General features: G+C 34.3%; 10 protein-coding genes, 1 non-coding gene and 1 pseudogene across 18 annotated transcripts in view; 7 read left to right on the top strand and 5 right to left on the bottom strand.

Annotated features, from left to right (window-relative positions):
- Positions 1-15,587: 15,587 nt before the first annotated feature.
- Positions 15,588-17,486, top strand: LOC132701776 (probable cytochrome P450 6a23; annotated as a pseudogene).
- Positions 17,487-31,500: 14,014 nt separating this feature from the next.
- LOC132697669 (cytochrome P450 6A1-like) lies at positions 31,501-34,190 on the top strand. Its single transcript, XM_060663210.1, has 4 exons — positions 31,501-31,933; positions 31,994-32,692; positions 32,750-33,001; positions 33,062-34,190. Exons 1-4 carry the CDS (start codon positions 31,516-31,518, stop codon positions 33,187-33,189), a joined length of 1,497 nt encoding a protein of 498 aa, XP_060519193.1. The 5' UTR covers positions 31,501-31,515; the 3' UTR covers positions 33,190-34,190.
- Positions 34,191-58,881: 24,691 nt separating this feature from the next.
- Positions 58,882-63,754, top strand: LOC132700394 (cytochrome P450 6a2-like). 3 transcript variants are annotated; one of them, XM_060667690.1, is made up of 4 exons: positions 58,882-58,959; positions 60,317-61,448; positions 63,201-63,452; positions 63,506-63,754. In XM_060667690.1, exons 2-4 carry the CDS (start codon positions 60,332-60,334, stop codon positions 63,667-63,669), a joined length of 1,533 nt encoding a protein of 510 aa, XP_060523673.1. In that variant the 5' UTR covers positions 58,882-58,959; positions 60,317-60,331; the 3' UTR covers positions 63,670-63,754. The 3 variants fall into 3 exon arrangements, with proteins under 3 accessions (XP_060523673.1, XP_060523664.1, XP_060523681.1); XM_060667681.1 differs by lacking the exon at positions 58,882-58,959 and adding an exon at positions 58,966-59,105; XM_060667698.1 differs by lacking the exon at positions 58,882-58,959 and adding an exon at positions 59,129-59,175.
- Positions 63,755-66,763: 3,009 nt separating this feature from the next.
- LOC132705525 (anillin-like) lies at positions 66,764-77,915 on the bottom strand. Its single transcript, XM_060676147.1, has 8 exons — positions 77,863-77,915; positions 77,657-77,811; positions 76,654-76,991; positions 74,672-74,844; positions 72,004-72,344; positions 67,365-67,629; positions 66,984-67,313; positions 66,764-66,928 (listed from the first exon to the last, which is right to left on the bottom strand). Exons 1-8 carry the CDS (start codon positions 77,894-77,896, stop codon positions 66,903-66,905), a joined length of 1,662 nt encoding a protein of 553 aa, XP_060532130.1. The 5' UTR covers positions 77,897-77,915; the 3' UTR covers positions 66,764-66,902.
- A 5,020-nt stretch (positions 77,916-82,935) lies between these two features.
- LOC132708392 (NAD-dependent protein deacetylase sirtuin-2) lies at positions 82,936-90,917 on the bottom strand. 2 transcript variants are annotated; one of them, XM_060680701.1, is made up of 8 exons: positions 90,811-90,917; positions 88,042-88,173; positions 87,840-87,988; positions 87,658-87,754; positions 87,250-87,606; positions 87,001-87,193; positions 86,764-86,950; positions 82,936-83,197 (listed from the first exon to the last, which is right to left on the bottom strand). In XM_060680701.1, exons 2-8 carry the CDS (start codon positions 88,064-88,066, stop codon positions 83,105-83,107), a joined length of 1,101 nt encoding a protein of 366 aa, XP_060536684.1. In that variant the 5' UTR covers positions 88,067-88,173; positions 90,811-90,917; the 3' UTR covers positions 82,936-83,104. The 2 variants fall into 2 exon arrangements, with proteins under 2 accessions (XP_060536684.1, XP_060536693.1); XM_060680710.1 differs by lacking the exon at positions 90,811-90,917 and having other exon boundaries at positions 88,042-88,176.
- On the bottom strand, positions 88,170-90,772 carry LOC132708380 (uncharacterized). 2 transcript variants are annotated; one of them, XM_060680695.1, is made up of 2 exons: positions 89,590-90,772; positions 88,170-89,529 (listed from the first exon to the last, which is right to left on the bottom strand). In XM_060680695.1, the coding sequence occupies exons 1-2, from the start codon at positions 90,605-90,607 to the stop codon at positions 88,979-88,981; spliced, it is 1,569 nt and encodes a 522-aa protein (XP_060536678.1). In that variant the 5' UTR covers positions 90,608-90,772; the 3' UTR covers positions 88,170-88,978. The 2 variants fall into 2 exon arrangements, with proteins under 2 accessions (XP_060536678.1, XP_060536679.1); XM_060680696.1 differs by having other exon boundaries at positions 88,170-89,729; positions 90,181-90,772.
- Positions 90,918-91,019: 102 nt separating the features above from the next.
- On the top strand, positions 91,020-93,507 carry LOC132708410 (uncharacterized). 3 transcript variants are annotated; one of them, XM_060680754.1, is made up of 5 exons: positions 91,020-91,387; positions 92,540-92,629; positions 92,954-93,100; positions 93,150-93,259; positions 93,336-93,507. In XM_060680754.1, the coding sequence occupies exons 2-5, from the start codon at positions 92,591-92,593 to the stop codon at positions 93,484-93,486; spliced, it is 447 nt and encodes a 148-aa protein (XP_060536737.1). In that variant the 5' UTR covers positions 91,020-91,387; positions 92,540-92,590; the 3' UTR covers positions 93,487-93,507. The 3 variants fall into 3 exon arrangements, with proteins under 3 accessions (XP_060536737.1, XP_060536719.1, XP_060536729.1); XM_060680736.1 differs by having other exon boundaries at positions 91,020-91,762; XM_060680746.1 differs by lacking the exon at positions 92,540-92,629 and having other exon boundaries at positions 91,020-91,762.
- A 903-nt stretch (positions 93,508-94,410) lies between these two features.
- On the bottom strand, positions 94,411-98,527 carry LOC132708403 (calcium and integrin-binding protein 1-like). Its single transcript, XM_060680723.1, has 5 exons — positions 98,384-98,527; positions 98,224-98,326; positions 96,471-96,618; positions 94,750-94,862; positions 94,411-94,550 (listed from the first exon to the last, which is right to left on the bottom strand). Exons 1-5 carry the CDS (start codon positions 98,473-98,475, stop codon positions 94,440-94,442), a joined length of 567 nt encoding a protein of 188 aa, XP_060536706.1. The 5' UTR covers positions 98,476-98,527; the 3' UTR covers positions 94,411-94,439.
- Positions 98,528-107,473: 8,946 nt separating this feature from the next.
- LOC132703991 (gastrula zinc finger protein XlCGF52.1-like) lies at positions 107,474-113,473 on the top strand. 2 transcript variants are annotated; one of them, XM_060673590.1, is made up of 5 exons: positions 107,474-107,569; positions 107,626-107,792; positions 110,372-111,438; positions 111,605-113,196; positions 113,335-113,473. In XM_060673590.1, the coding sequence occupies exons 3-4, from the start codon at positions 111,271-111,273 to the stop codon at positions 112,622-112,624; spliced, it is 1,188 nt and encodes a 395-aa protein (XP_060529573.1). In that variant the 5' UTR covers positions 107,474-107,569; positions 107,626-107,792; positions 110,372-111,270; the 3' UTR covers positions 112,625-113,196; positions 113,335-113,473. The 2 variants fall into 2 exon arrangements, with proteins under 2 accessions (XP_060529573.1, XP_060529562.1); XM_060673579.1 differs by having other exon boundaries at positions 111,488-113,196.
- LOC132704002 (putative OPA3-like protein CG13603) lies at positions 109,165-110,385 on the bottom strand. Its single transcript, XM_060673600.1, has 4 exons — positions 110,150-110,385; positions 109,928-110,096; positions 109,602-109,765; positions 109,165-109,548 (listed from the first exon to the last, which is right to left on the bottom strand). The coding sequence occupies exons 1-4, from the start codon at positions 110,289-110,291 to the stop codon at positions 109,268-109,270; spliced, it is 756 nt and encodes a 251-aa protein (XP_060529583.1). The 5' UTR covers positions 110,292-110,385; the 3' UTR covers positions 109,165-109,267.
- A 2,206-nt stretch (positions 113,474-115,679) lies between the features above and the next one.
- Positions 115,680-115,798, top strand: LOC132708446 (U5 spliceosomal RNA). Its single transcript, XR_009619956.1, has one exon. It is a non-coding gene; the product is annotated as a U5 spliceosomal RNA (small nuclear RNA).
- Positions 115,799-126,652: 10,854 nt separating this feature from the next.
- Positions 126,653-144,179, top strand: part of LOC132701262 (bifunctional glutamate/proline--tRNA ligase) — a 24,143-nt gene continuing 6,616 nt past the window's right edge. The window contains exons 1-19 of the mRNA XM_060669060.1: positions 126,653-126,774; positions 126,837-126,915; positions 127,027-127,362; positions 127,414-127,687; positions 128,630-128,949; positions 129,009-129,180; positions 129,234-129,511; positions 129,988-130,328; positions 130,377-130,676; positions 130,727-130,861; positions 130,925-131,200; positions 133,573-133,815; positions 136,061-136,496; positions 136,553-136,782; positions 137,327-137,518; positions 139,603-139,896; positions 141,156-141,308; positions 141,392-141,509; positions 141,563-141,829. Of these exons, the coding sequence (XP_060525043.1) occupies positions 126,879-126,915; positions 127,027-127,362; positions 127,414-127,687; positions 128,630-128,949; positions 129,009-129,180; positions 129,234-129,511; positions 129,988-130,328; positions 130,377-130,676; positions 130,727-130,861; positions 130,925-131,200; positions 133,573-133,815; positions 136,061-136,496; positions 136,553-136,782; positions 137,327-137,518; positions 139,603-139,896; positions 141,156-141,308; positions 141,392-141,509; positions 141,563-141,829 (4,402 nt within the window). The 5' untranslated portion in view covers positions 126,653-126,774; positions 126,837-126,878. The remainder of the gene's footprint in view (positions 126,775-126,836; positions 126,916-127,026; positions 127,363-127,413; positions 127,688-128,629; positions 128,950-129,008; positions 129,181-129,233; positions 129,512-129,987; positions 130,329-130,376; positions 130,677-130,726; positions 130,862-130,924; positions 131,201-133,572; positions 133,816-136,060; positions 136,497-136,552; positions 136,783-137,326; positions 137,519-139,602; positions 139,897-141,155; positions 141,309-141,391; positions 141,510-141,562; positions 141,830-144,179) is intronic.

The following is a 144,179-nucleotide window of genomic DNA, read 5'->3' as shown; positions in this document are numbered from 1 at the left end:
TGGCTGTGATTACAAAACTGAATTCCTTCAGCTTCGCTCTGAGCTTATATAATAGCTGCAACTTCACGACCAGACCGCAAATGAATTGCAAAATATTATCATAAAGGATGCGACAAGCAAATTTCTTGGCTTGTCATGGAACTTAAATATCCCTGGTCCTTTAAAATTATTACCAATAACAAAAAACAATTATTATCTCAGTTGGCTCAAATTTTTGATCTTCTCGGCTTTATTAGCCCAGCAGTTATCACCGAAAAAATACTTATGAAGAAAATTTGGTTGAAAAGGCTAAATTGGGACGATGAGCTATACCCTGATTTAAAAATTGCTTGGGAATCATTCATCAAATTCCTAGATGGTTTCATAATTTAACAGAATATACAAAGGTAGAAATTCATGGATTTTCAGACACCTCTCTTGCTGTTTACGGTGTAGTATTGTATTTACGTACGATCTACCACAACCAAACTGTCTTTTCGAACATTATTTGTTCCAAGTCCAACTCTTTGCCCCGGTTAGAACTCTGTCCTGCCTTATTATTAGCCAAACTTGGCAACATAGTCAAGTCAATACTACAAAGGTTTTAATGTGATTCTTTGAACAGACTCACAGATCGTACTCTTCTGGCTGAACGATTTGCCATCTTGATGGACAATATTTGTTGAAAACAGACTCTCCGAAATCCCGGATTTATTTCCCGCCTCACATTGGCAGTACGTAGATTCCAAAAATAATCCAGCAGACTATAGATTCAGATATAAAATAAGAACTGTCTCTTGAATCTTAAGGATAGATGCTTTGCCGGAAAAAAGATATGTGTCACATGTGACACATTTCCACTATTTACAGACATCTTCTCTAGTTTTTCAAATTCCTCAGAATTTCTTTTTGGAAACAATGTTCCAAGATTAGACATTTATTATGGAAAAGATTTTGTCGCTTTACTGGTTATTAGCAAGAATACTAAAAGTAATGCCTGGTACTGATAATAAGGTCAGAGTAGCGCACCTTTGGCTCTAGACTAGGTTGAGGACTACGCTTCACCGGGGGGAATTAAGACGAATAATTTGTTGGCGTTTGAACAAGTGTGCAAATAAAACGCTTCAATTGAAAGGCGGTTGATTCTACCAATTGTGATTCCGCAACAAATATAGCTTCTTCAAATGATGCTGGAAAATGTCCATGATTGGTTCCTTAAGTGAGTCAGAGGTTCTTTGAACTATTCTGAAATTTATTTTAAAATTTCTCATGTTAGACCATTTAGTCCTGGCGTTTTTCTTGGTTTGAGTGAGTTTATTGCTTTTAGTACTTCAGTTGTAAAAATGTAAGATTACTTTAAAAATGTAGGATGTAAACAACAGTTCTTCAAATTCAAAATGCAAAAATTCAAAAAATTCAAAAAATAGGTTCGTTTTTTATGTTTTAATGTTTGTACCAAAGTTTTTACAGATACAGGAACAAATATTACAAAAGTGGTCTTTAAAATAGTTTGACATTTCTTGATTGTCTTAAATTTTATTATTATGGTTTTTTTAATTTATTTTATAGTACTCGTATTTAATTTATGATTTTTGTTTGTACCGGTTTTAAAGCAACTCCATACCTTGTGCAATTGATGCTTCTATTTAGTTTTTGTTTCTAATAGTCTATTTTAGTCTGTTTTAATGACTCGGGTAATTTATTTCGGTATAGTTTAAATTCCCGGCCCTCTTAACCTGTTTACGGGAAATGAGGGTAACGTTGATTGCCTACCGGGCGCGTCCCCGGGTGGAGAATAGGGGTAGACCGAGGGCGAGAGAGAGGGGGTGTGGGCCTTTTACCAGAGGGATACAGGCCCTTTCAGGTAATCCGGCCGGTGTAGAAACTGTACCAAGAGAACTAAGGCCCTGCCGCGGACCAACTCCCGAAGCTAAGGTGGGAGCTATCGTGATATTCTGGGCGGGCGGACCAACCTTTTACCTGCATACTCGTGGGACTCTTATAGATACAAAAAACAACCTCACGGAAGATGGGGCTCCAACAGGGGTCCCTGGATCCAAAATCGAGACATTTAGTGAAGAATGCTGCAGACAAGCTCAACCTCACAGTCAGGTCTCTCTGCAGGTAGGGCCCCTATGGACATTGCCGAAGGGCAAGAAGGCTTAGATGCCAATGGGCCTCCAAACTCCAAGACCAACCGCTAGAGCAGGAACAGTTGCTGCTCGGCTAAAAAGAAGGCTCATAAGGCGAAAGCCGAAGGGGAACTTCTTTCGCCGCCCAGCAACATTGGCACCCCAACGCAAACATCCCACATCATGGGTCTAATAACGGTGGTGGCGGCAAAGAGGGCAATGGCCTAATCCTAACAACCAGGAAAGGTCCAGAGACGAGACTGCCACCCCCCCAGAAGACCGCAAAGTCCTTAAAAATGACAAAAGATTCATCCACCCCGCAAACTTCAGCGAGGCTGTTACGGCTGATAGGAGGTTGGTTAGTTTTGGTTTGGACTTCTAAAAGCTCAGTAGGTGGAGCCCCGGGCTTCAAACTACGTTGTGGAAGGTCTAGGATGTTAAACCTCTGGGAAAGAACCTGCAGTTCGTCTTGGGAGTGGGCGAGAGGTCGGTAGCGGAGCTGAGTAAACTATACTTCGCACCCTATTTTGGTGTGGGGAGAACCCGTTTTCACGAGGTTCTACCCAGGGCCAGCAGTAGGAAACGGGCCTCCGACACACCTGGGGCGGACAAAGGGGCGCCCAATGCAGCAGGAGGCCGGAAACGGAGGTGAGCGCTACGGCTTCCGTCCCCCAGGCAGCGAGCATAGCAAACCTGAACGGCTCACCCTAGAACGGAGGGTGTCGGACAGCAATCTCCACCGAGGAAAAGCTGACCGACAATCCTTAGGGACCCTTGCCATCAAGGAGGCTCTTACAAGAACGAAGAAGGGGACTCAAACCACCCGGACCACGTTCGCAATGGGCTCTCCAACACTGCAAAACGGTTTCAGCTTTACTTATCAGAGATCTGGCAGTGATGCAAACAGGAACTCTGGAACACATCAGCATTGAGAACTAGGTCCAAGGGCTTGCATTTTCGTCAACAAAGGACTGCAGGCCACAAAAGTTAACTACTTAGGCACCAGGGATCTAGCAGTGGTATCAATCCCGACCTCAATCGGGGGACTAGAACCAGACTCATTGTGGGATCTGCTTACCTACCATACGACTCAGAGGAAGCTCCTACTCATTGGGTGTGATGCGAGTACACACCACGTAGTGTGGGGAAGCTCCGACACTAATTTTAGGGCTCGACTCTTCTCGAGTACCTAACCAGTACAAGTCTGGACATCCTAAATAAGGGCACTAGACCTATATTCGTCACACTCTGGATAGCAAACAACTGGAACACACACATCAATAGACAGGTTCAGAAGGCTACTGCCACATTCTGGGCTTCTAGAAGAATGTTTGGACAAACGTGAGGCCTTATTATATGGCCTTATATTATGGTCAGGAATATATACGGCCATTCTGGTCCCACAAACCACTTACGCTTCGATCGTTTGGTGGATAGTCCCATCAACGCATTAAACAGAGTCTATAGACTTGCGATTCTAAGTATAACAGGGGCTACGAAAACTACGAACACCTGGCTATGGGAGCTATACTAAATGTTAAGTCCCATCGCTATATGCTAAAGCCTTTTGAGGAAGACTTATGGACATGCAGACATACTTAGGGACCCGAATCTGGAGCAACCCTGAATCTGACCCTGACTGGTGCAAAGGCCCCTTCAAAACCAACTTCAGAGTAATCTTATCAAATAGGCAGGATTGGGCAGACAACTCCCCAAGCTTCCTGAGACCGAAGGGGCTCATCTGGTACACAGACGAGTCCAAGACACAGAAAGGGACAGGAGCCGCATACTGGTGCGATAGACCAAGAACACAGAAAACTCTAAAACTGGGACACATGACCACCCTCTTCCAAGCAGAGATTTATGCGATTTGGGCCTGTGTCAGACATATTGTCTACCTAAATTACAGAAACAAACACATATATATCTATTGCGATAGCCGTGCAGGTGCAGGTCGCTCATGTCAGTGAAGTCAACTCAAGAATAACCCGAGATTGAATTGAGATGCTTGACATTCTTGCTAAGGCAAATCAGGTCACACTCGTCTGGGTCCCAGGATACTGTGGAATCCCAGGGAACGAGGGGACAGGCTAGGAAAAAGTGGAGCTTGTCATACAAGTACACTACCTATCTGTCCTACCCCAGTACCCCATAGCTTCATTAAAAGTCTCTTTGACCACAGATCTAGCAATAGATTTCTCGATATGTAGCTTGGAGCTGAAGATATGAGACACATGACGGGCCGTCAAGGACTCTTGCTTCCAGCCTTATCGGTCTCAACAGGAATCAGCTGAGGTTGACTATTGGGCTAATAACTAGACACTGGTCAACAAGAAAGCATCTTAGGAACATTGGCATCATAGAAGATGTATTATGTCCAAGATGCAACGCAGCGGATGAAACTCCACTGCATGTACTTGGTGACTGTGACTGTGAACTCCGAAAGGAAATTCTGGAAGTGGACACAGGAAATAGTATCAATTCTGGAAGTGGCTGTTGGAAGGTTGATCCGCTATGCCTCAGCTCTACACTCCCTCCTAACTCACGAATTGTCCTTCACAGGGTCCGTGCACAAGCACAAGCTTAGCGCCCGGCTCAAATGGATTCAAATTCCAATAGTTTAAATTCAGCCATTAATAATGTGTTTTGACAATTAGTTTTCATCTTTTAGTAAAATAAGTTTTTCTTTAATGTTGACCTTATTTATACATTTATTAGCCAATCTTGTCTCTGTACTTCTAGTCTTTTCACCTTGTTTTGTTTGCTATTATGTTTCACAATGCTTTTCAAAATCTGTGTAAATATTTCTGTGCTTTTATCTACTTTATCTTGTGCAATTAACAGTATTAATTTTCAGTTTTAATAAATTTTTGTCATGGTATTTTTAAACAAGCATTGTGTTCAAATAATTCGCATTGTAAAAGATGTCTCTAACTGTAATATATGAACATTTTAAGGAAATATGGTCGATGCTATTAGCAGATTTCTGAGAATATATAAATAAGCCTATATTTACTTAGTCAAGTTTGTCAAGTTGGACTTCATTAAGATATCTATATAAATTTTGATTAAATTCGTGTTAGTTTGTGGAAGGCGACCTATAAAATGCAGATAATCTTAGTTTTTTGTTTTCTTTATAAATTACTAATTGTATAAGCTTGGTATTTGAAAAATTAACTATTTTATAAGTATAGTTTAGCCTGTTTAAAACTACTGCATCAATTTCATTAAAATTAAAATTCTCATAATTGCAAATTATATTGTAACCATTTATTTGCAGCAGAGAATGATTTAGCAATTGGTGAGTTTCGGATAATATAATGCATTCAAATGTGGATAGTGTAATTTTTAACTTTTCATAATGTTTCGACAAACTAGAGATGTTATTGGAAATATTTGAAATGTACTTTTGTCTCTGTTATTTTTGCAAATGCTTGTTACTATTTCTTCGTTATTTGTCCACTTGCGTCCTAAAATATACAACAAACAGAACGTACCTTCGTCCTCATGTAGAAGAACAGAAAAAAATTGGTTGCCAAAAACTGACGATTTTTAAGAAATATAAGTATCATCCATACAAGTTTAATCTAGTGCAACATTCGAATCCTGAATAACTTATTTGGCAGACTTGTTATACGGTCAGACAAATTATTTTTCGCATTTTTAATAGTCGCAATAGCAGGAACTAGTGTAGCGAGAATCAGCAATTAATGTTTGCAAGGGTTCAACAAGGACGCTTTGGAGTAGGGTTTTCCTGTTTTATTTTAGGTAGACATATTATTAAAGTAAAAGTAGAGTATGATTTCAGGATCAGAAGCTACCACCAGCGCATCTATCAAAAACATCCGAACACTTGCAAACTCGTGACTTAATACCAGACATCCCTCAAGTGGGTAGCGGTAATGAAACTGACGTCTTACGGTGAGATTTTCCGAACGCTTGATCTGTGCACAATTGGATATTTTATACCAGGGACTAAGAAATAGTATATTATGCAACAAATGCGGTAAACGGCATTCGAGTCACGAGTTTATTTGGCACGAGTCAGGTAGCGGCGTGAATGTATAATAAACGAGTGACTTTAAAAGTTTACCGAACGTGTTACATACTATCCTTTTTCTACTACCGTTAGATTTTGGATAAGTTTTCTCAAAACAACACGAATAAATTTACTGGCATGACCGACAGAAAGGTCAAAATTTAAGCCGTGCATTAATATCTCTGAAAACATTCGATTGCTACCAAACCCGTGCAGTAATATACCGGAAATGTCCAATGGGGCTCGAAGCCATGGGACAAGAAACTCACGTGGTAAAGTGACGCTTTGCGCAAGACAGATCGGTGTATAATTAGGTATTTTACAGAAGGGGGTAGAAGAAAGGTATTTAACAAACATTATCTGAATCGAAGGATGAACAAATCAATTTAAAGTTCAATTTTCAAGCAGTGGAATTAAAAGTTACTTATCGTTTGATAAAATCTAAAAGAGAATGGTGTTGACTGTTGTTCACCATTTGTTGAACAATTACACCTAATTGCTGTACATTACCGCAACCCACAAGATTAAAATTTTAATGGTGATTGGCAGTGGAGAATACTTACACCACTAAACAAATTATATTTTTGCAATGTTTTAAATAACCAGGAGTAAAAATTTTACATCTAGAAAGAACCTGATATATAACTGATATATCATTTCAAAACTGCTATGAAACGTTTTCTTACATTAAACAAGATGCAATTTAAAATACTAATCGAGCCTGGATTTATTCCAAGTTAGAGACTCGCTTTGTGCCTATCCACTGTTGAATACAAGGAAATGGTCTCTATTATTCTTTTGTTGCTTTCATAGTTTTGAAGATAATATGGTTCAAAATTTTCAATAACTTATTTTGCCATAGTCCAGCTCTTACTCGAAGTACACTGGAAAATGGAATTTATAGTAATTTTTCCCAAAATATTGAGAGTCAGTTGGAATTGCGTTAGTATCTAGAGCATTTACAACGTTATGTTTTATTTTATAAGAGCACATGAAATTGACATATTATTTATTTATGGCAAAGCCACAAAAATGGTAGGTTAGCATTTAAACGTAGCGATTGATAGATAGTCTTCAGCTATGCGACCATTGGTCATTACTTTCCTTGGTTGGAGCATCATTTGATAAATGAAAGCCATCAAGAACTTGACAATATTGAAAACAGTTTTATTTCCTGAAATAAAGACTTCGGCTTGTGTAGCATTAGACAAAACAGTGCCATAACGCGAAAGTGCAAGAAAAATGTTGAAAAAATATGAATGAATTTTTGTTGTAATCTGTACAGGACAAACTTGGCACTTTTAGCAGAAATAATTCAAGGTACTACTTAAGAAATTATAGTTAGAAATTTCTATGTGGTTTTGTGATCCTATTAGCTACTAGCTAGTTCGTCTACAATATTTTCCTTATATCCATTAATCTTAGCCCCAGTTATGATTTGATATTGTTTTAAGTAGGTAATTTAATAAGTTATATGTCTCAGTATGTTTCTTATAATATTGAATTATAAGTTAATTTCATTTTATTTTGCATTTGGCTGTATGAACTTTTGAATACCGGAAAATCTTCCTCTCACAATTCCTCGAATTTTTAAGATGCTTGCTCAGAACACCGTGTTTGATGGTAATTGGTCGATAATTTGCTTGATTTGTTTTCTATCTATTTATTTCAGCTCAGAACGCCAAGTTTAGTCCGGATCTGCAGGGGTTCGCTTTCAGTCCCAGTGTTTTTCCATCCAGGTCCATTGGCGACATCACTTTGGTGGTAGTTTTCTCTAAATGTGGTATACACCTCAATTTTTTGCCCAGCGCGAGCCCCAAATATATGATTTCGCCACATAGCTTCAGTTTCCGAAAGCTTAATATTTCAATTGACGTTTTTACTGCGGTCCTAGTACCGGACTGATTCATTTCTTATATAGTCCCTTTAAACTTCTCGATTATCATAATGGTTTCATATCTCTTTTATGCCCTCTCCATTGATTCTGACGGACACTCTCCTGCTACCTCTCCTGCTCTTCTGATTCGTTTTTCACTTTATTATTCACATTTCGAGGGTTAGAGTTCTTTTTGATTTGCCACGTTCAGGGACATAAGACAAACTTTAACAGATGTATTAAAACAATTGCCGGCCGTCCTAATCTTCTTAAGTGTATTGCTCATTAGTCACTTATCTATCGATATCGCTGATACAAAGTGTTTAAATCGTACGGTCTCAAATAATTGAGATGCTACGTCATTGCAGGTCCTTACCGTTACACGATGAAATTGAATTCAATATTTTGCTAAATAAATATAATAAATTAATAATAAAAATAATTTTACTAATTTAGGTATTGGTTATTCCGATTAGAAAATGTGAAGTGTTATTTACCACACTTCACATATTTTAAAATGTTATTTGGCTTCATCCGGGTATAATTCAGTGCCATCTTAGGTGCCATCGCACCTAACATGTTACTTAACTACTACAGTCTCAAATAATTTCCATTTATCATTGAATATAAGATCATTGTGGATAATCGATGAATCATCAACTTCACTGCAGGTCCCTAGTGTTACACAAAAACGTTCAATTCTACATTCTAGATTTATAGACAAGCTAAAACGAGTATTCATACCACTTGCTGATAAAACATAAAATGTCAGAGCGGTTTTCAAAATCTTTGCTAAATAAATTTTGCAGGTATTTTTCTAACTTTGATCTTTGTGTCATTTAATTTAAAACTGCTGGGATATTTTTATATTTCACTAATTTAAGGTATTCTGCACAAAATAGCCACAAGCGATGTAAAGAAGATTTAGGCATATACAGCAAGAAATTTATTACGTGGTTTATAGCACTAAAAAACACTTAAAAATTGTAAGTAGGTATTACCCTCTTCGCCCTGTCCGCCTGCTGCCTGGTGGTAGACGTATTGTACAGGATGTTGTTTACAATTTGGCGTTTACATGGTTATTTCGGTAAAAAATGTAAAGTGTTATTTCCAATACACTTCACATATTTTAAAATGTTTTTTGACTTCATTCGGCTATGGTTCAGTAGTTAGATTATCAGCGTTATTAGTTTAACAAAGAATTTAGTAGAACTTTTACCAATAATTTCAAATGTAAAATTTCCCTTTGCTTCTTTATCTGTGAATCCTGTTTATATTTGTTGGCTAAATGAGTAATACTATTTCAAGTGTTTATTTTCGAATTCCGATTTGACGAAACAACCGTTCAGATTACCAATATTATTATGTCAGCGTAGTAATTTAGAATAGAGAACTTGTTGAGTTAAACTATTTTAATTCGACGGATCATCAAGCGTGCTTAAAATGTTACTTTAAGACATTAGCTTGGATCAGCGTCATTGTCATTAGTTTAATATTGTTTTATTTTATTGAGCAACCAACTTATTCTTATGCTTATGCTTATGCCCTATGACAGATTACAATCTCTACAATTTTAACAAATACAGAGTAGATAACCTAAAAAACGAACTACAGTAATAATAATCTTACACTACACAATTTTAATTAACATTAAAGCCAAGTTATGTTACTACACTATAATTTACTTAACAACGAGAGTGATAATTATTAAATCTATTATGGAATATGTCTATATCTCGCATTAATTACCAAGTTACCATTTCTATTTAACGAACTATTTTAACCCAGACTAGTATTTCATCTGGAAAGCTGTTTCTGGTGAGATAAGTAGTTACTCAAAATTTTAGCTGATTAATCAACCAAGAACCATCTATTCTATTCCATATTAATTTATGCAAAAATATAACTTCGGCCATTTTTTCTCCTTTTTTCGAGTGTAATAATGTTTAGATTATCAATGATAATATATTATAATGTCTAGTAAATTTGACCCACCCACACGCCGTGATTGGGAAACATATAAAAACGCGAAGATTTACCAACAATGGACGACTTAAATTATTTCTTGAAAGCTAAATGCTAGATTTTAGAGAAATTTGAAGTTCCAAACAATATTTTAATTTAGAGACGGGAAAGCATAAACATCCTTTTAAAAAAATGTGTAAGCATAGACATAGTAGTAGTTTCCAATCTACAGACAATAACAAAGCAGATGGTAACTTTAAGTGTTATATAAATTCAATTACTTTCTGAATTTTTATCATTATGTGATCGAATAAGTGCAATAAAATCTTGAATTATTTCTAAATTGTATGAGAGATTCACATATATCTTGGAAATAATATAAATTTTGATGGATTCATTTTTCGTAATACAGTCCAACCTGAGCTATCGAAGGAACATTTTATTGACATGGAGCCGGATGAATAAAAAATACTTTTAATCGGTTTATATTTATCATCGAGGAGTGTAGTCCTAGAATTTCAAAGTACGTACATATAAAAAGTTTAATAATAAGGACCAGTTGTAGGGAAAAAGGCTAAAAAAGGATTTGTAGTGACCAGTTTCATTTGTGGATACCCTTTGTGGATAGAATATCTAAGTCTGTTCCATCTTTTGCAGTATTTCCTTTCCATTCATTCTCTTATTGAATCAGTATGGTAGAAACCGTTGAAAGAATAAAAATGTTATAACGTAAACGAGTAGTTCTCAAAGGTAGATTAACTAGTTTAGAAAACGCCTTAATACAGGCCAAGTCAGGGAATCCTCTTACCCAATTAATTTTTAGTTCGCTGCGGGTAAAATTAGAAAAAACAGAGTCCACATGGGATGAGTTTCAAGAGATTCAATCGGAGATTGAGAAATTAGAGCAAGGTGACAAAGTAACAAGTGATCAAAATATGAAAGGGAGGAAAAGATTTGAAAATGATTTTTCCAAACTTATTGGACAGTCAAGGTTATTTTTGCAGCAAAAAGAAATCATTTTTCTCTCAAAATGATGATAATACTGCCGTAAATTCATCTAGTCTTTCCCATCCTAGTTCTCTTGCACCGGCAGCCACGTTGCTGCATTCAGTAAAGTTACAGCCAATTGGCGTGCCTAAATTTGACGGAAAATACAGTGGTTGGATCGATTTTAAAGCGGCTTTCAAAACAATTATAGATCAAAATCCAATGTACGGGGATGTTCAATTTTTTTTTTGCCTAAAGGACGCGCTAGAGAGTTAAAACACCTAATAATAATTTCCACATTAAAGATATTAAGAGTTCCATCAAATAATACACTTCACCTCAACCTTCCAATAGCAAGGTGGCCGAAAGCAATCCTACACTTGCCACTGTGGTCCTTCCTTACATTCAAAACATCACTGACCACATATCAAAAATTCTAAAGAAGTATAACGTCAAAACCAAATTTATCACTTGTCCAAAAATCTCTCAACATCTTCGATCCGTCAAAAGCAAAATTCCATTTGAGATGCCAGGAATTTACAGCATTCCATGCATATGCGGCAAGGAATACATTGGAGAGACCGGACAAAAAAAATGAACTAGGCTCAAAGACACGAAAGAGGCTTACGACTAGGACAAATAAACTCATCAGCTGTTGGCGAACACACTCATGAAACCGGACATAAAATTTTATTCGATAAAACTAAAATTCTTGCATGTAATCAGTTCTTTTACCAACGAAAAATCCGAGAGTCTATCGAAATCTAACCTAACAGTCTTAACCACCTGTCACCAATATGGGAATCAGTCATCCGGGATGGACCCTCAAGCAATACACAAACAGTATATAAGCAGGTACAGAGTAAAATACGAGAAAGTTTAAGTCAAGCTCTGAAGAAGCCAACAGGATGGCGAAACGTCAGCAAGTTCGATTCAGCAAAAACCGACGCAGAAGGAATGCAGAAGTTTTGTAAAAAGTATTACAGTTGACTTCGAGTAATTACAAACTGAAAGGTTTGAAAATCAAAATTTAATTTTACATAATTACATTATTGCTATTTAAATCCCTATAAATAAAATGTCAAATAAATTTGATAGAGCAAAGCGCAGGTACTGGGAATCGAATAGGTATGAAAGAGATTTGCCTACGTTAGACGATGTAAACAAATTTATAAAAAATAGCTGTGAAAAATTGAGGTCGCAAAATCTGATAGCAATAGGGACAAATATAAAAATAATTTTAGAAAGAAAAGTGCTAGTTTTGCTGGTACTGTGAATGACAGTGAGAAAAAATGTATTTGGTGTAACAGTGTGAGGCATGCAATTGACTTGTGTGAAAAATTTAAGGTGATTAGTTTTTGTGAGAAAATAGAGAATGTATAAAAACCAAGGTTGTGTTTCAATTGTTTAACACATCATAACAATAATGTTGCCACTGCAGAAAATAAACCTTCAGAAATTGTAGCGCACAGCAGTGATTTGTCAAAAGAGTGTCCAAAGAAGTGTATAGTTGCGCCGTATTCTGATATTTCTCAGTTGTCATGGTTAAACTTGAGCTTTCGAAGGGACAGCCTCCTACATAACGAATATTACAAGAAAAGATCAAAATCGCAAAACAGGCGAAAGTGAAAGTAACGTTCCAATGCAAAAACAAGAAAACCAACAAACATTTTCTACACAGGGTAAAAATGGTCAGAATCAAGACTGGTTCCTGCAGCAGCAGCTTGCGCTGTTGCTGTCTAGTTCAATTATACTCTTTGGGGGAATTTCGGCAATTTGAAGTTATTCACAAGTTATCACCGGCGTTTATTCAAGTGACAAGTGGGACAAAAATACTTACTATACGAGCTCTATTTGACAGGTTTACCAATACCAATTATGCCCTTTAATAACAATATTCTTAAAATCCCTTTGTGTCTGCAGAAATTGGAAAATTGCTAGGGTCAGCTATATTTTGGTGCATTATAGGTTAAAATAAAATGCGATTTGACTGGGACTATAATCTGGTAATCTAAATCTAAATTCTACTTTATTTAAGAGCTCATTTATTGATCTCAATATCTCGAATTTTGGTGATACAATGGACAATAAAATATTTAAATTTTGGGAAGATTATAATCAAAATTGCTTTTAAGCATAATTTGAATTTACTGGGTAGTTCTATTAAACATGGCATTAAATCGATTTCATTTGCTTCGACAAAAACTTCAGAGAAAGCCGACTTTAAGGTCGTAATATGTTATATTTATATCAGAACATGAAGATCTTGGTCATATGAACGAAACTGAAGATAGCAATAACGACGGTTAGCATTTACCTCATGATGCGGTATTAAAAAATAGTAACCTCACAACAAAGTGTCTGGTAGTATTTGATGCATGTGGGTTATCACAAAGCGAATTATCACAAGATCTGTTGGCGTCCACAGCCAGAGGAAAACATTATGCTCTTTAAATTAAAGACAGTGTGCTTATTTCAAATTGCAACTGAAAATGAAATAAATTTACCAGTATTAGTAAAATAATTTAAAGAGATTTTTTATAGGGATGACAGGGTTCAATTCAATAACAGAGTTGTTTGAAATGCAAGGGAACATAGTTAAATTATTGGCTAGTTGTGGGTTTAACTTGGGAAATTTTTATGCGATTAAAAAGAATTAGAAAATAAATTCGCAATCAATAACGATCTAGACGTCAGAATCTTAAAACGAAGAAAATAAGGCCTTAGGAATATACTGGGACCTTAGTAGTGATTTTATTAGATAGATAATCAATATTAACGAAAATTTTTGTGCAATTAAAAAGAATTAGAAAATAAATTCGCAATCAAAGATGTTGGCGGATATTGAAATAAGTAATAATAATAATAATAACAATAATAATTATTATTTATTTTGAGTACTTCAAATCGATAACGTAATTAGGAACTTGTATATTAATTTTAATTACCTAGTACGGTTTTGGAAATATTAATTATTTTCCTTTTTTTCCCCAAAATATGGATACTAAAACTTCACCATAGCGGCTATTTGAGACCGCAAAAAAGAAACGAAATTTGTGATGCAGTTTGCGAAAGCTTCGAAAATTTAATTTAACTGACTAAATTTATTCCACAGTAAACAGGCAACTAGGGGGATTGTCATGATATCAGGTTAGGAGGTTGGTTGTTCTTTTGGTGACTTTTTTGTTTTTGTTATGTTCCATGAGGGTTTTGGAAGGAATCTTCAATCAAAAATTGTTGAACTAAAGGTCCCCAGAAGTAATTTTTGTATCATTATCAGTTTGCGACATTGCTATATCAGGAGAACTCCTCAATCATATCGTATGAAAAAATTATGCATATTCGCATTGTAAAGACACAGGCTAAACGATTTTTTCTCAGTCAGCAAAAAGGGGAATACAACTTTTTCATTTCAGATATGAATCTAGGATTTATGAAATTTTAGTAAGATAATAAGATATAGTAAAGATGTAAGATATATGAAGAAAAATGTTTCCCGAGTAATAAACGCATGTTCAACATCATTTCTTCTCTTTTTAATTTCTATCAAATGGCTATAAACTCTTGGATGAATTAAATAAATTTTTCCATATTGCTATGGACCGCATCGACATATCCCGTAAGCATAACAATAGTATAAACGGCCAAATTCAAAACAGTGTGTTATACCTGTCCGCAGAACAGGTCCCGTTAAAACGCATTGTATAGTACCGGGCTTGAGCGTCTCACACCGCAGCTGATGCCAATATGGCGGAGAATTTGGCGGCGCCTTGTCTCTGATCCCTTTTATGCTCCGGGTGAATTTTGAGTTTCATAACGCTACAACAATGATTTTGGGTACAAGAAACCCATTAATGAATATTAATTTTTTGTTATATATGATTGTATACTATTTGTGAATAATATATTACTCAAAAACTTTATAAACACCACTTTAGTCACGACTTTGATAGACACGAGCTTAGCGAACGTTTAATAAATGATCACAAACTCACCACAAAATTCAGACATACGCAAATCTTACCTATGAGTAGCTGACATTTTCGTTTTCTTGGTTTGGTCTGCTTAACTATGAAACCAATCGATTACATTGCGCTCATTGCAATTGAGGTTTCGGTTGAAGACAATATCCACTCACTTCGGTAGATCAGACTTGGCATACAAGTGACTTCCTACATTAATAATTGTGATGTTTATGGAAGTGCATTGTTTGATCTACCTTAATGGGTATTCAACCATATACCCGATGTCGAGTCACAATACCGACGTTATCTGCAAATTTTTGATCTTTCGGAACCAAGCAAACATCAAATTTTTTATTTGAAAATTATCAGGTACTGAATAAATTTTCAGGATATTTTCAGTTATGGTTTTTAAAACTTTCAATCTGATATGATTTGCAAATTTGATCTATCAAATTTTATTTTTATTTTTTAACAGCTACTACGAAAGGAAAATGTTCTGTTAAATATTCGCATTAGAAGCCATTTTTGCTATTATATTAAACTGATGCACTCAATTTGTTATCTAATAAAAATAAAGACGTCGTTTTTCTGATCTCCTCTTTGTTATAATGAATCATAGATAAAGGAAGTATTTGGTTTATTATATAAAAGGTGGCAATTAATTACCCCACTTTATCATCGAACTTCTAATCAATGTGTTGAGCGGGTAGGTAATGTCCATTTCCAATTTTGTGGTTAGCTTGAAAGATTGTTGATAATTTCGAGGTTTCAGTGTCCTACTTCATTTTAAAATCATTTTAAAAATATTTAAACTAAATATTTTCTTACTAGATCTTTTGCATTATTACTATTTTTAGATAATTTACTCATAATGTTGGCAGTCCTAGTCATTCTAACGCTGACCATATTAGTGTTCTACATTAAATGGAGGAGAAATTACTGGAAAAGAAGAAATGTGCTACAGTTTGAATCCACGCATTGGTTTTTCGGCGATGTAAAAGATTTATTGCTAAATAAAAGGAACGTGTGGGATATTTTTAGAGAACATTACAATTATTTTAAAAGCAATCAAGTGAAATACGGAGGACTGTATTCCCCCGTGGAAAATATATTACTTGTTATGGACCCGAAGTTGAGTAAAACCATATTGATCAAAGATTTCGACTCCTTCATGAATCACGGGATGTATTTCAATGAAAAAACTGACCCGTTGAGTGCAAATCTGTTCATGTTGGAAGGGCCGAAATGGAGATCGTTGAGGCAAAAGTTAACTCGAACTTTTACATCCGGTGCGTTTTAGTTTTAGCCGATTAATGATGTATAATTGTAACTATTTTTTTAATATATAGGTAAAATCAAAATGATGTATCACACAATGATGACGTGCGCATCGGTTTTGGGTTATGTTATGAAAAATCTTTCTATATCTGACGAGCCTGTTGAAATGCGAGACGTGCTTGCTAGATTTACCACGGACATAATAGGCAGTTGCGCGTTTGGAATCGATTGCAACAGCTTAAAAGATCCTAATTCCGACTTCAGGGTGTACGGACGGAGGTCAACGGAAATAACGTTCACTCAGAGGATAAAAGGGTTGTGTATGATGTTTCTTCCAAATGCAGTCATTACTGCGGTTGGTCTGAAAAGTATGGACCAAGATGTTGAAGATTTTTTCGTCAACGTCGTCAGGAGTAATGTAGAATACAGAGAGAAAAACAATGTAGTTCGCAAAGACTTCTTGCAACTACTACTTCAATTGAAAAACCAAGGACAAGTAAAAAACGATGACGATTTATCAGTAAAAAAAACGAACAGTCCACTATGAGCTTTATGGAGTTAGCAGCACAATGCTTTGTGTTATTCGTAGGTGGGTTTGGAACTTCTTCGGACGTCATGACACACGCTTTGTATGAACTATCTTTAAATCAAGATGTGCAAGCCAAAATCAGAAAGAGTATTATTGATGGCTTGGCAAAATACAATAACGAAATGACATATGAAGCTATTCAAGAAATGACAGACCTGGAAAACGTTGTCAATGGTGAGTGATAGTAGACTGTGGACTCAATAGATTTTTAGCTTGTTAATTTACAGAAACCATGAGAAAATATCCGATTGCTCCAGTTCTGCCTACGTCCTGTACCAAATCGTATAAAGTTCCAGAATCCGATTTGATAATAGAAAAGGGTACAACAGTGTGGGTACCAGTAACTGGTTATCATTACGATCCGGAATTCTATTCAAATCCGGAGAAATTTAATCCTGATCGATTTAACGAAGATAATTGCGATTACAGACCAGATGTCTTATTTTTACCTTTTGGAGATGGTCCCAGACAATGCATTGGTAAGGAATGAGCGACGGTTTCGATTCCCAGGGTTTCATTTGCATTTTTTGTTTAATTATTTTTTATAGGTCTGAGATTTGGTTTACTGCAGAGCAAAGTGGGATTGGCTACCATATTAAAGGATTACAAATTTAGCTTGAATGACAAAACTGATATTGAAAAGAAGGTCCTATATCTCAATATTTCGAAAGTTTGACCTACACAAAAAATATTATATGTTTATGAAAACATATTTCCGTAATTCATGACTTTTAGTTTAGGTTTAATTAATGTTTAAAGCAGGTGCTGAACAATTGGTATTTTTAATAAACTAGGAAACTTTTAGAATTTGTTTTGCACTTATTAATTGGTGGGAGATGATTGACCGTGTGTTAGAATATTGTATATTAGTTAAGCTATGACAATATAAGGTGTACGTTATTTAAGAAAAACCATATACCACTCGTCATGTCATCGTGATTCAGCTTTTTTCCCCAATCCCGATTCCATCCAGATCGATTTTATAAAATTAACTAGGAAAACTTAATATCCGGTGCATGCATCGGTGAGAATTAATTTGGTCCCGTGAATAATAAATACAATATTAATTATTGTAGTTTACAGGACGGAGGTTAGATATAATGCAAAGTCAAATGCTTTATCTCTATGTAACCAAAACTTGATTATTTCCCTTGTTAAGTAAATATTACACAACTCATCTTATTTGAAATGGGTTTTACCAATAATAAATGTTTCATTTGAAACTATTTATCCCAAAATAAAGTTACATTTTTTAGTTTCTCTCCAGCATTCGACTTAATTTAAAGGGAAATAGACTATCAAAAGATTATCTGCTAAAGTGATATAAGTGAGAGTAAACACAACAAACACTAATTTGTTAAAGATGGAAAAAAGTTTATTTAATTATTAACTTTTTTTGGGAAAATTCTATTGATTAATAAAAATAACAATAATAACTTGCTTCAACAAATCGATGTTTCTGTCCTAAATCCATGCCATCTTCAAAGTTTGTGTATTTATTGCTCATAAATTGATGTAATTGTTTAATACATCTGTAGAAACAAGTCGTTGTTTCTTTGTGCATTTTTGACGTTCATATTATTACGTCATTTAGGTAATAAAAACATTAACATCCTTTATATTAGAATTTCTCACGGTTTAGTTGCGTCGTTTTTAGTCGATCAAGGTAGAGTTAATTTGAAACTCTGGTTGGTTTATTATGGATCGCGAATCAAAGGCGTCTAATTTGTTTTTAATTTTTATCACATTAGCCATGAATAAACATGACATTCATTGTATACTTGTGTTACACGGGCTACAGAGATCAACAACAACTTCTTCAAAATATGTTAACAACTCGTCAAAGTGTTAATTTGTTGGTCTATTGGTATTGTTTTTTGACACATTTATCCTTTTTTATAATTGTCTGTCGACAAGTTAAAGTGACAAATTTTTCTTTCATCTTATTGTGGATGTATCAAAATTGAATTTACTATTTATCAAATCTAATAGTTGCTTACATGATGCTTTTATTGTGCTATGAAGTTTATACTGATAATTGCACCATTTGTAAGTGGGATTGCTGTTTTCTACAAAAATACGTCTTAGTACTTTACTCACTTAAGTTTTTTATTCTTTTTTATCAAGTGTAACCCTGAACAAAAACATTTTATTTTTTTAAGTAAAATTTAAACATCTTAAGTGTATTACTCATCAGCCATTTATCTGTCGACATCGCGAAACAGGTTGCTTAACTCGTACGGTCTCAAATAATTTCGATTTATCATTGAATACAAGATTATTGTTGATAATCGATGAATAATCAACTTCATTGTAGGTTCCTACTGTTACATGATGACATTGAATTCTACATTCTGGATTCATAGACAAGCTAAAAAGAGTCTTAATACCATTTGCTGATAAAATATAAAATGTCAGAGCGGTTTTCAAAATTTTTGCTAAATAAATTTTGCAGGTATTTTTCTAACTTTGATCTTTGTGTCATCATTTAACCTAAAACTGCTAGGATATACTGATTTAATGCTTTTATAAATTTAAGTTAGTGGTTATTTCGGTAAAAAAATGTGAAGTGTTATTTACAATACACTTCACATATTTTAAAATGTTTTTTGACCTCGTTTGGGTATGGTTCTGTAGTTAAATTATTTATCGACGTTATTAGTTTAACAAAGAATTTAGAAGAACTTTTAGCAACAATTCTATGGTCAATTGTCAAATTTACCTTTTCTCCCTAATCAGTGAATTCTGTACAGTACGACAAAATTATGGTTAATTAAATTCAGGAACAACACCTTAGCTCTGAGCTCAGTCAAACAGTAAACACAGATTTAGTTAATATTTCAGTGCCTCGTCATCAATGTACTCAGAATTTCGAATTTCGTCCAAGCGCAAAGAACAAAAATATAATAAAAAAAACTTAATAAAATATGTTCATTTGAACTTTCTATCTTATTAAAGATCCACCTTTTAAAGTTTAGACAAGTACTTCATTAACAGCTTGTATACCTTATATTTATTCACTATTTGCTTGAGTCAACGCAATAGTGGATTGTGCATCAGGAATGAGGAATGTCTTGTGCGAAATATTAGATATCCGGTCAACCGGTGGAAATAAGAGAGATAGGAGGTGTGTACGAGGGGGAGTAAACGGAACAAACTGGCATTCAGCGAATACAAGGAATCATTATTATCACAAAGAGCGTAGTGCATACTTTGGTTAGTTTGGTAACTTAATATATAAAAACATTGGATCCTGACGGCGAGGAATTCTTTTTTAAAGTCGCCAATGAAACTGTCGGGTACAGGGACAAAAATATTGTGATACGCAGTTGCAGTTGCTATTACAACTGAAATATCAAGGAAAGCTAGATGATCGTTTAACCAAAAAAAAAACTAGACCGTCTACCATATCGATAATTGAACTAGTTGAACTAGCACAATGCTTTGTTTTTCTTTGGTGGATTTGAGAACTCATCTGATTAAGGAACCGCATACCACTTGGCAATGGCACGCCAATAAACAAGTTTAGTGACATATTTTGTAAACTTTCCCATCTCGTAGATAATTGATAGTAGATAATTATTATAGTTTTAAGGAAAAAATTGTAAATATAATTTACAATTGTAATGTTTAAGTTCAAATTTCAAAAGACGGCACTAGATCGCCTTTGAAAAGAAACATAATTAGCGAAATTAATCGAGAAAATATAATGACTACTAGAAGAAGCACCATGTCGTATTCTGATATTCAAATTCGTTTCAATTTTGCAAAATGCATGGTACCGGAGTATTTTGGAGGTTCCCAAAACTTAAATTACTTTTTAATCAACGCTAAAAATTTTCTAGATACTTTTACAGATGAAATTTTAACGACGAAATAAATAACAAAATTATATAAATTAAAAGAAAATGCACATATTGAGTATGCGCATCAGCCTGTTTTCCTTCAATTAAAATACTTTGACTATGAAAAATAACCGTTATATGCTTTTATCTCAGATTTAAAAGAACCATATTGTTCGTTCGTAAGGCGACAAAACCCAAAAGATTTATCGAATTGTATTAATATTTGTAGGGAATACGATAACGTTCAGTCCCAAATTAATTACAAAAATTTTCCACAACAAAACATGCCACTGAAAAATATACTTATTCCACCTACTAATGATCGTTTCACCTCCCGCTTTAATCCGAACTATCAAAATAACCAGCATAATTTTAATTCATTTCCCCGAGGCCGTATCATTTTTTTACCAAGTCAACCTTAACAAAGACATCTTCCCACCAATATACAAATATTTCAAAAGCCAAAAGCTAATGTATTTAGACCCCAAAATAATTCACATACTTTCCCCAAACCTACACCCATGTCAACTAGCTCAAGAAATACGTATCGGCCAAATTATCAACACGGTCATAAAAATAATAATAACGGCAATCAGAATCAGCATTTCCAAAACCCTGGGTATAATCACATTGCAAGGCAAGGTCCTGCTCGTTCCGGAATTCCACAAGCTTCTAAACTCTTTCCCACGTTTATATATTCTCATGCTTTCGAAATAACCGCTTGTCAAAAAACAATCCGTGGTCAATACGCTGTCAAAATCCCCCTTTTATCTGAATTCAAAAATAACACAACTATAGAATTTTTGTTGATAACCTGCCATAAAAAATTCGATTATCTACTTAGTTTTAAGGATTTAGTTAAATTACAATGTAATAGTGATTTCAAAAATAAGTGCATAAATATGCCAAATACTCAAATATATGATCAAGAATATGTTTACGTTCATAATAAATTAATAAGTAAATAAAAAATGGGGAAGTTATAATCCCTATTATTAAGTTTAAGAAAAGCTGAAAAAATTAAGATAAACGATCCAGTTTATTTAGAAGCATTTAACATTTGCATGGAAACTATTTGAAACGTCCCTGTATTAGCATATCCCAATTTAACCAAAAAAAATTGCTTAGCAACAGACGCCTCAAAATGGTAAGCCAATTCCTTTCTATTCACAAACTCTAAATACCGCGGAAAAAAATTATGCAACGATATAAAAGATGTTATTCGCGTTCGTAGATTCGTGCAAACATTTTCGCCCCTATTTATTTGGTCGCAAGTTTACCATTGAAATAGATCACAAACGGCTAATTTGTTATTCACAATGAATTAACCCAATCAGAGATTATTACGGTGGAGATACAAACTGGATGAATATCAAATTAATATCGATGAAATAAAACATGTAAAGGGTAAAGAAAACAAAGTTGCAGACGCACTAAATACACTTGAAACTTAAAAGATATGAAAGCTGATGAAATCTTAAATGGTATCTTTGAAAACTCCTACGAAAACTCCCTAGATGATATACCACTATCAGAGCGAATACAACGATCAAAACAACGATGATGATACTCAGAAAGAAGCTTTTCGTAATTATATTATAATTAAATTATAAATTATAAATAATTGTAAATAAAAAATAAAAAATTATAAATAAAATTATATTATAGTTAAAATTGAGAATTTCATTTAACCCTAAGACTCGGACATGAAAAAGATAACGTTGTAAGATTTATAAAAGAATACATTGATCCAAATCTAACCTACAATATTTAGTATGAAGAAGGAGAATAATTAGAAATTGTAATAATCAATGATTTGAAAGAACATTTCGATAAATTCGACAAAAAACCAGCATGTCTAGACAAAGATCAGTTTATTCAAGAATTATCTCTTCATCATAGCAAACACACAACGGCATCAACGAAACTTATAATCATTTCCAAAAATTAGTTAACATCCCGAAAATAAAACAATACATAACAAATTACATTAATCAATGTCAGATTTGCCACCTATCCAAGTATGAGAGACACCCACATAAAATGCCACTTAGAGGCCCTCTAATAGTAAATAAACCCTTCGAACAACATATTTTTATAGACACTTTCAGTGTCGAAAATGAACATTTTCTTACCATAATCGATCTCCTTAGCAAGTATGCTTAAACTTATCGTCCAAAACGGCTATAAGTATACTAAGCAAACTCAAATATAATTTTTTTCATCAGAACTAGCCAGGCAAAATCACCTCTGATTCCGCAGGTGAATTTAATAATTCAAGCTTAAAGAATATCTTAGGCAACATAACATTGATCTATCTCATCACATCTATGAACCCAACATCTCTATCGCCCTTACAAAGACTTCATGGCACCCTCTTCTAATATATAACAAATTTCACTCCATTTTCTTTGTTATATGGTCCTTATGATAATTTAAATAAACATCTAATGGAAATCGATAAAAAACACTTATGAAATTTATAACGAGAAACGTCGTAAAGAAATTCTACCTCTTTATAAGAAGTTATCCCAAACTCTGACAGAAAAAGCACCTAATATTTTAAAAAAACAAAACCAAATCATACCGAAAAACCCCATCCAACTCTCTGCTCAACTAGTCTACATAAAAATTTCCAAAACCAGAAGTCACAAAACTCGCCCTTTATATCAGAAAGTGAAAAATGTTCAACAGAACAACTAAAAAATAACTATATTTCAATTAACAAACTTAAAACCTCAAAGACAACAATTTACTTTGCAGCATTATAACAATCCCCCTGACCCCAAAGACGGTCAACAGCCAGGAAATTCAAAAAATTAATAATGTTCCCTACGTGCAAGAAAATTTAGGTTTAACATCTCTTGTAAATTTTTATCATAATTCCCAAAATACCAATACACCAAAATACAAATTATTAGCGCATTTGAAGTTAAACGTAGTATTATTTTCAATTATTCAATTACAGTTATTACTGAGCACCAGATAATCTTTGTATTAAAAATACCCATCGTTTACGGTACGATTTACAAAAGTTGTATCCAGTTTCCAGTATCCATCCACCATACATATTGGAAGTAATATACAATATGTGTCCCAATTACTTGTTAACACTAAACATAGAATGTCATTATTTGAGCATTGTAACAAAACTCAAATTGTCATTAGCACGCTTACAATTATTAAAAGATACTGTGAAATATCAGATTCCAAAAATACCTATGTATTTAAAAATATATAATATATATAATATAAAATTGCCGGAGGGAAATATTTATGATTTTCCTTCGCTTGTCCTTGATACGAGTTTTTTTCTTGCTTTTGTCTCCGCCGAACGCCGGCCGGCCGGGCCAGCGAATCATTCCGTTTTGAATCAAAATCGTCTAGGGGGTATCACTGGGTAAAGGGTGGGTTTGTAATTGTATCTACGGACAAGCTCGGAAAATTAATATTAATCTTCCAGGTAAGTCGATTAATCTTTTAATTTCAGCGTTCAGAAATTAGATTTTTACCTGTCTGGTAAATACTATAGTACTAACGAGAAAAGTATTAAATTGCCTAATAATGTAACCTTAAAAAAGTTAACATCAGAATGTCGGTCAAGCTGTTTTCCTCTACGTTATAATAATCGCTGTGTGCCCCTTGGTCATGGTTTAGAAGTCCACACTTAAAAAGACGGCGACAATAGACAATAAAGAAGACAATAATGGTGAAGAAGCTGTTAGCTATTTCAAGTAATCTCTTGCTTGACTGAGATCCAAGCGTAAGGAGGGAGAAATTAAGGAATCCTTCGCATTCCATCTTAATGGTACTATTAGAGAGGGCAATAAACAAGTTGCCATATGACATATTTTGTAAGCTTTCCCATCTCGTAGATATAAAGAGGTCAAAACATGTAACATTGGTCAGTACTAAAATAAACGGCATTTTGTTAACATCTTTGAGTTCTTTTTACAAACGGGTTTTTCACTATAGCACTATAGCACTATACGAAAATATTCAATGCAAACTACGGCCGGGAATAATTGAGGGATTTCAAAAATATAATAACCAAAGGTTTTATGACGCAATCAACTTATTTGGAATATGTTATAAATGGTGGGTATTTACGGGGATGTTCGGCTAAAGGGGAGATTTCTCTTTCAAACATGATTAAAATGATATAAATATAAATGAAATAAGTTTTGAGGAGGTTCACTTTATCGCTTTGTCAATAAGTCTAAGAAGTTTCTCACAAATTCTCAGTTTTTTCCTCGTCACCATTGCGATTGTGCTTTTTTTCCCAATCCACATCCATCGATTTAATGCAGAAAACCAGGATTACAGATATAATCTTTCACTTCTGCCATTCGGTGATGGCCCGATGCTACGCATTGGTGAGAGTTAATGTGATCCCGTTTCTAGTAAATGCGATAATAATTACTACATGTTACAAGATTGATGCAGACCAAGGTTGGATGGACTAGCAAAAAACTAGTCCATCTCTATGTAACCAAAGCTTGATTATTATCTTGTTGTAAACAAAGCTTCGTATTTCAAATTGGGGGTACATACATCGTGAATAGTCAGCATTCCACTTAATCGAAACAGAAATATGACCTATAGAAATATTAAACGCCACAGGCTACTTTAATACTTTTTACAAAACTTCGGTTTTTGCTGAGTCGAACTTGCTGACGTTTCGACAATCATCCTGTAGGCTTCTTCAGAGCTTGACTGAAGCTGGCTCGTATTTTACTCTGTAGCTGCTTATATACTGTTTGAGGGGGGCGTAGGTTGTTTATAGATTTCTATAGACTCTCGGATTCTTCTTTGGTAGAAGAACTGATTGCCTGCAAGAATTTCAGTTTTATCGAATAAATGTTAATGTCCGGTTTCATGAGTATGTTCGGCAACAGCTGACGAGTTTATTTATCTTAGTCTCTTTCGTATTCTTTCTCCAATGTATTCTTTGCCGCATATGCATGGAATGCTGTAAACTCCTAGCATTTCAAATGGAGTTTTGTCTTTGACGGATCGAAGATGTTGAGAGATTTTTGGACAAGTTATAAATCTGGTTTTGAGGTTATACTTCTTTAGAACTTTTGATATGTGGTCAGTGATGTTTTAAATGTAAGGAAGGACCATAGTGGCAAGTGTAGGATTGCTTTCGGCCTCATTGCTATGGGAAGATTGTGGTGAAGTGTATTTTTTGAAGGAACGCTTAATATCTTTAATGTGGAAATTATTAGAGAGAAGAGCAGAGGTAAGGTGTTTTAAGTCTGGGTTCAGTGACTCGAGCTGAGATAGTTTTACTGCAATAGAGATGATAACCGGTGATTTTTGGGCCGGATGGTGATGTAACCACGCGTTAAGGTATCGGTCTGTGTGCGTAGGTTTCCTGTAAACACAATGACACAAAGATAGGTCTGATTTTCTATTGATAAGAATATCTAAGAATGGAAGGTTATTATTAGTTTCCAACTCAATGGTAAAACGTATATTAGGGTGTATAGAGTTTAAATGTCTAAGCAATTCTACTAGGGTTTCTTGACCATGAGGCCAAAAACAAAAGTGTCACCGACGTAGCGTTTCCATAATTTTGGTTTTAGTTGAAAGGTGTCGAGAGCTTTTTTCTCAAAGACTTCCATAAATATACTCCCGATGACTGGTGATAATGGAGAACCCATAGCTGTTCCCGACGTTTGTTCAAAAATAAGAAAAATATGTTCCCGACAAGCATTTTTCAATTAAGGTGAGAAGGTTTGGTTCCAGATTCTCGGACTTTCAGGAATAGGAACTTTGGTAAAGAGGGATTCTACTTCGCAACTAACTAGAATGTCTTGTGTATTTAATGTAATACTTTTAACTTTCCAATGAAGTGAAAGGAATTAAGTACGAAACTGCTAATTTCAACTGTAAGGGGTTTTAATAAGTAATCTAGATATTTTGGTAGAGAATATGTTGCAGAACCAATGGTGCTGACAATAGGTCGGGTAATCCTGGTTTGTGAATCTTTGGGAGTCGGTAGAGACGAGGAATTTTGAGTCATGAGGGGTAACAGATTTTTTCACAGAGCTTGATAGAGATAGATGACGTAGGATCTTTTTTAAGTTGATGATATGATCCATCTGTAAGAATATCTGGAATTTTTTCCTGGTATTCATTTGTGTCCATAACTATCGTAGCATCTTCTTTATCTGCTTTTGGGATTACAAAGTTTCGATTGGATTTTAGAGATTTTAGGGCGATGCGTTCAGGCATTTCAATATTGGATTTAAGAGGTTTTGATTTTTTAATGATTTTTGCGGTTTCAAATCGAATTTCATTAGCTGTTTGAGATGGCAGTTTATTTAGTATAAACTCGACATTTGAAACGACTTCCTCTTTTGGGATAATACGTGGGACAAGGACGAAGTTGCAATCTTTTGAAAGAACTAATTTTTCCGTTTCCGAAAGTTGCTGTGACTCAGCAAAAACCGACGCAGGAGGAATCCAGAAGTTTTGTAAAAAGTATTACAGTAGCCTGTGGAAGTTTCTTTGAAAAATTTACTGTAATACTATTTACAAAACTTTTGGATTCCCCATGAGTCGGTTGTTGTTGAGTTGAACTTAACATCAACCGATGCAGGAGGAATCCAGATATTTTGTGAATAGTACGCTAAAACGATAATATACTCTCACATTACACCATTCATGAACACGATTTTTAAAGTTAAAAAAGACCATTTAGTTATGACAGATGTTGGCGGTAATTGTATTGTTAAATTAAACTTCATACAACATTTATTACTACGTTTGATACAATAATAGTATATAGTTTCAAGAGTGAAAAATAAACGTTCAGATATTCACCGAAGCGCTGTTGTTAGGTAAAAACGCTAGTCATAAATATATTAGCAAATTTGCTGCAAAGTGCTATAAGACTAGGGGAGTAGTAAACACCATACATATGAATATGTTACTCTAATGAGTTTTGACATATTGATTTTAAGTACTTCAAATTGATAATGTCATTAGGAATTTCTTAATCAATTTTTATTATCTAGTGCGGCTTTTGAAATATTAATTATTTTTATTTTTTCTCCAAAATATGGATACTAAAACTTTACCTGCGACCACAAAAAAAAACCAAGTTTGTGTTGCAGTTTGCGAAAGCTTCGTATATTTGATTTATCTGAATAAATTTATTCCATAATAAACAGAGAGGTTTAAAGTTATTGTTTCTATCATACAACATACAAGATTTATCAAAACTATAGGACATATCATTTAACTTGCAATTTAATGAAATATCATTTAATTTATGTTTTTCAAAATTGACGTAACTTACAGAAGAAATTATGAAGAGATAAACTATTTTTTAAAATTTTATTTAAATGTGTTAAATGTTGTAGGTATCTGTAACTTCAAAACAAAACAGTTTTTTATTGGTATTTAATTTGTCATAATCTAATGAACAAACGTTATAGAAATAATTATTATAGCATCAAACTGATAAATAATGAACCAAATTAGATCGTCGCAAATGAAATTAAATAACTAAAAATCATTTCCAAATGCGTTCAGCGTATTTACCGATCTACATATTCTGCGATAATTCAATTACCTTTAAAATGTTGTACACCTAAGTCCTGAAAATCGCCATAATTCGTAAAAATTACATTATATTGACATATTTCTATTACTTAACAATGGCATCATGGTGCCATGTTGTTTAGCAGTTATTGTTTTAAGATGAAAGCTAAAGTTTTATGATGTTCTAGTTCATATTAAGATATTAAAATGGAGCAAGATAATTACTTAAACACAATTTTGATAAATCTTATTATCCATTGAAAATTTTTTTATTTTTCCATAGGGTGGATGATATAACGGAATAATTTTTAATCACGTCGCAGCAGTTATTGCTCATTGATTGTTTTAAAACGGAAGCTAAAGTTTTATAATGTTCTAGTTCATATTTACAAAAAAAAAATTAAAATGGAGCAAGGTAATTACTTAAACGTAATTCTGATAAATCCTATTATCAAAAAAGCAGTAAATAGTGAAATAGTAAACATCCAAGAACATCACGGTTCATCATCATCCGTCACAACACAGACTACCCTCCAAAAATAACAGATTTGTATTGCATACTTTTGGTTTGCTATATATTATTTTAATAAACAATTTGGTGCACAGTTTTCATATTTTTAGTATGGTTCTTAAAAAGTTCAAAGATGGAAAAAATATAACCCTATTGATTATATCACCTTTTTCTGAAATGAGGAAGAGAGTTAGGGTAGTGATAAGTGTGCAAGATAAAAATTACTTCAAATAAACAAAAAATAATCTTTATAACAACGCAGTTTTGTGAGCAAATGAGAGGAAAGCTGTGAACGTAACAAAGTGTGTGAGGGGTCAGCTTTTTTTGTTAGTGTTTATCAGCCTCCCACAATTCACATATCAATTATTTCTATTTTTTTGAAAATGCTTAAGGCAGTTATAACAGAGGAGCTATTTTTTAAACTTCTTTATGAAACCCAACATGCCTTTTTCAGGGGTATGGTCGTCGCTACTAATCTCTCACCGTATGTTCAGGATGTGGCTGAGAAGTTAGGTAATACAACACAAATAGATACAATAAACACGAAGTTCTGGTTCGACCAGATAAAGTACATCATCCTACAATGTTAGTAAAACTTTTTGGTGTGTACACCTGTTCTAGGACTCAGTATGTAGGGTTAAATCATAATCTACTTATATCGCGTTCGGCATGCCTTACGGATTGCATTCCGAATTTCTGCTGTTCTGTTTGTTCTTAGCGGACATTTTGGTTTAGTAATAGTACATCATACAACAAGTGCGGTAAACGGCATTTGAGTCACGAGTTTATTTGACAAGAGCGGGGCCCAGTGTACCGAGTATGAAATAAACAAGTTACTTAAAATTTTACCGAACATGTTGTATACTACACTTTTTCTACCACCTTTAGTTTTTGGGTACATTTTTGCAAAACAACACGAATGCATTCACTGACATGACCGGATTGCTCCCAAACCCATTTGATATGGAGTACCCAATATCATAAGTTTGTAAATAGAATTGAAAACATTTAAAAAGTGATATTTTTTGCATAATATTGTTAAATATTGTAATGGCTAGAACTGACAAATATCGTTTTGCAAATAAATTATAACTTTTTGCACATAGATATTTAATTTATTTCTACTTTTTTTCTTTTGTTTAGAAATATTTTCACTTAACACTCTAAGTCGCGTATTCTCAAAGTTTAGATTAATTATATTGTGCTTGTAGACTTCAGAGTTACGATATCTTCTAATCAAATCTAATCAACAATTTATGTAATACCAAAGAATCAGAGCGTATCATTAAATTAGCTAATGATTTTTTTATTTATTGTTAATTATAGCATATGTACATTTATGTACAAAGCAAAAAGAAACTTGAAAAGTGCCCTGGGGCACGCCATACTGTGTTACTCTCGGGTCCTTCACAAATAACAACAATTAAAAGTAAAATAAAGATTTGTCCCTAAAAAACATTATCGAGATCTTTTGATATTACAAAATTTGGTATTCAAAACTGGATAGTATTGTGTGTTTATTGATCCTTTTAAAATCCGTACAGAAAGTCTGAGAGTATTTAATATTTGTTCAGAAATGTAAGATGCTCTAATATATTAGCAAGAACTAAGAGCATTGATATTGGCATATAGTTAATGATTTTGTCATTATTGCCGCTTTTGAAGAGAGTTTCTTGAGGTATAAGTTGACCTAGTAATAGTTCAAGGATATCGAGTTTACAATTGACATAAACTATTGAAATTGCTAATTTTGCGATCTTTTATTATTTTAAATTAGTTTGCAACGTATATACATAATGTTGGATAAGTTGTAGCATGTGGTTGTAAACAACAATGACATTTTATAGATCTTCCACCACAGGTATGAGTTCTCAGATAGAGAAGAATTTGATTATTTACTATTTTAAAAGAGTAAATTACTCAAAAATTTCGCATCGGAATGAGTGTTTAATAGCTGACAGTTTCAATTTAATGATTTTTAAATGCAAGGGATAAAGAAACCAGGATTGTCAACATTGGGGGTTTTTAAAAGCAGTTTGATCTCTAGTTAATCGATTTCATTTCAAAGAATATTTATTTAGCCATGGAATCAATCCATCGCATTGGGCTCATCCCAATTTAGGTTTCGGTTGAAAACAACATCCAGCCACTTCGGAGGGTCAGACATTGTATGCATGTGATTTTCTACAATAATAATTGTAATCATAGCGAAAGTGCATTTTTATTGTTTAATCTAAATTAATTAAATTAAATTTTAACTTTAATCTTACCCGATGTCGACGTAAAGTCATAGTACCTACATTTTCTGCATATTTTTGATCATTCGGAACCGAACAAGCGTTAATTTTTTTATTTGATAATTCTCAGCTACTAAATGAATCTTCAGGACATTTTCTTTTTATTTTTTGGCGGCGTCTAACAAAGGAAAATATTCCGTGAAACCTCCGTATAAGAAATCGTGTAATACTAAATTGATGCACATAATTTGTTATCTAATAAAAATAAAGACAATTTATTTATCTCCTCTTGGTTACAATGAATCATAGATAAAGGAAATACTTGATTTGTGATATAAAAGGTGGCAATTAATTACCCTTTATTTCAATCAATTTGTTGACCGGGTAAGTAAAATGCAATTTTCTTAATTTGCGAATAGTAGCTTCAAAGATTGTTGATAATTGTTTTCGAGGTTTTAATATTTTAACTTCATTTTAAAATCATATTGAAAATATTTAAACTTCATGATTTCTTACTAGATCTTGTGCTAATTAGTTTTAGATAATTTATTCATAATGTTGGCAATAGTGGCCGTTCTAACGCTGGCCATATTAGTGTTCTACAATAAATGGAGGAGAAACTATTGGAAAAGAAGAAATGTGCTACAGCTTGAATCCACGCATTGGTTTTTCGGCAATTCAAAAGATTTATTACTAAATAAAAGGCACATGTGGGATGTTGTTCGAGAAAACTATGATTATTTTAAAAGCAATCAAGTGAAATACGGAGGATTGTATTCCCCCGTAGAAAATATATTATTCGTTATAGACCCGCAGTTGAGTAAAACCATATTGATCAAAGATTTCGACTCTTTCATGAATCACGGGATGTATTTCAATGAAAAAACTGACCCGTTGAGTGCGAATCTTTTCATGTTGGAAGGTCCGAAATGGAGAGCGTTGAGACAAAAGTTAACTCCAACTTTTACATCCGGTGAGTTTTAGTTTTAGCCGATTAATGAGGTAGATTTGTAACAATTTTTTAAATATATAGGTAAAATCAAAATGATGTATCACACAATGATGACGTGCGCATCGGTTTTGAGTGATGTTATGAAAAATATTTCTATATCTGACGAGCCGGTTGAAATGCGAGACGTGCTTGCGAGATTTACCACGGACATAATAGGCAGTTGCGCATTTGGAATCGATTGCAACAGCTTAAAAGACCCAAATTCCGACTTCAGGGTGTACGGACGGAGGTCAGCGGAACCAACTCTCTCCTTCACTCAGCTGACAAAAATGTTATTAATGATGCTCCTTCCAAATGCAGTCATTACTGCAATTGGTCTGAAAGGTATGGACCAAGACGTTGAAGATTTTTTCGTGAACGTTGTCAAGAGTAATATAGACTACAGAGAAAAAAACAATGTGATTCGCAAAGATTTCTTGCAACTACTGCTCCAATTGAAAAACCAAGGGCAAGTTAAGGAAGATGGTGATTTGTCTGTGAAAATAACACAACAATCTGCCATGACCTTTATGGAGTTAGCGGCGCAATGCTTTGTGTTTTTCATTGGTGGGTTTGGAACTTCTTCGGATGTCATGACGCATGCTTTGTATGAACTATCATTAAATCAAGACGTACAAGTCAAAATTAGGAAGAGCATTAATGAAGGCTTGGCCAAGTATAATAACGAAATGTCATATGAAGCGATTCAAGAAATCACAGACTTGGAAAACGTTGTCAACGGTGAGTGATAGTCGGCTGGTGATAGGTTGGTCAGATTTTAAGTTTGTTCATTTCCAGAAACCATGAGAAAATACCCGATTGCTCCAGTTCTGCCTAGGCGTTGTACCAAAACGTATAAAGTTCCAGAATCCGATTTGATAATAGAAAAGGGTACAAAAGTGTGGGTGCCTGTAACTGGATATCATTACGATTCAGAGTTTTATCCAAATCCCGAGAAATTTAATCCTGATCGATTTTACGAAAATAATCCCGATTACAGACCCGATGTTTTATTTTTACCATTTGGAGACGGTCCCAGACAATGTATTGGTGAGCAAGGATAGATGATTTCTCTTACCAGGATATGTTTTTCATGTAATTATTTCTTAGGTCTGAGATTTGGTTTACTGCAGAGCAAACTGGGACTGGCTACCATATTAAAGGATTACAAATTTAGTTTGAATGACAAAAGTGATATTGGAAAAAAGCTGCTCTATCTCAATATTTCGAAAGCTTAATCTAGATGCGAAGTTCCAAAAGTATTCAAAATTTCAAGACTTTCGCAACCAAATCACCCGGTGAACGAATAACGTGGTTATTTTTTAAGCACATGTTCTACTATTTTATTATGAAGTCTCCGTATTAGTAGTAGTAATATTTCTTTATTTTTTTCATGATTATGTACAATTTGCAAATATAACGAAATTCACAGACACGATGCATAAGCTAATTTGCTTAAACGACCAGAATATCAGCAAGATCGTCAAATATCAATCGCATTGGCATTGACATTGAGTGTAATTTTATGAAATTTATATGACGTTTGTACTTGTGTTTGATAGCGAGTTGCTTGATTTAAACCATGTCTCTAATTGATTTCATGTACATTCAAGACATTTGCCACATCCCCCTAACGATATTGACTCAAAACCTGTGAAGATTTGTTTAGTTGGAACAGGAATAGAACTCTGATACACCTAAAAATTGTTTATTTTATTACTTCGGCCCTTAGAAATATGCCACAATACTCCGTCTTCTCTCTCTGAAAATTTGATGATATACCCTACTAAATGCTTTTGATAGATTTATGCAAATATATATCTTTTCTAATGATTGTATTGATATTCCTCTAATTTAATTTTAAATGATCTGCAAACCTCTGTGGAAAAACAAATATTTGTGATATTTGTGACCACTAGTTCTGATAATAGTTTCTCTTTTGGTCAACAAAACTCTAAGCGTGATTTTTAAAATTTTTGTTGTTAGTTAAAAAAAAGTCTATTTAGGATCTTAATTTTTGTATGATCGTGTCTTCGGAAGTTCTTGCCAAATGCGAAAATTTGTTATCATAAACTTGACGAAAAAAAGTGTCCCTTCCTAAAAAGTCCTGCTTGGTGCACAAGAATATTTTTACCGAACATAACTTCAAAAAGTACCGGTGTTGTGCGCTAATCGAAGGACCAGTAAGTTTTGAGAATTTCATGTTTTTATGTATTTATTGCGAAAAACAATAAATGAGTACAATCGTAGCAATATGTATCGCTGTTGTCATTGCACTGTCGGGAGCTTAGCGCCCAGTTATCCTGTTCGGTTTCGTTCGGACAAGTTCGGTAGACACGGTTGTCCGGCTTGGCGCTCGGCGTGTGATTTTAAATATGAATTTAGTCACATTTGCACCAACACAAGTTGCCCCCTTGAAACACTCCAATGTTTCAAAAGAAATAATTTCACTGTTACAAAATAAGTCTTGATTGGGTAAAACACAGCATTTTATCACTGGTCGTTTCAGAACACCTGAAGTTGTTTGAACAGTAACAGTCCGTGTGACTCCATTTGTACCTGGATATAATTGAACTACTCTTCTTAGTCTCCACTTCAAGGAAGTCCTCCTTTATGATCATTAGGGATCCAGGTTTTAGTAGTTGTGTTTTGTTTTCTCGCCATTTTACTCGCTGCTGAAGTTCTGATATATAATCTTTTAACCATCTCGACCAAAAATGTTTCTGCATGCGTTGCAATCTTGGGAGAGTGTTCTCCTTCAACTTGGCGAAGTCGCAGTCTGGTATGCTGTTCATTATTTCGCCAATTAGAAAGTGCGCAGGGGTTAAAATGTTAAAGTCGTTAGGATCTTGGGTCATAGGATAAAGTGGTCTGGAATTTAAACATGCCTCTATTTGATAGAGAACTGTGCAAAGTTCTGCAAAATTTAAACATAAGCCGCCAATTACTCGCTTTAAGTGGTATTTCACCGACTTAACACCGGCTTCCCAAATGCCTCCAAAGTGGGGCGCGCCTGGTGGAGTGAATTTCCAAAGAATGTCCTCATTCGATAGAGAATCAGAAATCTGTTTATTGTTGACGTTAAAGAATTGTCGAATTTTGCTATTTGCGCCTACAAAAGTAGATAATATTTGCTAGCATTTATCACGTCTTGCCATAAATCTCCTAAGGGCTGCTAAAAAACATTCTGTAGTTAGGTCAGAAACAACCTCTAGATGGATTCTCTCTAACTCGACGTAGAAAAGGTCCAGCAAAATCGACGCCAGAAATAGAAAAAGAACGAAAAGAAGTTGTTCGTGCGGCCGGTAAATTTCCCATGATTGTTCGGGTATGGCATTGAAACGAAAACATCGTAAGCATTCATGAACAACCCTTTTAATAAGATTACGACCGGACAGTGGCCAAAATGTTTCTCTCGTGCAACCATGATGGTTAGACGGTAATACGAAAGGGGCTTTTTTAGAAAAGTCAAATTGTGAAATCTTCCGCCAACTCGTATGGTTCGAGTGGTTGAATCAAAGAACGGGTTTGAACTTAAAAGTTTACTTTTATTGTCAAGTTTGGAGTTCGAGGACAGTCTTTGGTAATTATCAGGGAAACTTCCAATCTGTACCAGTCGAATTAAAAAAGTACGTGCATTTTTTTCTTTACAAGTATTGTTTATGAATCTATGTACATAGGCAAATACTCGTTTGAGTTTCAACAAAGACAAAAATCGAGGAATGAGTCGTGGAAATTAAAGTTTTTTGTCGCAGCTCTGACAAAATAGTTGCCTTTTTACAAGGTATTTGTGTGCGTATGTTCTGATTCGGAAAGATTTGTGATATCCTGTTGGCTACAAAGGTTTTTTTAATAGAGATAATGATATCCATGAAATAACAATGGTCGAGTCACACCAATAAGTTACCCATTGGGAATTGATGTTGATTGATGAAATTACTCTTGAATACTAGTTAAGTTAGCAACAACGCAACACTAAGTTCCATTCTTGGAATGGTAATTTGTTTTAATGGTGCAACGCGGGTTTTTGCAGAGTGAAGTTTGGAAGTTACGTTTCCAAGTTATCTGTGCAAGGTAAGTAAATACAGGCCCCATAAACCCTTTCAGATGAGTGAGAAAATCCATGTAACTGGATAGAAATTGGATTGATGCAAAGTACATGTCTTGGAATTTTTACCTTATTCAGGTGAATCAACTGCGAATGGTATTTTGACCATGTGTAGTAAAGATCAATGGGTGCTGATTCGTCCCAGGAAATGTTTCCAAAGTTGTTGTAGTATGATTGGAGCAGAAATCGTTACTGGTGACAGAAGACCGAGGGGGATCAAAAATTTGTTAAATTATAAAAAGAACTTGTCGTTTAGTTACTTTGACATTGGGTCGTGAATTGATAGGATATTGAGCATTAACGTGTTTTGAATCCAGTGTTTTGTTTTGCTCTTCTCCGATCTGAAGAATATTGAATTCGGACTTTGAGTGAATTGATATGTCATTTGATGACCATTTTCGAAGTGGAAAACCGTAATCATTCAAGTATTTGGATAGTTTATCCTTTATTTCTTGGACTTCTTCTTTAGTGTCACCATTAGTCTCAAAGGATGATGGAGCATATTTTGGGAAATCATTTTTATGGCGATGAGCAACGTCGTGTAAACAAGACACTCGCCATCGGGGTTAAAACGCCAAATAATTCTTTGTAATTTGCGTTGATTGGGTGTTATGAGCACTTGCCCATACATCTTATCAATGTGTGCACTTAAAACAAGGTTGTGTCGTCTGAATCGCAGAAGGATGTTAAATAAATTGTCTGGTATGGTTGAAGAACCATCAAATACAACTCGTAATTTGGTCGTTGTTGAACTCTCCTTAACCTGAACTGTTTTGTTAGTTCTCATCAAGTGACATGTGATTGAGTTTTAAATACTCGTTGATGAATTCATGATATTGAGTTTTCAAATTGTGGTTTTTATTTCATTTACGTTGTAAATTGAGAAATCGATTGGTTGCTATTGCTTACGAATCTCCAAGCCTTGAGATGGAGTCCTTCTATGGCAACGTGACTACTAAGTTTGAAGTGATTTTCACAATAGGTTCCTTCATTAGAAAAAAATGTAGTTTTTGGATATTTTTTTAACTCCCAGAATTTCGTTAGTTCAGTTCGTAAAGTTTGATCAATTGAAAGGTAAGTTTTTGAGGAGTGTGTTAGATCTAACTAATGGACCGGTTTTTTTTGTAATATTGGATCATTTGTCCCTAGTTTGATTTGACCAATGCACAAGAGGTCCGAAAATCTGGAGCAGGTTGGTGAAGTGTGAAGCAAGTGTGAGATTATTTGGAATTGTTAATGTTTCCCTGTTGATTGGAAACGCAGGAATATTTCCGGTTATATTGAGCAGCCTCAATAATGAAAGTGTACTCCGAAAGTTGTTTGTTTTGGAATTAATCTCAACAGAGACCATGTAATTTTAGGGGATAATCCAATTGGTTGATTAATGTCAACTTTAGTTTTGGGTAGATTTAAAATGTCACAGCAACGTTGTGAAATGAAATTAGATTGACTGCCGTTGTCAAACAAAACTCGGCAATTTTGTGGAGTTCCAGATATGCCAAAAATTGTTGACTGCAGTGAAAAGTAAAACCTAAATATTAATTTATGTGTTGACAGTCAGTGTAACAGAAGTGCTGCAATTAGTAGAAGTAGCACTGTCGCTATCGTTGGGTGTAGTTGTGGCAACAGTGTTTGGCGTGAAATCCTTGTTTGGGAAATGCAAAAGCGTGTGATGGATTTTACCACACCTTCTACAACCTGTAGATTTACAATCCTTTGTACTTAAACAGTTTATCCAAAAGCTGCGTTTAACCTTTCATTTGGACTAAGTTTTTTAAATTCAGAACAGTAATAAATTCTGTGGTATTTAAAAAACTAGGTAAACACTTTAAAGGAGGCGCCCACGCGGGTTCCAAGTACTCAGGCCAACAGTCAAAGCAAGGCGAGTGGTCAGCAGATGATACTCCGGGTCGTCTCCAATGCTTAGCAAGCAAAGATGTCCTTCTAAGCCTGCAATGTCCTGTGTAGGTTCCTGTTAGTGTTCTACACTCTCTTCTAGTCAGTCTAAGCAGCTTCCTGGTCCGAGGGAGGGCGGGCCCATCCATCATAAGCCTCGCCTGCCTTATTCCCGGAGCAACTATCCAGCCCTCCGCGGCCCGGTCACTCGTCCAGGCTTCGAGAGCTCCCCGCCTCACACACGGGGCGATGCCCAAGCGGGGCTCTGGTCCCATATGCCTATGGGAGGAGCCCTTCCTGGCTAAGGCGTCCGCTGCCTCATTGCCCCGGATAAAGGTATGACCAACGTGACATTCCTCACCTCCTTTATCAACAAGCAGCGCGTGCGCACGGATTTCAGCACCATACTATCAGAGCAGAAGAATACTCCCCTGCCTCCGTGGTTGAGCCGAAGCACCTCTCTGGCCGCCATCAATATAGCGAAAATTTCCGCCTGAAACAAAGTGCAGTACTGACCCAGAGGGACCGACAAGCTCGATCCCGTTGTCTCGCAGCTCCGGCCAAATCTCTCATTCACGTCCATCCCAGGAGCCAAATCTGCCCTCTCTCCACCCTTGCCCTGATGGGAAGAGAAAGGTCCAGCCCTCTAAATTGTCGTACGGGCCCCGATTGAAGGTTCCCTCTCTCCAGAGCCCGCAGCTCGCTAGCCTGACAGCCGTCCGGGCCGCCTCCATCCGCACCCGATCCGCCAGAGAGAGCAAACCCATCAGAGCCTCTAGGACCCTCCTGCGTGCTCATGGCGCCCGTTATACAGTGACAAGCAAATCTCTGCAGTTTGCCAAGAACTAGCCTTGCTCCTGCTCTTTTGGTCCCCGGCCACCATGCCACTGCCTACACAGGACATGGCAGGCTTAGGAAGCATCTTGGCTTGCTAAGCATTGGAGACGACCCGGAGTATCATCTGCTCACCACTCGCCCTGCTTTGACATGGCAAGATTTGGAGTATTCGGAGCATTCCTGGTCGATCCGGAATCTGTGCACGGTATTGGGCTAAAGGAATTGCTGACCTTCTATAGGAAGGGCGGCATTATAGACGCCCTCTAGTGCGGTCTGGTGGCCTAAGTACTTGAGCATAGGCACCACCATGGTACCCTATATACACTGCATGATCTTTGGCCCCAGGCTCCAAGTGCTCCTACCGCTCTCCGGCACGCCCACAGAGCTCCAAAGGCCGACCTGGTCCTTGATCTTATATGTTTCTGGAAGGTCAACTTGGAGTCCAACCATACCCCCAAGTACCTGACGCTTCCACTTGCCATCCATCGAAATATTGAGGTTACTCACCACCTTCCTTTTTCTGGTGAAGATGGCAATCTCCACCTTGCCAGGATTGACAGCTAACTTGCTGTCCCGGCACCATTGTAACAATCTTGCCAATGCCCCGTTCAGGAGTCCCTGCATCCTTCCCACGTCCATCCCTGTGTCATTATCAGAAGTTCGTCTGCATATGCCTGAGCATATGCCGCGTGTTCTTCTCTCAGAATATGCAATATCTCGTTCACCACTAGTCACCATAGGAAGGGGGGCAAGACCCCACCCTATGAAGAGCCTCGTGATGAGCCTATGGAGACCTGCTCCCCACCCAGTCTTGCCTCAACCCTCCGGTCGGTCAGCATGGAGCGGATCCATTTTACAATGGCCGTCCTCAATAGCCCACCTCAGCCTACCATGGTTAACCACCCTCCTTGCTGTGGCGTAGTCGCATTTAAGACGACCCCCGGCTTCAGCATTCTCCCCTGTGTCCGAATCGGCGGACCCTGGGAAGTGCGTCGTCAGTAACTGTTGTGTCCGCTGTTCCCGCTGAGTAGCTACCGCCGGTCCTGCGGACCACTCCAAGACTTCCCGCCAGGTCACTTTTGAGTATCCTCAGGAGCCTAGCCGCGTCCGGGGTATTCATTACTGCGTCGCAGTAGCCCCTCCAGGCCTTTCTTTGTGATGCCCATAGTTCTTTTTTGTACTGCCTCCGGACCTCCCTATAGAGATCCCAGTCCACACCTAGGTTGCTGCTCTTCGCGGTATTGAACAGCCTCCGCATCCTCCTCCTGAGACGCTGCAGGTAAGAGCTCCACCTAGGCGTCCTCCCCGCCCTAAGTTCCTCTGTCTCAGCTCTTCTCGAAAGACCGTATCATAGTGGAGCTGACGCCGTCGGCGGCCTCGACAATCTCCTCCAATATCCGGTGTTTTCTTGGTAAACCCCTTAGACGCCAAGCGAGCTCCTCTCAATAGAGTTCCCAGTTTGTTGCCCGGGGGTTCCTAAATCTAACGGGTTCCCAGACACCCAAAGGTCCGACATAGATTCTTCACCACAGACACACCACCCAGTTATTTCCGAGAGCAGAGCCCTGGTACAGTATAACCGAACTCCGACCCGTTGTGAAAAACGTGGGTTCTGCCCCTCTGTTGGCTACCTGCAGCCCTGTCGAGGCCATGAACTCCACTAGGTCCCCCCTCCTTCGATTGGTCGCCGCGCTGCCCCACAGAACGTGGTGAGCATTGCAGCCAATCAAAGAGGAAGATTCGCCTCCTCACAGTAGGAGACCAAGTCACTGATCTCCTCCAGAGGACAGCTGCGGCCACCTAGAAAGTACGCAGAGGCGATTACTACCTCTCTCACGCCGTCCCGAGTGGGCGATCTGACCAGAATTGGAACCAGGTCCCTGGACGCCTTGTCCCTCAGGAAAAAGGCCTCCAGCCCCATGGTTAGTATACAGGCCCTGGGACCGCCGGCAATATATACAACTACCATAATTATGAAATACCAAAAAGTTCGTTATATTTATTTCGCAATCTCAAAAAATCTGACGTTGTCCCAGATACTAAACTAAACCATTGAAGAGCCACTTAGGAGAGCTTCAAAATAATGTATTACTCAACCACCTTGAAAAGGTCGGAAAGATATAAAACTACCCCCAATAATGAAATACCCAAAAATTCGTTTTATTTATTTCGCAATCTCAAAAACATCTGACGTTGTCCCAGATACTGAATTAAACCATTGAAGAGCCACTTAGGAGAGCTAAAAAATGATGTACTACTCAACCACCTTGAAACGGTCTATAAGATATAAAACTACCTCCAATAACGAAATAACCAAATGTTCGTTTTATTCATTTCGGAATCTCAAAAAAATCTGACATTGTCCCAGAGATTCAACTAGACCATTAAATAGTCACTTAGAAGAGCTTCAAAATGAAGTATACTCAAATACCTTGAAACGGTCAGGAAGATATAAAACTACCCCCAATAATGAAATTACCAAATATTCGTTTTATTTATTTCGCAATCTCAAAAATTGTTATGTTGTCCCAGATATTCAATTAGACTATTAAAGAGCTACTTAGGAGTGCTTCAAAATGATGTATTACTCAACCACGCTGAAACGGTCGGCAGTGGCAGTGGGTATATGACCTTTCTTGATAATTCTTGAAGTCTTAAATAAAAATATTTGACGTTTATTACAAAAATTACTGGTAACTTCTAATAAGTCATCTAAAGGTAGAGGTTACCTTTGTCATAAAAATCAAAAATGTTATTATTATAGGCTTTTACTTGGACAAGGCACTGTGGATTGTACGTGAAATACAAGGAAATGTGGATGGAAAAAAATTTGGTGGAAATACTATGTTTTGGGAATAATTATTAAAATGCTTGTGCTTAAAATTTTTGTTTCATTTCAACTATTTAAATGGTTTTACATTATAAAAGAGAACAATCAGTCCAAATATTTTCTGCTATACCAATGCAACAACAAAAGATTTAGTGGGGCCATTAGGGACATTTCTGGGCCGCTCTCAGAAGCCAGGTCCACGATGCTGTAGATTTAAAGTATTTTTGTATCACCATAAGTACATTTTTGTGTGATTCTCATGTGATTTTTAAACAGAGGTAAATTCAAATAACTTTTGTTGAAAAGGTTTTGAAGGCCAATGACTTGTATACAAAAAGACGGGAGGAAATCGTGTCATCATAGTACATTAAGTACATTAGCGCAGTCTCTTTTGTGTTCTATCACAAACCCAAACCACTCCCATTTCTGACAAAAAGAAAATTCTTCAAAAAAAAATCCGCGCAAAGCTGGTTTTAGGCGTGGCTACCCACTAAAGAAACTTGGGAAAATTTTAAATTCGATTTTTCTGTCTCCTTTCTTAAACAAAAGAATTTGTGTAAACTCTTAAGCAATGCTGTAGATTATCGTAGTTCCGATGCGCGCAGTTATGTTGTATACGCAAGAATTAAATTATTAAATTAAATTAAAAGCGTACGGGGGCAAGTTGGTTCGAATCGGACTTGATCAAAATAATTGGGGATTGAATAGACGATCTTCCGGTGAGAACTGATTACATAAAGGTAAGGAATAAGAAAAATAATGTACTACCACACAAAAAAACGACGCAGGCAAATTGTTATTCTTGAGGTTAATTGGGGCACTTTTCTCGAGATTGTAAATCTAAAACTAAGAATACCAATAACTCGGATAAGAAAGGAATTGATAGTATTTACCGATATTGTAAATGGCCTGGTCACAGCATTGAAAATTGTTTTAGTCGGCAAAATAAACAAAGTCAAGGAAGCGAATTTTTAGAATCCGGATGGGAACCATCCATAACAAATGAAAACTGTACCTGTCGTACACTCTACTGTACCTTTCCGGTTACAGTAGAAATTGTTGAATTGATACCGGCTCAACATGTTCGCTAATAAAAGAAACATTGGTAGACAAATTAAATCTAAAGAAAATTCCCAGTGTTACTCCTTACCGTAAGTCGGAGTTTGAGCGTCAGAAAGTACGGGACATCGTTACTGATCTAGGTAAATACGACATTGTCCAGGCAAGTAGTTCTCCATTTGGGAGCCCCATTACACTTGTCATTTAAATAAAATAACTCTAAGGGATCGGTATCCGTTGCCACGATCAACTAGATAGTTTCGGCAAAAATACATTTTTCACGTCACTAGATACGGCTTGGGGTTTCACCAAATCCCGATTAATCGAGAGTGGATTCCAAAAACTCTTGGCTCAATCAGACTTTACTTCTGGTTTCCGCAGATGACCAGGTATGGCAAAAAGTATGTTGAACATTGTTTGATATATGCAGTACGAAAAAAGACGGGTCCAAGACAAGGCTTCTTTACTTCTATCCCAAAGCCCGATGAACCAATCCATAAAGTTCATGTCAACTATCTGGGCTACTTACCAGGTAATCCAAAAAACTATAAATATGTCCTTGTAACTTCGTTGGCCCTTGTATAATCAATAATTAAGAAATTAGGTAGTTACATTGATTTGAGTAATGTATATTAGACTAAATTAAAAAGTCTTTGGAATATTTTATATTAGATTTTTTGTTTGAGAACCCATCGTAAATACGTGCTTATTGCAGTATTTCCATCGTGCTACTCACAAGTCAACTTTGTATTTGATTTTGTTAACTGAGGGCCCATGGAAAATAAGTGCTTATAGCAGTATTTCCGTCGTGCGACTCAAGTTAACTTTGTATTTAATTTTGTTTTTTGCTAGCCCATCGCAAATAACTGCGTATTGTAGTATTTCCATCGCGCTACTCAAGTAAACTCTGGACCTTTTACAGCACATTTATGTTAATAGTTGTTCAAGGTTATACTGAATGACCCATCGTAAAAGAGTGTTTCCACAATTTCTGCCAGTTTGCTCCTTATTACGTAAATCTTGTCCCAACCTTGGTTTTCTTGTGCGTACATGTTTGCAAAACTTCAAATGAGTCACGCATTCTGAGAGCGGAATGTTGTCAATTTGGCCACATATTTAAATATTGGCGCGATATATCGATTCCGGATGCGTCCGGAAATCTTGGTCTATTCGCGCGGATGAACCGAGACGCCGCAGATGGTGGCGACAGGCATTAGTTTAGTTATGTATTGACATGCACCGCTCGACATTGACACACAGATAGGAATAGTCGTCGAATTGTTTAAAATCTAATACTGCTTTATTTTAGAACACGGTTTTAAGTATGCCACCTCTTTTAGAGCTCTGAAGAAGGGAATAAAAGTGCTGAAACGCCGATCCCAAGGGAATTTGATTTTTCATGAGCCCATTTCAAAACCAATCAATTCCTTAATATGTCCTTTTATTATTTAGGTAAGATCAAAATGATGTAGCAAGCAATGGTGACGTGCGCATCTGCTTTAGATGATATAGAAAATCAATCAATATCTCTAAAGCGGTTGAAATACGCGACGTCCTTCCGCGTTCCGATATTAATTAATTCAATGGTCTCAAATAGGTACTCGATGTGCCAAATAAAACGATCCACTATCCGATCTGGACTCCATAGGAGATAAGAAAAAAAGTTTCGTACAAAAGTTTCTTGGGCTTTCCTGAAAATTTAAAATATTATAATTTTGTTGATACAGGGTGTCCCAACAGTGCCCCCCACCCCGGACATCAAGGTTACTATTTTAAATGGAACTCCCTATATATGTCGACATTTTTGGAATCCTTGGTTAAAATAAGTTTCTTAAGAAATTCCTATGCAAATTTTGCATATTTTAGGCAGAAATTGAGATTGTGTTTTTTTTTTCACATTTTGATTGCCCCATATAAAATTGTGCTGTGACGTTACTGCACACTCTAACAGATTTAATAAAACTTCAGAATCGATATTTAAATAAACATTTAATAGGTAATTATCTAGCTTGATTGAAAATACCTAATAACAATAATAAATAATTAAAATTTATAGGATAACTAAACAAGATAACAAATTTGAATAAATAAATCTATAAAAAAATAAACAAATAAATAAGAAAAAACAAATATGGTGATACTGTAATATATTTTCAATATATATTATCCATCCTCTGCAAAACACATTGTATAGCGCACCATAATGCTGGAGACTGCATTTCTAACAGCAACAGTATTATTTAATGCAAGAATCTCTTGTCTAATTTTTCCCTTAAGGTCATCAACTGTCTAGTTATTTCGTGATTCATACACACGATCCTTTACAGTGCCCCACAAAAATAAGTCAATGGTGTAAAATCGCGGTGGCCGGGCAATGTCACCATTTTTACTAATTATATTTTTGAAATATAATGTTTTCCCGCAAGTTGTCGGGAAGGTTTTTACTTCTGACATTATTGTATTTTGAAGCGAAATTAAAAATTCTGTCCGTTTAAATAGTTTCCAAAAAAAATCTAGCTAACAATTCTATCCGTTATAATACCGCCCCACACTTTAACACTCCGATGAGCCTGCTTATTAATTTTTTTCATTAAAAACTTATTGTCTGTCGAATAATAGTGGCATTCTTTTCGGTCCATAATGTATTGTTAAAAATGTCCCTCTCAAAATGTCCGTCCATCATATCCATGAAAAAGTTTTGTCAGACATCAAAATCATGGTGAAACAAAAATTGAATTGGTAGAAATTTATAAGGTTTTATTTTGTTGCCTTTTAAAACACATCGTACAGCTGAAATAGTTAACGTCGCTGCTTGCATCTCGCAAATAATTTTCGGTAAATTATGAATATAAAAAGGGTGCTCGGTTTCTCTCTTTTTCTATATTTTAGAATAGTGATTTGACAAGTCCTTGATAATTCTATTAAATATTGTTTTTGTTGGTATTTTAGCCCACGGAAACTTTCTTTGATACTCCCTTAATGCTAAGGCGGCACTTTTACCATTGGTCAGATAGCATTCATACAATTTTAGCCGTTCCTGAGCAGAATATTGCGGCATTTTAACCAAAAAACTATAAGTTATTTAAAATACAAACAAAATATATACAAACAAAAAACGTGACAACTACAAACTGTATCAACAAAATTAAACCTTCACGAGATTCCAAGAAACTTTTGCACGAAACTGTTTTTCGTATCTCCTATGGGCTTCCAGTTCGTATAGTGGATCGTTTTATTTGGCATACGGTGTTTTTGCAACGTTAGTCATCGTGTAGCAGTAGAACCTAGTTTCGTACTACTACGGTCGTACAACGGTCATGCGCAAAAATGCCATGTACTTTAGGCACATGTAATGTAATTATTATATTATAATGAGATTATGGCAACTTGATTCAGTTGGGTATTTATACGAACGGATAAAATAAAACGCATCAAATATATGGAAGAAAACAAATATCAGTTAGATAGGTTTATTTTAGAAAAATTCCCGATACTTCAACAACAAAAAAATGAAAACCCATAATGCAAGCCAAGAAGGGAAACAAAAACCAGTCATCATCGGAAAAAATATCTTCCTCGATAACAACTGAGAAAATATTAGATGCATCGATCAACTTTTGTCTTTCCAAAGCCTCACTTATCAGGTGGTCTGTGTGCCTACAATAGTTCTTACATTTTTCGGTTGAAACCTGAATCTATTTTGGAATCATAATACCGTTTACAATTTGGCTAAATTATCTCTATGGCATAAAATTGGCAATAATAAGTCGAAAACCGCAAAAGGCTATGGCCCTTTTCCAATTGTGTTATTTATTAATGAAGGTTCACTAGGGTTGCGCAACAGCTGTTGACTCAACCACCGTTTAAAGTAAAAAAAAAATACACAAGTTATTTTCCAAAGCATATTAGTAATGAGGAAATGAGAGTTTCCGGGGTACAAAACTAAACTTTTATCTTTATTCATAGGTTAGAAAAAGTACTTTTCCCCTGAAAAAGAAATATAAATTAACTCTCAAAATTTTCAGTATTCATTGAATCATGGTAGAGTCCCCCGATTTGCAGTCCGATTTAATTCTGTATGTTTCAGCATGTAAAATTGTATAGCGAACTCTTTCACCATATTTTTTCTGACCTGTTTGTGGAAAATCGTCTGCACCAGCTTTCTCTAGACCCTCCTTTACTAAATATCCCAGTCTCGTCCAAAATTACTGGCTTGAATGAAAAGGTTTTTCATTCGTTTAGAGACCAATGCATGGTTATTCCATCAGATATTTTCGTGTTGAAATCAATTAATGAACCATATCAATACTATCGATAAGAGAGGAAAAGCAATTATCAAAATGGATGAATTCGGTCGATTCCATAACCACGAAAAACTTATATAGATTTTCGACATTACGGATAAAGAAGCAGTGCCTTAAAGTATATTATTCATTTGGAAAAAGGGAAAGTTTCAAATATTTTCAATGTGGCTGAAGTTAGATTTGGATTTGGATTCGGAATTACAGTGGACCAGTTCGTTATTTACCTTAATTTAAAAAACGTATTCCCGTGGAATTGCCGGGAAATTAAGCAAGGAAATACTGTAAGGGAACTCCCAAAAACCATGTCCAATGTTGCTATACAGAAAATAACCGCATTCTGCTCGCACCACCCCAAATAATTAGGTATATTTATTTCGCAATTTCAAAAAAATCTGACGTTGTCCCAGATAACCACGCTGAAACGGTCGGCAGTGGCAGTGGGTATATGACCTTTCTTGATAATTTTAGTTTAGTTCCACTTGTTGCTTACTAAATAAATAACATTCGGTTTCCCCAGAAGGGCTTTGAATGTAGTTTCGTAAAGAACCGTCTTCAGCTCCCCTCAAAACCAAATCTAAATAAGAATTTGCACTTAAGTCTAAATCAGATTTTGCCTCAGAACGAGCCTTTTGATAAACGGCTAAGGACTTCACAATGTGCATATTACCATCTTGCAAAGCACCATCATCAGCATTTTTTATGTCAATGTTACGAATTCGATTTGGTAGAGACTTTACTAAACGTCTTTCTTCTCCTTTTAAACTATAAGCAATTTGATTGTCAATATGATGATTTTGCTCCAGTTTATCGAAATGCATTATCCTTGTGACATAAGTGGCATTGCCAAAATAGTCAAACCTGAACTTTTTGCAACTTTTATGCTTGCATACAACATATTCAATGAAAAGAGGGCCATTCCCTTTTTTGCGATCATGGACACCTTTAAAAGCAAGAACACAATATACTCCCATGTCGATTAAAGTTCTTTGCGTTAAAAGGTTATGAATTTTAAATCATCATAGGTAATTTTAATATCGATGTTCATATTATAGGGAAAAGCGCTCACGTTCTTTTTTGTTCTTGCAGATTTGCTATTTTTGCTCTTTTTGAGTGTGGGGTCAAGACTTTTCCTCAAAGAAAATAAAACTGAATTATCTGTAACACGTGGGGTGTCTTCATTTAATCCAACTTTGTTTTCCTCTTGAGACTCTTCTTTTAAATTTTCAAAGTCATTCAATATATTTTCACTTTTAGCTTTAGTATTCGGCAGTTGAATGAATGGTATGTTAATTTCCGAATTACTTTGAGTCGCCTTGATTTTTTAGAAATATTTTTATAACACGATTTGCATATAACGCTTTTATGACGTCGCCAGTGCATATAAACACGGTTTCGATTATTTAGACTGTCTTTAATGTTTAAAACCTTACATATTCTGCTATAGGCATTAGATCTATAACTTTGCTCAAAATCATTAGAAAAGAGTTGATTTTTTTCTATCAAATCGATAATCTTGTAATTTTTAAAAACGTGCAATTTTTTCTTAGGCATTTTTGCTTGTAGTCAATACAAATTTTAAAAACCAATAATTAATAATTTGCTCACCCCCACAAATCAAGATCTATTTCCACTAAACACAGTGTTCGGTAGCGACACAGAAAAGAACCATCAGATTTCATATTGTAAAAAATGCGTGGCTTATCGAAACGGCAACACTAAATCAAAACAGCAATAAAGCTGTCGCGCTTAGGGATTTAAGTTCCCATAGTATTTAGTGATGAGCCGACGATGCCGCCTTGACGCAACTATCAAAGTAAAGATTTGGTTTTTGATTCGTAATTTACCCGCAAACACCCATCCATCCATAATGGATGCACGCGATATTCAAAAGATTTTCTTAATTTTACTTGTATTTTTCGTTAATTTAAAGTTTTGAGGGACAACATATGCGCACAAATTTGAGCTCCTCGGATTAATGTCAATTGCACAGTACAAAATATTTCCATTATAGGAAGCGTTAATATTCGACAGGAGACAAAATTCTGTAATTTAAAGAAAAAACTATTTGAATCGTTTCCGGATTACAAGTAATTCAAAAACAAAAAGAGACAGGCACATACGCGTTTTGAAAATTAACTTAAAATGAACCATGCGAATAAAACATGAAAAAATATACAGGATGTGCTTAATATTTTAAAAATGACAACCATTTGAAAATGAATTTTAGGGCATCTCATAGTTGGGGATAGCTTTATATCTTCCCGGCGGTTTCAAGGTGGTTGAGTAGCACATCATTGTGAAGCTCTCCTAAATGGCTCTTCAATGGTCTAATTCAATATCTGGGACGTCAGGTCTTTTTGAGATTCCGAAAAAATAAAACGAGCATTTGGTTATTTCATAATTGGGGGTAGTTTTATAGCTTCCCGAAGGCTTCAAGGTGGTTGCGTAGTACATCATTTCGAAGCTCTCTTAAGTGGCTCTTCAATGGTCTAATTCAATATCTGGGAAAACGTCAGGTTTTTTGAGATTCCGACATAAATAAAACGCATATTTGGTTATTTCATTATTGGGGGTAGTTTTATATCTTCCCGACCGCTTCAAGGTGGTTGAGTAATACATCGTTTTGAAGCTCTATTAAGTGGCTCTTCACTGATCTAATTCAATATCTGGGACAACGTCAGGTTTTTTTGAAATTCCGAAAAAATAAAACGAACATTTGGTTATTTCATTATTGAGGGTAGTTTTATATCTTCCCGAATGCTTCAACATCATTTTGAAGCTCTCATAAGTAGCTCTTCAATAGTCTAATTCAATATCCCTTACAATATTTCCGTGCTTAATTTCCTCGCAATTCCACGGGAATACGTTTTTTTAAATTAAGGTAAATAACGAACTGGTCCACTGTAATATTCGCAAATCCGAATCCAAATCCAAATCTAACTTCAGCTACATATATTTTCATACCTGCTGCGCACATGGCATAAATTCGTGTATTTTATAAAGGGGTGTTCCGAGTGTTGCGATATTACTCGTCTGAACTTTAACTGTATGTTCATGATTGGTTTTGATGCCTCCGGAAACAAGCTTATCCATCGATCTTAGAGAAATATCTAATACATCGACAACACACTAGAATAAGACATAAGTACTTACCTAATTAGAAACTTCGTCTATAAAAAAGAAACTGAAATCATCAACTAGTTTTAAAATAAGCGCTTGCTTTTTTTCACCAAACCGTTGGGGAATTGTGAAACGATTTAATTTGCCGCTAAATGAAAAAAAAAAGATCTTGACAGGGGCATGAAAATACTGCGCCCATATACCTAAATAAGAAAACTTTTGCACGATTTCAATTATATTCAATACGCCTGGGTATGGGATGTAATCCGTTCAGTTTTAATAACATTAAAATCCATCAAAAACATAAGGGTGGGGGTTTCTTAAAATATCGCAATTCACAAATTCACGCAGACCATAGCTTGTGGGGCATCAACTAAAATGTAATTAAGAGTAGATTACAAAAAAATATATTTACAAATGTTGTATTGCAAGTGGGATATATGTTGGAAGATACATATTGTAAAAATGTAAACAGATGTTGTGTATGCGCTGCACTTATCTGTATTTAAACGTCGCCTGGACATTGTATTGTTTCACAGCAATAACTAAATATTTATTATATGTATTATGTTACTAACTATCAATGTCCATAATAGGTTTTCCTCTGCACTTTATTCTTTGTAATAATAATAATAATAATAATAATAATAATAAATTCATTTAACAGTACGGAAATATTCCCAAATTTGGTTTGCTTGGTACAGCATTGATTAGTAAAAGTGTTTTAACAGACTACCATTCAACAATTTGCGCCTACTAAAAAATAAAGCTGCTTTTATGGAATTTAATTAGCGCAGTCAGCTTGTTAAACTTGCAACATTGAAAAAACTACCCTCATCCAATTAATTGCACGTTTCATTCTGTAGACGATTTTGTGCAGCGTCAAAAATACGTGGAATATGAAGTTAATTTTGCTCTCATTGATAGTACTTGGCAGCCTGTAATTTTTTCGAAGTCGAAGGCGTCGAAAAACACATATATATCAAAAATTGCAGGTTCCTTCCTGTACTTAAATGTTCAAAATTCGGGAGAGCGTTTCAAAAAACATTTATTTATACATAAAGCAAAATAAATATTTGGACTAGTCGATACAAAGCCTGGAATAATTAAGAGCACTTTTACAATGTGACAATCGAATAAATAGGAGTTTCGATGCGGTGTCAGCGAAGCGTTATCTTCGCTTAGCTTTGGGCTTCGTCTGCAGTTTGGGGCAAATAACTCTAGACGATTTTGTGCCTCGTCAAAAATATGTGGAATATGAAGTTAATTTTTAGTAGGACTAGGCAGCCTGTAATTTTTTTGACCGTCGAAGGCGTCGAAAAGAACATATATCAAAATATTGTATGTTTCACCTGACGCTTTTGTGCCAATTTAAAAATTTGTGGAATCACATTACAAGACCTAATAACGTAAACACTTTTTTCTACTCCCGTCTGTAAAACACCTACTTACCCACCGATCTAGCGTGCGGGAAGCGTCACTTTACCACGTCAGTTTCGTTTCCCACAAATCAGAGCCATTTCGAACATTTCCGGGATTTTACCGCACGGGTTTGGGAGCAATCAGATGTTTTCGGAGATATTTCCCACGCTTTGAATTTTGACGTTTGTCAATTCTAACAGTCATGTCAGTGAATGTATTCGTGTTTTGCGAAAATGTACCCAAAAACTAACGGACGTAGAAAAAGTATAGTATGCAACACGTTTGGTAAACTTTTTAACTCACTCGTTTATTAAACACTCGCTCCGCTCGTCAAATGCCGTCTACCGCACTTGTTGCATAATATACTATTTTTATACTTCAAATTATAAATTTTTCTTGCCTTTTTCCAATAACCAAATCTTAAAAAGTGTTTTCTTTCAGTTAACCAAAACTAACTTTTCTAATATTTTTGCTTAGCTGTAGAGAAAAGAAATTGAGTCTTTGTTCAGAAAAGCAACTTTTTGGTTAATAAATTGCAATATTGAAATAATATGCAGTAACACATAACAAAGTTTTTGAAATCGATCTTTCTATAGGTGGTGCCTGAATTGCACGTATGTGTGTTATCAATGGCAGCCTGTAAAAATTTATTAAATTTTTTTGTTAGGTGCGGCCAGCCTAGAAATGTAAGTTAAATTTCCTTTGTAATCGATACCAACAATGAATGATAGCTCCATTATTAATTTTCTTTCTACTAATAAAAAATTTCTTTTGAATTTGTCGAGTACATTAAAGTGGATTATTGGAAAATATTTATTTTTCAGTTCCTTCAGGTATGTTTTAATTTTAAGTCTCTGAGAAGACATTTAGTATAAATCGAGGTGAAAAATATTCTGTTTTGTTTTGAAGAATTAACATTTCTTCCCACTAGATCTTATCATGTTAGGACCATAATCGTTTCAGTACATCCAAAAAATATTTTCTTATAGGTATTTCAATAAATCTATAGGATACTTTTTTACCCGTGTATATCATTCACAAGTAAAAAAAAACTCATATAGGTTATTAATGAAATACCTACAAGAAAATATATATTTTATGTGTCGCAACAGGTAAGGACGTAATATGATGCAGTATAGTGGGCAAAAACGTTTAAACATATTTTGAGATACCAATTTTCATTTTCATAGCTGGGGGAGACCAAAAAGCGAATACTTTGATAACTTAATATTTAAATGCGGCAACGCTGGTGACGCTTTAAAAGCGAATAAATATATGGAAAAACGTAAACCAGTGATACCCTAATGTTTATCAAGTGTACTGGCGCTACATAGCGGTCTTTGGAATGGATATATAATAGCATATCCCAAAAACAATGAATGGAACTAGTAGATCTAATACAAGTGCAATAGAAATATTATCATATGATAGTGAGCTTGAGCTACCAATTATTAATAAAACTAATGTTATCACCTGCGAAATGGTCTTTTATTCAACCCTGAATTACTATCTTCCAAAGTCATTATATAATGGTACTTATTCATATAATAATCACACCGTAGACTTACTAACTACTTTACTAACCAACCTATAGATATAAATTTAATCATAATATTGCACCTCCCGAGGCATTTACCGATAAGTTGTTACACGGCAGTATAATCGATTGCATGTGCTTACTGAATACATACTGAATAATAAAGTCGTTTTTTTCTGTATCGACACTATTTACTCTCAGATCTATATTCAAAAGATTACCAAGATTACTGAACTTTTTTTGTCTCTAAAAATCATTAGATAAGAGAAACTAGTAATAGGTTTAAAAGATAAGGTAGTCTACATTTTTAATCCGTTTTTATATTCAGTGATCGACCATGTCCTTATTAAAAATGCCATTTGCAAATATTTTCGTCTAAGAAATCAGTATCAGCTTATAATTGGCATAAATATTGAAAAATGGTCCTCATTAATAATAATAATAATGTGTTTGAGCTTCAGAATAACTTTGACATTGATTTCGATGATAAAACATTTCGTCTATATAATCAACAAATTTTGTTATCGACATCTATGAATTTGAAATCAAAATGCATGATGTGTGTGGATTTTTAGCTTTAAAGTATTATTTTAAATGCATTAGCTGCATCCACGGCAAGTGTGCGAGGAACATTAAAGTTCAAAAAACCACATGAAGGCTGTATAGATATCGTCCCTTACAATTTGAAATCCGAAAACAAGAGACTGAAATAAATGAGTATTTCGTTTCACATTATTTACCAGACATTAAACATATTTTGGACAAACGAAATAGCAATGTTATATGGGAAAGATATTTTTAACAGACAAGAGTAAACATCTAAAATGGGATACCACTACAGTTGCATCCTATATAAAAAAATATACAAACGATATTGGCGCCAATTTTATATACATATATTTACATATACTTACATATATATATATATACATATATATATATATATATATATATATATATATATATATATATATATATATATATATATATATATATATATATATATATATATATATATATATATATATATATATATATATATATATATATATATATATATATATATATATATATATATATATATATATATATATATATATATATATATACATATATATATATATATATATATATATATATATATATATATATATATATATATATATATATATATATATATATATATATATATATATATATATATATATAACATTTTTGGAATTTCTTCTTATATCGACCGTACTAAACTTATTTGAATTCAAAGGATATCGGGTAGCGGTCCGTGGTTAAAATGAAAGCTCCTTTTTTCTTTAACACTCAATATTTCGTCAATTTATTTGTTGACTTCTTCAGGAGTGAACTAAAATTTAATGAAAACAACAGGTCAAACTATATAACAGACAATTAAAACAATCGTGAGAAATACTTACAAAATTAGAGTCTACCACATAGTTCCTCAAAAACCATACTTTACAGTTAAGGTAAATGAACGAAGCGACATAATGAAACAAACGGATAAACACTTAGTATACAATTCTTAATAATGGTAGGCAAAAGTTGCGCTAACGGGGGTAGCGAAAAAAAACAAAAAAAAAAACACACAAAAAAAAACAATCAATCTAAATAATGACAAAAAAAGGGCATCAAAATAACCTACTCCGTGGATCAACAACGCAACGCGAATACGCTACTCGGTGGCCGAACATTACATTATCTGTGGTTTAACTGAAAAATGTATATATTGCTTATTTGTTGTGTATCAGACTTGTAATTAATTGAATCTTTGTTTTTGTTAATATGGCACATTTCAAGAAACACTCGGGCTTTATAATTATTGACACATTGCAAAATTTTTGGATTGCTGTAGTCAAATTCATGTCCTGTTTTTATGTAATGCTCAACCACTGCACAAGTATTCTTATGAATACGGCAATCACTTTTGTGCTGTGTTAAACGTTGTTTTAACCACTGTGAGGTCTGTCCAATATAACAGCCTTTTAACCACGGACCGCTACCCGATATCCTTTGAATTCAAATATATATATATATATATATATATATATATATATATATATATATATATATATATATATATATATATATATATATATATATATATATATATATATATATATATATATATTAGAGAGAATTAATATAATTAGATGAAAATCAATTTATCAAAATAAATAACAACTAAAAGTTCAGATTTTCACGAAATTATATATTTTTACATGATAATTGTTTCGACAACACCATGTCTTTATCAAATTAGTATATAAGTATATATGACTAAAATAACTTACTTTTCCAGAAATGCTGAAATGTATGAACTTAAATGGAACAGTCTAAAAGGAAGATTAATAGCATTTGATATAGTGTTTTATTAATTCATTTTGAAGTTCGCAGAGCATATAAGGCCTTTATTGAAAAGAATAAAATACAGTGTTGCTAATAAACGCAATAAGAATTTTTTTAAAAATATGCTGCATTTTTTAATTGCATAGTAATATTAATTTTTCAATAACGGTATAATGGCGTCCAACATAAGATGCTTCAGTATTAGTCATTTAAAGGAACTCATATTACTTAATTTAAAAGGATTACCACCTTTAAAAATTGCAAAAGAGGAGCAAAAATTTCATTAATTGTAAGTTCGAATCAAAATTTAAATCAGCTGCACTTTGCTTGTTGACAATATGTTACTGTGCCTTAAATTATTTTTAAAAACTGATGACCAATGGTTATTTTATGCCAGGCTTCTCTGTAACTACTAGTGTCTGCTCTAGTTTCACCTAGGAAAGAAATTATTATTATGACTTATTGGAAATAAAGCCCAAAAACTCCCGTCGACAAAAATTTCTCTTATGTTCAAGATGGAAAAATACTGATGAAAATTTTCGCATTCACAAATTATGTGTGGAATTTTTAAAACTATTTGCAAGAAAAATAATATAACAAAATAATATTTTTAAGAGGTCAGGAATGTGAAATTATTTGATAAATTTCTATCAGTCGGGTTAGATGTACATCAGAAATAAAACAGTTAAATAAGCAAAAAAAAATTGTCAAGTACCAACTAGAATGCCCAGAAAACAAGTAACCCGATGTACAACTGACAATTTCTACCTAAAAGACACTTTATCAAGCGTTTACCGCCTCTCCTATAGCTTAAAGGAGTGATGTGATCCCCACATACCTTCTAAAATTATCAGCCTCCTTGGAAGCTCCATTTTGAAAAAGGAATGGTTATCCATTGTTTCCTTACAATTTCGTCTTTTATTAAAATAAAAAATACAATGATGAATTGAATGACACTACCTGGAAATGTGATTATTACGTCAAAAATAAGTAACGACATATATGCAAGTCTACAAAAAAAATTGTACTTGCAATGTAACCCAAAAAGTTGTACTAAATTGTTATTTACACAAATTGGTACTTACAAGTCAAGGACATCAAGCCATCCAGGGTTAGGAAAATAGTTGGAGACGAATCAAGATCTCTTCTCCCCAAGGAGATGTGCAAAATCTGTAGTTTTTGAATAAACCTGTTTCTATTTAATCAATGTCAAATTGTGCTCCAGTATTCACTTATCTACCGGACCTATCCCAAATTTTGAATAGACGCCTAGAATTTCTGGTAATTCTCAAAAATTTCCAGCAGATATATCCATTAAATTCTTCAAGTTGCAGCTGAACTGATTTTGCTAATTCCACACTTTGTTGTGGTAATAAATTATGTAGTTTTTCACCCAATAGAAAGGCAATTTCGTTTTCGCTAAGCGTGATGACAAACGAAAATATTCCAGTGAATCTTTTAAAATTAACTTGTAGTTAAGGCAACTTACTCGTGTATAGGCACATTCTCTTCCTTACAGTTTTGACTACAAACACAAGTTTTCGAATGGGTGGGCATGTTTATCATAAAAAAACGAAAGAGGTACGGAGATATTGACACCAAAAATGAAAACAACAGTGGCACAGGACACAGACTGTTATGTGACAATACTTAGCTTGATGTTGCGTTCTTATAAAAATTAATCAATTTTCTAGAAAAATTACGGCAATGTCACAACTCGGTCAGTTGAGGGGTGACTCATGCGCAAAAGATTTCACACCTCCTCTGCAAAAATATAGCCACTTGCAGCGCATCACTTTGTACCCGGATCAACACCAGTACACAAACTTCCATCCGTGGAGAACTACACACAAACATTGTTTTTCATTATTTAAAAAAAAATTTTTTTTTAGAAGAAAGAAAATTTAAATAATACAAACAACACGAAATGTCTATAAATATAAAATCTACTAAAAAAACATGAAGCATAAATTAACATTGCTTGTACATTGTTTGAAGTTGCACTAGAAATATTGGTAATACATTTATCAATCTATTGAAAAACAGATTTTTTTATTGAATAAATGGAAAATTAAGTAGAGTGACAATGATTACTAACAAAATAGTGTGAAATAAAAATGCGCCCGGAAATATTTTTTTCGTATGGCACAACCAGTGCCTTTTTAGCCTTTCTGCGATTTCTTGATTGGAAAATTGCGATACCTCTTCATCTGCGTCAATCTATTTGCAAAATTTTTCAGTTGAAACTATCTTTGACTATCTTTGACTAGTAAGTTCTTGCACAGTCTTCCAAAATACATGTTCGAAAACTTTATGACTTGTTCAGTCACGCTCATCTCGCCAAAACAAACTCGTGACTAAAATGTTCTTTATAAAACTTGTTGCATAAAAAAATATCCAATTATGCACGGATATGCGTACAGTAATTTAGTCATGTGACTAAAATATGTGAGTTAAAATTGTCAATTCACCAATAAATGTTTAAAAACCAGACCAAACTGGTAACTGATATCAGTTATTTTTATTGATCAATTACCAAATGGCGAGAAAAACATTAAATTGCCGTATTCTGTGAAAACGCGAAGGCGAAGAAAAGGTAAAAAATAAATTATCTCTCTAATTAAAAAAATATAGCACTTTATTTACATTGATCTTGTTATAACTGTATTAGGTTAGCTTAGGTATCAAAAACCATTTGAAAACACAATCTTACTTTGATCGCGGTCTCAACAATGTGCCTTTGAATACCCGTTATAATGTGAAAGTAATTTTAAAACCCATAATTCAAAAGTTTTTTTTTAATTTTTTTTGTGCTATTAAGTCTTTTATCTCATTAAGCTGTTGTGATGTTGCTGTGGTTGTTATGGAAAATATTTAAATATCTGTTATATTTTAAATCATTTGAAGCAAAATACTTAGAAACAGAAATATATATATTTATTTGAATAGCGACTCCTCATATCTAAATCATTAGAATGAGATAGTTGACAATTTGCTTTAATTACGTACCTTAAAAAATTACAAAACAATTAGCTTATTAAGTTTAAATGTATTGGATGGTCCACGTTATTGGGGACAAACTCTTATAGTTGAGAGGAAACCATTTTATTTTAAATTGCTCTGATTCCTGGAGGGTGTTTAAAATTCGAAGAGAAAAAACATTAAAACGTTTTTTATAATTCTAACTGATAATTTTTGGGGCATTTTCAATATTAATTTTTACTTTAATAAAAAATATTCACGTAAATGACGAGTCGTAAAAAAAGATTCAAATTATATTTAGATGAACCAATGTCGTATTTTATTTTCAAGAATATTCAGTCGAAACGCTTAACAGTTTTTTTTTAATTTAAGGCTGCATTAAAATGGTGTGAAAGAACCACACAAATTTTTGGCCACCCTGTATAGTTAATTCAAGCGACAGTCCGATATCTCTGCCTATCGTTAGTCGTCAACCTTGAATCTTTCAATCTAAAACTCGGCGAAATTAAAAGTTTGAAACGCCAGTTCATCCGACATTTGCAACGATAAACGGTGAGAGAACAGTAATATCAATAATTTAACAATCTAATTCAAAATGAATTTAAAATCCTGTTCATTGTCACGCAGTTATAATATCAGAACAATCGCATAATAAAAAGGTTCAAATGTTGCAACAACTATCTCATTTTATAAATACGGTAAGCAACAATTTCTCGGGCAAGCAATCAGAAATAAACGGGTTAAAAGAATAACGTAGAGTGTTTTCAGGTACGCTTGTACTTACTCGACAACACTTAAATAAAATAAACTATGTACCTTCATAATTGTAAGTTGTTATCTAAAAGCTGTGTGTTTGATATACAATTGTAAAAGAGGAAAGTAACTTAAAATTTCGTTTAGCTAGTGTGTACAAGAGATTATAAACCTTTTTGTCGAAAGGTATAAGTTAACTATTTTATAAAACTTGTTTGTGGTGAAAGTATTTTTCATTTGATTTTATTTATTTCGGTTTATTTGGTTGCCTTTCTAACATAGGGTAATTCATAATCAAATCTCACAACTGGCATCTCGGAAATTATTATCATTTAATCGGGGGCAAAGTTCCTAAAGTATTTTTCAGAAAGATGTAGAGAAATTACTACAGTGTGGCCCAATGAATACTTAAGCCACCTTCATTGTTTGACATTGATTTCATTGGAAAATTCTATCTATTTATCGAGAGCAGTTAGTATCACTCGAGTTTGAGCCAATTTATGTGTTTTTCCAATACTATAAATGATGTGCCAAAGGCGTTCCGGTAGCATTATTATAAGCAACCGACAATTCATGCATTCGCAATTTCCGATGCGAGCCGATTGACATAGTATTAAGAAACCGAAAAGTCGGATTCCCTCCTCGGTTACATTGTTCTTTAGTCGAATGGTCACGTAGCAGAGATCACATAGCAGGAATAACCAAAACTAACCAAATGCCTATATGTACCCGACAAATAAACCTGACTCTTCGGTTACTTAATATCTCTTAAAAGAAATTTTATTCTTACACAATAGAAATTATGACATTATAAAAATAGTATGTAGATACATAGTAATGTAAGTATGTAGGTATATAACCCATATAAGTTCTCTCTCTCTCTCTCTCTTCGTTTCCCATATGAAAGATTATTAGTCCCTTCCCTTTTCTAAATCTATGTGTCATCAAGATAAAAAATTTTCATCTGCTCTGTTCGCCAGCACACAATTTCATCGCTTTCCATCAAAAATGCTTTACGGTTATGGTTTTCCCAACAACTAAACTAGTTTCCCATTTTGTATGTAATATCGGGATGAATTAAGTGAACCTGACACCATCACTTGACGCCACACACTACATGCGTTTGGAGTTTATATATATTAAAACACTTTTTTAGATCGAAACAGAATCAATGGCTCTTTTACTTTATATTATCGTGACCCTGGTGGCCCTCATGATATTTTACCTAAAAAGACAGCAAACCTATTGGACCCGCAAGGGGGTACAACAAATCAATCCGCAGTTCCTGTTCGGAAACTTCAAAGACTTCGCAGTAAGAAAACAATCGTTCGGCGACCTTTTCCTTAAGTTATACAAAGAACTGAAAAAGCGCGACGTCAAACACGGCGGCGTGTACGTCTTTACGCGACCTACCTACGTGCCTCTCGACTTGGATATAATCAAAGCCATTATGGTGAAAGATTTCGACATTTTCATGAACCACGGCACTTATTTCAATGAGAAACAGGACCCCCTAACGATGCACTTATTCAATCTTGAGGGATCCAAATGGAAATCACTTAGAGCGAAATTATCACCAACGTTCACATCGGGCAAAATGAAGATGATGTATCAAACATTTGTTAAGTGTGCGACGGAACTAAACGATATGTTGAGTGAATACTGCGAGAAGCTCGAGCCCGTAGAAATTAAAGAAGTCTTGGCCAGGTTTACAACTGACATAATAGGTAGTTGTGCATTCGGCCTTGAATGTAATTGCATGAAACAACCCAATTCTGAGTTCCGAAAATATGGCAAGCGAATATTTCACAGAACGCACAAAGAAAATCTGTACCAAATTTTATCTATTGTAGTGCCCAAAAGTGTACTGAGTATATTAGGCATTAAAATTACGCCGCCAGAAGTAGAAAACTTCTTCATCAAGATCGTTAGGGAAACCGTGGAATATAGGGAGACGAACAAAGTAGCGAGGCCTGATTTTCTTCAACTGTTGCTGCAGCTAAGGCAGCAAGGATACGTTTCCAACGACGACAACATTGAGATTCAGAAGGAAACGGACCAAACGCATCTGAGCATGCCAGATCTGGCAGCTCAGTGCTTCGTGTTTTTCGCAGCGGGCTACGAAACTTCTTCCACGACCATGACGTTCGCTTTATACGAGCTGGCACAGAACCAGCAAATTCAAGAAAAGCTCAGAGAAGAAATAGGCGAAGTTCTCAGAAAGCACAAAAATAAGATGACTTACGAAGCGGTGATGGACATGCATTATTTAGATAGAGTAATACAAGGTAATACGTATTATTATATACCATTTGTTATTTTAATTGGCGCCTATTCGATATTATGATATTCATTATTTTTTAAATGAGTTTCTTGGACTGCAAATGATCTATATTTGCTCTGTTATGCTCTACTATTCTCTGTTTCTAAATCGGAGAGAGTTTATAAATCATTATTGAGTTGTAAGGCTTGATTGCTTGCAGTTGGTAGACGTCTTCAACCTCTTGGCCAAGGCAAAATCTATTTGAAAGTCTAACTATTTCGGATATTGAGAAAATCCCAACTATTATTTAGTTGGGATTTTAGGCACTTATAGCATAATGAAAAACTTTTGTTTAGCTGTTAAAAGAGAAAAACAGAACGGTATATTTCAGAGCAACACTATGGTTGCTTGCTGTCGGACTTCTAATCAGTCTTAACCGATAGGGCAATAGTAAATCTATTTGAAAGTAATCTACAAAAAGTACTTATAATAGACAGGCATCACTTTTTTGGATTTTATGCACTCAATTTGTATAATGGAGAAGAAAATCCCCTCATTGGCTAGCTGCCAATTAAAAAAGGTGTATTTTTCAGTAGTTTCGCTATTGTATTGACGATCGTAACTAAAATTATGCAGACATTATTTAGTTGTGGTTTTAGGCACTCAATTGGCATAATGAAAAACTTTTGTTTATCTGTTAAAAAAGAAAAGACAGAACGGTATATTTTATAGTATAATATTATATATAATTTATATAGCGGAAAACAATTTCCCTCTCTGGTTAGCTGCCAATTAAAAAAAGTATATTTTTCAGTAGTTTTGTTATTGTATTGACGATTGTGTCGAAAAGTAGAATTATAGTTGTTTTCCGGCAGTTAGTTAGTTTTTGAAAATGGCTAGTGTGTCTGAAATTGTTGGATGAAAGGACCATTCATTTGCTTACTTTAAATAAGAAGCAATTTCAGAACGATATGCTGAAAAAGGAGCTAGTGGACATTGTAAATTTGGATAAACCTCTTTGTAAGAAATTTGTTTTTGACGAAATTGCTTGAAAACAAAATATATATAACGGTATTTTGCCTTCCGCCATATCACTGTTAATTGGTATAGGAGCAAGTTAAAGGATTCATAACAAGAAATAACACCACTTTTAAAATGAGGGACGTTAAAACCTTCCTGCGAGAGGAAATAAAGACAGTGGATTATGAAAAATGAACTAAGCGCGTCGAACATGCGATTGAGATAGAAGAAAGAATGTGGAAAGTTGTTACCAAGCTATAAAACACTGTAGTGCCCGTTACTGTTTCGCTGGAGTCCAACCAAAATAGTTCATCTGACTACGAGAAACATAATGACTAAAATTTATAAATGAAGTAATAGTAGTTAACTTTTAAGTAATAATATTTATTACAACTCATCTAGTTTCATATTATTCTCAATTCCATGTAAGGTTTTATTTATTTGATATTAGAATAATTAATAACTCAATTATCTGGCAAACGCCGCCGTCATATTGCTTTCAGTCGCCAAACTCGTCTTTCTATTGTATGAAAATTAGTGTGACCCTAATTTAAGAAGGATTCGAGGTGTGTCAATCTTGAAAACTGAAATACGGAAAATTATGAATGCAATTTTTCTGAACTTTACGATATAAGTTTCAAGTTGTCCAATCTGTTTAATGATCCCTGTCATTGCAAATTTACATTTTATTGCTCTCTCGCATTAAGAAATAAAATTTACGATTGCAAGTTTTAACAAGTTTTAACAAAATTTTTAGAGGCGTTAAGAAAATATCCTCCGGTTCCGGGAACGATACGAAAATGTCTTCAAGATTATAAGGTACCAGGAACGCACACAATCATTGACAAGGGAACCAACGTGCACATACCTATATTTGGAATTCACATGGACCCAGACTACTATCCGAATCCGACTAATTTCGATCCGGATCGGTTTACGGAAGAAAATAAAAGTGCTAGGCCCGCGTTTACCTGGTTGCCATTTGGAGAAGGACCTAGGATATGTATTGGTAAACGTGGTATATTTACCATAGAGAAACATAAATTAAGGTATAACTTTCAGGTTTAAGATTTGGATTGCTGCAAAGTAAAGTCGGGATAGCAACCGTTATAAAGAACTTCAAACTATCGGTTAATGAAAAGACTGTCACTCCGCTAGTTATGGACCCCGATTCGTTTATTAGTTCAGCCAAGGGGAGTGTGTGGTTAAATATGACTAAAGTTTGATAGCGCAATAATGTATCGCTATTTTCTTACTTACTACACGCAACTAATTCAATTTGTATCGATTTTGTATTAAAGTTATATCGAAGTTCGCCTTTCTTCACTATTATTCTTCTTCTTCAAGTGTCGTGACCGATTCCATCGTTGGTCATGACATCGAAGATCTGATTGTGAGTGGGTACGAACTAGCTGGTAGAAATTAGAGAGGTGACAGATTTGCTGAAGGCTATATGCTACACGCCTGGTCCTGGGAAACTCAAATAACGAGTCAAAAAAGTAACAAAAAGAACAAATTGAATAAGAATGGATCGAGAAAAATTGGACAATATAATATGCCAACAAACAGGTCGAACCCAATTGGAAAAAAGAATGAAAGATGTGTCGGAGAAAGAACCGGAAAAATTATGGACGTCCAAAGGGGACACTTAATGTCGCGAGATAGATCATCGAAGAAATATTTACGCCCCTAAATGTGGCCGAGTACCAAAATTTGCTTAAAACAATAAAACAAAAGATCCGATAGGCTAAAACGGAATGGTATAAAAAAGAGTGCAGGGAATTTAAATATTGCGAAATAAAATACGATATGTTCAACCTATATAAAAAGCTGTGTAACAAACAATCAACCACCAAATTTTCTTAAAGGATAGACAGGAAGAGAGGATTTTGGACAATTTGAAAGATTGCAAGACTATATAATGTAATATAAACTAAACCGACAGGAACTATTTGCCGATTACGGTTGTTGAAAGCAAACCTCTGGTGGCTCGCTAAGTGAGAAAACCTATCCCATTAGATGAAAACAATAAAACTGTAGGATCAGACCACATTTACAGAAAAATGGTGGATGAGGGATAGCATTAAAAGGTTTAACAAACTGTGCAACTTAGTATACAATACGAGAAAAATACCCACCCAAAAATACCGGACTGTTTAAAAACAACTAAAAACAATACGAAAAAATGCAGCGATTACCGTATAATAAGCTTGATAAGCCATACTCTACTAGTAATTTTACGAATAATCGATGAAAAACTTCACAGAAACCTTGACAGTAAAACTAAGAACAGTCAATTTGAGTTCAGAAATAGTTTTTAAAAATTTAGTTTTGTTTAGCACACTGGTACGAATATTAAAATGTCGAGATGTAAACCGTTTACATGTGTGCTATAGATTTTGAAATGACCTTCGATACAGTCAGACATGACAAAATACGCTAGATATTACAGCACACAGCGTCTGATGACAAGGACATTAGAATTACATCAAAACTATAATGGCAACAGGAAGCAAGTATACATTTAGTAAATCAGACCTGAAGATCAAGCAAGGAGTTAGACAGAGCTGCATCCTATCTCCGTTAATATTTAATAGAGAACAGATTTGTAACGAACGGCACGCAAACGGTATATTTTATTCTCGCAAGCTCGGAGACACAACCACAGTCTCTAATGAATAGAAGGACAAGCTACTGCCAAAAGTAGGACACAAGCACTGAACGCAAACAAGACTAAATATATGTTTGTGAAAAGAAGCGGTATTATGCATCATAATGCAATTTATGTCAACGGTACTAATCTCGAACCTGTAAGTAAGCTGACATACTTGCGCAATGGTATCAATGAAACCGAAGCACGAAATACATCTATAAAAAATACAGCAAGCCTTGTGTACGCATAACATCAAGCTGAGAATAAGAATTCTCAAATGTTACGTTTTTGCCATTTTTATGGACAAAGTAATTTACAAGCTCATTTTGATAGTTGAAAGAATAAATATTTAATTTTTTTAGATTACAATATTATTAAAGATTACAAATTGCAGTTACACCTAATACATCATTAATAAGGTAATTAAAGGAGTAGTTAAATAAGAACAAACGTTGTTCACATTTTCACATAACATCGTGCCTTTATCAAATGCATTTGATAAAGGCACGGTGTTGCCGAAACAGCTGTCATTTAAATATATTTATGTGAAAATCTGAATGTTTGTTCTTATTTAACTATTTTAAATGGATTTTCATCAAGTAAAAGCCACTTCAGTACAAATGTAAATAAAGGAGACTATTCGAAGCTCGGAAAATTTAACACGGCGTCCAAATTATAGTTGATGGTATTAGAGAAACGTTACGTCGAAAGGGATTTTTGACTGTCATAAGAGGCGAAGCTGTCAAAATTAAAACGGGTAAATTTGTAAAAAATAAAACGAAAGCAATCATACATTTTGTTTTTTTTTTTTCATGAAATTTCCTAAGGTACATAAGATAAATCAATTCACCGATACGTGGCTTTGCCCTAATTTGAGTTACCCTAGATCTTTTACAGTTTCCTTGACCCAATGCTTTAATGAATACTTTTTTTGTTTCAAAGAGTTTCAAACTGAGTTTGAAAAGTTTGATTTATAAACAACCGACGCAGGATGAATCCAGATGATTTGTAAATAGTATTACTGTAGCCTGTGGAAGTTTCGTAGATTAAGAAGAAGAAAAGAAGAAATAAAGAAAAAAAGCAATGAAAAAACAGGTTCCTATAATAATTTTGTCTTAACAGTGTGTTTAATAGTCATTGCATGGGAAAAGCGAGAAATTTCCATTTTTCGGAGAAAATTTTGGTGTTGCCCGAATCACTAGGTCAACACCTGGGAACAAATTTGCCATTTCTTCAATAAATTGGGTTGCTATGAAAGTATGACATTGTTAGGAAAAAAAATAATAAAAAATTGAATTTATTTTAAAAAAGATAGCGTCCGAACTGCAACAAGTAATAAATTATAAAAAAAATGATCAGAACCAAAGAGGTACGGACGGGAGTTTATGAAATCATGCAGTAATTCAGACTAGATGGCGTCAAAGGGATAAAATTGTTTTTTCTAAGAACAATCTTTAGATGCCATTACTGTCAAGGGCATTGGCTAATTATTGGTATTAGAGACTTATGCAATATTTTCAGCTAAGGAAATATTAGGAAATTTAATAAATTTTCATCAATCATAATATTTTGTGTATATTTCCTTGTAATGCGTCACACTACAAAAGAACATTCAAATGAAGCAGTCTGCGGGCATGAGTAGTGGCACCTATCCGTCAATACAAAAACTTTCGCTTGTCAATTTTTTATTTAGTCCACATTTTAAAATTTTTTCTACCTCCACTTAAATTGGAACTGAAACTCCGATACACATTGCTTAAACACATCAGCGCTACTTTAACTCGTAAGTATAAGGTATGAATCACGTTATAAAAATACTAAACCTAAAATCCCTAAATGAAATGTTACCTTAAAACAATAAACGTCATATTAAAGTTTCCGACAAACCTCTCAAACAACCCCAGCACCGCAACGCATTAATAACGCCGTTCAAGTCATTGTGCCAGAGTTCCATTTCCTCCAGAGTATCTGGGAAAAGAAAGTATTTCTCCACTTTGTTAGCGTTTTTGATAGACAAGATCAGACTCTTAGCTTTAGGGCAAGTAATCCTATCGGCCGGAAAAATCTCGCTCGTAAAAATCTCATTGGTGGTACAATTTTCCAATTCGATAATCTCTATTGGTTCGGATTGTTCACGGCTCTGTTCCCTCCAGTACTTCAGCTGCCTGCCCTCTAGCAAACACCAGCTGAGATTCCACACAAGGCACGAGTTTTGTTCTATAAAATTTATAGTTAAATGCCTGAAAGGACAACTGTTGGGCAACTCACCTACTCCGACGGTCAAAAATCCGTTTCGCCGATGGTTCAACTTCACGCCGCTTGCAATTTCAGATGTAAAGGTAGCGTGAAGATTGGATTCCTTTGGTATATTTTCCAATGTAAAGTGGGTTTTTCCAAAGTCGGAAATTTTCATCGTACCGCTGCCGTTAAATGCAAATGAACTGGCAACAGACAAATTGGCAGCCTCTTCTTCTTCAGTCGGTTCGGAATGATTAAATGTGTGCTTTGAGGTAACTCGCAATGCTTTGCTGATCTAAAATAATTAGAAACCTAGAATGGAATGGAGGTTTGGCTGATTAACCGTTGGACAAATTATAATCTATAAGATTTTCAATCAATGTTGAACAGTATAACATTTTAAGGCAGAGAAAAGTAGTTGACGCAACCTCGCCTTTGGTTACACGGCTATTCTATTAACTTTTCTCAGCAACATTTCCGTTGCCCTTCTGGTATTCCGTATCCAGTTCACATAGAGCCAGTTCGTCAGAGCAATGTGTCACACTCAACGAAAGTGAAAGACGTAAAAATAGCGGACAATAAAGTTCTTTTAACCGGGGGATTTGCAAAGACAGAACAAACCCCTGGGTTAGAATATTTTAGAGTATAGATGTAGAAAATAATAGTTAAACTTATATTGACATTTCATATCTCTGAAATTACTGCTCCTAGACAAAAACTAATGCCATATTTAAATTCGTTACTTCAAATGTTTCATGCTATGTTGCACCAATGACCAATCAAATGAACTGTTCACAGAGGATACTTAAGATTATAAAAAATAAAGTGTAAAACTTGCATGAAACTGCATTTTTTTTTAATCTACTGTAATACTATTTACAAATCTTCGGAATTCCTCCTGCATCGGTTATTGATGAATCGACCTTGATGACGTTTCACCCATCGCTTTTTCATTTCGCCTACAGAAAACCTACGCATACATATCTTTATACATTTTCACATCATCATCCGACACATAAGTCACGTTACATCTGTTCTTCTCTCAAATAATGGTCATATTAGAAATATTAAGCGTTCCATTACATTTCACCACAACCTTCCAAAGAAAATGAGTCTGGCAGCAGCCGTATACTTTCGTCCTTCCTTGCATTCAAAGCATTACTGACCACATATCAAAAGTTCTTAAGTTAAAACCGATTTACCATTTGTCCAAAAATCTCTTCGATTCATAAAAGACAATATTCAGTTTAAGATACAAGGAGCTTATAGCATATGCGGCAAAGAATGCATTGCATTGCCTTGATTCGATTCTCTATACGGGGATCTCCGCTCCTATTATACCTACAGAAAGGGATAAATATATAAGTAATATAATGTGAGCAGGCCATGTTTGTCTCCTTTTTTCCATCTAGGAAGAACTCTGACTGACATTAAATAATTTCAAATGTAACACTATTCAACTTAGGAACTTCTTAAGCGGGCAGTTTTACAAAAGAATTATTTCATTAAATGGTCCGATATCTTGGCTTCATAGATCCCCTGACCTTTCGAGCTGATATTTCTTCCTCTAGGGTCACACAAAAAATGGTGTGTATATAATTCTCACGAGATTATGGAAACCAAGAGACAAAGAGGTTTGGACACATTTAGAAACATTAACGAAAATACAGTTTCTAAAGAAGTACGAGAAACGGTCACCAATTGCCAAAAATGTCTTGATACAAATAGACGTTATCTTGCAAATCTGTGTAATTGTGTAATTAATTAATTGTGTAATGTTAAATAAATCATGACCTGCTTATAAAATAATACTTAAAAAATAATTACGAAGTGTAATAAAATTTGTTGTGCACTTGTGAGATATCACTGAACCTGAAATTTTACGCTCTTCATAAAAATCGACAAATCCAATATGGCGCCCATAAGAAAAATGAAGGTTAAGGTAGGTTGCGAGATAACAAAAAACGAATGAGACTTTTCATACACGCTATCTTACTCGTCTTAAGTGTCTGAACAATGTCACATTTTGACAGTCGTCAATTTAACCGTTTTGGATTTACTGGCGGAAAACGAAATCCGCCATTTTCGGTTTTTCGCGGATATTTCCTAAACCAATTGACCGATGGTAAATATGAAGTCGGTTATTCAAGTTACTAAGTTTCCTCTACAACTTTCTGCATTATAGGAGCGGAGATCCCTGTATAGAGAAACGAATCTGGGACATATTATATAAGAAGTAGAATTCATACAAGAGCCTTAAAATTACCACGTATAGACTCATCAGCAATTGCTGGCAGTAATCACGAAACTGAAGATCAAAGCTTATTCGACCCAATTAAAATTCTTGAATCGTAATCAACTTTTTTACCAAAAAAAAAATCCGAATCCCTAGAAATCTCTAAACAATCTTAGTCGAGACTCAGGTCTTTACCGTTCACCAATATGGAAATCAAGAGGGGTGCTATTTTTAAATTAGCCTCCTCGTGGCCAACTTTATAACGTCATGGATAGTCTACACATTGGCTGCTGAATCTCTTTGAAGATTATCCAGCAACAAAGAGTATGATATGAAAACTCAACGTAAGAATTACTGTTCCTCTAGGGACCAATCGATTGGGGACTGTGACAACATCCTAAGGATTTTACAAATCGATGTGGAATGAATAAATAGCATGCGGACATTCTACTGCTACTGTGATAGCGATGATTAGCTTTCAGATGTAAACTGCCAGGATTTACTCTTCCGGCAGCAACATATCATGAGCACTATGGCACAGCCACGGAAGTAGCATCCTGAGAGAAAAAGAAACTGAAGTTATTAATATATACAAATTACCTACACAACCTTGGATCAGTGAGAACTCTGTTTTGAACATACTTTACCCAGCCGCAACACTGCATAGGTATACAACGACACAGACGCTAAAGGCGATAGGGTGATGGACTGACCCAAGAGAGAGAATTTATTCCTTTTGTAAAACCGATTGTAAAAAGTTCTCACTAAAACTGGGCCAAAACAATTTCACAGAGCTATGTGGATCTCGTCGGCCTAGCCTAGCCTAGCTAAAAACCAAATTACGACGGGCTATAGAAGAGATTAATTATATCCCAGGATCGAACCCTAGATGTTGCGAACTCGTTGAAAACTACAATAATATTCTAGAGCCAGAAGTTTGCAGACGAGTTACTGGAATGCTTGGACACCGCCAGAAGGGACAAACGGCATACCTTAGTGGAGAACATGAATTTCCAACACTCTAACAGAAGAGTTTCTACCTAATTGGGCAATACGCCCAAACGCATCACCAACAGAATAATTGAGCTAACTAAGAAACCCGCTAAAACCAATAAAAAACTGACAAGAAATATTAAAAATTAACTTAATCCAAACAAGCCTACTCTAAGTGAGAATACTGAATTCTGAACTGAACTGAACTGTTACCCATCGATCGCTCATACGATTCTTTAATGATTTGTTGGAATCGGGAAAACTCCTTATAGTATTCAACAAAACCAAAATAGTGGGCACACTAAAACCCGGCAAATCAGGACCCACTGCACTCCTGAATATTGTGCTATAAGGTAATCGAAGGACTCATCCTTAACCGTAGTTCAGATATAACCGACCAAATACGTACCAATTGAACGTAGAATCGATTTTTGACAAAATAAAAGCTGTTACGACCAAGATAATGCAAAAATCACAACTGTCTTGAAATAACCTCGGTCTTCGAAGGTTTGAAATGATGTCGAAGTTTGTTAAAATATTCCCATGCATAAAACTGACACACATACTCGCCAATAGAAGCAGAAGAGTTTCTACCTAATTGGGCAATATGCCGAAACGCATCACCAACAGAATAATTGAGGTAACTAAGAAACCCGCTAAAACCAATAAAGAACTGACAATAAATATTAAAAATTAACTTAATCCAGACAAACCTACTCTAAGTGAGAATACTGAATTCTGAACTGAACTGAACTACTACCCATCGATGGTTCATACGATTCTTTAATGATTTGTTACAATCGGGAAAAATCCATATAGCATTCAACAAAACCAAAATAGTGGGCACACTAAAATCCGGAAAATCAGGAAAACTAGCTGCGGACTCTAGACCCACTGCACTCCTGAACATTGTGCTATAACGTAGTCGAAGGACTCATCCTTAACCGTAGTTCAGATATAAGCTAATGCAAAAATCACAACTGTCTTGAAATAATCTCAGTCTATAACAAGGTTGAAGAGTTGAAATGATGTCGAAATTTGTTAAAATATTCCCATGCATAAAACTGACGCACATACTCGCCAATAATATCGCGACTCACTAGAATGGTAAAACTAGTCACAGCTATTGGATCAACGACGGCCTCTCGCAGGGCTTCGTGCACCTGTCACGGTCTCTAAAAAATTTATATAAGCCGACGACATAGCCCTTTTTTTGGCAAACGTCTGATATCACCACAGGCGGAAACATCCTATTAACGAATTCAGAAGATTTGTAAATTGTAAAATCTTTAATACCATTTTTGGTCATTTGTATTAAGCACTTTAAATGGGATTCAACAAAGCCCGATTACCTTTAGATACTCATTTTTAGCACACATGTTCTATTACATTATTACAAAAATCAAGTTTATATTTCAGCAAACAGCAAATTGTACTAACCAATCTCCCTGGCTTGGTCAACTTGTGCCTTTTAGTCTTGAGAAGCATACTGTAGACCGCAATTGTAATTTCGAAATCTCGAGGCAACTCCTCGAATCTAAACTTTCCACCGACAACAATTTCCCCGTCTCCGTTGGCAACCAAAGGTTGACTAGAAAGAACGTTTTGTCCGCAGCTGATGACCATCACAAAGTATTCAGTCATTTTTTCCGCGTTAACGTTGACGTCCGCATAAAAGTGAATTTTGGATATTTCCACAGTTCCAGGATTAGATTCGTTATAAAATTCATGATCGAATTCCAGGTTACCCAAAGTTGTAGAAATTGCCTCCCTGGATAGTACTGGAATTTTTAGATTAAACGTTAACTTATTAATTAATCTTAACTTATTGATTAATTAATAATTTAATCGGATTGTATATTAAGTAGCAAAAAATATAATATCCCTAAAAATAAAATAAATCATAATATAAAAAAATTAAATTTTAATTGGTATTATTAATGAATCTTTTTTTATCAACAACAACATTTATTTATTCATTTTATAATAAGCATTAAACATAGAGCACAAGGAGTATAGATATATAAGATGATTCAAAACATACGCGAAAAAATTAAGGGCTTGTTTAAGGGTAGTTTGTTTAATAAAAATAATGTTTTATTTTTTAATTTAAAAACGGAAATAGATAGAACATTAAAATATTAAGGAAGTATAACTATTATAAAGACATACGATCTATCGAGCAAATATATTTTCAGCTTTGCTACTTCTTCTCCATCAAGCTCTGATTATTTTTGCGTGGTGTAATTTAAAAACAAACGTGTACAAAGCAGTCAACAAGAACTGCGCCAAGTAATCAGTTGCATTCAAGAGCTAAAGAGAAGTGAGGTAGGTCACCATTGTTTCCAAGAAAATAAGTTTTTTTTTAATGTTTAAAGGAAGAAGAAGAAAACGATTGGTCATAATTTGGAAAATGTATTGTAAATATGTTATTATTTATTACCCGCATCTTGCAATATTTTCTAAATATTGTTTTGTCGTGTTTGTTTTTTAGCTTGTCTAGTAAACTTAGTTTTGGGTCACAGTTAATTAAATTATTTTGTTTAAAACATGAATTCCTGTAGAGTTATTGTTGAGGTTTATGGTTTGCCTTTGATTTGTGTTAGCGAGTTGTCTATATGGATATATGGAACTCTTATTGTACATACTGTACATATTGTACACACATAAAACATGAATTCTAGCATATTTGTTGCCCACTTTTATAGGTCTGACGATGCCATAGTAGCCTTCTTTTTAAATTAAATTGATGTTTTGGCAAATGATATATAACTTTGTACTATAGAGTGAATTTGTCACCATTGCAGGATATCTTCATAAACTATTGTCAAAATTTCAACTCTCTTCGAATTAAATGAGTTTTAATTGGATAGATAATAATAATATAATATGAATAAATATTTCAAAATCATAAAAGTATGATCGAACTTCTGTTGACTTGAAACCAAAAAAATCAAGTAAGTCACAGATAAACAATGTTCGATGTTTTGAGAATAGCAACATTAGTAAAGAGTGATTCGGGATCTGGAAAATGACGCCTGGGACTAATTTGAATTTTCTTTGAAAAATTAGGTAGATTATTCTTTTGGACATATTTGAAAATCCAAATGAACCACTTGAAGTTTTTAATTAAACACATATACTCACAGGCCGACAAATGACATTTAATCAAAGCTTTTTTCCTTTGCATCCATTTTAAAAGATGCAGTTTTAGTGGAAATCAGTATACGAATATAACGTAAGCTGTTATGAACTTACTATTATCTGAATATAACTAATTCGTGTTATATTTCATGGGTGAATATCTATATAATTTAAAGTACTTGTTATAAGTATTTTTTATACGAGGCATAGAACAGTTTATGGAATAGCTATTGTGGGTTTTTACATACAACAAAAGACATTTCTCATAAACCTTCCCATACTGATACTACTATTCGAAATTCTTTTTGCCTATATTCACATATATTATCAACTTTTATCAGTACAATTTACAAATTAACCTCCATACCATTAAATTCTATAAATTTTACAAATGAATATTAATATTTGCCAAACAACATGGAGAAAATTATAAAGAGAAAACAATACCATAATTAGGTAAAAATGGTTTTGTAAAATCAACAGGGGTATATAAACTTTGTCGTTAGAAATATTTTGTTTTACAAATAATCTATTATGAATTTTTAGTTTCGTTTTTCCTAAATAATTTTTGAAAAAATGTCAATGCTTTGACAATTGGTACTTCTAGAATTTTAATATGAGAAATTCCAATTTCATCTTAGTTTAGCATTTTATGGGAGGAAGTACTACCTACAAGATATTTGAAGAATCACCCAGTAAAATATCACTTATGAAAACCCCGTTTAGCTAAAATTAATTTAATTGTTAAGTAGTCAAGTTTACAAGTTTTTAAAAGCAATGTTGTTCACTCGTATCACTTATTTATTTTCCCTGAATCCAGAAAAATTATAACAGCACCGGCTTTCTCATTTGTTATATGAACTTTTTATAAACAACATTTTATATTATTGAGAGATAGGGGAAATGAATTAGAGTTGAGTATTTATAAAATATTTTACTTATTTACTTATTAAATGATACTCACTTGCGACTAACAATATTCTTTCGGCTTCGAGGTACTCGTCTGAATTATTCGAACTTTTAATTTTCTTGCAGTACGACAAAGCTTTCGAAATCTGTGTGATAATTCCGTTTTGAACGGTCAGCGCTTTCGTCAGGTGTTGGACATCTTTTGTGCATTCTTTGATCTGAAAACCACTAAAAAATAACGTTTAAATAGATAAGCACAATGTATTTTACGAGAAATATTAGCATTAGGCATAGTTAGCAATTAGAATAATATTTCAAGGTGGCTTAATCTTTTTTTTAGTTTTAATGCAGTTCGTTTATAAATATATTATAGTACTAACAGGCACAATCTCTAAGATGTTTAAAAATCTAAAATGAAATATTTATTGATAAGTTTTATTAATTGAAAATACAATATTGTACCCGCGCCGATTGCCGAGAATATTAATATTCTACCTATAAAACAATTTGCTGGTTTCGGATGCTATAAGCGTGAAATTCAGAAGTTTCAAAATTCGTGTCTCCGGTTGATTTTTGGAATTCGGAATAATGGAAAGAATTTCTCATACACTTCAGACGGCTAGCTGGCTAAATATGAATAATATTTTGCAGTTCTGGATTGAAAAATAGACGCTTACTCCGCCAATCAATGCCACTGAAGTTTTTAAGTGAGACTTTTAATATAGTATTACTTCATGTTCTAAAAAAATGCAAAGATAGAAAACATCCTAAAGAACAATTCCACAACGATATATATTTTTGTGATTTGATAATAAAGACATTTCGAACTAAAAAGAACTATGCAAAGGAGGTGTCCAGGTGTCCCTAAATCTTATATTTAAAATTGGGACATCTATTCGGAAAACTTTTTTTTTCTACAGTGTAACTTTTAGTCGCTACGCCGTTATATTATAGATTAGGAAAAAGACAACGAAATACGGGTTTCACTAGGGTGTTTGACTCTAATTTGGCTATCTATGCAATGAAAGTGACATCGCAGCATTTATTTTTTTGGAGAAAATAATTTTTATTTATAGTGATATCGCAAACCGCCCTCTAGCGGTGGTACAAACAATCCAAATCAATCTTCTTAGGGCACGTCTGCCCTTCGTATTCAACCAATGCGAAGATCTAAGCTTATGACTCACGGGCTGCCGCCTTCTAATGTTAAATGTAATGTAAGGCAACAGTTGTGTATTCTTTGCACCCTCCGAACTATGGCGAAAATCAGGCATGAATTAACATCACAATAATTCAAAATGGATAAAACTAAATAGTCACAAAGAATTTGAATGAGATTGAAATTAAGAAAATCCCTAAATTATATAGTAATTAGCATTTGCATATTTTGTTTATCTAACTTCCTGCAAAACAACATTGCTACACTCTTTTTAGGATTTTTCTGGAGACAATGAGCTACTAAACTACTAAATAGATAATAAAAAAAAGCAGGCAAATTAATAAAAGCAAAATTGACGTAAAGGAAGAATAGAACTGAGCCTAGCAAGGGACCCTGAGGTACTCCACCTACTAACGTTAATAAAATTAGAAATTTCAAAAATATAATAAAATGCTCTGTGACCGAAAATCGAATCAGTAACGTTCAGTAGTGCTGTAGGTCATCTATATTCCTCCCTGACGCCATACTGTATATCAAGAAGAATTCTATTTACCTCCATATGTGAAAGAAATCGTTTCTTTATTACATACTCAACAGCTGCAGATGAAACCGAAAGAATACTGATTGAGCGTAAACGCTAAAATTTTGATGATTTTTGGGAAATACCATAGGAAAAACTGAATTCGGTATAAACAAAAATGCGAGATGATAAATATTCTTTAAAAGAATGAGTACAAATAAAAGAAAATCGATATGGATTCAATCCGAGCTGACATTAGCAAATATTGAGTGTATTGGATGTTACTGTTTATTTGTTAAACTGTGGCTCAGTCTCAAAATAAAATCCTGAGTGCGTCTGAAAATGAGAAAATGCTTACCTAGGCGATTTGGTATCCTTTAAATTAGCAAAGGAACATGCGTTCCTTCCGCTGCCGTTTTTGATTTCGTGCAACCAAACGCCGCCTTCCATTTTTCGAACGGGTACGAAGAGCGAAAACGTGCTCTTCGAATCCTCCAAGTGGTCACCATCCTTTCTGGTGTGGTAGCAAAGGGAAAAATAGCTCCTCCCACTGCATATACTATCGGGGGTACCGACTCTGCTAGAGTAACTGGAACTAAAGCCGTCATCCGTGGACGACTTCGAGTCTCTGGATAGTCGACGATGAAGCATGCGCTCCATACAGAGGCTCAAGCGACTTTGATATTTTTCGGTGATCTGGAAATGACTTAATTGCAAAAAATATATATAATGGGTGAGTAAGTTCTGGAATGTTATCAGGCATTAAACGAGATAGCAAGTTAGAATCAAATAACACTGTCGCGGATACTAGAGCACGAAGGCCAGAAAGGTAACAACCAGCACCATTTTGGAGGGGTGGCTAAACCCATTGAAAAATCAACCATCAAAAAATGGATCAAAAGAGAATCCCGACAATTTACAGCAGACCCAATTTTCCAGAAACTTTCACAGGCTACTGTGTTTTTTTTTATTTTATTTATAGTGATTTGACCAAACGCTCTCTGCTCAGGGCGAACAACTCTAAGTTTAATCTGTAATATGAGATTATTTTGCAAAAAACGGGATTTCAATTCAACAATGCAATTACGGCTTGGCGGTCATTGTGGAAACTGTAAAGTGAAAGAAAAATAATTTCTAGCATTTTCTGCTGCTCGCTCCACCCACTCCAAAGTTTTTATAAATTAAAAAAAAACGCAGAACGAATTTTATAGTGGAATCAAATCTCTTGCAATAATAAGGCCACCTTTTTGAAACGAAGATAATGTTGGTGACACGGTCCCAATTAGACAATCCACAAGTCTTTTTTAACATGTTTTCTCTGGAAGGAACATTTAAACCGCGCTTAAAAGGTAATTGTTTACCAGTTCCGTGACGACATCTTTAGCAGGTGATTCGGAGCCCTCAATCTTTATTCTGCTCAAAATTTTGGTGCCCATCTTGACAGTTTTCTTTGGCGGCATGTGCAGCTGAAAAGACGATTGGCTAATATTCGCTGGGAATTTTGGTTCATGCGACCCTAAAATGCCATTTACCAATTTCGAGACAACACTAAAAAAACTTTTTGTACCTTTTATTAAAACCCGTTGTTTCAAAGTCGACATTTCGGTTGCTCGTTAAACGAGTATCTGCAAAAAACGATACAATGAATCCGCTGAAGTAAAAAACAATTCAGTTTGTAACTTTTTATTTATACAGTGTAAAAAATGCACTAATTTGGAAAATAATAAAAATGCACTTAGTTAGCAATGTATCGATTTGCTAATCAGATGCTTTGAACAGTTAAGTAATTTCGCAAACTTCAATCACATCAAACTTAACAATCAATATTTATATCCCTTGGAAAATTAGATTTATAAATATTTGGAAGTGATAAACACAGCAGATTATAATACAGATTTAAAAAAGGGCTATTAATCTTACTGCGCCAGTTTCAAATCCGCCTGTAAAACGCAGTACAGAGAGTTCGAAATAAGGTTCAACACCCCCTTAACTGAGAAACTTTTTTCTTAATTTTTCATTTATAAGGGGTGTTATATTAATCTAACATAAGGTTATCTATTCCGTAAATTTATAGTTTCCCGAATATTTGACAATTTAACATTTTCCTATTGTAATAATGCTATGATACAACACAAAAACGTCACTTGACCAACCACCATCTATTTACACGTATTTCATTCAATTTATTTGATTTTTTCCATTAAAACCCAGAATATATTCAGAAAATTCGATTTTATATTGAAAACAACACAAATATCGCTTTAACCACAACAGAATTTCATAGATAATATCCATAAAGGATTCCCGATAAAAACATAAGCAGGATTATAAAATTATTAGATAACACGGGTTACTACATTACGAATTTAAAAATAAATAACCCCCCATCTTCAGCGAGACAAGTCCATATTAGTTCTAATTTTCTAATTATGTTCCCTACAGCACGCCACTTCAATCTAGAAACTGAACTTCGTTTCTAATTGTATTTTTTCTAGCTTCAGTATCATCAACAAAACAACCATAATATTACAATAGGAAAATGTAAAATTGTCAATTATTGCGGAAACCGTATTTTTCCGTATACAAGGAGACCCAAATTTTTAATGCCAAATCGGATAAAGATATATTTATACTTTAATTTTTGTACTTCATTTTTGCTCACCGTGTATTAATTTACATAGAAAATATCCCATCGATAGGTGACAATAAACCCCTTTCCACAAGGTATTCATCCTAAATTAAATAATGAAGGCTGCCTTATAGAAAAAACTGTTTATTATTTTAGATCCTTAAATATATCTAGAATTTCTCGTGGAATCCATAAATTCATTAGCATGCTATTTAAAATAAGAAAACTCATATTTACCCCAGTTGAACGGTATTAATAGACGAATGAATTTTAAAAATTAAAAAATCTGGATGAAACTATACAAATTTTCTATTTAACCTTTTTTCTATGGTTCGTAGTTGTACATACTGCTCTACACAGAACCTGGTAAACTACCCCTAGCATAAGCTATTATCTTGATTCGGGTTTAAAGGCCGTCGTCGGTTGGAATTACTTCCTAACTTTTCGCTAGCACGAGTGGCGAGCTTCTTCAGAGGTCCTTCCATCTCCGGAGATGGAAGGACCTCTGAAGAAGATGGAAGGATCTCTGAAAAGAGTCGTTTTGAACCCTACAATTTTTGTGAAGTTTTTTTGCTTGTAAAATTGGAAATAAATATGATGGGAAAATAAATATTAAATCCACCTTACACCTTTAAGGGTTTAAAAATAACCATATAATCCAGCTCGAAAAGTGGCCGCCGTGTATCTCATTTTCTCCACAACTTTAAAAATAGAAATTTTTAAATTTCACTTTCACTGTTTTAACCAAAAGTGAAACGAACGTTTTAATTTTAAGAATTAACCTATACCTTTAATAGCATTCCCCTGAAATTCTTTATTAAACAATACTTGTACCATAAAATGTACCCTAAGGGAGGACCTAAAGAAGAAAAGATCCGTATTTCCAAAATGCTAACCCTAGTAACTAGTTTCAAGTTTCGATTTCTTCTTATCTCTATGAATTCCTTCAAGTGTTGATTTCGGAAACAATTTCGCCTCGGTGTTTTATGGTAAAAACAAATTCGTAAAACAACAAAATTTATTGGATACATTATATTGATTTTTTTTTGTTTCTAAATTAATTATAAACCCAAGATATACCCAGAATAATTACAATAAATAACTTTTAAAGATAAAAATAAAACAATAAAAGCAACTTCAAGAGCTACAAACTTTTAAATTATTTTAGAAATGTTAGATATTGCAAAAAATTAATTAGACACAAAATAAAACACAAATTAGTTTTTTTACTAGCACTAAAAGCATAACTAAAATTGATTTCAAAATTTTTTGCATATTCATAATTTCAAATTAAATATAAGAACATTCTAAAAAATCAATTTCCTATTTAATAGTTAATTTATTCAATGCTATTTTTTTAATTTGAATTTTTCCAAATTAAAAACCAACGACTCCCACTTATATTGAAAATGAAAGATGCTAAAACATATTTTGGGATCGGTGTATTAGATTAGTGGTGTATCAATTAGTATAAATTATGGAGGTGTATATAAGTTAAATAATCTAAGAGATCGTCAGATTCAATATTTGTTTATGTTTCTAGTTTTGTTTTATCCCTGCTTCAGCTAAACAAACATGTGTCGAGTTTAGGTAGATACTGTATTTAGAAAACTGTGAGTAAAAGATCAATTATTGCAATAGAATTCAAGTGGTAAAGTACAATAATAGAATAATAAAACATTGTTTTTAATGCGAGGTTTTTATTTAAATGTTCTTCATGAGTATTTTTGTAAATTTATTTAATAATTTAATATCATAAATATTAATTTTTAAATTTGTTTTTCTAATTACTTTCGCAGAATTTTTAATAGCTATAGCTATTCATCCATTTAGAATTATTCGCTTACCCCAGTTTCAAGTGTTGTCTAAATAACTAAATATTTAAAATATGCACAACAATACACGAATAGTGAAGTAAAGCCACCGCAATCAAAATATTACTAAGAAACGCGTTATCTGTTAAACAAATACCCATTAGCGTTGGATGTTTTGGGTGGCAAATATTTACCATTGTTGGTTGATTTTCGCATAATGACTAATTTATTCCTGATAATTGGGGACAAATTATTTTATGAAACATTCGTCGTACTCATTGTGTCAAGAATAAGCTGATTTTTCTTTCGACCCTTTACAGACTCTAGACTGGAGTGGCTATTGCCTGCAGAGGGAAGAGGACTAAATATGCAATTTTTTTACATAAAATAAGTGATAAGGTGTAAGAAATATATTGCAATTATGTGATTCGGTGCAGTTCTGGCAATTTATATATTTATTCGGTAATTCAAAATTAGATTACTTGAAGCGCGCGAAGAGCAAGCGGATGAGTAGGATGTTAAGTCGGTATGGTCGATAAATCACATCTTATGCTATTTTATACTTTGTCATCAAGTACACTTCTAGTCATTTGACAACATAAATTGGAATATTACAATTAAGAAGACGTACATAATATCACACAATTTTGTTGATCAGAAAATATGACCACCATGTTGTGTCATAATAATTTCAAATATTTCTTTAACAATACGGGGTAGCTCCGAGCGGTAACTCCGTGGTTCTGGAAAAATTTGTGAATGCAATATTTGTTTCTATAGATATGCTGCATGCAATGAAAATAATTGATACTATACACGGTATTTTATTAGTATCTTACAGCATCCAACTTATTTACTACTTAATCTCAATGGTTTAATAGATTTATTCGCCCTGCATCTTATTGTCTGGTATGATGTACGATCTAATTCTGCATCGATTTTCTATCAAAAGTCAACAAAACCATAAAGTTCTTTCTAGTTAGCATTGATTTTAACCAAGTTTTCCATGTTCTTGATTTTATTTACTTCGAAAGAAGTAAAGAACTCTGGAACTGACCATCTAGATCACCGAATTTGGAGCTCTTAAATTTTTCACTTCGTGACTCTATAAAAGAACTACTGTCCTGATTGTAGGACTATAAAATAAAGACGAATCATTGAATGGTATTGACGATGCTTTACTACTTTAAATTCAGACACACATTGAAGGTGTCGCCGTCAAATGACCAATGTGAGTGCGCGTTCCTGCAATTGGTACTCGCCCTCTCTTTCTCTGGTTTTTGAGTGTCATCTCGCAAGAGGCGCGCGCGATGCTCGAAAAATGTTCTCTCACTGACAATTACACTTTTCCATTCCAAGTTATTTTGAAAAAATTATGGACCCAGTAATGAAGTTTGGACGATACTCGACAGTCATTTTAACCCAAAAACCCCTTTTTTCTACTCCCTTCTCTAAAATGCGTGTCGAAAGTGTCATTTTTGTTGTGTTTCCCACGAATCCGAGCCACTTCATCCCACGACTTGAATTTTGAGGTTTGTCTATTCTGACGGTCATACATACCAGTGAATGTGTTCGTGTTTTGCAAAAATATACCGAAAAACTAACGCTTCTAGAAAAAGTCTAGTATACAACACGATTGGTAAACTTGTTTTTCTACTCCTAAAATACCTAATTATACAACGATCTAGCGGACGGAAAGCGGCACTTTACCAAGTGAATTTCTTGTCCCACGGATCCGAGCCACTTTGGACATTTCTAGGATATGACCGTCCGGGTTTAAGAGCAACCCCATGTTTCCAGAGTTTTTACCGCACGGCTTGAATTTTGACGTTTGTCATTGCTGACGGTCATGTCAGTGAATGTATTCGTGTTGTTTTACAAAAATGTACCCAAAAATTAACGGTCGTAGAAAAAGTATAGTATGCAGCACGTTTGGTAAACTAGTCACTCGTTTATTATACACTCGGCTGAGCTCCGCTCGTGACAAGTAAACTCGTGACTCAATGCCCTTTACCACACTTATTGCATAATATACTATTGAGTGAGACCACCCACATGGTAATTTATTCGTGGGCTCCCTAATAAGCTTGTATACTACCAATATGTATTATAACCACATTATAACTGTTCAGAAAAACCAAAAAATGGATTGTACAATTAGGAAATTTGAAATAATTGAAATAAAATATCTTGGGTTTTCATTTCACGTTTATTTTAAAAATATATATTTTAAAGCCTATTAGACACACATTTACCTTTAAAACACTTTATTTTTTTATTTTATTTTATTTTATTTAACACTACTGAGTTACATTGCGTGAAATAAATAAAACAGTGATCAATAATATGATCCATGTATTATTCATTTAAATGTTCTTCGATTCATCCTTTTTTGACGTCCTGTCATTTTCCTCATCTATGATTTTATGTTCTCGCTTAACAAGTTCTCCAAGTTCGGCCTGTACAAATCAGAAAAACCAAAATGGAAGTTGCACTATTTGCCATTTTTGAATTTTGTGTTGTATTGGAAATGTATACTCCAATGTAACTCTTGCCAAGGAAGCTAACCAAAAGGTCAAAACAATTTAAAATTTATATTTTTGTCTCATCTCATTTGATGGTTACCTGGCAAACACCTTTTATTATTTTTATTTATTTATTAGCAATTAAATGTAAATATGATGCTCATAATTTTCACTTGAGGCATAAACGCTGTATATCGCATCTCCCTCATAACACGTCAATCTTTATGAGATCCCTTTCGTAGCAGGTTTACATTTATTATATTACTACATTTAAAAAGGCTGCTGGTAAATGGTTGAGCAGTTGAAATGTAATCGCAACATTTGAATTGCCTTAAGTGCATGAAGTATATTATTATCACTATTAATTTAGCGGTGGAGTAAAATGTGCAATGAAACTTGGATTTCGCTTTAGCATAAAATTTTAGCCTTGGCCAAGATTTAAACATGGCAAATATGGGAGCTTCCATTTCAAATGAGATCCTTTAAATGATGTCCCTATACACTGTGTCCTAAATTACTTGTAATCACAGAGTTTGTTGGTACCCAGCAAAGATAGAACTTTGCGGTGTTCGCGACCCTATTTCAGTTTTTTTATGAAACTCTGAATGATGCAAACAAAAGTATGCCACCCTGTTTCATTCCCGAGATACAGGGTGAAATAGTACCTTTTGGAGTGTAGTAACAAATTTTTCTGGCACGCCATTTATGAGTTATAGTCAAAGATAGTATTTTTTGCAACACTTTTTTTTAATGATACATCGCACTCTACATTTATCTAATATTTTGTTATAATATGGCGTTTTTGATGGTTAGTTACGAGATATTATAATAAAATATTAAATATTAAAGTGTTCAAACGCAAAATTAAACAAATATATTAGCAATTTTAAAAAAATATTTTTAAAGTATAGGGCCAAAACAAAATAACGAGATAATGAGACTTCATCAGCAAGTGTTAAGGCCAATCACGCGAATCTCTATAGGAAAATTGAGGAAATTTTCTGCCAAACCCAAAGGCAATTAAGAAAATATAAACTTTATAAAAGAAATATACTGCAAAAATTGCATTCTGGAGACGCAGAAATGTACCTAGAGTTTATAACTGATATCTCCAAAAAATCCAAAATCACCCCAACTTCGGTAGCAAGATTATATGGCCCGACGAAGTCAATATAAGTTGTTGTGGCATTTTCAATAGGAATAGATATATATACTCTGTCTCAATCTTCATCATGTTTGCTTTCGACGAACTCACTCCAATAAAACTTTAGCGATGTTAACCAAACAAGTTTTCAAAAATATGTGTGAAACTTTAATTAATAAGTAGAGGACTTATTAAACAAAAAGCTTTAAAAGAAACCTGTCTACTTACAAAAACGTCCATAAGGGATATTACTAATGGTAGAAAATTGAATAAAGGCAATAAACTGAATAATTTTCAAACTCGCCGTATAGACAATAGTGATTAGGACCTAATAAGAAGGAAGATATGTTGATTTTATCAAAGCTAAGTTTGGAGAAACTGAAAAAGAGGCTAAAAGAAGGTGAAATAAATATAAATATAAGCCATAGAGTTGTTTGTGAAACAGGATTTAAGTACCGCAGAATAAACAAAAGGCAAGGAGTAATGGAATCAGATTACCCACTTGGAGATTTAATTACCTTCATGAAATTAGAAGATAAAGATTAGACAACAAATCCATATTTACCTTGATGAAACATGGTTCGATACACACGACACTGTATCCACACTGTATATGCTGGGGCAGAAGAACGATTTGTCCCAACCTGCTTGCTGTTGTATGCAAAGGATATTAAGGATTCTAGCTTGGATTACCAAGTGCCGCACTTTTTGAAAATTGGATACCACAGCTGTCTGCTACACAAACCACCGGCCTCATCAAGCTCAAAAACTGAAATCCAGGACTATGTGGTAGAAAATGATATTTATTTTGAATTCAATTACAAAAAAGCGCCACTTTTGGAAGACCTAAATTCAAATGCAATTAATAAACAGTGTGTATGCGATAATTTGGCTGAACAGGCTGGGCATACTGTTTTATGTATTCATCCATATCATTGCATGTTTAACCCCATAGAGCATTTGAGCCACCAGGTAACCTACTTTAAGTCCCAATGCAATAAATTTGATAAAAAATGTAATTAATAACATACCAATTGAAAACTGAAAAAAATCAGTACAGCCGATTATAAAAATTGAGGACCGTTACATTTCTATACATAACAACATAAATCCTATTATAATTAATCTGAATGACGACTCTGATAGTGAAACAGAATTAGATTTAGACATTTAGAATAAAAATGTAATTATGTATAGTGTAATTTAATAAGATACATAAAATATATTATGATCAAAAACTTTGAAATTCCGTACCTAATGGTTTGTCCTTTAATACCTACTGGACCCGAGTATTGCCGTCGGCAGGTAACTTCCATAATTGAGGGCAATGAAGATTGAGACAAACCATATACGGAAAATCAATTTTTAAGAAGAAAAAGGAAGGGTTGTTTTTAGCCGCCTTTTGGGAACAAAGATTAAATTGCACAGTTACAATAACAATTTATTGGATAACGTGTCGCTAGCAAATCTCCGCAATATTTGCTTTCAGCAAGATGGCTTCCTGCTCACAATGCACAAATTATAAGGCAATTTCTTTTTTGAAAAATTTGACAAGCACTGGACTGATACCAATGGATAAGGTAAGCCTGCTAAGTCTCCCTCCCAATATTAGATTTTTTAGGTTGAACTTACTTAAGAAACAAAATTTACCTGAATCAAGTCAATACTGTGGAGCAGCAACAAAACTAAGCTTTCAGGCAATTAGATCCTTGGAAAATGAACCTACCATAATGATAATAATTGCCAATTGTGTGTTTGAGAGAGGAGGGGGGGGGGGGAACCATTTTGAACCGTTATTTTAGTCATATAGAATTTGTTTATTATTATTATCATTCAGTTTATCAAAATTATTAAGTTTATTTATTAAGTAAAAAATCTTGTTATCTCTTATCTTTTATGTGTTTTCTTTATAATATTGCATCTTTAAGGATTAGTTTATGTCAGAGCTAGATAGTGCATTTGAAAGAAAAAAATAAGGGTAATTTTTTGAAGTCAAAAAATACAGGACTGGGCTATATTTCTAAAGTGGTTTTTCTAAAAAAAAATAACACACCACTGGATTCTATGTAAAAATATTTGTCTACAGCAGTTTTTACTTTTTTTCTATCTTACAAGGGGTCCAAAATATTACATCACTTCAAAGAGCGCAAAATTCCTATTTCATCCTGTATCTCGGCCCCTAAACAAGGCATAATTCTGTTTGCGGCATTCAAAGTTTACAAAAAAATGACTCTGAGTCACGAAAACTGCAAAGTTTTTTACCAAGAAACCCTGTTATTACAAGACATTTGGGACATAGTGTCACTATTCACTATTATTTCTGAATCTGTTAACAATTCTAACAGGATATACATACACCCCATCCTAATTTATCTGCTAATAATTGGCATCCATCATCGCATTCTCCAATCCAAGCAACATCCCTAGTGTTCCCTTCCTTATCAAATTCTAAGCCGCCACCCATACCCAACATTCCCATAAGACCCTTCCGATGCCCCACCTTCTCTCGATTTATTAAAACACGAGGAACATTTGGCAGGGTTCTGTAAATATTTTTCTTTATGTCATTGTTTTTGTTCTATTGAATATGTACCTGTCAACCAAAGACGCAAATGGCTCAACCACTAGAGAGGAGCCCAAAATTATGAGCATATCACACTTTTTAAAATCATTTCGCAGGCAATTGTAAAACTTATCTGGCAAAGTTTCTCCAAAAAAAACAATGTCTGGTTTGACCACACCAGGGCATTTTTCACATATAGGAACTTCATCCTTAAATATCCTCTCTAAAAATACAATAGTAAAAAACACAAAATAAAAATTCATCAATTGTAAACTACACCCTTCATCCAATCCTGACTATACTCCTGATGGCAGATCAAACAATGTCCTGTATAAAAAGTGCCATGAGCTTCGACAATCTTATCCTCCATAATTCCTGCCACTCTCTCCAAAGTATCAATATTCTGAGTATAGTGTCTCAGCAACATTCCCTTTTCGCACAACATGCGAATGAAATAATGACAAACAGTCGGCTTAAAGGTGCCCGGGTAAATTTCCTTTGCCAAAGCAAAGAAAGGCTTGGGATTATCCATAAAAAAATCCAATTCAAATATAGCTTGAGGATGAGGCAAATTATATTTCTGCAGGTTATGATAAAGGCCGGTTCCAGCTGACCGAAAATCCGGAATTCCCGCCGCTAAAACCTTGACACAATAATTCAATAGCTACTAATTTCAGTCACAATTACAGGTTGATATTCCCGCCCCAGCCATGGTAATTATCCTCGTACAATTTTTTGTCTTAATATAGCTAGCGACCCCATCAATGGATACCTCATCCAAAACCTGAAAGAATCTAGAACTAAAATATGCAACAACCCCCCTAAACTTGAAGATAATCATAATGAGGGAGTAATTATAGGTTATGTACCTTTATTTTATCTTCAGTATCATCACCTAAATCTAATAGACCCAACTTTTCGACCAAATATTTTTGCAAGTTTCTTAAAGTCGAACCTTCGCTGGTACTAGCTGAAGAGTCGTTTTCAGATTCAATGATTCTGCTATCAGTATTGGGTACTAGAGAATATTCCCGTCATTAATGATGTAGTAAGTCATAAACATTTATTTACCTTCCTTGTTTTCCTTGGACGACATTTTTGAACAGCGTTCCCATCAATATCTTGCTTTAAATTAAGTGTTCAGTTCAATAAATACGGCAAATCAACTTTAATTAAATTGCAATTGTACTAGTCAATCCCATTCAATTCAATTCAATGATGCGTTTCACAGATAACTGTTGGGCACGACTACCAGGATCATTCGCCCATTGCCGACTTCCGTCGAGGATTCTCGGATCTTCTCCAGGAAGGAGACAGAATTTTGAAGTTCTAAATGTCGAGGATTTTCGTATCTTCTCTGGCGAAGAAGACTGATTTTTGAAGTTCCAAATATCTAGGATTGTCAGATCTTCTCCAGCGAAGGAGACTAAACTTTAAAGTTCCAAATGTCGAGGATTTTCGGATCTTCTCCAGCGAAGGAGACTAATCTCAGAAGTTCTAAATGTCAATTTTTCGGATTTTCCCCCCAAGTCTGCGCTTTAAAATATCAATCTTTGCTTTAATATCTAGTAGAATGTAGCTGTTGGAAGCTTCAACCGCACTGCATCCGAAGCTCTGCAGGGCACTTTTGGAATCGGAGACAATTACTGCCTGTTTAATATTATAATCTAATATAAGATCTAGGGCGTAACTAATAGCTACCATTTCTGCAGAGCAAATACAAAACGCGCTATTCAACCCATGCCCGACCCTACCATTGAGAAACGGAATAAATACTCCAAAGCCAACTCTATCATCTGGTCCCTTAGAGGCATCGGTAAATATAAATGTCTCTTCCCATGGGAGTAAAAAAGATTCATTAATCATGAGTATATCCGGACCAAAGTCACGAATAAGTCTAATAATACTATCACAATTACTTCTAATACCGCAAGTGTTCCAATGAATAATTGAGAGATTACTAATTTTAACAGAAAGATTTGACTGTCGATCTGGGAACATTAATAAATTAAAACCTGCATCCTCCGGGAGGAGGCAGGGAGTCAAAAAGACTCTCAATTTCATGGTAAGCACTTTTACTGGGTATATTGGACAAGACTTTTTTCTTTAAATTTTCAAACCGATACCAAAATTCACCAGAGGAGGAAACCCCTGGAGAAGCAGTGTCCATCTCGGACTCTGACGATAAATCATTTAAATATGAGGGAGAAGATTGACTTTTGCTAGTGTGATTCAACTTCTGCCTAGTCAACGGCGGCACGAGACAATCCCTGTGGGCGTCCGTATCATACCCTGATTCTATTTGGGGGGACTTACGCTTTTTTGCTATGACAGAATAAGTTTTAGAAGCAGATCTAGGGGAAGGCTGAGAGACGGGGGCAACCGTGTTATGAATAGGAGGGAAATTTTCATTAGAGCGATTAAACTCACTTGATTTGGGGCCTCTTGGAAAGAGTTTGGCCGCTTCAAAAAAGGATAAGTTGTACCATGCCATAGCCTCATTGATTTTCTTCTGTCTGTCCATTTCCGGACACGATCTATCAGTGGCCTGATGAGAGCCTTTACAATGGATGCAAGTTGGCTTTGGAGATATTTCGCAATTACCCAGGCTGCATTTACCTTCATGATTTAAGTGGTCTGTCGGGCATGGTTTCTTCTTATAAAACTGTTCTTTCAGTTCACAATGAAATACTGGATGATCTCCAGCGCAGAAACTACATCTACCCTTGCTTTTACATTGGTTTTTCCAATGACCAAACCTGCAACAATTCATACATAAGACAACAGGACTAACATATTTTTCGATTGAACACTCATTTTTATAGATACTGATTGATTCTGGGAGAGTTTTACCGTCAAATGTTATTATATAATCATTAGATGGAACTGTCTTGAAACCAAAAGTGCCAGGCAGAACACCTGGGCATTTGACCCTTTTAGTTAGTCTGCGAACATTAACAATCTTAACGCGCTTTAGCGATCTTCCGATGTTAACCTTGGCTTCTGCCTCAGAGTAAAAATCATCCTCATCAATTAAGTCACCAATGTCCCTCACCAACCCTCGGCAAGTGACTAGTCTTTGAGGTATATACTTATTATACCCACCAGCTGTCGAATATGTTTCATTAGATAAAAATTTATTTGCAGACTCAGAGGTGTTAAACTCCAAACCGATTTTATTGGCTCCTTTTCTAGAAATTTTCAATATACCTTGAACTTTCTGCGCTTGAAGTAACTTCCCAAAGTTCATAGGATGAAGAGTCCCCACCTTACTTGTAATCCCCTCCAGAATCACCATAAAAGGCCCCTGGTCGGTGATTTCATATTTTGTTTTCCGATTTACTGTCCTTCTTATGTTTGCGGAGATTTTGGCAACTTCCCGCAGGATTTCAGCGTCTTGCTCGAACTGATTCTTGATAATCTGGATCTCTGCCGATAACTTTGACAACTCTTCACCTGAGGGCACATCAAAATACTGGAGCCTGGAAATATCTTCAGCAGTTTTTTTGCAATCCGGTGGCAAAATGTTACAAATAATGGCGTTCAACGGACGATTTTGAGAATCATTGGATAAACTGTCATTTTCTTGTGCTGCACTAACCGTCGGGGGGCCCTCGCCCCCCGAAGAGTCCCCCATGGTTAGTTTCCAGAGGTTAGAGGGCCAAGAGGAGGAAACTACCAGCCACAAAAACTGATATATAACTGGATGCGTTAAATGGACTCACCAAATAACAGAAAACAATAAAAATTAGGGCCGATGTCTAAAGATTTGCACAACAATACTCAGGTAGTGTTCACTCCTTCGCTGTTGTACCGAAAAAAAAAACAGTCAATCCCATTAATTCCGATACGTTCCTCAAAAATTTTGGGCAAGTTTAGTATGAACATTCGGCCATTTCCGACTAACCAGGATTTTGAACTTATTATTGGTAGCACTAAACTTTGACCGGTTACCCCCGCTCCCCCAAAAAAATTATCCAAGGTCATCCGGTCTGCAAGCGGCTTGAATGACAACTAATATAATATAGTTGTCTATGAATGGCAACAACAGCTGGGCTGACAACACTTATACTTTCAACATGTTCATAGAACACTAAAACCCCTCAATTCTGACTATAACCTCTTTAATTTAAATTTAAATAGTGAGTTTAGTTAATTGGGTTTGTATCACAGGTGTTTACTATTCCCTTCTTTTGTGACATTTTTCCGTCAATCTCTGTAACCATCATGACGCCATATACTTTTTGTCGGACCTAATGTCACGTGAATATTTTAAGCATCTAAAATTGTTAACATTTCCAATTTCTGTAACGTTTCTATTTTTTGACTAACATTGTAGAGTAATTATGGTAATGCAAACCTAAAAGGAAATGTGTTCAACAAGTGGTTGGATAATAACAATATACTTAAGTACAACGTAAGTTGTAATTTCATTGACCTAATATTTTGACAAAATTTTTCCCGTTTGTGTAAGGTCCTGATAAAGCTGGCATTCATGAGCTGAAGCTAAATTGATAAAACAATAAATACCTACTATTGAGCTACAGCATATTTTATTGCTCATTTTGCATGTTCATCAAGTGGGGCGTTCCCAGTGCTTTCACTAATGACATTTATTTTCAAATAATTTCAAATTGTCTTTGATATATAACTTTTACGTAAATTTTTTGTAATCCAAATCGTAATTGAGACCAACAAATACAGTATAATCTCCACTTTTGCGGCCATGTGCGAAAGTAGTTATATAATGGTGGTTCCCTTGAGAACAGAATCCCTCAAAAGCACGTTTTGGGTAAGTGACTTAAAAAAATATCACAATGAAACAGTTTATGGCATGCAAGTAATGCAAAAGTGAATTATTTATAGATAAGTAACTCTCCCAGAAAAATTCTCGCTTATTTTATTGTAGCTGTAAATGTTACAATTTTGGATTTAGGGGGAAACTTATAAACGGTACCTGTTGCTTTCTTGGTCATACACCAACATTCCAAACATAAGTGTAATGAGATATTGTTTAATAATATTTCTAGTTTTTCTACCCGTTTGCATTATTAAAATTGGGTGTAAAGTGTGATGAATACAATATTGCTTCAGAAGGTAAACCTAAGGTAAGATAAACATCCACGTATACTATAAGTATGCGTTGCATAATAATGCAACTTGACCGAAGAGATATAGGTAGATTTCATTGATTTCGCATATTTTTTTACCAGTGGTTACCATAAAATTATTTACCTATGGGTCCGAGTGGCAGCTTGTTTTACCGCTTCCGATGTGCAGCCACCAGGCACAAGCACCCGCCCAAACCCGATTTTAAAAACTAACCAAAGCTGACCACAACTGCCATAATTAATTGTGGACTAGTATAAATGGATTGGGCTCAAGAAAAATCAAATTTTCGCTCGTTTACATATTCTGGATTTCTAAATTGAAATCAACGAGTACAATTTGATTTTTTCTTTTATTTGGCATTTATTTACTCCGGAAAGTAAATGCCCATTCAGTGAACTAACCGCTCAATTATCCCATTATTTATTAATAAGATGAGAAGAATTATATGAAATTTTAGAATGGACATCAAGCCTGCACAGATATCCACCCCGGGCCTAGATCTACAATTATGCAATTGTTCCACAAAAAACTGTACATCTTTAAACAGGTTAGTCCCAACCTTGTTATAAAGAGGACATGTAGACAATCCGCCCTCAGTTTCAAACAGCGCACTGAAGAAACCAGCAGCGCGAAGGAGGAGGAAGGAGGAACGCAGGAGAAATTCAGAAGTTCCGCAGCTTACGGAAGTTTCTTTGTTTTTTAATGTTGTTAAATCGTTTTTTTATCAATTAAGTGACATGTTGTTGGTATTTTGCAAGAGTTTCTTGGCGTATAGGATTTTAGCCTACAATTGGTCCCGATGGAGAGCTATTTACTTCCTGTGGGGGATTTTCGGGTCTATCTATCTATTGTGAGACTTTTTTTTTTAAAGAACTCGGATGAATTCGCAAAGGATTTGTATGCTTATCACCCCAGTGCATCAATTTACAAAAAAACAAACCAGTATCTGCAATTTCCTAAAGGCGACGTAAGCATGATAGATGCGGCTAGACAGCAAGAGGTTGAAGACTTCTACATAGTAAATATTGGCCCACGGCCCTAAGCGGTGACTTCCCTACCTTTTTTAGCTTTCTCAACTTCACCGCGATCACTACAAAGACCATACCGATACAGTACATCCAGTAGACTATTTTCGAACTGGGACGAACCTGTATCAGTGTTTAACAGATCCTACTAGGTATACTGTATTTGGTTTCAGCAAGAGATCATGTATTTTTTTATAAGTAATTTTCAATTATCTCTGTATTTTTCAGCGCCTATCTTCAATGTCCCGAATTCTACACGCAATACAAACATCCTATAGTTCTACCCTTGACTTTGGAAAGATCTTACAAAACCTCATCGTTGCCGAAAAGAGCCCTCACAGGTGTTTATAATAGGTCAAGTGTTTTCATCAGAAGTTAATATAAGTTTACTGTCGAATCTTGAAAAATAAACAAAGAAACTGTATTTCACATCGTATTATTAAATCAATTTATATAAATATATAGCATTCTGACAATAGTAATTTCAAATTTACACCTAGAATAAATAAAACAGCAAAAATAATACAAATTCGGCTTTGAAATCCAAGAGGCATATTCGATAAACACAAAAAATTGTCGTTGACAATTGGCAAAAAGGAAGAAGAAGTAGTGGAAACGGTACGGTGGAGTAAGTTAATTCAACTACAGTACCTTATGGACAATTTTTGCAAAACATGCATCGTTTTCGAGTAATTTCTGAACCCTGACGTGAGTAAAATTGGTTTTAAGTCAGTTGGAGTCTGAGCCTTAGCGCTGTATTTAAATATGGTTTACGACATAAAACCAAAAGGTAGAGCTTGCTGAGTGTTATTTTTCATTCTCTTTGATGATGATGTTTGAGTCGATAATCTTTTTAGCACTATGCATTACAAATTTTTTACATGAAGCATCATTTGACAGACGGTTATGGATATGCCTTTACGTTATGCTATCCCATCGAAAATTACCTTTACTGCCATTTAGCCATTAATATCCACTAGAAGAAGGCTCTTCAAAAACGAATTATTTTAAGTATTAAGGAACATCTCCACCAAGCAACATGCGCGTGTCACAATATGCCACATTTCTTTGTGATTTGGAGCGTACCGCAGCGACTATTAGTCGTTTTGTGAATGAGCCGTGCTGTACTGAACAATATCGAACTTAAGTACTTATACCTAGAAACACAAAACTAAATCAACTCTAGTGTAGAAATATGCGCCTCTCTTTTAAATAGTAATTTTTTATTTTTGCAAAGACAGGGTAATCAGTACAGATTAATAATTGTAATCTCATCACAGATATTGTTATTATTTCTACGGAGTTTAATGTATTGGAGTTAATTTTTGCCCATTAAAACTTAAAACAGAAGGAATGCGGAAACTCGGACATCTTTCCCACCGCGTGCACAAATTCCTGAATTCCGACCCGTCCTGATAATTCCAGATCCATTTCGTTCATTAGCTGGACAAAATCAATAAATATTAAAGCACGTTTGATGGAAAGTTGAAAATGACCCCGCGTTTGCATGTAGATAATAGAGAATGGTTTTTGGGTAGTTTTTTTACTAGTTTTAATTGTTGAATTATTAATCGAAAACCATTTCCTATTAAATATGGGCAGGGTTCATTCTCTAACTAATTCAATTTAATATTAAACTCACGATTTTAATTATGTGCTTTTGATCAGTTTCTGAAATGAAACCGGCACTGCTGGTCAGTCTTTTAATTACGTTCATCAAATCTTCAGTACCCACGGCTTCATCTTCATCGAAATCTAATAAAAAATATCGACCTAACTATACTTTGTTGTTTTACTGAAGACTTCGCGAACTAGATTAGCAAAGCCGTCTCCAGGACAGAAATCATGATATACCCTCACAGTTTAGATCCTGGAAACCGCTTTGCTCTATCTGAGAAATGGAACCTATAATGGGATCAACACAATAATAGTTTACACACAGCTATACTACAACGATACTACGTTCGTGTTGCTTGTTTCGCTAGCCAGACATCATCAAATGATATATTGAACGTAATATAATAAAGTACCGTTCTTTTTTTTGCCTATTTATTTTGGAGATTTTCTAAAATAGGCTTAAAGAAGAATTTGATTATTTCAATTCATTTTTGCATAGCAATAAATTGTGTTAGTAACAAAGTATAACCTGAAGAGAATACAATAATAAACTATGTTAGCACCTAATGTGAAATACGTGTGAAACCACATATTATAAAAAGAGATAGAAAAACTGCTATGGCATTGAAGAGCACAGACAAAAAAAGAAGTGCATTATGCGAATTTGACATATTATTATGATTATTACAAAGTGACATTTGAAGCCTAAAAAAGCGGGGATTTTTGCATTTTTGAGAGTGCTATAAAAAAAACGTATAAGTTGCCATTTATTGCTATACTTATATCAGACTTAAAACAATTTTCTTAAAACACGCCGCTTTAGAGATGCAGATCTAATGTCATTTGGACATTGGACTGGGAAAACCAATTAAAATTAAAATTTTGGAAGCTTTTGGTTCTTCATATGCAATATTTTGATTAAATAATTTAAAATCTATTTGAAAATAAAATCCGAAATGGACTAAATATTCTCTTCTGCGCATGCCACTAAATTTCACACACCGGTAACCTACATTTTGTACCATTTAGTTTCTGATATTCGCATACCTAAGTCGTTTTTTACCTTGGAAGGGGATCTGGGCACATTTTGACAAAATATTGCCGAATTAATAACTGTCACATTGACGACCTCTCAGCGGCCATGTTGGTTGCTGAAAGCCGCAAGGTGTTATTGGTTGAAAGCTAGAATTTAAACGACAGCGCATATTGAATATCCCTTCTCAACATTTTTTTCATATTAGCTTAAAAAGTGGCTGCAATAATTATGTGTTGCACTAACCAGCAACATTTGTCCCAACAATCTCACTTTAAAAGGGATTTTAAATATGTTTTAATGATTACTATTGGATTGTATTTAAATAAACAAATCGATGTTTTCATTGCATATTTAATAAATATATGGTAAAGTTCCAGCAATGCACTTTTTGTGGAACTTTTTTAAACTGATTGTATTTCTTTACGCACTTTCGTAACGAGAAAAGAAAAAAGTTCCTTTGATAATATCAGAATCGATTATTGACATGAATTGAATGAAGGTACATATTTAATAATATGACATTAAATAAAATTTCATAAAAATAAGCAAAATACACAATAACAACGGTAGAAGAAACAATTAACAAGCATGTCTTTCAGGAAGAACTTGAAGTTTTTGAACATAGCAGAAATTTGATATTAGCAGACCATTGTACTGGACAAAGACATTAAAAAAATAAATTAAAAAATATACCAGTGACATGGACTTACCAAATATTTGAAACGCCCAGGCAGCTTTCACTTTATCGGGGCATCTCTCGGACATCACCGAGCACAAGTCTAATACATCTTCAAAAGACATAAGACCGTCTTTCTGTGACGAAAATACCCTGAATATTCTGTCTTTAAATGGATTATACTGAAAACCAATTTACACTTAAACAAATTAATGTTCCATCAAATTATTGAGTTTGAAGCGGTTGATAATTTGAAGTTTGAAATTCCAACTGTATTCCAGGATGGTTCTCAAACAATTCTTGCCGCGAAAAGAATTCTAGGATTATTTGGAAAAATTTTAATATATTTTTTTAATTTTTCATTAAGTGCTCATGATTTGTACATTACAAAAGTTTTGAAACATCAGAAACACACATACGTTAAGGTAAAGTTGGTGGTAAATTATGAAAAAGGTTTGGTTATTGAGCTCTTCTACTTTCTAGCTAAAAAAATGTTCCAGCAAAGCATTAAATTTTGAATTAATTATGACCATGTTGATTATCCGCGCATGCTCAATCCCAAACCTAAATTAGTTGAAAAAGTACAAAGTTCCCCCTCCGCTTAACTGTAGTATACAGAAGTCGTTAAATGTTTGACGTGGTCCAATATTGATGTTGGCTTTCTGCAATAGATTTATGTTACTTTAAATACAAGCCTTTTTTGAAGAGGAATAATTTTGCTCTCTGATATTAATTTTGATGATAAGACATATAATTGAAAAAATTTAAAAGCAGCTCAATACTGTACACAAGGTTCTTCGGTTACCAACAGAGATAGAACTCCTAGGATCAGTTTTTCGTGAAACTTTGAATGTCACAACAGAACAGAATTACGCCACCTAGTTTCGTTGAGAAATAGAAATTTTGAGCTTTATGGTGTGGTATCATATTTCAGCCACCCTTTAACATAAAAAAGGTTAAAAGTTGTTGAAGATGCATAATAAAATTAATCAGGCATTAACTGGAAAATAGACCTATGAAAATAAAGTATTCTTACTATGTGAATTGTGAGTGCGAGAGAGAGAGGACAGTATTGAATAGTTCTTTTAGTCACGTAGAATTTGTTTATTGTTATCATTATCCTTATCAGAATTATAAAGTTTATTATTTTTGTTATTACTTCAGAGTAAAAACTGGTTATTAATGTTTATTTCATTTGATTTTGCCTTGTGGGACACTAGTATCTACAATTCCATGGCCACATTACGCTTTTCTTATGAAATTTAGTTTACATTTAATAAAATCTGATATAAATTTTTGCTTCTTTTTTTCAATGCAAAATCCATCTACGATCAGACATCTGTTTATTTTTATTTATTGCGGTTTTAAAAGTTAGTTTACCCTTTACTAGTTTTAAAGAGAAAAAGGCACTTTTTTTGGAACCAAAAAATAAGGGGTGCAATTTTTTATTCTACAGATAATACTTGATTTTATCCTAACGAAATTTCTACGTATTAGCTACTTGCAATAAAAAATTGGATCCGCAATAAAACTGCATCAGCTGAGTGAAGCACTTTTTATGCGCATGCCCAAAACAAAAATGAGATTTAAAGTAGTTGTAATTGTATTTGCAACAGATAGCATGTCTGGCCAGGCTGGAAATAGGAGTTGCAGTAATTTTATGAAAAGTTTCCAAGTAAGAATCGGCCTTAAGAAAAACAGTTGCAGATTGCTTGCATCTCAATGATAAAATAAATCATTAGAGCAACTACTTTATCTAATCAAAGACTTTCAATTGACTCACTAACTTTTAATTGTGTAAAAATTTCCTCCAGATTCTCGCAAGGGAATCTCCAATTCAGGTCTCCCAAAATTCCATTAGGGGCCAGTCGACTAAACACTTTATACAAACTACAACAAAAAAGAAATTATTTTCAATACCGGCCATCAATTTCTACCGAAACTTACTGTAAAATTTCACCTTTGCTGAGATACGTCAGAATGGTATACTCTTCAAGGAGGTCTTCCGTTAATACCGACAATGAGTTATTGTTTCCCATTTTTTCGTATCATAAAAGTTTGAGACTGCGTCGAGTGCGAACTAATAGACCAAATGAGAATGAAATGAGAGTGACGCCGGAATCAAATAAAAAACAATTAGATTTCAGATAAGATAATATATTAAGGTTTGTTTAATGTCCGATTATCCAAAGTTGTAAAAACCGAAAATGCTTGCGTATTTTGTGTTAATTCTACGAAAATAGGTCAAACAAACAATGCTATAATTCAATAGTTGTTATTTAATTATAGTATATGCCAGTACTAACATTCTACTCTAATGCGGAGGCGATTCAAGTTGCAACATACCAAATCAGTTTTTGATCAGATAAGCTCATTGTTTAGGAGGATCACATTTATATCACAGTTATAGATTTATTTCAATCGAGAAAAACTTAGACTAAGGACTACAGTGAGAAAAATATTTGATAATTTAAATTAAAATATTAGTAGCTCAAAGTTTTCTTATTAGAAGAGGCACCAGCATATATGTCCATGCTATGTTAGACTTTATCAAAAAGATTCGGTATTAACAAAGGATTAAATCAAAGTGGCTGTCTATCATCCTCTCTTTTTAAAATATGCTTAGAGCAAGCCCTAATTTTGTTGGCAAGAAAGTGCAGCAACTCCGCCTATGGAAATTGCTGTGTGGATTGAGTGGTTCAGTAACTTCCACAGCCGATTCTAAGCCTGGATAAAGGAGGAAGGTTGGGCATAAAGCTAAATATCTCATCCCGTAAAAGGAACGTTAAAACTCCAAGCCACAAATCTCGGATCAGCAATAAACGACGACGACCTGGCAAAGTAAATAGGAATATAACTTTTAGTACCTGGAATATCCGAGGTATTGCTTTAAAACAGAATTAAGTCAAAGAAAAGGCAAGGAAATACAAAACACATACACATACGCAGAGGAGTGAACAGAGAATGTAGAACAAAAAAGGGAATATCCATTGCCATCCGGGAAACGTATAAATGAAACATCAAGAAATGAACCCATACCGATAGACTTTAAGTTCAAAATATATGAAGTAACCATTGTTGCAGTATACGCATCCACTGATAATGCTCCAGATATTTGACAAACCTTCTAGACGAGGTCGGAAATAGGATCTTATTAGACTAGAAGGGTGTGTAGGCAGCAAAATGTAAAAATTATTGGAAGATATTGAGAAGAATGTGTAGATGACAACGGTGAAGGACTTATAGAGGTGTTTGAGCAATACAATCTCCAAATTTGGAATGGATTTTGCAACCATAAAAACAAATATAAATATACAAGAAACGAGTCAATTGAAATCCTTCATAGATGTAATGTAATGTAATAGGAAGTATATAAATAACTGTTGCAAGATCCTTCTGTGCCTTCTGTGGAATTCTTGTATAAGCTCACATTGTCCCAGCAAGTCAAGATATTTGCATTACATTAAAATGAAAATAATGCAATCTCCCTTGATTATATTATGTTGATGTTATAATTAATTTGTATTATTATATATAAAACGTTTCCAAAAATCAATCCAAAATCTCGGAAACCGTAACAGATAAGAAGTTGGTTAAATAGAAGCAAAATTGCGCATTTCGATGTTTAATTTAAAACCGTTTCAAAATCTAGAAATTTAACATTAATTCCGGAGATATCAGAAAAAACCGAAAATCAGCAATTTATATTGAATTTTTTCCTGGCCGTAATTAAAACATCTTTTGAAAACAAACGACACTTTCTCATGGTAAGTTTTTCTTCCTTACAAGTTGGAATTATCAAGTTTTAAGTATGACCATTTTGAGTGCCCATTATCAACATTTCGAAAAAATGTACACACAAAAAATAAGATGGCTATGAAACAAAAACATTTATGTCACACAGTCTTGACCTAGTTATTAATTATTAGTGCCAGTAACTTTTCCTGTTGCGTGTAATTATAGACTTTGCAGTAAAAAAAAGTGTGGAAATATTTGTTACGTATTAATTTCAATTCACTCAGAAATTCCAGAATTGCTAGTGAACGATGCCTAAGTTCTTATCTCCAGAGTGCAACGATATGCAAATTTGTTTGCCAAATTGGATTGAAATTTGTTGGAGTTCGAGAGTTTTAGAAAGCTGAGATGACTGTTGAATTGGCCCTATTATTAACCTTAGGTTAATAATACACCTCGAGTATAAATCAGACATTTTGAAAATGAACTACAAATTCCGAGAAGTCAGAAACTTAGACCTGGTGATAAAATTAGGCAGCAGGAATTCGGATTTTTCATTTAAAATAATTTGGACCGATGAATGTAGTTTTACAACTAACGGTCTATTTAATAGGCATAATGAATCCGCGGCAATATCAAAAAGTGAGAGCACAGGGTAGAGCGTCCTTTAATACAACCTCCGAAATATATCAACAATTCATATTAAATAATATTTTCCATCAGTACAGACAAGAGTTTCTCTCGGAATTAGACTGCCTAGAATGTGGGTTCTAGGCATTTGATGATATCCTCAGTTCATCCATTTGTTTTTATTGATCAAAATTCGTTGTTTTATAGCTGATTTATTTATTACTTATTAAATATGTTTTACTAAATTAGAAATTACAAAAATATTATTTGACTCAGGCGAAGTTAATAAGTATTACCGAACCGTTAAGTTTACTAAAGTTTTATCAACTAAGGTGACTTGGAAAAGTAACTTTTATCATGTTGACATTCTTTAAAAATTCAGATGTTTTTGTTATTTGCGTTATATATTTTAATGCCCGATTTGGTAGCGATCGTATGTTTTCAGTAGATTTTACCTACTTATGAGCTTTTAACGTTACGTAGGTAACTGTTATTGTTGTGAAGGGTTTTTGGTCCGGCCAACTGTATCCGCCGATCTGGTGCTAGCCTCCAGTTAACGGGTATCCAGAGGTCTATTACAGTGCACCTACAAGAAATGCTTTTTCCACGGCCGCTAAACTACTCAGACAAGATTTGTTTTTGCTAGTTCTACGTTTATTAAGTTTAAGCGAAGGTCGAACGCTGCGCTTCGCTCGTGCCAAATAAGCTAGTGACCACACTTGTTGCATAATATCACTGAACTAAAAATTTTACGCTCTTTCCAAAAATTGAAAAATTCAATATGGAACCCATAGAAAAATTAAAATTAAGGCGGCTTTCGAGATAACAAAAGACAATTGTCACATTTTGACAACTATCAATTTAACTCTTTTGGATTTACTGGCAAAAAACGAAACGCGCCATTTTCCTTTCATGTAGGTGTAAAAGTACCTTAGATCCCTTTATAGAAAAGCGAATCTGGGACATTTTATAGGTTACGCGATAACGTTTTATCTCAGAACTGTATAAAATATCGAAAAATTTTAATCACGAAAATTGTTTGGATGCACTTATACTATATTATATTGTTGTGTATAACGGGTGATTGTATTTTTGTGTACAAGTAATAACCTTTTTATTAGGATATTTTTGAATTCCTCGGAAAATTCTAGCTATATTTCGTACATAATATTCTATACCTAAGACTCGATGCACACGGTTGAGATTATTCGCGGTGAGTGCTTAACGTTTTCTTGGCGTTTTCGCCGCGAGCACGCTGCCCCACTATGCACACGGGCAAGCTTTCTAGTGGATGTATTAAGACGTGTTACAGTGGCGTACTTAACGTACCATAACTTGTGGAAGAACTCGAAAGGAAAATATTGAGTTCATCCACTAGTGAGTGCTAGGCTTCTAAAAGCGGCTTTTGTTACGTTGTTTAGTGATTTAAAAGAAGACCCATTAAAATTCTTTTAATTACTTTAGAATGAGTATTTGATCGTTCAACGAACTGGCAACCCAATAGAGCTGTTGGCTGGGAGCATAACGTAAGTAATCGCTCAGTTTCTCAATGATTTATTTTATCTAAACTTATACAAATAGTAATTTTGAAATTATCATAATGAATACGCAAAATATTTTAAAATGAACTAAGAGTCATCAGAAATAAACAATAAAAAAGCAAAAAGAACTTACTCGAATAATAGCAATTATACTAAAATTAAAGGTAAATATTGACTAATTGTATAGAATATATGAAACAAAGATGGAAGAGATGTATGATGAATGCCGAGAGTTACTGTTTATTGGAGACGATACCCAGCATATGACTAACTCATTTGACTTTCCTGATTATCTGGGGAAAAATTGGTGTAAGACTATGTCTGCTGTAAAGAAATGTGCGTGATTTGCTTTTGCTGTTTTGGAATTCCTGATATGGATAGTGGTTGCCTGATATTAGCTGAAGTATATGTAGATTAATTTGTTTTCTTGGGAGGGACTAAGGTGTTTTGTTGCTGTATAGGCATCAACACTATAGTAAAAGGTACATTTTGAGCACTACAAACTGATGCTCGCGAATCTCTTAGTTTGCTCATAACAGTGCATCTGAATTCCAGCTTATTGTCAATTGGTAAACTTTTAACGATTGCCAGTAACGACTCGAACTTTTGTCGTCATTTGTCGGTTACATTGGTGTCTCAGCAGATGTAGAATTCATATATTTTGATAAATTTTCTTTATCTATTAAGCGCCGTTTTGCTGCTGGAATCCTGGCAAAATCACTTGCGGCTTTCGTCACCTGGTCCGTCAGGCGTAGCAGAAATTGACAGACTGACGACTCGATAGTCTTAGAAGCGGCTCTGCGGTTGCTACAACGTTTCCTTCTTCCGCTGAAGTATAGCATCTCTGCTACTTGAATTCATCGCCGTCAAGAATGTATGTCACACAATTCACTGCCGAAGGGTGGCTATAAACCGCAGAAATGTTTTTTGAACGTTTAAACATCCCTAATTGCATGGTTGCCTTAGATGAAAAACATGTAAGGATTATCCAAACGGATTTTAGCGAGTCACAGTACTTCAACTACAAAGAATTTCATTCATTTTATTATTCGTGGTTGCCGATGCCAACTATGCTAACTATATGTTTAACTACATTTAACATGTGGAAGAGAAGCCGATAGTACAATGTTTGAAAGCTCTAAACTATACAACATGTTAGAAAATGGCCAGGCAAATCTGCCAAGGCCACAACCTCTTCCAGGAACAGTCACTATGATGCCTGATACATTTGTCAGATTTTGTAATGAGACCTCAAACGAGAAAATTTTTACGCTACAAGAAAAGAATCATTAACTAGCATTTATGTAGAGTTCGCATGTAACTGGAATGTTGTATTTAAAGGGAAATTTGTTCTTGTGAACCATGAGTTAATAATTTTTGTGAAAACATATTCTTAGCAGTACCTAGATGGTCGAAAAATTTAAGATAAGATACAAAAGATTCAAAAAAATTCACGACGTTTATTGAGATATCAATCTTGACAAAATAGTACATTTGGTTAGTTTGCCGATATTTTCATTGAAGCTGTAAAGAGGCATTATGAAATATGGAATACTTCATTGATCGAGTACCACGGCAAAATTCAAAACAGAAACCTGTGGAGGAAAGTATGTTCACTAAGGTCCAATGGATTTCAAGACAAATCGGAGAAAGAACAAAATGGTGTAGGTAAGTTTGGTAGTATTGTTATACATAACACTGTCGACAGATAAAAAATATTTAAAAAATGCATTAATCCCTTTTAATAGACCCGGGCCAAACCGAGTGCGAGAATGAAAGACATAATTTACGAATAATGTTTAGCAGTGTGTGGGTTACAAATAAATACAAAACGTTTTAATGTAACCTCCACATTTTGGAGGAAAATAGGAAGGAACAGATTTTTGGATTTTAATTTGTTCTCCCACAAAAATTATTGGGTGGACGTCATCCAGATAACGAACAGTCCCTTTTACCTTTTTTTTGCCAAAGAGGTATTTTAATCCTGCAGGCGCCAAGCTATTAGAGTAATAAAAAGCTCATTAGAAAAACAATGAATTCAGAGAGAGCGTTAAATCGAAAAACATTATTATTAGCAAATTATTAACTCATGCTCCATAAGGACAAATTTCACTTTAAATACAATGATATAACACGACCAGCGTAGCTTACTAAAACTCTGTCAATACATTTCTTCTTTGAGTAAGCATTCATCCACCTTGTCTAATGGTGTTTCTGTTACCAAAGTCACACAAAGCATTGATAACGAGCGTGTCTTTATACTTGTTACCATCTCTTGCTCTTACGTAATTATGAACAACGCATGCTTATCACTAAGTTAAGTTTGACATCCATAGGTCCATGAAATATGGAACATTCATGCAAGCTCTACATAAACGGTAGTTAAATATTCTTTTGTTGTTGCGATTTTCTAACATTCTGTGCAGCTTATAGTTTTCAAAAATTGTACTATCGGCTTTCCTTTCGCATGAACCCACTTCAATGTAGTTAAATATATAGTTGGAATCGGCAACTACGAAGAGAAGAGCAGAATAAATTTTTTTGTAGCTGACGTACCGTGACCCGCTAAAATCCGGTTCGATAACGCTTACATGTTTTCCATCTAAGGCTCCAAACAATTAAGAACGTTTGAACATTTAAAACCCATTTCAGCCTTTTCTAGCCACCCTTCAGCAGTGAATTGTGGCATACATTCTTGACGGAGATTAATCCAAATAGCAGAGCAGACTCTTCTAATCATTTTCGCTACTGTTGGATGTCCGAGTAAAAAGTGTTTTGATTATTAATTTTTTTTTTCAGGTACAAAACTTATGAGAAAATGTAAAAGAAGCCAAATCTGGACAAAGCGCCAATCACAGAACCGATATCTACGCAAGACGGATGGAATTTTTGTTGCATTGTGGTTCATCTGCAACAACAAGTGTTGATGAAAATACGGAAACACAAAATGACAAAGAATGCTGATACTTCAGCGGAAGAGGGAAAAATATAGCACCAGCTTGTAGAGCCGCTTGTAAGACCATCGAGGCGTCAGAGTCCGTCACTTTCAGCTACACCTGACCAGAAAAACGAAAGCTGCTACCTAACTAACCAAAACACATGAATCTACACATACTCCTGCTAGCATCAGTCAACCACTATCCATGTCAATTTCAAATCAGCAAACGTAAACCACGCACAGTTCTCTACAGCAGATATTTTTTTACACCAATTTCTCCCCAGTCGATCAGGAAAGTGAAGAGAGTCAATCATATGCGTGGATGTCGTCCACATCAAACAGTAACTCTTAGCATTCTAGCATGCAAGAGTTCTCCCACCAATATAATGGAATAGAAATTAAGAATTGCGCGGGTGTTCTTTCTGATGATGTACACTCTTAGTTCATTTTAAAGTATTTTGCATATTCAATACAATAAATTTGAAATTTGTATTTGTAGGAGCAGATGAAATGAACTATTGAGAAACTAACGCATTACTTACCTTATTCTCACAGCCAACATCTCTATTGGGTTAACCGGAAGTCGTATACCTGTATTTTCACTTTTTATAGTATCTTCCAATTTATTTGCCAGTTTGTTGAATATTAATTCTAAAGTAATTAAAGAATTTGAATGGATCTTCTTTTAAATCATGAAACAATGTAACAACAGGCCCTTTTAAACGCCTAGGGGATGAACACAATATTTTCCTTTCGAGTTCTTGCACAAGCTATGCTACGTTAAATATGCCACTGTAACACATCTTGATACATCTATGCTTGAAGTAGATAATCTACTGAAGATTCATAATTGCAATCTCTCCGAGAAAAGCTCGCCCGCGTGCATGGTGGGCCAGCGTGCTAGCGGCGAGAACGCTAGCTGAAATATTTTGAATTAATTGTCAAAAGTTACATTTGCAGTCCTAAATAATATGTCTATCGATTTCTCCGACTAAAAGTCTGGAGCGTGTTCGTCGATTTTTTGTCAAAATAATCAAATTCAATTTCGAATAACTCAACGTTTTTAATTCTCGTAAATTTTCAAATTACAATTTAATGTTCTCGCGTTGGCTTCTGCAAGTCGAATCCCGGTCAAATTTGGATCGAAGAGGCCTTGCGCGACGAAGGGGAAAGCGGCCGGAACTGGTCAAGGCCGGACTCCACTTATTTGATGCCCAAACAAAATCTTTGTTACATATTTGAGGTTGACTTCTGTCTTCTGTTTTGATATATTAAAAATACATAAATAAAGAGTAATAAAAGAGTAAAATTAAAAATGTAAATGAAAAAATCGTTAAAATTCGTTTTTTTTTAATGGAAACATCCCATTTTTATAATTTTATAGAATTTAGAATTATAAAGAATGGCGATTTTCTTGTTACATTTTATTTTTGAATGTTGGAAATAATAAACTATCTTTTTAAGTTAGTTTTATACTAATGTCAAAATTTGTTAATATCATATAGCTATTAGATGAAAAAGTAGCCCTACTACAGTAAAAATTTATGCTCCGCAGTCGGCATTAATATTTGCGCCATTTTCTTTCTAAACAGCGATTTTTAAAAACTCGTTCTCCCAGAGCATTTAACGAGAATATTTTGAGAAAATACTGCCGCAAAAATGCCGCATCCAAACTTATTGACGATCTGTCAACGCCATGTTGGTAGTTGAATGGCGCAAGGTCATTGGTTTACAAGGAGATTTTAAATATCGCGCATGCGGTTTCCTGACTATTAAATCCCTGGTAAACCAGAAGATAATGCCAATGAGTAATTATGAAAAGTTGAGTTATAAAAGTGACATCGGCTTTGCACTAGGTCCAACCATTTAAATTCTACATCCACTAATTTAAAAAAAATACTAATACCCATTTTCAATTATTACCTCAAAACGGTTTTAGATATAAATTTGTGTGACGTACTGACGTACTAACTAAAACGGTTTTAGATATAAATTTGTGTGACGTACTGAATATATTTGGAATAATTCAGAATGCGATAATATACCTAATAGTTTGCCTATTTAAAATTTCAATTACTCTACAGCTTTTTGATAAAACTGGCAACATTGCTTCATTGAAAATATTTAGATCGATTGAACAAGTCGAAAAACCTAAGCAGAAGAATGTCCTGTTTTCCATGCATGTCTATCAAATTATTCACAGTGAAACACCTTGTATATTAGATACCTCTTACCTGAATGCATTAAATATATTATATCTGTGCACGTTATACAAAGATTTTATGTTCTGTAAGTTACCTAATATTTTCCGCATTACAGACTTTTTGCCCCAACTTGCATCGTAGGGGTTTTCAATCTACTAGAGGCTGCACTGAAAAAGTTAGAGGTATTTGAGATATGTTACTGTAAATGGATACTTAGCATGAGCTCGGTTGACAGAATCACAAATGAAGAAGTTCTTAATAAAAATGAATAAAACAAACCCAGTTGTTGGCATAATTAAGTCGAGAAAGTTAGTACAGCCATAACGGAAAAAAACGTGGAACGTACAATGGGACCTGCAAACGTGGTACACTGGTTGGTTGGGCTAAATTTAACATGCACATAAAACACCTTTTAATAATTTTTATTTAATTAATTTTTTCTGAATTGCTAATAATTTTGATTTCACATGAGTATACCTAAGAAAATAGAAAAAGAGAATACTTACAAGAAGCCAGAATGCGGGGGGTGGGGGCGCACAATCACACTAAGATACACACCTAATTTCACACAACTGTGTGATTTCACAGATTTCACGCCAAATTTCACGGATTTCATCGGATTCAAATTTCACAGAATACCTAAATAATTTTTTAGATTTGAAAAATATTTTTTAGCTCATGTGGAAATTTTTTGTATTCATCATAATTGAAAAAAAAGTGAACATTATATATAAAAATACATTAAAAAGCACTTTTTTAAAAGTGGGAAAGGATATTGTCAGTGTCAGTGTTAAATTAATGAATATAGGTTTTATAAATCCCATACATTTTCAAAAAGTACATAAAAATAATATTTTTAAAATTAATGTTTAACACTTTTATTTAAAACTTTCGGTAATTCATTATTTTCTGACGATACAAATATTACAATTAAAGCCAAATAGAAAAGTAGACAAAATATATTTTTGGAACTTTATGTTTATGGTTTATATTTTTTATTTATTTAAATGTTTATTTTGGTACAATATAATGTCCAAACATTACACTTATAAATTATTCTAATACTAGTCCTAGATAACAGAAAGAGCATGATATCTCGGAATAATTTTCCATTCATGAATCGCTAGCTGAGTTAATACTTCAAAAAAATAATAAAACATATCAAGAATAAAATTTGTTTAATTTTATATTACTTAGGCTCAGGTAGTCCTTTTGAAGTTACCAACTGCACCTTGGACACAATCTACAAGTAAAGTAAAGATAGTGAGTCACTTATTGGATTTTTTGTAGATTAATTTGTTTATTATTTAAAGATAATTTAACTAATGGAAAATGCTTAAAACTCAAAATTTTAGATAATTATATGTATAATCTCACAAAGATTTCGCCGATTTCACAAATAACAAAGATTTCACAGAGCTGGTACACCAACCCTAGGGAGCAGTCTATATTTTGTTTTTGGGGTTAGGTGAGAAAACCGCTATTGGTTTTTTGTTATCAGCGAACTAAACCCCCTGTTAAATCATTATATTTATAATAAAAGTCTTTTGTTATTGTTGATATTATAAAATAAGTGTGAAATTATACTTATCATTTTCACTTTATTAACATATTTTATAGTCTGAAAAAAAAACTACTAATTTTAGTTAATAATTTTACTTTAATTCTTAACAACTCATTAATACCTACTTAAAATAAAAAGTTAATTTTTAAAAACAAATAAGTTTGATTCAACTTCTGGTCTTTCACAATAAGAATTGACTAGACTTACATTCTGATCTTGCTATAGCTTAAATCTAAAAACTTGGCTCAAATGGTATAAACCTAACAACAAGTAAGGCTCTTGGGGAGCAGTAGTCGTGTGGTTCCAAAATTCGCTCTCAACTTCATTCACAACTTGTAATATCAATGAGGAATTTTGCTGCTGACATTTGTATAGTGTGTTTAACCCATAAACCTCGGGAATGACTTTTACCTCCGGCGGTACTGGCACATTTGCTGGAGAGTAACTAGGTGGTTCATATGGAGGTGAAGTATCTGCAGGTTTCACACCCAATTTTAATTCTGGAAAGTATTCTATTTTCCACCAAATGCAATAAACAGTTAATATAATGCACCTAAGCTTCTTAATATTGTATCTTGATCTGCTATTTTTCTAATTAGTTCCCTAATCTGTGCTCTTTCCTCTTCTGCCTGGATATAAAGATCCCTAATGTCATTCTGAATCGAAATGATCTCCTGCTTTCTAGCTTCTTCTTTAGCACTTTCTTTTTTAGCAGACCTAGAACAAATTATATCACATAATTGTGGGTTAAAGCTAAAATTAAGTTACTAATCGTTCAATAATCAACCTTACACAATCCAAACTTATAGTTTAGAGGGGTGTTATAAAGTTTGCATGCTTCACCTATCTTTGAATGCCATCTTTGTGCTGCTTACCTACCTGGCATATTCGTTAATTAAAATCCCAGCAGCAATAACAAATATTATAGCTTCTCCCAACAAGTTTGCTCCTAATTCAATTGCCTGAGCTTCATTGAGGACTGGAATATTGACGGGCTTACCAAGGTTCAATATCCACATCTTCGCTTTCACTTCACACCAGTTGTAAACTAAAACGAAAAGATAAACATCTAATAAAATGAACTTGAGCGAAATTGTTTACATTGGGCTGGAGGCATACACACATATTTTCTAAAAACTGGGGAGCTCTTCGCTTGATTTTTGACAACATTGGCTATCGGTTTGCTGATTTGCTTTAACAAGAGTGCACCAAGTTTGGCCGCAGGAAAAGCCCCAATGACCATTTCTTAAATTTATTTTTATTTTTAAATCTACTTTAACCATGAAAATTAACATAACCTATTAATGACTTCTTCTTTTTTAGGTAGATTATTTGTTTCCATTCGATGATCCTAGCAGTCGTAGCCAAAGTTCACACGCAGCTCAGTTTGAAATTATTGCTGGTTTTTAGATCCAGAGAATTAGCCAACAGTCTATTTATATTCAGAGCCTCCTTCATGTACAAAGGCGCCTTATCGAATGTTGATAAAAAAAAATCTGTTATTACTGGATTTTTCGTAATAATAATAGCTATTTATTTCCAACATGCCACAGACCGCTTACAGGAAATTCAAACATATTAAGCAAGTAATATGGCTGTTCCCCTATCACTACACTGTTCAAGTTGTTAAAAAAAATTATTTGAAAAATAACAAGTAATCAAAGTAACTTCAGAATCCGTTCCAGTGCAAGGGTGTTAAACCGAATGGGATAGGTGGTAGGGAATTTATTTCAGTGGCGAAGCAAGTGTTATTCCTTATAGGAGGGCTAAATAAGCCTTTTAGGCTAATATTTTGGCACCAATATTCTAAATTTCGCTTGAAAGGTAAATGTTTATTTTGATTATGGACGCTGTTACATCACAAATCTTCGTTTTTTTTATAAGTTAGTTGTAATTTTAGTGCTTCTTTAAAAGGTAATTTACAGAAGGGAGTAGAAAAATGTATTTGTGTACTGGGGGAGGATTTTCTCGAATCTCGAACAGGTCATGTCGCATGCGAGATGCCCTGTTCCAGATTCGACATATCACCCCCTGTTCCTCCGTTTTCGCCAGTTACGCCGGTTTTTTGGAGTTGTTCAAAGTTCAAGTTTGAAACTAGGTCATGTTTGTGTTATCAAGATACCAGTACGTGTTTCGGTAATTGGCCGAAATCGTTTACTCCAAACGTAAAGAAGAAAAAATATTCTATGGTTTTGTTTTGTATATTCGATATCTTGTGACGTATGGAAACCGACAAGTTTTTCAAATCTTCCAGAGGCTTTAAAAACGTAAAACACTTGTGTAAAGTCTGCTTGGGGTCACACCAAAAAGTGTTACTGAATTTAAAAGAGGAACTATATATTGAAGGGCCTTACATATGGGAGGCCATTGAATACGTTACATCGAGCAAGGTTTGTTTTTCTAGGTATAGATGTTTGAATTTATTGTAAAAATTTCAAGGTTGACATAACCAGATTTCCAGCAGCGGTCTGCGAATTTTGCGTCAAGTCTTTAAGAACAGCCTACACTTTTAAAAAACGGTACTACAGCTCTTGTGAAATTTTGGATAATTTACAGGTTTCTGATACAAGTATTGGAGAAAAAATTGAGTTTCAAGTGCAGCCATTCATTATTGAAGACAATTTGGAAGAGTTTATTGTGAAAAAAAATAAAGTGGGTGATAATTTGAAAGATATGGGAGAGGATATTCATGAAGAATCTGTGATAGATGATGTTGAAACCATCAAAATAGAAATTGATCCACTCTTTGAGGAAAATAAAAAAGAAGAAATACAGTACAAGTGCAATGGGTGTAATAAAATTTATTATCCTAAAAAACAGTTTTACATTCATAGCTTAAAATGTCCAAATCCATTGAAACAGGAACACATATTTGCAACAGTCATCAATAAGTTAGTGGCACAGTGCCCAATTTGCTTCAAACTTTTAAAATCACAGAAGCAGGTCAATCATCACATTCAAAATATGCATAACAGGGGTTCAAAACAGTTTGTATGCAAAATCTGTGGTCTTATTTATAATGTGAAATCAGCTCTTGCTTATCACACCATGACAAAGCATGAAGAAAAGACATTTACATGCAAACTGTGTTCAAAATCTTTTTACAGGGAAGCATTCTTAAAAACACATATGGACCATCACACCAAAGATATTGCTAAAACTGTATGTACCATATGTGGTAAGAAATTTCACTACAAGAACAGTATGTTCTACCACATGAAGATGCACAATAGGATTTTAAATTACAATTGCAAGTACTGCAACAAAAGTTACTACAGTGCAAGTTGTTTGAAGAGACATGAAGTGACTCATACAAGAGTTCGTTCATACAAGTGCTCGGAGTGTGAAAAAATGTTTTTCTCCTCATCTGAGCTAAAAAAACATAGCTTTGTCCACACTAATGATAAACCGTTCAAATGCAACTTTTGTAGAAAAGGTTTTGCTTCCAGTTATAACTTTAAAATGCATTTGTTAACATATTCTGGGGATTCTCCTTGTGAATTGTGCCATAAGACATTTATTAATAAAGAAATTTTAGGATTTCATTTAAAAAAGAAGCATAAAGTGGTGTTTTAGGTTTACAAACTAGTTAATTTATCAGAATTAAGTTTGTCAGAAAGGGCCAATTTTCTATTGCATTAATTAGTGAAAGAATTTAATTCACAAAATTTTTCTGAAGTCTTAACTAACATCCTGGAAGGAAAAATACTTTGAGCATAATTATTCTTATAGGGTGATTCATAGTGGATGGCAGGTTAGACAATGAAAAATAACTAAATAATAAATATAATAAATAAATCAAAAGGATACAGCAGTAGCAGCATCTTTAATGTGTCAAATGGGATGCCCTCTATATTATTGCATTTTTCACTGTAATCACATTTTTTATTAATGTTTTGTATTATTTTTTTTGTATATCCTTATATTTGTCTATAGAGAGTTTGGAAATATCAATAGTTTTCCTTATTTTTTTGTTCAAAATGTAACTCCAACAAAATATATATTACTGTTGTTTGAATTCGTAGAAAACTGAAATTTTGGGTTTAGTTTACCAAGTAGGAAGATTGAGAGGTTTTTCTTGTATACAAATCATTTTCTTAAACTGTATTTTATCGACTACGAGACTATTCTGGGATTCTGAAATAAAAGTAAGTTGATAACTGTGGTATATTTCATTTTGAATCGACTAGTTATTAATAAAACAAAAAAAAAGATATAGGCATCCCAGTCAAAAACTTCAAACAATTTTTAAAACTTACGCTAAATATTTACAACACTAATTTTAGGAATACCACTATGCTAATTAAATGTGGACATTCCGCCGATTGCTGCACATACCCTGGATGGATCATGCAACATACGATGAAGTTCTAAGACCTAGAATAGACAGGCAATTAATGGATACCGTAAAATAACGCAAAGTATGATATCCAGGACAGGACAGGACAGACTGCACTGACCGGAGCGAAAACAACATTCTTGGTTTCGCAACATATAAAACTGTAGTGGTAGTGACTCCGCAACCATATTTCGACGAGCCTAGTCATCTTATAGCCAAAAAAAAAGACGAGTGATCGCCAAAGTGCGACGTAACACTGGGAAGAAGAAGAATCTGGTAATTCAAGATGCAAGCAGAAATTCTGTGGTGCGCATTTCACATGGCGGGTTCACCTCCGCTCGCTCCCGTCAAAATCCTCTGTAATCGTCCCCAAAAAACTTGAAATTCATTCCATTGTGTGGATTTAGTGTTCTAGGTGTTTCGTGAATGTTATAAAGTGTGTAATCGTTGTTGGCTCCCCTGTTTTTTGTCTTCCACACCGGTTGGAGGCCATATAGTTGTAAGTGGTCGAATGATCTTAGCAGCCTTGACCAATACAAGAAAAGAAGGTGCAAGCAACAACGTTTCTACTCTTTCTCTTTCTCTTTCTCTCTCTCTTTGTAGTACATTTCTTGTGAAACTGTCAGCAAACAGCCTCCTCCGCTCTCCGATCTCCGGTCTATGGCTTCGCTACTAGACAGTTTGCCAACGCATTCGGGGGGGTTGTCACATTGTGGAGCGAAGCCATCTGTCCAGACATTTTTGTTTAGTGAATCATTTTTTACTGGGAAATTCGGTTTGTACGTTAGTAAATATTTTGACTTATATTTTAGTATGTTTTCCCCAGTCCGTCATGTTCTTTAAAGATTGTTTATTTCAGACTGTTAAGAATTTCGCGCTTATCCAGAGTTTCTGGGACATTTAGGTTTGTACCTATTTTTGTTGGGGAGTCAACTATCGAATTCGAGTGGCCTGGGATCCAGGCTAGAATGACATTATTACCATTATTCTCAGTAATATCGTAACTCCTTGATTTATAGCTATTAATTCTGCTGAAGTTATATTTAGTTTATTTTGGAGCTTTGCAGAGAATTGATAGTCTATATCCTGAATAAATATGCCCAATGGTTGGGGTTGATTTCATACATCCTAAATAGATTAACTTTCATATAGTATTTTATTAAGTTTATTAATGTTTTTTAGACTCTATTAAGGATGTTTATAGTATTTTTAGACTTTATAATCTGTTGATCAATGTGCCTATCCCATTTCATTTGTCCAAAGGTATATTACATCGTTTTTAAATTGTATGACGTGAGTTCCTATCTTCACAGAGGGAGGCGAGTCTCTAAGGGCATCTTTTATCAACCATACGCTTTCGCATTTCTGCGGGGAAAGTTGGAGATCATCATTTAATAACCAGTTGATTGTATTGAGAGATTGGTTAATTTTAGCAGTTATTAATAGTTTATTAATAGTGTTATTTCATGTGTATATCCCAGCAAAGTGAGATCACTTTGCTGCATATTAAAAAGTTTCATTTTATAAATATAGAGAATAGTTCTTAAGTTCTTAGTTCTGAACCATGTAGTAGGACCAAACTATTGTGGGTTGGTCCTATGTAGGAGACGACGTCATTTTTTTGTGTAAAATCATCTATTTCCTAAGATTTTGAATACTGAATTACTAAGGTTCTGAGGTATATAAAGTGGATTTAGTTTATTGTATAGTTTATATATATTAACACAGTCATAAGCTAACTTTACATCCAGAAATACCGCCAAGACTCTTTCTTTCTGTTTAAAGGCTAAGTCAAAAAATGTGATATAAACGCAATGTTGTTATTGATTCCCATCCCTTTTCTATAGCTTGTCTAAGACCTTTTAAACTTCCGTGTATTTTCTAATATCCAATCTATTCTTTATCATAAGTTCTAACAATTTTACATACAGCAAGAAAGCACATTGGTCCTATAGCTCTCTACGTTGTATGTGTCTTTATCTGTTTTTTTAGAATCTTTGAAACATATTTTTTTCCATAAGTGTGGAAGTGTGTTGGGTATCCATTATTGACAAACATGTTGAAATTTTTTTTCGGGGTATCTTGAACAAAACTTTCATAGCTCAAATGTGTAACTACATATACTTAAGAGATTAATCTGCAACTTCAACCCGGTCCAACAGAGGAACCAGGCGCTCGGATGTGTTACAGAAACAATTACATTAAAAACCTCACAGAATCTATTATAAGTATTTTCAAAGAATTCAAGGAAATAAAAAATGCCAAATAAAATACTGAAAAAGTTTCAAAACTTTTTTCTATATATCAATTCAAAGCGAATAAATCTTTCGCCTTTTACTAAAGATTTCCGTGGCGGGGGCGACATAAATGAGTCTATAACCAATTATCGTTTTCGGGTTTTCAATGCTGTTATGTTGGACAGACCTCACAGTGGTTGAAACAACGTTTGACATAAAAGAAAAGTGATACCCGTATTCATAAGAATACTTGTGCTGTCGTTGAACATTACATAAAAACAGGACACGAATTTGACTACAACAATCCTAAAATATTACAATATGTCAAAATTATAAAGACCGACTGTTTCTTGAAATGTGCCATATTAACAAAAACAAAAATTCAATTAACTAAAAGTCTGATACACAGCAAATAAGCAATATATACTTTAACATTCTTCAGTTGAACAGATAATATAATATTCGGCCCCCGTGTAGTGCATTCGCGTTGCTTCGTTGATCCATGATTTCTGTCACCATTTATATCGTTTTTTGATTGTTTTTTGCTACCCCTGTTAGCGCAACTTTTATTATAAAATTTGTTCGTAATGTCGCCTCGTTCGTTCATGTCACCTTAACTGTAGAGTATTGCTTTGATAAACTATCTGGTAAACTCTAATTTTGTAATTATTTCTCACGATGGTCTGTTGTATAGTTTGAACTGTTATTTTCATTGATTTTTAGTTCACTCCTGAAAAAGTCAACAAATAAATTGACGAAATAATGAGAGTTAAAGAAGGAAGGAGCTTTTCATTTTCTTTGTTTTTTAACCACTATCCGATATTCCTTGATTCCAAATAAGTTTAGTACGGTCAAGATAAGAAGAAATTTCATTTCAACTGTTTATATCTATATCTATATATATATATATATATATATATATATATATATATATATATATATATATATATATATATATATATATATATATATATATACAGTGTGTCCAAGATAAGGATGCACAGCATGGGGATCTCGGAAACTATAAGAGATACAGTGTCGGTTAAATTAGACAAAAGTTGCGCATTTTGATACCGAACAAGATCCCGTTTTACAAATTTGAAAATTCCAAGCCGTTCCGGAAATATCCGAGAAAAACCGAAATATTGAGATTTCGTTTTTATTATTTTTTAAAGCTATTTGAAAAGATATGAAAAAACGGAAAACACTTTTCCATTGGCACTTTTTAATCTCTCCAAATTGACGTTAACAAATTTTCATTACAGCGTTTCGATTCCATGGAAACACCATCAACTTTGATTTTTCTTATGGGACGGAAAAAAAGTACACACAGTATTAGGTTGTGCTTTTCATTGCGAGTTCAACGATGTACGATACAATACGGTTACTTATGTTTTTATCCAGAAAAATGGCTTTTTAATACATTTCTAGTATTTTATTGTAGTAGGCCATGAGATCCGAACGATGAAAGGCAAAAGAAAATGGTTGACAAGTTCGAGTTAATGTGTTTATTTATTTACTAACTCTAACTGTTCATTTAACATAACAACTAAATCCAACAAGTTAATGAAAAACAAATTCTATAACAAATGTTCGAATAAATGACCTCCATTTTCTAGGCATAAGTACGCCCGTCTCACGGTAGACTCCAAAACACGACTTAACATTTCAGGAGTAATTTTATTAAACGCTGCTCGTACTGATTGACGTAATTGTTCCTCGTTGTCAAAACATTCTTTGAATACCTCATTTTTTATGTAGCCCCATAAGAAAAAGTTCAAGGGAGTTAAGTCCGGGGACCTTGGAGGCCAAGGTGTTTCACTGTAAGTCCCAATGTATTTTCCATCAAACCGTTCAGTTAAATATTGGCGAACTTCTCTGGAGTTATGGGCTGGGGCACCATCTTGTTGGAACCAGCAGCCTTGCACAGCGCCTAGCGGTAAATCATCTAAGGCATCTTCTAAATCGTGCCGCTCCGAGGTACCGCTCGGAAGTTAAGGAATTATTATAGAAAATAGGGCCTATAATCTTGCTACCAAAAATCCCACACCAAATATTAAACCCAAAGCGAACTTGATGTCTGGATAGTCTATTAACACGTGGATTTTGTTGCGACCAATAGTGTGTATTGCGCCTGTTATAAATACCGTTATTGGTCACCATACTTTCATCAGACCAAATCACTTTATATGGAAAATTAAAACTCTCATCACACATCCTGGTATACCACTCACAAAAATGTCTACGTCGTTCGTCGTCACCCGGTTTTAATCCTTGACATATTCTGAATTTGTAAGGCTTAAATTCATTTTTCCTTAAAATAAACTGAGCTGTAGATTTAGCTACCCCATTCTGGTCTTCAATTTCTCTGGTAGAAGTTTGTGGATTTTCGATAACAGATTGTAGAACAATGTATTGGTTTTCTTCATTGGAAGGTTTTTGTCGGGATAATGCAGGCTTCTTAAATGATCCATATTCTTTCAGATTAAATAACAAACGCCGAAAAATACTCTTGTCAGGTTGTCTCCGCTCTGGGTATTTGTTAGAATACATACGCTCGGCTTCCACACAATTTCTTTGGCATCAGATGTAGCAAGACAGCATATCACATTTTTCTTCGTTTGTAAAATTACCTCCCTCCATTGTAGAACAAAATAAATTAGAAAAAGACAACAACAATAAAAATACAAAAACAATAACTAAAGGAATAAACTTATGGTCGACTGATAACAAAGACAAATAACATTAATGTGTCATTGAAATTGACTGGATGTCATTTTGTCATGGCCTACTCCATTTAAATGCTGAAATGTATTAAAAATCCATTTTTCTGGATAAAAACATAAGTAACCGTATTGTATCGTACATCGTTGAATTCGCAATGAAAAGCACAACCTAATACTGTGTGTACTTTTTTTCCGTCCCATAAGAAAAATCAAAGTTGATGGTGTTTCCATGGAATCGAAACGCTGTAATGAAAATTTGTTAACGTCAATTTGGAGAGATTAAAAAGTGCCAATGGAAAAGTGTTTTCCGTTTTTTCATATCTTTTCAAATAGCTTTAAAAAATAATAAAAACGAAATCGCAATATTTCGGTTTTTCTCGGATATTTCCGGAACGGCTTGGAATTTTCAAATTTGTAAAACGGGATCTTGTTCGGTATCAAAATGCGCAACTTTTGTCTAATTTAACCGACACTGTATCTCTTATAGTTTCCGAGATCCCCATGCTGTGCATCCTTATCTTGGACACACTATATATATATATATATATATATATATATATATATATATATATATATATATATATATATATATATATATATATATATATATATATATATATATATATATATATATATATATATATATATATATATATATATATATATATATATATATACAGGGTTTTTCACTTAAAACTCCGCACGCCAATAAGTCCAAAACGAAAAGAAATATTTAATTTATGTAAAAAGTAGTCAAAGTGTGGGGTCAAGTAGATATTTCCTAAAGTTTAAAAAATTCGACGCCTGCAAAGAGCTGGGCGTCGCGACGCGTCGAAAAATTATTCGATTGCAGAGACTTTGGAAATACGCGCATACAAAAGTACATATTATTTAAAAACTTTTTTGTTATTTACTCAAACTTATTTACTTTACCCGTTTCTAAGTTATACCGATTTAAAGTAAACATTTCTTGATTAATAAAAAATGTGATTAACGCTTATTTTTACAAGTATGCCATGAATGTTAGTTATTATGGCAACCATGCCCAAATAGTAACGAGCTATTTGAACCGAGAATATCCCAATAGATGGTTTGGTACTAATGGACCGGTAAGGTGGCCGGCGAGGTCCCCGGACATTACACAACCAGATTATTTTCTTTGGGGCTTCCTAAAAAACGTTATCTATGAAGAACCTATCGAAGATATGGCTGATCTCATTAACAAAATTAGTGCAGCGTGTGCCGCTATCACAAGAAGGACTCTCCTACAAGTGACCCAAGCTCATCTGTTAAAAGTTTTTGATAGTTGTGTTCGAGCAGATGGACATAATTTTGAACAAAATTTTTGAAACGTCTTATTATGTAGTTAATTGCAATAATAATTTTGGTTATTAACTTGTAGGTATTTTACTGTTTTTTCATTTATTTATCATGTTATCAGAACTAAATCGATAAAAAATAATAAATAAAATCATACTAAAATAGTTGAAATCTATTCTTTGTAATTGCACTTAAAACAACTGCGATAACAATGGTTGCCATAGTAACTAACATTCATGGCATACTTGTAAAAATAAGCGTTAATCACATTTTTTATCAATCAAGAAATGTTTACTTTAAATCGGTATCGGTAACTTAAAAACGGGCAAAGTAAATGAGTTTGAGTAAATAACAAAAAAGTTTTTAAATAATATGTACTTTTGTATGCGCGTATTTCCAAAGTCTCTGCAATCGAATAATTTTTCGACGCGTCGCGACGCCCAGCTCTTTGCAGGCGTCGAATTTTTTAAACTTTAGGAAATATCTACTTGACCCCACACTTTGACTACTTTTTACATAAATTAAATATTTCTTTTCGTTTTGGACTTATTGGCGTGCGGAGTTTTAAGTGAAAAACCCTGTATATATATATATATATATATATATATATATATATATATATATATATATATATATATATATATATATATATATATATATATATATATATATATATATATATATATATATATATATATATATATATATATGATGACACTATATTCCGTGACATCATCCGTTCGCTTATTGAACTCCGACTGGAATCCTGCAGACGTTTCGCCAAAATCTCACTTGGCATCTTCGAACACTCCAGTCGGATGCAGGATTCCAATCGGAGTTCAACAAGCGAACGGATGATATCCCGGAATATAGTGTCATCACATTTTTCCATCCGTGAATCAATACGTGAAAATATATATATATATATATATATATATATATATATATATATATATATATATATATATATATATATATATATATATATATATATATATATATATATATATATATATATGATGACACTATACTCCGGGATATCATCCGTTCGCTCGTTGAACTCCGACTGGAATCCTGCATCCGGCTGGAATCCTGCAAATCCTGCATCCGACTGGAATCCTGCAGACGTTTCGCCAAAATCTCACTTGGCATCTTCAATGCTCGCGCTCCGAAAACACTTCGAACACTCAGTGTTCGAAGTGTTCGAAGTGTTTTCGGAGCGCGAGCATTGAAGATGCCAAGTGAGATTTTGGCGAAACGTCTGCAGGATTCCAGTCGGATGCAGGATTTGCAGGATTCCAGTCGGATGCAGGATTCCAGTCGGAGTTCAACGAGCGAACGGATGATATCCCGGAGTATAGTGTCATCACATTTTTCCATCCGTGAATCAATACGTGAGAATATATATATATATATATATATATATATATATATATATATATATATATATATATATATATATATATATATATATATATATATATATATATATATATATATATATATATATATATATATATATATATATATATATATATATATATGTCCTTGGGCACAGGTTCAAGTGATATTCATGTTACAGCTCTCGAAAAAAAAACATAATTACTGTGTTATTCTCAGACAAAAACAATCTAAAAAATCTTGACGTGTAAAGCGGGCTATACACATGCAGGCAAGTGTTAAGACTTGCCTATACAGGTCGATTCACGCGAGTAAGTGCGAATGTGTGTGTCAAAACTCACGGCGCGTTCAGTTCCAAGCGCGGCTCGAAGCGAATGAGATTGTGTCTGATTTTTAGAGCAAGTGCGAAAGCCACTTCATTTTTCGCACAGCAGCAGGCCCCACCAACTGGTGAACCTCGAGGTTTACCTGAATATTGTGTGTCCGCAATTCGACTCGCACTTGCTCGTGGACTTACCTGAACACACGTGCGCACGGACTTACCTGCATGTGTATAGCCCCCATAAGGAAAAAACATCATTGCTTATCAAAGAAACTTCGTAAGGCACATAGAGACTATGTGACGAATTCCAAGCACAGAAAATTTGGTCGCTAAATAAAAATCGAAGAAACGGATTAACTAACAAGATTTCAGTCTCCTTTGAAAAACTGATTAAAATGCGGTAAATACAGCTGATTATATCGAAATTAAAAAAGAAAATCCTCGCATGGAAAATTTCTAGGGCAATTAAGGTTTCCAGATAAACCTTACAGAATTTTGCTTACAAGGTGTTCAATAAAAAAACAATAATACCTGTGGCTGAAAATATCAAGTTTAATTTCAATGCTTTTTTGAACCGTCTAAAAAGATTTAGAAAAAAGTAACTTCCTGTCTAGTTTTGGTTAACATTTTTTCGGTTTGCCGGGAACATTAAATCCAATTGGAGGATGTAATTGTGCTTGGGGGCACCAAGACGGTAGCATCATTGTTGACTTCCATTAGATTATGACAATAATCGATAACTATCACTCAGATATTTAAAATGGACAACAATGAATTGGAGCATGTTGCTTTATTTATGGGTTTAAATGAAAAAAAAAACAATCAGAATTTTATCGTTTGCTAAACGACGTTTAACAAACGACTTAAGTGAACAAGTTATTTATAGTTTCACAACACAAATGATCAAAATCATATAAATCGTGAACTGTCCTGGGATTTTTACAAACCAAACATTAAAATATATGAAAATATGCTGATCCGAAGAAGATGTTTTATTTACAAATTTAGAAAAGGCTCATTTTTAGTTTACTAATGTTTATATTTTTTTTGAAACAGTTATAATTGCATATAGAAACGACAATTTAAAAACTTAAAACAGCTTTGTCTTTGGGACGAAAAAAAAATCGAAAATCGCTGGAAGCGATTTCTATCAGGAGAAGTGAAAACATAAAAGTATATTAACTAAACATTGAACATTGGCTATTCAAATTTCAAGTAGAAAGAGGTTCGAGTGATGCTCATTTAAAGCTTTTGAAAAATGTTTTTGAGGGATACTAGAAAATCTAGACATAATATTCTTCTCGGTTTGATGTAAATGAATGCAAACTTTTGGAAGATTTAATTTTCATTTCATTAAATTATTTTTTATTTATTTAAACATTCAAAAAAATTGTTTTTGTTTTCTAGCAAACCAAGAATTTTAAGCGTTTTTCAAAAGCTTTAAAATAAGGTATTCCTCAGCTCCTTATTTAAGATTTCAATTGAGAATCTTGCTGTATCCAAGAGGTTGCAGATTGGGCTTAATTAATATACATTTTTTGTTCTCACTTCATTGGATAGAAATTGTATCTTACTCGACCTTCACTCGATTCTGGATTTCGGATGTGAATTTCGTTCTGTCCTAGGGATTAGAAATAAGGGATAAGAGAAATGCAGAATTAAACATATATTTTATTTATCATATTTTATACACAATGATCAAATGAATTAAAATAAAATAGATTGCATCAATAAAATAAAAACGAAAACTTTTTCGTAGCAAAAATTTGGAAAAGAACGGTTTTCAGATAAGATACGTTAACATTAGTAAACTAAAGAGGAAACATTTCTAAATTTGTAAATAACACACCTTCAGACCCGTTATTTTTTATGAAATTTATTGCATATGTAAATTTTTATTATTGGCCATGTTTTGTTTGTAAAAATCCCAGGATGCCTCTCAATTAAGCTCATTACCTCCTGCTTTTTTGCAGGAATTTTATTTTTAATATGTAATTTTTTTCTGGTCGTTTGTCCATACGTTTGCGTTTTTTATTTTTTTCTCTAGGAATGTCTTCTACAGGAAAGGCAGTAACCTGATTCGGGTTTTGATTTTCTAACACATTTTCCTAAATATCTTCTAAAGAAGTGTCATCACTTTCGTCTATGATCTCATCATTTAGTTCTATTTCACTCAGAGGTTTCCCTTTGTTCTTTTCAAATAACGCACTGTTTTGTGAAAGTAATAATAACTTGCTCACTTTAGCGGTTTGGTAAACGTCGTCTGGCAAACGATAAAATTCTGAATGGGTTTTTTCAGTATGACCCATAAATGAAGCAAGCTGCTCCAATTCATTTTTGTCCATTTTAAAGATCTGAATAATAGTTGCCAACTGCTTTCTTAACCTAGTGGAAGTGAACAATGATGCTGCCGCCTTGTTTCCACCAAGCGCCAGTAATGAATGTTTTCTCGTGACCGTATATCCTCCAATTGGATTTAATGTTCCCGGTAAACCAAAAAGATACTGATTATTTTCAAGATAAAATTTTTTTCTCAGAGAGCGTAGAATCCATCGCGATTTTGTCAAAAAGTACAGGACCCCTCTACCCCATTTTCCTCTAATAACTATGCGTTTGAATGATTTAAATAAAAAAATTTCGGAATTTGTCAGCACTTTTCAAATTGAGAAGATGGGATTGAATCGTGGTTTTCTAAAAAGGCTAACAGGGTCATCTTTGGAGTTCCCCTACCCGACTTTTGTTAAAAATCATGACACTGCAAAATATCCCTTCCAGGAAATCTCGATAAGCTTTTTGCTTGAGATCATTTTCTGCCAAGACAAGTTTGGATTGTGAAATAAGATTTCTTAGATATTGGTCGAGTTTTTGAGACAAAGAAAAACTACCTAAAAAAATGATGAAATTTTGATTGTATATCTATCTCTATTACAAAATCACTTTGTTTTATTGGTAAACTAAACTTTCATTCAAGCCATTAAAGATTATTTCATAGTCTGTATTTGGTGAGATATTGTTTTCAAAGCCGCCATACCTCTACTTTTATTTGAATTTTATTTTTACATTTTGACTTTGATATCTTCCGCTACAGGTACTAATGTTGGTTTATTAAATTTTTTGTAAGCCAAATTCTGTCCGCCTTCGCTCAATTGCCCAGTCATTGTCAATAAGTTTTATTAATTCCTTGAAATTTTCTATATAATCTTGGCAAGGAATTTCCTTTTGAATTTCGATAGAACACGCTGTATTTACTGCATGTTTAATCAGTGTTCCCATCTGAAGTGCCAAAGAAGGCGTTTAAAACTTCGATTTTCAGCGTCATACTTTGCTGTTTCTTGTAGCTAAAACCAGCATTTTAAATATTTTAGGTTAGGTTAGAATCTCAGCTCAACTAAGTATTTTATTATTTTTGAGTGTCCTGACGCTGATGAGTAAACGAGAAAATCATCTCATGTTCTGTTTCGCTACTATCAAAAGATGTTTTTCTTTGTGACTTTATATAGGGTCTACCAATATCACAGATAAGTTGATCATTCTTAGCAACCAACGAAGTTTCATCTGCTGGTAACATGTTTATAAGACCGCTAATTTTTAAAGGAATCATTGGTCCAAAATTCCCAACCATTACGGTTTGACCTTCAATCTGTGCTTTTCAAAATTTGCGTACAATATACTCTTCAAATGGCTTTTTTTTTGTTTGTCATTACAGGTACAATATTTGATGTAAAGTCACCTTCCCTAGGACTATCCAAAAAAAAATCACTTTCTCTGCATCCACATTCCCACGAACTTTCTGATTCTTCTGGTAATTTATATTCAGAATCGGAAATTATTTGGATATTATCCGAGCTTGAAGGAGTCATATCTACAAAACAAAAATTTAACAATGTAAAAAAGTTACGTAATTTTTATTTTTCACGGATAGTTCCATACATTATAACAATAACTTTTAAAAATTTGTCTGTGATTTAAGCCAGATACCAAAAATGCAATTTTTCGAGAAAATGTCATTCATTTAATTCATTTTTTTTACAAGAGTAAATTAACCTTATTGAAATGTTAAAAAAATATTTTTTGCTACTTTGGTTTAAAATACCTCATTCAGAACTCATAATCTGAAGTAGCAATTTGCTAAGAACTTTGGAATAAGTTTGCTCTACTATTGTAAAAAATTGTCAACGGTTTGGACACTCTGTATCCAAATAATAAATGATATTTTTTCTTCAATAAAAACTTTTGATAAAGAATGTCTTTTTTTTCAAAGATGAAAGTTTTTGTCCATTTGACATCTTATTTACCACATCTGGACAAGTACCTGAACATGCCGAAAAAAATCCAATATTATTTTTATTCGGAGTTCAGTTTCAATTTTCTCAAAATTTGAAAACTTACTTAATTTCATTAAACTAGGAAAATACTTTTTAAAAGTTTGCATTTATCTCAGAAAACATGCATTTTCGACCCTTTGATTAGGTATATAAACTTTCCTTCAAATCTTTCAGTGGGATCTTACTTCTGAAATTTAGCAATAGTTTTCATACATGGATACAAATAACTGGTTAATATTAACAAAAGTAACGGAATCGCTTAATATGTTGAAAATATATTCACCTGAATTATTTGACTTTAGTATTGTTTGTGATGTGTTTCCGTAATTTCGTTATTGAATCCCAGTTATTTTAAATATCTTGAAAGCATTTTAACCTGCGAATTAAGTCTCGTGATGCTTGATACGGCGAAACTTTGTAACTAAGTTTAAAACAAATTGTATAATTTTGTCATATTTGAAGGTTAGGTTTAAGGGATACCAATGTGGCCAATAAAAATAAAACTATAACGAGCGGTCAGATGGGGAAGCCAATATAACCCACAACATAATTCCAATATACACGGTAAATTACGGAAGTCAACGTAACCGTTGCCAATATCACTCGCTATATACACATAAATTGGGGAAGCCAATGCCACCGCTAAATATTACCATGAAAAAAAAAAAGGCACAGAAATCGATGCTATAGCCACAAGCGGAATCTCGTTGAACCTCGTATAATTTTATCCAGGTAACGTGAAAATTGACGTCCGCAAGTCTGAAATGTTTTTGGATAGGTGGTGCTCAAATAAGTGTAATGCCGACATTATTTTAAAAAATCAAATTATATACATATACATATATATATATATATATATATATATATATATATATATATATATATATATATATATATATATATATATATATAATTATATTTAGTACTTTTCAAGGACAACATACAAATATCATAGAACACCAATGAATTCCTATTAGGTACTAAGAAAAAAGAAGACAAAATCCTTATTCCAACCTAAAAGTGGAAAATATTATTAAGGTTATAGCTGTAGATCTGGTACGTGTAAAAACTTAAAGTTTGGTAAAAATAGACATCAAATTGTTTTGTTATAATTTTAGCTCCAAGAAGTACCTGAAACTTTTCTAGGTGGTCCTTTAACAATGAAGGTTTCTTTGAGTAAATTAAATCCTCCGCTTGGTAAGAAATATGTTTTCTTTTCTACTCGAATTTTTTTAGTTCTGTAAATAGTATATCCAATTATTTTATTTAGTGGAAGTATTTTTTCATATAAATCCTCCCATATTGTAGGTGGTCTTTTGGTTATAAACCATATTAAAGCAACTGCCATTGAAAATATTGATATAAAGTGGGGTGAGGATACCACTGTTGGCTCGTACTGTTGCAAAACTAGCAATGATGTTGCAAGAGCAATGGTGAAGGTTGCATGTCCTGAGCTTTATGGAAATAATGCTAAGGAAAAAGCAGAAGTAGATCATTGGTTAACTTTCACCTTAGGTCATCTCTCTCATGAGAAGAATTTTTTCAATACTTTGCAGGTATTAAATGAGAGATTGGCACCTGTTACATATTTAGCACTTAAGAGGTTGACTATTGCAGATTATATTGTGTTTGCGGCATTATATGGTAAGTTTAATTTTTAACTACGGAATAAAATTACATCAAATGTTATTTTAGTCAACAAACATTGGCAGGAAATGCTTAATAAAAATTCAGTTCCGATTCATATTCTTCGATGGTATAAATTTATTAAATCTCAAGAAGTAGTTAAAGAGACTATTAACGAGCTCACTGAAGAACAAATTGCAGCTTTATTTTTGGTACAAAACCAGAAACAAAATTTGGAAAAATATGTGACAGCTAGTGGTCGTGCCAGAGAGGGAAAGTTTGAGGATTTACCAGGGGTGGAAACGGGTAATGTGATAGTAAGATTTCCTCCTGAAGCGTCAGGGTAAGATATTGTCTATACTTATGGATTATAACTGGGTTAATTAACATTCTTTGAGTTTGGTCTGATTTCCACTAGTTCTATTAAATTGTTGATGATCATATTTATTTGCTGCGACTCCCATGATGAGATACCTATATAGATTTATTATTTTGCAACCTAAATTCTTGCCACAATTACAGCTTGGTAGATTTGCAATAATAGTTTCTTTAATCCTGATGGGACTAATTTTCCAATGCTTTGTGGACTTTAATAACAGGGCTAAGTAGGTCTAGGAATTTGACAGAAACAGTCATCAATAGAAGCATTTTTACTGTATTGTTGCAAGATGTTTTGGAAAAATAGGATAGATTTAACCAGATGCACTATTATGTAAGATAGAGAAGTGTCAGTTTCTGGCAGAGTTGTTCCAAGGTTTTGCTTTGTTTGCAATGTTTATGTTTGAATAAGTAGATCAATTTGTTATTGCACAATTAAACCACTATGTTGAAAGAAAACTCTCAAAATATGTAATAATATAATAGTATTCAGGAAAGAAAATGATTACAATACAAATGACACCAAGCATAATCTTATAGCATTTGGTGGTGTCATCATTATAACATAGTCTTCATCTTTCCTCATATTTGTTATAATTAGATTATTATTTGATGAACAATATTATCTTTAAATATTTATAAAAAAATTAATTTTTTATTAGTAATAATGTCTTAAAGAATCTAAAAAAAAAAAACAAAAGTTTAATGTTTTTTAAAAAATCAGAAAATATTTTTTATTTCTTAAAAGGGGGAAACATTTTAAATTTTTGTTACAACTAACTGAATAGGTAAACAATAACCAAATACTGATTTATTTAATCAAATTAATATATTTTACTTTCATAGGGTTGTTTGAAAATGAGCACTACGTTTCTTCAAGATATATAAAGTCATTTTTATTTTTCAGCTATCTTCACATAGGTCACGCCAAAGCAGCGCTTCTCAATCAATACTATCAGGAAACATTCAAAGGGAAGCTGATAATGCGGTTCGATGATACAAATCCCGCCAAAGAGAACGCCGAATTCGAAAAAGTTATATTAGAAGACGTGGCGATGCTAGAGTTGAAGCCCGATTATTTTACCCATACATCCCAGTACTTCGATCTGATGCTCGAGTACTGTGAGAAAATGATCAAAGAGGGAAAAGCTTATGTCGACGATACAGAAGCGGAGCTTATGAGACAGCAGAGGGAACAAAAAATTGATTCTGTAAACAGAAATAATTGTAATAATTACATAACCCTCAAGGAATATCAACAATGTTTTGCTGTATTTATTTTTTAGCTGTTGCCAAAAATTTGCAAATTTGGGAGGAAATGAAGAAGGGTTCTGAAACTGGACAACGCTATTGCGTTAGAGCTAAAATCGATATGCAATCAGTGAACGGATGTATGAGAGATCCTACCATTTACAGATGCAAAAATGAAGTTCATCCACGCACTGGCGATAAATATAAGTGAGCTTGTAATTGTATATTTTGAGTGGTTGTTTGTTAATAGGACGTTATAGGGTCTATCCGACATATGACTTTGCATGTCCAATTGTTGATGCCGTAGAGGGCGTGACTCATACCCTACGTACTATGGAATATCGGGATCGCGATCCTCAGTTTTATTGGTTTATTGAAGCATTGGGACTGCGAAAACCATATATTTGGGAGTACAGTCGATTATCAATGACCAATACTGTCCTTAGTAAAAGAAAATTGACGTGGTTCGTACAAGAAGGGTTAGTAGATGGTTGGGACGATCCCAGAATGCCTACAGTTAGAGGTGTGCTTCGAAGGGGTAAGTAACAGCCTTCGAATTGTTTATTGAATGTTATTGACGCCATATAATTTAATGAATATCATTTATTTCTGCTGAAGTACCCCTAGTCCCCATCTAAAATCAGCTCTGTCAAAATTTTTGCTATTTGATTGGATTAAAAATTTATCAACCAATTTCAAACAAATGTTGAATAAAAAAAATTGGTTACTATCTATAAATTTTTTATGCAATTTATTATAATGAAGAGGAATAAATTTTCAAAAAAAAAAGTCACATAAAGCACGTAAACTTTTGATTTGACTAGAATAATTATATTTCAAAAAGTTGTCCAGCAATCCCATAAAGGCTTACAATTTTCTATGTCTACTTCATTCATCATCATCATCTAGAGACGGTTTCTAGGAGCTGATCAATATGCAAAAAAGAATCTTTCAAATTATATTCGATCCCCCTGAATCCTGTATTTGTCTATAAAAAAAATTGTGTAATAAAAGGTATGACAGTGGCGGGTTTGAAGGAGTTCATAATAGCGCAAGGATCGAGCAAATCGGTCGTATTCATGGAGTGGGACAAGATTTGGGCTTTTAACAAAAAAGTTATCGATCCCATCGCGCCGCGATTCACCGCTGTAGAATACACCGATCCAGTGCCGGTTCTGGTAAAGAATGTTGGGGAGGAATGCCTCATCGTGCCAAAACATCCGAAGAATATTGATGTCGGTCAGAAAGAGGTTTGGATCGGTCCGAGATTATTGATTGACAGGGCCGATGCCGAACTCTTGAAAGAGGGTGAAAATGCCACTTTTATCAATTGGGGCAATTTAATGATAAAAAAGGTGAGCTGCGTTTCAGAAAAATGTAATTTTTAAACAATTTACTTGTAGGTTAATCGTAATAAAAATAGGATTGTTTCGGTTGAGGCTGAACCAAATTTGGCCAACAAAGACTACAAAAAAACATTGAAGTTGACGTGGCTCGCAGAGACAGATAAAGCTAAATTTACTCCCACATACTGTGTCTATTTCGATCATTTAATCAGTAAACCGCTTATTGGCAAAGACGAAGATTTCAAGCAGTTTATCAATCCAAACACAAGGAAGGAAGTACAAGTGCTTGGTGACCCTGAGCTTAGGAAATTGAAGAAGGGTGACATCATACAACTTCAGCGAAAAGGTTTCTTCAGGGTAAAGAGAAGTAACATTAGTAATGGTTAATAAACTTAATAAAATTACAGGTCGATGTGGCCTATGAACCTATTAGCTTGTACTCTTGCCGAGAGCAGTCTGTTATTCTATTTTATGTTCCTGATGGACATAAGGAATCTCCACTTGAGTCTGTGAAGGAGAATCAGTTACCAACCAAACAAACGGTAAGGTTTCAGGACATCTGTTGTTATATTGAACATTGTACTTATCACTATTTTTTTTTTCAGACAGAAGGACTGAATGGGACACATTTGCAGGTGTTAGCTAACTCAGCAGAGGAAATGAACAGAAAAATTATCGAGCAGGGCAATATCGTTCGCGACTTGAAATCCAAGCAAGCGGCTAAAAACGACGTGGAAAACGCTTTGAAGATTTTGCTATTTTTGAAAGCGGAATACAAACACTTGACTAACGAGGATTGGAAGCCTGATTGCGTTTTACCCAAAGCTGTGGATATTAATGAAGACAACTTGACTCAAAAAATACAAAATCAAACCGATGAAGTAAGTCATTTTATTATTTTCATAAGACAGTGTAGGAGTACTTTTAACTTGTGTATATTTTAAGTTATGCTGTTATGTTACTAATGGCAGTTAAAAAAAAATTTAGATTTACATACAGTAGTCCCTTATTACCTAAAAATTTCTATTTTTACAACTTTTAAAAATGGAGTTTACGAGGGCAGTCTCGCTGAACGCTCCAGCAGTGTCGGCATCATGTGGCTACACTCTTTGATAATGATCTTCTATAGTTTACATGTCCTGATGAAGTCCTTCTCTCTAGTCTTCACTAGCGATCTAGGGGGCTGTGGATGTGGATGTATGAACTTTTATCCTCATGTTACAATCGAAAATATTAAAAATTGAAAGCATAGTTTCCACTAAATCTATGTTCTCCACTAGTACTTCTTGAACATGAACAGACATTTCTTAAAGGCCAATTTTTGTTATCTCAGTGCGCATCATTAGTTATTTAAACACTTAACTGTGACTGCGGATGGCATCTAGGTGACCATCGTCCTCTCAGAAGGGGTCGTACCAGCCGAAGAAGTATGGCAAGTGTAGCATCTGTTGCACCTGTCGCTGATTGAAGGTGTAGGTGTAGTCGCTGTAAATGTATATTTGCATCCCGGTCGTTATTTTTATTGGGTTAGTGTCGTTTTAGCACATTTACCCCCGCTAGAGGACTAGTTTATGTTAGAGACTTGTTGACAAACTCACTCTCGGTAAAAAAATGGAGTTTGTAAAAAAAAAATTGTGCCTTTTTGACAGTATGGTGGTAGTCCGTCCATCAAAAGGTTAGTGAGAAATAAATAATGTATTTAACCGAGTCCATCCGGCGACCATGCGTTTATTTCGCGGCAGCGGTAGCAACAATAAGAGAATTAAACTAACTAAAAGTCGTCGATGTCGTGCAAAGGATAATTAAATTAAATAAATAAACACGCATTGATAACAGTTTTGATTTATTGGCAAAAATTTACAAAATATTAAAATCTGTTTTGCTTAAAGAGGCGATTTTGTTTAGAAAAATTTGTTTGGAGAAATATTTATACTAAAATGCACGAATTTCCAATCCCGCGACACCAGTCAGTTTTTTCATCTCTCAAGAATACGTCATTTATTTCTCGATAACCCTCCGACGAGCGTACCACCATCCGCACCATCTCCGTAGTGCCAAAAGAGGACAATTTTTTTTTTACAAACTTTATACATTTTTTACCGGTTGGGAGTGTGTGCCAACACAAAAACTACCACTAGCGTTGATGGGCTTGCCAAAAAGGCACTAACTCAAAAACTATCCTTCTAGCGTGCCAAAAAGACACTAACGCAATAAAAATAAGGACATGTACGGGGATATTAAACCTACACCTCCAATTAGCGACAGATGCAACAGGTGCCACACTTACCTTATTTTTGCGGCTGCTACGACCCCTTCTGGGAGGGACAATGGTCACCTAGATGCCATCCGCATTCACAATGAAATGTTTAAATAACTAGTCTGATGTTCCTAATATTAATTTTAGTGGAGGTTAAAAGTAAGTAATAAGATAATTAAGACATTAAGTCTGATATAGGCAGATGGGGTCGGGGACAATTGCAGATATTAATTTGACTAATCTTTAATTTCTTAAAAACTAGAGCTGATAGGAAAAATCTATTAGCATTTTTGAAATTAGAATCTTAAAAACGTCTAAAAATTTGTTGGCATTTGGGCACAATTTTTTCGAGTTAGTTGTTATGTATTGACAGTTTTAACATGTGATGTGATAGTTGAAGCTTGGAAGAGTTATCAACTGCTTAGATTATCACAAGCTGCTGTTAAATTAAAAAAAAAGTTATATAACGTTCACATTAACGTGGACCAGTAACTGCATAGTGCGAATGCATATTGGAAATTGATGTAAAATCTTGTATCTAGGGCAAAATGCAAAAGATTTGTTTAATTTGGTTTTAATTTTGTCCCTTCTAGTGTATTAAAAAACAATTTATATCAATATAAGTTTCCATTTTAATCTTCAATTGACGGTGACTTGTGACTATTTTTTGCTGCACTTGAATTGGGTTTTTGAAATACTGGTCTCTCAGGTGTAGGAACGAGTTACTTGTATTAAGCGATGACTACCATTGAATGACGGCAAGCAAGCAAATTACTTTTAAATCTAAACACTATTTTGAGACATCCTTTTTGTTGTTTGATCCGTATGCAGGGCGATCCAGTTTAGAGAAGCAGATGGAAAATAAAAAGATGCGTAGAAAGTGATTTTTTTTTTAAATTAAAGTTTCACGTTTTAATATGTTAGAAATTTTATTTTCAAATACATCCTGTTGCTCTTTAACGGATAAGTTATTTTCCGAAACAAACTCATCCGCAGGTGTTAGCTAACTCAGCCGAGGAAGTGAATAGAAAAATTATCGAACAAGGCAATATTGTTCGCGACTTGAAATCCAAGAAAGCGGCTAAAAGCGACGTGGATAACGCTGTGCAAATTTTGCTATCTTTGAAAGCAGAATACAAACGTGTAACTAACGAGGATTGGAAGCCTGGTTGCGTTCCACCCAAAGCTGTGGACAGCAATGATAACTTGGAACTAAAAGTACAAAATCAGGCTGATAAGGTAGGTTATTATTTTCTTTTAAAGCAATTTAAAGAATGTGTAATTGTGATGTAGAACTCCCAATTTGCATTATAATTTTTTTAGAAAAATGACATGGTTTAAATGTTCAAGTTTTAAGAATTTATTTTAAGATTTCCTGGTTAGTTTGTAGGACTAACTCGGTTTTACTTTCACCCTATTTGGAGAAAGTTTACATATTTGTTTGTTATAGTAATAGAAATAATATTTTTTTATTTACTTTTGTTTTGAAAATAGGCAAAATGTCAATGTGTCTTAGATTTAAAACAAACTTAGTTAAGAAGAATGAAAAGGATAGTATAATTAAATCCCCTTCACTCATCAAAAAAATTCAGAAAGTGTGTTTTTATAATAGCAATACTTACATAATATTTAATCATTCCCTTTAGTTTTTCAAATTTATATTTAAAATAAATAATAATTATAAAATACAATATATGGGGCAACGTGCGCATATTGATCCTTAAATGTGGGATACAGAGGGTTATTGAAATGATGTTATATAATCTAATAAATGAAAAAAAACTTCTTCAAATTTAAGCAGCAAATTATTGTTGTTTCTTTTTAGATAATCACTTGTAAACGTTGTAAATTTCAAATTGAATTCCGCCTTACTTTTGTCTATCTGTTTCGCAACCGTTTTTATTATTTGAAATATGTTAATTAAATTATTCATTAATTAATAGTTTAATAACAGCTAGAAAATGTTGATTTATTTATTAATGGACTTCCTATTTTCGAGGAGACTGAAGTTGCAGCTTATTAGATAGATAGATAGTTGTTTATTTCAAAAATTGTTACCCATGTTAACAATTAATGAAATGACGTCAAAGACCCGCAGTACGTCAGCTATAACTAGAGGTACTTATTGCTAGAGCAATTGTCATACTACATTATATTCTTAATGTTACATAGGGATTATTTACATGTTTAGATAGTTGTCCAAGCTATACGGCTCAAGTTCAGTTTAAAGTTTTTTAATTTCCCTTTTAAACGCATTCCTATTATTAATGTGTTTAACATTCAGAGGTAGTTTATTAATAGTCACGAGTTTATTTGGCACGAACGGAGCGCCACGGAGCGAGTGTTTTATAAACGAGTGACTTAAAAAGTTTACCAAACGTGTTGCATACTACTAATCTTTCTACGACCGTTAGGTTTTAGGTACATTTTTGCAAAACAACCCTGCTTGTCATATTTAAGACTTTGTGCATTTCAGAATGGTTCATCATATTCCCTTTTTGTAGTTTTATAAGTATCTTGATATTTTATGTCACGATTACTCAATGTAACTAATAAATTTAGCCGTTTCTTGCCATTTATAATTTCTGTGGTAGCGCTTTTTTTTTCGGTTTGGTACAAAGTTTTTTTACAGGAAAATATTGATCAAATAGCCTTATGTATTTGTTATGTTATTTATATTATTTATGCCTAGCGAACATACATTTTCCAACTCAATTTTCTGTGCCAAATGGTCTGAGATGAATTTTTCTATTACACTGGTATGAACAAAACCTGAATTCGTTAGTATGTTGTCAATACAACTAGCAGAGGTAGGTGTTTAGTATTAACGTGTTAGTGTTAGTATTTACGTTAATGGTCGTCACAAGTTCACGAGACGTTGCCATTGCTACGAATTGAGAGCCTCTTTTATTTTCTTTAAGGAGTTCAATGTTAAAATCTCCTTACCTAAAAATGTTTTTATGTCTTCCGATGGCGGTCTGTATTCCATTATATTTTTTGTCACCCCAGTGACACTAATGGTTGCGCATTCAAATACTGCACATAGTGATAAACCACACAGTTTTATCCTGTCTTTGGCTAAAGGCGTAAAGACGTTGTCCCTCTCGGCAAAACCATAAATCTTTTGATATATCCCACATTCTGCATTGCTTATTAATGAACCGTTTAGTCTATCAAATGTTTTTGCAAGAGACTGCAAGTTTTGGTGTATTATGCTAACGATCTTGGTACTGTTTCTCTGATTATTTTCTGGGGAAACCTTGACACTATAATTTCTATAATTTCTTAGCCTTGTTTGATAAATCGGGCAATTCCTATCGCGTGCTGGGTGCTGGCTTTCCTCATCTGTAAGGTTCATCATTAAAATTTAAATAGGTAACTAAATTACAATATAGTACCCTAGACTAATTTTGAATACAGTCAATATGATTAATTTATTAGTTGCTCCTTTTTCGATTCTGCTGCAATCCTCTCATTCTTTTAGGTGAGGAAATTGAAGTCTGAAAAAGCGGACAAATCTGTCGTCACAGCCGAGGTAAACGTATTGCTACAACTGAAGGCGGATTATAAAAAAAAAATGGGAAAAGATTGGATTGCTTCTATGACATCAATTGTAACATCGAACCCTAAAGTCACACTAGCTACAGATTTGTTACAACAAATTTCCGACCACGGCAATAAAGTTCGCGAGTTGAAAACAAATAAGGCTGACAAGACAGTAATTGATGCTGAAGTTAAAACTTTACTCGAGTTGAAGGAGCAGTACAAAGCCAGAACTGGACAAGAATGGAAAGCGGACTTGCTAGCTAGTGCTATTAAGGTGGAATCAGTTGTGGAGCCACCACATACAAACCAAGATAAAAGCAGTTTAAATTCACTCATCATCTCGCAGAGCAAAAAAGTGAGGCAGCTGAAAGCGGGTGAGAACGATTTTTTCGTGTCTGTCGGCACGTTTGGAATTTGTTGATTGTTTCAGAAAAGCCTGATAAATCTCGAATTGATAGCGAAACAAAACTTCTTTTGCAGTACAAATCGGATTTTAAAAATCTTACCGGGAAAGATTGGCAACCGGACAACAAACTGGAAAGTCAAGTTACGAACGACGAGGCTCCAAAATTTGGTGACGTTACGAAAGAAATTTTAACTAACAAAATTACCCAACAAGGCAATTTAGTGCGGGATTTGAAATCTAAAAAGAGCGATAAGGTCTGTTTTAAATTAAAATTCACTTTAGGCTAGTTTTCGTTAGTTTCAATCGCTTTGTTTTTGATATTTCGTCAATGGAGTGTAGGGAATTAAAACCAAATAGGACATTGTATTATAAAGAACTATCAGTCAAGGTGACATGTATTATTTCCTAACTAGATCGGCTGCAGCAAACAATTGAAACAAAGTTTTTCTGTTCGCGAAAATCACTTTAGCTTCGCCAGTCGAAGAAAACAAAAAAAAAACAATAAATCTAAGGGTTCAGGGGTCGTATTATAAGAACTAAAACAGAAAACATAGCGACAACCAAAATATTATATACCCGAAGAAAGGAAAAAAAGTTTTATTTGCAATAGTGTGGTTATAGCTACATAACATTATTTTTACAAAAATTATATTGCAGTATTAATTATTTCAGTAATTTAATTAATAATAATCTGGAATTTATCTTATTAGTAATATTAAACAGGCCGATTTATGTTCAGATTAATGATTATTATTATTAATTTGATAGAATAGGACGGCTTTCATTTTTGTGTTGTAGTCACAAATTGATGATGCCGTGAAAATTTTATTGGATCTAAAAGCCGAATACCAAAAAGTAACTGGCGAAGAGTTTACCGCGTCTGATAGAGTTCAAAACAAGCAAAAGACAAAGGAACCCAAGTCAACTTCCACTACTAAAGAGAAGGTTACCAAGCAAAAGCCAATTCCGAAGAAGAAAAATTCCATTGAGGTGAGTTGTGTTTTGGTTTTTAAACAACATTTTACAACAACAAAAAATCAGTTTTCGTCAACTTCAATGATATCCTGCACTATTATATACCATACATGAAAAATAATGTAGACATTTTTTTCTGCTAATGTATGATGCGTCATGATTATAACAGCACAAACAACTTTATCATTTTTGGAAACAGATGTATTGTGTAGTTAGCAACAAAAAAACACTTCTCACATATTCTCTCGGTGCGCCAGATGCCATTTATGTAGATCAGATACAATATGAACAACACATACTGCTTTGGCTTGGTGAAACATTCTTTATTTGAAAAAAGCAATATGTAATAATAATAATCATTCATACATTCGAAAAGTAACGTGTGTAACTATATAGAGCCATTCTGCCATGGAGTAGCAGCCAGCTGTTTTACTGAAAGGTTAATTTATATACCAAGAATGGGTCAGTAAACTGCAGTCCTAATTTCTGTTAAAAAACTTGAAAAAAACATTGCACATCGTGGATGCAAACCTATGCGTGCACCAAGCAAGTAAATCAACAGATTAAATAACCTGGTAGAAAGATTCAGTACCGTCAGGGATTCTGTGGACGCTTCTGGTGAATGGCCTGCCCTCTATCCTCTCACTATGAGCGAAGATGATTCTAGAAGCACAGACAATGTGGTCGCTATAGTATGCGGTAAAAGCAAGAAATGGGATATCCATTATCTTCCAATCAGTCTTGCATACTATATAGAAATGGTACCATAGGGAAAGAATGATCATAACACCCGTAGGATAAAACCAATTAATTCTAACGCAATAATTTCTTTTTATTACTGAAAAATATTTTCAATATTGCTAAAAGTGTGGCTTCAAAAAGGCACAAGAGGAAAAGAAGAAAAACCTATCGACATGAAAAATTCGTAACCCTAACAGAGGCGGAGACATCTGTAATTGAAACACTTCTTCACAGAAATATTCAGCAGCTGAAAGATAAAAATAGACCGCCGTCTGAAAATTGTGAGCTTCTAAAATAAAAAATAGTTTTCCTTGAAGAGAATCTCGGAAAACTCAGGTTATGATTAAAGTTTTCGTAAAAATAATAAGTATTAACACCCACTTTGCAGTAAGTATGGGGTATCACTGGGCCTCTGCTGTTTATCTTATGCACACGTCACACTTTTCTGAACTACATAATAGCGATTGAATTTGCTTATGATTACGAAACTGCACGCCTGGTTCGCAGATGTCTAAAATTGGATTTGGGAAAACAAACTGGTACATTCTCTTGAAAAGAGGAGTCCACCTTGACGGCAGGCGCAAAAACTGCCTTTTGGATCCTCTGTCTTCTCTATAGAATCTAGCATAGCACGCCAATCGAATTAATCCGCACGACCAAACTTATATAGCTTATTACTCTGGAAAAACTCAACGGACGCGTCTAGAGTCGACCTCAAGCAGCTGTACAATCATTTTCAAAACCTTCGAATCCTAAACCTTGCCTGTATTGTTGATATATCAATCTTTGACCAATATAGCTATTAGATAATATAGGGGCCGTAAATACATTAAATTTTGCTGATTTGTTTTCACGGTGTCAAATTTTGTCAGATGAGGTGGACATGGCGCATAAAACATTCATGTTAGACCTTCCTTATGAAGTGAAACTGCCAAGCAAAGAGGAGCGGGCTCAGTATAAAACTAACCTATGGGGGCTAGAAGATCATTTTGATTTAATTAACGACTCTAAGACACAGGAAGCCGTTGGAGTGAATGAAACAAGTGTTATTTGTACCAGATGCGCGTGATACAGATAGCGAAAAATTGTATCACACCTTAGCTTCAGTGTAACAAAGTGATGCCTAGACTATTGGAATCACATACCGTGACGAGAAATACGTTGTTGTTACATTTGTCAAGGATTTTCGCGTTGCGATGTACTAATGTAAGCAGTGTCAACGTCATTATAAAATCTTGTCTTAGATGCAGAGATCGAGATCTCATTGTATACATAGCAGTAAAAGATCGTTGGATCCAAATTTGTTGTATCTGAACTTATATACTTTAACTACATCGTTTTGACTTTCTACAAATTAGGTTGAAGAAAATGCTCCTAAAAAACAAACCCGTCTCGGGCTGGAAGCCGCGAAAGAAGATTCTCTCCCCGAATGGTATTCCCAGGTCATCACAAAAGGTGAAATGATCGAGTATTACGACGTTTCTGGGTGTTACATTTTTAGACCTTGGTCTTTCACGATCTGGGAGGCTATCAAGGATTGGTTCGACGCAGAAATCAAGAAAATCGGAGTGCAAAACTGCTATTTCCCAATATTCGTATCGAAGAATGTGTTGGAAAAGGAAAAGACTCACATAGCTGACTTTGCTCCCGAAGTGAGTGGCTCCTTTTTTTATTTGCGCATAATAGAACACTTCAACACATCAAGTAACCTTTTTTTTTGTTTTTCGTCACCTAAAATTTTGACCAGCAATAGGCCTAAGCAAAAAAACATTGAACCCTTCTGAGATTTTTTTCTTGTTTCTGTAATTTACTTTCAAACTTTTTTATAAAAATGTTTTTGGAACCGAAAATTTCATATACTTCTTTAATTATGTAAAAACGAAGCTGACGTTTTAAAGTGACTATTTGCGCACGCCTGCTCAGTGCACAATTGGGTATTTTAGAGTCCCTCGAGTACGCTCACCTGGAAATTTTCGATTAAAAAAAAAAGTTAAGTTCTAGTTTCCAAGATACGAAGTGCTCAATAACTCAATAACTTTTTGGAATGCACTTATATCTGTTCTAAATTAATTAAAAAACTTCTCTTCACACATCCTCAGTAATGCAAAGTTTTTAAAATTGACATTCATTTCTTTTCTGGATAATAGGACGAATTCAATAAATTCGTAAAATTTGTCGCTTGCAAAATTATGCACCCGGTTTATATACCGGGTGACCCAGTGAGGCCATGATATTATGGAACCAGAGGAACCCTAGAAATTTGAAGGAACAATTGTGAACTAATTCGGAAAACAGAAAATACTGGAAAATATTTTCGAGATTCTGAAATGACAGTTAGGGGGTGTAATCACTACTTGTTTAGATTAGGTTAAGTTAGGTTAAGATGATGATATTGAGATGCAGTTTTCACTGGGCTCTTATTTGACTATCCAGTGAAATCAAGAAATTCGCATCGTTGTATTTATTCTTATTTCATAAAATTATTTTTTTACCATTATATCAAAAACGCCATCTGGTGGCGTGATAAGTAATCACACTCGCATCACACATAGCAATAATGACAGCCTAGGAAAAGCTCTATTTAAGACTCCTGGTGTATTAAAATGAGTTAATCCTTGTTGCAGATATGAAAATGTATTTAAGAAAATGTCCCAACATCTTCACCACTTTCTTTGCATAATTTTTGGTTTTCTCAGCTTTAAAACCGTACTCATTTTAAGTTTTAAAATTCGACATAACAATTGCGTCCCCTGGTGGCCATTTCAGAATCACAAAAATAATTCCCAGCACTTTCTCTTGGCCGATTTACTTAATAATGCTAGGCCCGACCGTTTCCCTAATACCGTATCTCGTTGCCCTTAGTGGGATGCCCGGTCTACACTTCTGTGGACCTTATAATACGATATTTTAGGTCGCTTGGGTTACGAAGTCCGGCGATTCCGATCTTGCCGAGCCAATCGCGGTGCGTCCAACTTCGGAAACCGTCATGTATCCCGCGTATGCGAAGTGGATCCAGTCATACCGCGATCTACCGATTAAATTGAACCAATGGAATAACGTGGTGGTAAGTTATGGTCAGCGCACGCCATCTAAATGGGGACGTTTCTGAAACCGCAAGCTGCAACTTGTATTGTTTTTCTGTAACAGAGGTGGGAGTTTAAGCATCCGCAACCCTTTCTGAGAACCAGGGAATTTTTGTGGCAGGAGGGGCATACAGCCCACGCATCTAAATGGGATGCCGACGAAGAGGTCAGATACATTTTGGGTTCGTGAGATTTTGCGATCGGAGTGTCGGAATATTTTGGAGTTGTTTTGTAGATTTATATGGAAACATTTACGAGGATCTGCTCGCGATTCCGGTGATAAAGGGGCGTAAGACGGAAAAAGAGAAGTTCGCAGGCGCGGACTACACACTCACGGTAGAAGCCTTCGTTTCGGCAAGCGGAAGGGGTATCCAAGGTGCAACTTCCCACCACTTGGGCCAAAATTTCTCTAAGATGTTTGAAATCATTTATGAAGACCCCGAAACCCAAGAGAAGAAATTTGTTTATCAGAATTCGTGGGGTATTACAACCAGAACTATTGGTGAGCAGAAAAAAACGCTTTCTTTTTTCAAAGAAACTTTACAGAGCTACTAATAGCAATACTATTTACAAATCTGGATTCCTCCTCAGCGCACCCAGAATTAAAACACCTAACATCTTTTCTCTAAAATAATTTCCACATTACATTCAAAACATTACTGACCACATATTAAAAGTTATAATATAAAAAATTTAATGTCAAAACCAGGTTTACCACTTGTCCAATAATCTTTCAACATCTTCGATCATCATCAACTCTCATTCGACTAAACTAAAATTTTTGCATATAATCAATTCTTCCACTAAAGAAAAATCCGGGAATCTATAGAAATCTCTAAATAACCAAACAATATTAGGTCTTTACCTTTCACCAATCCACCAACCCAGGAAGGAAGAATCCAGAAGTTTTGTAAATAGTATTAAGTGTTAATGATTTTATATTTTGGGTGGGTTTATCTCAGTCTGTGTACCAAAAGATGTATCAACAAAAAATGTAAATATATAAGTTTTCGATTAACATGCAATAGTAAATGTCACCAAAACAAAGTAAATAATTGTATTTTTGTTTTTTATTATTATATTTTTGCTAAACAACGTTGGCTTTAAAAATATTTGTTTTTGTTTATTTAAAAAAAATGTTTGGTTTCGAAATAAAAATAAATACAACAAAGTTTTTATGTCTCATACTGAGAAGTTTGAAAACTAATCGAGGAACAATAGTAACCGTCATTTACTAAAATGAACTGAAACAAAGTTTGTAAACTAACAATTTAGTATCCATCCATCCACCGATCATTGCTATTTTGTGTTTTTAGAGTTTAGTTAGTTTGCTGATTAGTTTGAAAACTAACTAATAACCAAATTAGCCGTAACACATATATTTCGGTCAAAATAAACTTGTGTGTGTACAAGAAATGCGTATTGCGTAATGCATATTATAGAGACAGAAATTACAATAATATTTGCATGTTCGGAACACAAATAGTTTTTTGCTTTGAATTTAAAGAACCTCTTATGTGTTACATATTTTTGAAAAGCTCGTGACAAACCTAAGGGCTTGTTAAAGACATACAGGGTGTTCCATTAGAAAAAAAACAGAAGTTTAGTTTCTATATCAAAATCAACCAAAAAAACATAAAAAATGAGACACTGTTCTTTTTCTTCAGAAAATATTATTTTAAATATAAATGGTCAATCCAATTTTAAATCGACGGTCCACCAGTAAATGCACTGGCGGGTAAAAAATTTTGGTCTTTCAACAAATTACAAATTTCCTCGAAAAAAACTAGTAGTTGGTAGATTAACTATCCTACTCTATTTGGTTATCTGAATTTAACATTTAATCGGAAAATCTAATGTTGGTTTTCCGGGTTTTGTCGAAAAACAGAAAATGCCTATTATAAACAAAGCCCAATTAATTAATTTTTTTATTTAATTTAATTTTTATTTGTAACTGAAGAAAGGAGTAATGGGGGCTATTCACATGCAGGCAAGTCCGCGCGAAAGTGTGTCCAGGTAAGTCCGCGAGCAAGTGCGAAACGAATTGCGGCTACACACTATTCAGGTAAACCTCAGAGTTCACCAGTTGGTGGGGCCTGCTGCTGTGCGAAAAATGAAGTTGGCCTTCGCACATGCTCTAAAAATCAGACACAATCTGATTCGCTTCGAGCCGCGCTTGAAACTAAACGCGCCTTGAGTTTTGACCCATACACATTCGCACTTATTCGCGTGTCTCGACCTGTACAGGCAAGTGTTAAGACGTGTATAGGCCGCTTAAGACCGGCTGCTTTTCAACTGAATACGGATTATGTTCTGGTTTATATTGTTTCATTCCTGCATAAGCAACTCTCTTAGCTCTTGGGCACGTCGTGGAGCTGGTGTATGTCTTCGAATACGTCGTTCCATCTTATCCCGTACATGTTCGGTGGGATTCAGGTCTAGGCTAATCAAGCCTCGTAATTTCCACCTCATCCAGATATTGAGTGACAATTCTGGTGATGTGGGTTAGCATTATCGTGCATAAAAATGCCATCTTCGCCGATAGTGGTAATAAAAGGCATAGCATGATCTTCCAGAATTTCCGTAATGTACCTGTGAACTGCCAGAGAGCCATTCAGTATAAAGACCAGTTCTGTGCTTGCTTCTGAATTGACTCCCTATCAGTACAACCTTGGGCATATCTTTCTTCGGGTCTCCTCCACACTCTCCGACGTCCATCTAACCCAGTCCATTCGCTAACATTGACATTTCTAACATCTTGAAGTTGATTTCGAAGCCAAACAGCAGAAGGTGATCTATTTCGCAAACTTGCGAACAACAAAAATCGATCATCCCTTTGGTTGATGATCCTT

The sequence above is a fragment of the Cylas formicarius genome, unplaced genomic scaffold (assembly GCF_029955315.1).
Source record: "Cylas formicarius isolate icCylForm1 unplaced genomic scaffold, icCylForm1.1 PGA_scaffold_10__41_contigs__length_53128322, whole genome shotgun sequence".
NCBI classification, from domain to species: domain Eukaryota; kingdom Metazoa; phylum Arthropoda; class Insecta; order Coleoptera; family Brentidae; genus Cylas; species Cylas formicarius.
This window is presented reverse-complemented; position numbering and strand designations above follow the sequence as displayed.

What these genes read in the sequence shown, in the direction of transcription:
- LOC132700394 (XM_060667681.1), top strand. Translation starts at nt 59,073, where the DNA reads ATGTTGCAACAACTATCTCATTTTATAAATACG. An exon ending in TATCTCATTTTATAAATACG is followed by an intron (nt 59,106 to 60,316) that starts GTAAGCAACAAT and finishes ACACTTTTTTAG; the next exon opens with ATCGAAACAGAATCAATGGC. An exon ending in AGGACCTAGGATATGTATTG is followed by an intron (nt 63,453 to 63,505) that starts GTAAACGTGGTA and finishes TATAACTTTCAG; the next exon opens with GTTTAAGATTTGGATTGCTG.
- LOC132697669 (XM_060663210.1), top strand. Translation starts at nt 31,516, where the DNA reads ATGTTGGCAATAGTGGCCGTTCTAACGCTGGCCATATTAGTGTTCTAC. An exon ending in AACTCCAACTTTTACATCCG is followed by an intron (nt 31,934 to 31,993) that starts GTGAGTTTTAGT and finishes TTAAATATATAG; the next exon opens with GTAAAATCAAAATGATGTAT. An exon ending in CTTGGAAAACGTTGTCAACG is followed by an intron (nt 32,693 to 32,749) that starts GTGAGTGATAGT and finishes GTTCATTTCCAG; the next exon opens with AAACCATGAGAAAATACCCG.
- LOC132708392 (XM_060680701.1), bottom strand. Translation starts at nt 88,066, where the DNA reads ATGTCGTCCAAGGAAAACAAGGAAG. An exon ending in GTCCAAGGAAAACAAGGAAG is followed by an intron (nt 87,989 to 88,041) that starts GTAAATAAATGT and finishes AATATTCTCTAG; the next exon opens with TACCCAATACTGATAGCAGA. An exon ending in TTTGCGTCTTTGGTTGACAG is followed by an intron (nt 86,951 to 87,000) that starts GTACATATTCAA and finishes AAATATTTACAG; the next exon opens with AACCCTGCCAAATGTTCCTC.
- LOC132703991 (XM_060673579.1), top strand. Translation starts at nt 111,271, where the DNA reads ATGGAAACCGACAAGTTTTTCAAATCTTCCAGAGGCTTTAAAAACGTA. An exon ending in AATACGTTACATCGAGCAAG is followed by an intron (nt 111,439 to 111,487) that starts GTTTGTTTTTCT and finishes AAAAATTTCAAG; the next exon opens with GTTGACATAACCAGATTTCC.
- LOC132708410 (XM_060680736.1), top strand. Translation starts at nt 91,697, where the DNA reads ATGTGCGAAAGTAGTTATATAATGGTGGTTCCCTTGAGAACAGAATCC. An exon ending in CCCTCAAAAGCACGTTTTGG is followed by an intron (nt 91,763 to 92,539) that starts GTAAGTGACTTA and finishes ATGAAATTTTAG; the next exon opens with AATGGACATCAAGCCTGCAC. An exon ending in AGGTTGAAGACTTCTACATA is followed by an intron (nt 93,101 to 93,149) that starts GTAAATATTGGC and finishes TACCTTTTTTAG; the next exon opens with CTTTCTCAACTTCACCGCGA.
- LOC132708403 (XM_060680723.1), bottom strand. Translation starts at nt 98,475, where the DNA reads ATGGGAAACAATAACTCATTGTCGGTATTAACGGAAGACCTCCTTGAA. An exon ending in AAATTTTTACACAATTAAAA is followed by an intron (nt 96,619 to 98,223) that starts GTTAGTGAGTCA and finishes ATTGGTTTTCAG; the next exon opens with TATAATCCATTTAAAGACAG. An exon ending in CTGGGCGTTTCAAATATTTG is followed by an intron (nt 94,863 to 96,470) that starts GTAAGTCCATGT and finishes ATTTTTTATTAG; the next exon opens with ATTTCGATGAAGATGAAGCC.
- LOC132708380 (XM_060680695.1), bottom strand. Translation starts at nt 90,607, where the DNA reads ATGGGGGACTCTTCGGGGGGCGAGGGCCCCCCGACGGTTAGTGCAGCA. An exon ending in AGACCACTTAAATCATGAAG is followed by an intron (nt 89,530 to 89,589) that starts GTAAATGCAGCC and finishes TCCATTGTAAAG; the next exon opens with GCTCTCATCAGGCCACTGAT.
- LOC132705525 (XM_060676147.1), bottom strand. Translation starts at nt 77,896, where the DNA reads ATGTCGACTTTGAAACAACGGGTTTTAATAAAAG. An exon ending in AAGGATACCAAATCGCCTAG is followed by an intron (nt 74,845 to 76,653) that starts GTAAGCATTTTC and finishes GTTATTTTTTAG; the next exon opens with TGGTTTTCAGATCAAAGAAT. An exon ending in TGACCAAGCCAGGGAGATTG is followed by an intron (nt 67,630 to 72,003) that starts GTTAGTACAATT and finishes TAATTATTTTAG; the next exon opens with ATCAGCAAAGCATTGCGAGT.
- LOC132704002 (XM_060673600.1), bottom strand. Translation starts at nt 110,291, where the DNA reads ATGGTCATTGGGGCTTTTCCTGCGGCCAAACTTGGTGCACTCTTGTTA. An exon ending in GTGTATGCCTCCAGCCCAAT is followed by an intron (nt 110,097 to 110,149) that starts GTAAACAATTTC and finishes TTTTCGTTTTAG; the next exon opens with TTTACAACTGGTGTGAAGTG. An exon ending in TACAATATTAAGAAGCTTAG is followed by an intron (nt 109,549 to 109,601) that starts GTGCATTATATT and finishes AATACTTTCCAG; the next exon opens with AATTAAAATTGGGTGTGAAA.